Source organism: Jaculus jaculus, chromosome 13 (genome assembly GCF_020740685.1).
Source record: "Jaculus jaculus isolate mJacJac1 chromosome 13, mJacJac1.mat.Y.cur, whole genome shotgun sequence".
NCBI classification, from domain to species: Eukaryota; Metazoa; Chordata; class Mammalia; order Rodentia; family Dipodidae; genus Jaculus; species Jaculus jaculus.
This window is the reverse complement of record NC_059114.1, coordinates 32,800,256-32,944,434: the sequence shown is the minus strand read 5'-3', so window position 1 is coordinate 32,944,434 and position 144,179 is coordinate 32,800,256. Positions and strand designations below refer to the sequence as shown.

Below are 144,179 nucleotides of genomic sequence, written 5' to 3'. Positions count from 1 at the left end.
TCACAGGTTCAATTCTCCAGGTCCCACATAAGCCAGATGCACAAGGTGGACATGCATTTGGAGTTCGTTTGCAGTGGCTAGAGGCCCTGGTATGCCTATTCTCTCTCTCTCTCTCTCTCTCTCTCTCTCTCTCTCTCCTCCCTCTTTCTGTATCTAATAAATAAAAGATTGGGAAGAACTGAGGATGAGTGGGGGCATTTAGGGGTGGACTGTGTGGGCCAGAATTGGTGTGAAGAGTTCTCTTAGACTACTTCCTGCTGGGGGATGTAAGGTTCAGGAGTGACCAAGGACTATGGAGACCACTCTGAGGCAAAGATGGAAGTTTTTATTCTGGGGAGGGGGGCACAAGCTGCCAGGACTGACTCTCAAGAGCAGAGCAGTCAGCTTGGGGTTACATCGTGGGCTTTATAGGCCCACTTCAGTTGGGGGAAGGTGAAGAAGGGAAGGAATTTCTTTGTTGGGCATTAAATCTCTGTTCTTTACATTAGCCATAGGGTGAGACCAGTGAGAGATAAGAGGGCAGTAAATCTAGACCTGGAGCCTTGTTATACAGGGGAGGGATAATGGCTAAACAATTTCTTCAGGAATGTGGATGACTCCTTTGTCACCCTCCTGCTGTAACCCCATTTTGTCCTGACCTAACATTCCAGCCTTTGTTAATAAGAGACAAAGGTTCATGCTGACCATAAGGGCAATGAGTTGTTATGGGACAGGTAGTCCATGTGTCTCTCTTTGGGGCAGGTGATGAGGTGGACATGGTGGCTAGAAGTGGCAGAATGGTGAGATCCACAGTGCCAGTGTAGCATGTTCTTATGAGTTAGTCCTGAGTGAAGCAGAGACTTTTCTCATAATCAGGGCAATCGCTGGCAGTCACCTGTTATAGAGAAGGTGAGGGAGATGGGGTCTGTGCACCCAGTGAGAAGACACAGGGAGAATAAAGGAGCTTGTTGTTCTTGTCAAAATGCCAAAGAATGTAAGAGCCAAAGGAAGGGTTGGACTCCTTACAACGTGCTCCCTCCAGACATAGAATGGCCTCGATATCCATGACCTCATAGTGCCTGACACTACCTACACAAGACCATCATAAGAGGAGGGAAAGATCACAACATCAAAATAAGAGAGAGACTTATTGAGATGGGGAGGAGATGTGATGGAGAGTGGAATTTCAAGGGGTAAGTGGGGGGAGGGGAGGTATTACCATAGGATATTTTTTATAATCATGGAAAATGTTTTTAAAAATTGAGAAGAAATAAAATAAGATTGAAAAAATAATGCCAGGTGTAAAGGGAAGATGAGCGAGTATTCAGAGGGGAAAGACAGAGGGCTTGGGGCAAGAGAGAGATAACAGAGGGGCATTTTAAGATCAGGGAAAGAGTAGGAACATAAGAGAGTTTAAGTTTGAGAGTGTCTGTGGGGTGGCAGTGTACTTATCCCTGGATGAGATAGGGTAAGGGCTCAAGGAAGGAGGACTGATTTTCCTCCAATGTGACTCTCCTGTTGCAGATACATTGACTTGGAATTCATTTCTGGGTTTCTACATCCTCTCTGTTCAAGAAGATACGTAACTTACCGGAGGCTAGAAGTTCAAGTGTCCCATCATCTCCTGTGGACTTTTGACCCGGGAGCAGGAACCAAGATATTGGTTATCCATTAACTCCAATGTTTCCAAATGATTTTGACTTCTACATAAGGTTATTTCTCACTCAGAAAAACTTTACATATCTGATTAGCAAAATGGATTAGTTAAAAAAGTGCAGAGCAGATCTAGTTAAAGAATGATACGATAGTTTAAATAATTCTGATTAATATTTAAGTTTAGTTGTCTGGTGACAGTGTAAGCTATATCTGGGAAATAGAAAGTGTACACATTCTATCTTTTAAGTATTTGTCAGATATAAGTATAGGTAGAACATTTTAGTAGCCCTGAAAACAATATTTTTATCAATAACTTTAAGGCAATTGATTTAATTTAGAAATTGTATGTTAGGAAAAGACAAGGCAGTATAAAAACTTAGCACCAGTGTTTGAAAACAACTTGGTTAGTCTGTATATTAATTCAAGTACCAATTACTCCCCAAACTGGAAGAAGAACAGCAATTTAAAAGATTTTTTTTTTCTGGGCAGGAAACATGTATCAATATCTCTATAAGTAGTGAATTTACGATATCAGAAATGAGACAATTAAATGAAACTTTGAGACAGATTATATAAAGCTCAATGATAAAATAAAACTTGGTCATTGTTGAGTTAAGCTAGCTTGATTCTAACATGCATTAGAGACACAAAGCAATTTCTTAAGTACCTTTTATCATTAAACAATTTTAAGGCTTAATTAAAGAAATATTTATGACTGTTACATGAAGCTTAGAAAAAATATATTAACATTGTTGGTATACAGTAGATTTTGTTACTTTTTTATTTTCAGTTTTCATTAACATTTTCCATAATTAGAAAAAATATCCCATGGTAATACCTGTTCCCCCCCCCCAGGCACTTTCCCCTTTGAAATTCCATTCTCCATCATATTACCTCCCCATCTCAATCATTCTATTTACATATACACAATACCAACCTATTAAGTACCCTCCTCCCTTCCTTTCTCTTCCCTTTATATCTCCTTTTTAACTTACTGGCCTCTGCTACTAAGTATTTTCCTTCTCATGCAGAAGCCCAATCATCTGTAGCTAGGATCCACATATGAGGGAGAACATGTGGCACTTGGCTTTCTGGGCCTGGGTTACCTCACTTACTATAATCCTTTCCAGATCCATCCATTTTTCTGCAAATTTCATGACTTCATTTTTCTTTACCACTGAGTAGAACTCCATTGTATAAATGTGCCACATCTTCATTATCCACTCATCAGTTGAGGGACATCTAGGCTGGTTCCATTTCCCAGCTATTATAAATTGAGCAGCAATAAACATGGTTGGGCACATACTTCTAAGGAAATGAGATGAGTCCTTAGAATATATGCCTAGGAGTGCTATAGCTGGGTCATACGGAAGATCAATCTTTAGCTGTTTTAGGAACCTCCACACTGATTTCCACAATGGCTGGACCAGATTGCATTCCCACCAGCAGTGTAGAAGGGTTCCTTTTTTTCCACATCCCCATCAACATTTATGATCATTTGTTTCCATGATGGTTGCCAATCTGACAGGAGTGAGATGGAATCTCAACGTAGTTTTAATCTGCATTTCCCTGATGAGTAGATGATGTAGAACATCTTTTTAGATGCTTATATGCCATTCGTATTTCTTCCTTTGAGAATGCTTTATTTAGCTGCATAGCCCATTTTTTGATTGGCTTGTTTGATTCCTTATTATTTAACTTTTTGAGTTCTTTGTATATCCTAGATATGAGTCCTCTATCAGATATATAGCTGGTGAAGATTTTTTCCCATTCTGTAGGTTGACTCTTTGCTTTTTTCACTGTGTCCTTTGCAGTACAAAATCTTTGTACTTTCATGAGGTCCCAGAGATTAATCTGTGGTTTTATTGCCTGAGCAATTGGGGTTGTATTCAGAAAGTCTTTGCCAAGACCAATATGTTGAAGGGTTTCCCCTACTTTTTCCTCTAGCAGTTTCAGAATTTCAGGTCTGATGTTAAGGTCTTTAATCCATTTGGAATTAATTCTTGTGCATGGCGAGAGAGAAGAATCTATTTTCATCCTTCTACAGATATATATCCAGTTTTCCCAACACCATTTGCTGAAGAGGCTGTCTTTTCTCCAATGAGTATTTTTGGCACTTTTATCGAATATCAGGTGGCTATAGCTACCTGGACTTACATCTGGGTCCCTTATTCTGTTCCACTGATCTACATGTCTGTTTTTTGTGCCAGTACCATGCTGTTTTTGTTACTATGGCTCTGTAGTACAGGTTAAAATCAGGTATGGTGATACTACCAGCCTTACTTTTGTTGCTCAGTATTATTTTAGATATTCTAGGTTTTTTGTGATTCCAAATGAATTTTTAGATTGTTTTTTCTATTTTCATGAAGAATGCCTTTGGAATTTTGATAGGGATTAGAATAAATGTGTAGATTGTTTTTTGTAAGATTGCCATTTTCACAATATTGATTATTCCAATACAGGAACAAGGGATGTTTCTCCACTTTCTAATGTCTTCTGCAATTTCTCTCTTGAGTGTTTGAAAGTTCTCATTGTAGAGATTCCTTGGTTACTTGGTTACTTCCTTGGCTAGGTTTATTCCAAGGTACTTTTCTTTTTTATGCAATTGTGAATGGGAGTGATTCTCTGATTTCATCCTCTGTGTGTTTACTGTTAGCATATATGAAGGCTACTGATTTCTGTGTATTTATTTATTTTGTATTCTGCTACATGGCTGTAGGTTTTTATCAGCTCTAACAGTTTGCTAGTAGAGTATTTAGGGTACTTTATGTATAGAATCATGTCATCTGCAAATAATGATAACTTGATCTCTTCCTTTCCAATTTGTATCCCTTTCATGTGTGTCTCTTGCCTTATTGCTATGGCTAAGACTTCCAAAACTACATTAAATAAGAGTGGGGACAGTGGACACCCTTGTCTTGTTCCTGATTTTTGTGGAAAAGCTTCCAGTTTTCCCCCATTTGGTAATTTGTTGGCTGTAGGCTTGTCATAAATAGCTTTTATTATATTGAGATATGTTCCTTCTATTCCCAGTCTTTGAAGGACTGTTACCATAAAGGGATGTTGGATTTTGTCAAATGCTTTCTCTGAGTCTAATGAGATGATCATGTGATTTTTGTCTTTCAACCCATTTATATAATGTATTACATTTATAGATTTGTGTATATTGAATCATCCCTGCATCTCTGGGATAAAGCCTACTTGGTCAGGGTGAATGATCTTTTTGATATATTCTTGTATTCTGTTTGCCAATATTTGGTTCAGAATTTTTGCATCTATGTTCATGAAGGAGATTGGTCTGTAATTTTCTTTTTTTGTTTTATCTTTGCCTGGTTTTGGTATCAGTGTGATGCTGGCTTCATAGAAGGAATTTGGTAGGTTCCTTCTTTTTCTATTTCCTGGAAAAGCCTAAGAAACAATGGTGTTAGCTCTTCCTTGAAGGTTTGGTAAAATTCAGCAGTGAATCCATCTGGGCCTGGGCTTTTTTTAGTTGGGTGATTATTCATAACTGTTCGGATGTCAATACTTGTTATAGGTCTATTTAAGTGATTAATCTCATCTTGATTTAATTTAGGTAGGTCATATAAATGGAGGAAATCATCCATTTCTTTCAGATTTTTATCCTTTGTGGAGTGTTTGCTTTTGTAGTAAGTCCGTATGATTTTTTGAATTTCTCTGGAATCTGTTGTGATGTTACCTTTTTCATCTCTGATTTTATGAATTTGTGTCTCTTCTCTCTTTCTTTTGGTCAGATTTGCTAAGGGTTTATCAATCTTATTTATCCTTTCAAAGAACTAACTCTTTGTTTCATTAATTCTTTGGATCATTTTTTTTTTGGTTCTATTTCATTAATTTCTGCCCTAATCTTTATTATTTCTTCCTGTCTACTGATTTTTGGTTTGCCTTGTTCTTCTTTTCCCAAGGCTTTAAGGTGAAGCATTAGGTTGTTTACTTGCGACCTTTCTAGTTTCTTAATATAGGCACTTAAGGCTATAAATTTACCTCTTAGAACTGCCTTCATTGTGTCCCAAAGATTTTGGTATGTTGTGTTCTCATTATCGTTTGACTATAAATTTTTTGTTTTCCTTCTTGATTTCTTCATTGACCCATCCATCATTTACTAGTGTATTGTTTAGTTTCAATGATTTTGTGTATGCTGTATAGACTTTCTTGTTACTGATTTGTAGCTTAATTCCATTGTGGTCAGATAGAATGCAAGGAATTATTTCAATTTTCCTAAATTTGTTAAGATTTGCTTTGTGTTCTAATATATGGTCTATTTTAGAGAATGTTCCATGTGCTGCTGAAAAGAATGTATATTCTGCAGCATTTGGATGAAGTGTTCTGTAGATATATGTTAGGTCCATTCCTTCTATGACATCATTTAGTCCAGATGCTTCTCTGTTCATTTTTTCTCGGGATGACCTGAAATTGATGAGAGTGGGGTGTTAATGTCACCCACCACCACTGTGTTTGGTGTTATCTGTGACCTTAGTTCTAGTAGTGTTTGTTTGATGAATTTGGGAGTCCCCATGTTAGGTGCATATATGTTTAGGATTGTAATGTCATCCTGTTGGAGTGTGTCTTTAATCAATATAAAGTGACCTTCCTTATCTTTCTTGACTAATGTTGGACTGAAGTCTACCTTGTCAGATATTAGGATAGCAACCCCTGCTTGTTTTCTAGGCCCATTTTCTTGAAACACCTTTTTCTAACTTTTCACCCTAAGATAATGTCCATCCTTTGTAGCAAGGTGAGTTTCTTGGAGACAACAAATTGTAGGATCCTGCTTTTTTACCCAGTCTGCAAACCTATGTCTTTTGGTTGGGTCATTGAGTTGATATTAAGAGATATTATTGAAAGGTGTGTATTTATTTTTGTCTTTTTTTTTTTTTTTTTGGTTCCGGTTCTACCTTTGCTCTCTTGTGTTAACTAGTATTTGAGTATTACTTGTTTTTTCCAGGTTCCTTATATGTGTGCTTTCCCTTTTCTTCATCATGGAGGATTCTTTTAAGTATTTTCTGTAGAGCTGGTTTTAATACTCCTTTAACCTGCTTTTGTCATGGAATGTCCTTATTTCTCTGTCTATTTGAATGGATAGCTTTGCAGGATAAAGTAACTTTGATTGACAGTTGTTATCTTTCAGAACTTGGAATACATCACTCCAAGCCCTTCTGGCTTTTAAAGTTTGTGTTGAATAATCTGCTGTAATCCTGATGGCCTTGCCTTTGTAGGTAACTTGATTTTTCTTTCTAACTGTTTTCAATATTTTTCTTTGGTTTGTGTGTTTGGTAGTTTGATTATAATATGGCGAGAAGAGAATCTTTCCAAGTTTTGTCTGGCTGGTGTTCTAAAGGCTTCCTATATCTGCATTGGCACCACTTTCCTAATTTGGGGGAAGTTTTCTTCTATGATTTTGTTGAAGACGCCTACTATGCCTTTGGAGTGAGATTCTTCTCCTTCTACTAGGCTCTGAATTCTTATGTTTGATCTTTTCATAGTGTCCCAAATATCTTGAAATTCCCATTCATTCTTTCTTATTAGTTTGTCTTTCTCTTTGTTGGCCTATATTAGATCTGCCACCTGGTCTTCTAGCTTAGATATTCTGTCCTCTCCTTCATCCATTCTACTGGTGATATTTTCTACAAAGTTTTTTATTTCAGTAACTGTGTTCTTCATTGCTAGCAATTCTAACTGGTTTTTCTTTATTGTTTCTATTTCCTTATTTATGTCTTGTATTGCCTTCTTTATGTCATTAAATTGGTGTCCTGAGTCTTCTTTGATTCCTTTGATTTCCTCTTTGACTCCTTTGATTTGTTCTTGGACTTCTTTGAACATATTTACAATCATTCTTTTGAAATCTTTCTCAGGCATTTTCTCTAACTAGTTCTCACTGGATGTCATTTCTGATGCATTAATTCTTTTAGGTGGATTTATATTGTCTTGCTTTTTAGTGTTTCTTGTGTTATAATGTATATATTTTTGCATCTTGGATTAAGGTAATGCTTGGATTTTCTAGCTAGCTGGGTGTTCTTAGCTGTATCAATTGATCTGATGTTATATATCTTCAGGATAGGAACTTAAGGTATTAGGTGTGGCTCTTAAGACTCTTGGAGTATCTACAAAGGTGTTCCTAGGGGTTGAGTTTCCCTGCTATTGGAGTATTCAAGTAGGCTAAGTGGAATAAAATACAGGTAGATTCTAAAATTTAACTAAACACTGTACACATTCAATTAAAATCAGCACTGAATATTTATGCCAGAGTAGTTATTATAACAACCAGATCCTCTATCAACAAAGAGGTTAAGATTTCTGGTCTGTTGAGGGATCCAAGTCAGCTTGTGACCAAGTGAGACCCTTTCCTGGTGCAATCAATCCCAGTTACCTTTTTGGATGATTTTGGTCTCAGTCAAGTTGTTGGCTGGGTTGTTGGGCTGCTGTCTTGATTTCTGGAGCTGGGCCCTGGCTTTTCCTGTCGGGCAAACTGAGGCTGGCAGCTGTGGCCCTTCAGATCAGCATCCCTGCTGCTGGAACTGCTACTGCTGCTGCTGAAGCTGCCGTTGCTGGATCTGTCACCGCTGCTGCTAAAGCTGCCACTGCTGGGTCTGTTGCCACTGCTGCTGAAGTTGCTGCTGCCGCTGCCGCTGCTGCTGCTGCCACTGCTGCTGCTGTAGCTGCCACTGCTTGTTACACCTCTGCTGCCTCTACAGATGCCACTGCTGGATCTGCTGCTGCTGCCTCTGAAGGTGCCGCTGCTGGATCTGCCACTGCTGCCTCTGAAGCTGCCGCTACTGGAACTGCCACTGCTGCAGCCACTATTGCCAGTGCCGGAGCTGCTGATGTTGCTTCCAGACTCTGCTTCTGCTTGGGTCCTGCTGTCGGCTCATGTTGGCGGCCAGGTCCCGGAACTGCTGCTCTGTTCACTGGAGCTGGGCTCACGCAGTGGGTGAGGAGAGGGAGCCGCAGCTGCTCTAGTTCTTTCGCTGTTCCACGTGTTCTTCTACCTCGTGGTCTGCTCCTCCGTTGTTCACTTCCACTCTCCCTTCATGTTTCTTGAGTTGCGTAGAGCTCTGATGTGAGTAGAAGCTCCCCTCACCTGGCTTTTCCTGCAGCTCGAGCTGAGCCTAGTGGCTTTCTGGTGCACCGCTGCCTCCACAGTTGGCGGACCTGCTGGGGCCGCTTTTGCCAGCCTGTGTGGGCTCTGGATGCTCTGGATCTCTTGTACTTCTCCCCTGCCATTTTAATTTCCTATACATCTAACTTTTTAGTAAAAGTGTATATTTTGCTGAGTTTTTTTTGGTCTTCTTCCCCCTTAGGCTGCTTTGGCGTGGTACCTACACTGCCATCTTAACCAGAAGTCCTACAGTAGATTTTTTTAAGACATGGGGAGCTTTCTCAGCTTTTCTAAGAAGAAAATCACAATAAGTCACTTTTTACAAGACGCAGATTATAACCTCAGTGATAATTATCTGGCAAAACCAGCATGAACAAGACAAAAACCATCTTTAAATTACAGAGTTTTAGTCTGGCATGGTGATGTATGCTTATTGATAGCCAAACACAATGGACTTTGTGTAAATCAAATTACAATATTCTGATATCTGAAAAAGTCTGATACTAACAAAAAGTAGTGTTTACATATTTAAGGCACATGAGGCTATAGAGTAAACTTGAACAAAAAATCTGCTGACAGAATTTAAAATAAACTCCAAATCCATATTATGTAGTAACATTTTTTGGCCTAAATATGAAGACATGAAAAATTTTATGATTTTTAAAGTTCATCAGAGGTGGAATACCTTTACATAATATATATATTTTATGAGGAGATTCAGTACTCTTAAAAGCTAAACAAGATGACTACCCAAAAGAATAAAGGAACTGTATTAAACTGCCATGATCTAATAAGAAAAGAGACAAGTTTCATGAAAAAGAGAGGGAATGAGCATGTCAGGGCCACTTGCCACTGTAAACAATTTTTAAAACAGTTTTCAAATGTATGTTCCACTGTGTATATTTGGCTTCACAAATAAACACTGCTGAGCCAAAATGAAATATTTTTAATCACTTACACAAAATTTTATGACACAATCTTTAACTATTTGTACCTTAACGAACTCTTTAATTCTGCCTGTGATAATTTGGTAAAATTGTTTAGTAATGACATAAGTTAAAATTAAAGTATTAAGACTTATTGTTGGATGAATTGAGGAAATATATCTTAAATCACAACATAAATTTTAGAATTTTTTTTTTTTTTTTTACTGTTTACCATGAGGTAAATAAATAGTTTTCAAGTGTGTGGCAGATAAATTCCGTTTAATGTTTCCAGTGTGGTCTATTCACCTTATAAAATAGGGGAAAAAAGAATAAATAGTTCCTCTGGGAGATTTTTTTTCTTTTGAGGCAGGGTTTCACATATAATAACCTTAGGAAAGAATTAAATGTTAAGTCAATTTTAATCTTAAGATTTAGTTAAAAGGTTGACAAATAGAGGAACGTAGTTAACTTGGTCGGGTGCTCTAAATTCAGTCTTTTGTAATCATTATTATGACCAGGTTAACATTAATAAGTTAAAATTAAGTTTATAATCTGAATCCCATACCTGTTACCAGCAACAGCCATACTTTGTTAGTCTGATGTAAGCCCTAGGCTAAGTCATTTTATATCTCAAGAAATCTGTAATCTGATTAAGTACTTTGCCTTTAACTTGTTTAAGTTTACTCATACCTTCATCTACAGACTTTTACCTTACAATCCATGTAACCACTCTGTAACAATCTTTTTCATCAAACATTTAACATCCAACCTGAAGTTTTCTCTCCAGCTTATCTTTTTCAGTCATGTTCATCTCATAACTATTGACAAAAACTTTTATTGTCCTTACAGTAAGACTTTTTTTTTTTTGTTTTTTTTTTTTGTTTTTCGAGGTAGGGTTTCACTCTAGCACAGGCTGACCTGGAATTCACTATGGAGTCTCAGGGTGACCTCTAATTCATGGCGATCCTCCTACCTCTGTCTCCCGAGTGCTGAGATTAAAGGCGAGAGCCACCATGCCCAGCTGTAAGACTTTCCATTTTTCCCTTTAAAAGGCCTTTTGGAATAACATTTTTAAAAGAAAGAGTAGATCATATTTGACTTATGTTATTTACCCAAAATAAACACATAGAATTTGGAACTTTGTTTCTTATAACTTTCCTGAAACACATTTTTTAAAAAATATGAAAGCAGATTTAAACATGATTAGAAATTTTAGAATTTTTTTTACAAATTTAGTACTGAGCACTTTTAAATTTAAACATAAATCTTGAGGCTGCTGTCTGTTAGTAGTTCCATAGAAGCATAGAAAGATAAAGTAAATGTAAAACAGTTACAAATTTCTTATAAGAAGTCCCCAAAGCGACTTGGCATTCATTCACCATACTGGGGCCAGGATCCTGAGATTCCCTGTGCTTGCAGTTCCCTGTCTCTGCAAGGCAAGGAAGCTAAGAAAGAACCTCCCCCCCCCCCCACACACACCTAAATTCCAGGGAGAGTTTTGATCTTCCCTCAGGGCTATAAGGCTGTTGGAACCTGCCGTTTTACAACTCTTTAGGAGTAGGAGAATCTTGCTTCCCCCCCCCCCCATGATTTTAATCACTTTTAGTGTTCCTTCTGGGAGACACTCAACAGTAAAAATTGGCTAGGATGTCTAGTACAGTGGGCTTGGTGGAAAACATCCCCACAATGAAATGGCACCACTCAGAACAGAAATCATTCTGCAGCTTTGGGCTGTGAGCCACATACATACTCACACACACACATTCATTTTAAGTGCACTTTTCATATAGACTCTAGACAACCATTTCTCTTTCACACATTCATTCATTCATTTATTCAGAAGTCATGCATTCCCATTTTAAATTTCTATTTTTTTTTAACTCCAGAGATTAAAATCAAACCTTATTACCAGGCAGGGTGTTAGGAGAGGCTGAAGGAGCCAGAGGAGCTGGAAGCTGGAGGAGCTGTTGAGGTGAGGTCCTCTATGGCATCAGGGTCAAAAGCAGAGAGTGAGGGCTAGTATGGGGGTGGGGTTGAGGGGTGCATTTCTGAGACCTTGGCTAGCTGATGAGAATGGCAGGTAGAGCAGAGAGAGGGCCTTGCATACAGAGTGAAAAATAGGGCACGTGGATCATTTGCCTGTAGGTTGGCAGAAGTTTGTGAGAATTTGGAAATCAAAAGTGTCATTCTCAGGCCATTTGGACCCATTGTCCAGATTATGGATGTGGCCAGGCAGAGTTGCAGAGAAAGGTAAGATGTTGTAAGGAGACAGGGAAAGAGCAAAACAAGGGTGAGAGAAAAATAAACCAGAGCTCAAGCTGGGTTTACACAGAACACCAATATGAGCCCCTGGCCTATCAGGGTGAAGGGGGCCTGCACCTCCCACGTGGACAGAGGCCGTACAGGTCGCAACTGTTGGCTTTTTAGCCTGTTAGTGGGTGAGGAGGGCGACTGTGCTCCTGATGGCGAAAGCTGCCAGCAGTGGAAGATGAGAGCTCAGGTGGGAGAGGGAGGAAGGTGGTCCCAAGATGGTGCAACTGAACCAATAGGAGCCCCTTAGGGTGCAGTAGATCAGAGAGAGAGAGAGACCTGAGGTGTTCAGAGTGTGTCTTTCTGGAGACCTGGGGTTGTAGCCTGGTGTGCCTGCATGGCTTTCACGAGGAGGGGTGAAACCCGAGACAGACTAACCACAGAGAATGGGACACTTATTGAGAAGGGAGGAGATGGAGAGAAGAACAGTGAAGCAGAATGGGACTTACTGAGGCCAAATGGTGGTGGGTGCAAAAGCCTGTATCAGGCAGAGATTGTCCAAAGCCTTCAGAGGGTTGAATGGCAGCTCAGCCCTCTAGTCAGGGAAAGGTCTGGCCACCCAAGAGGGCAGCCAGAGGCCTTCCTATCTGAGTTAGGCACCAGATGGAAGGTTCAGAAGTGACCAAGGACCATGGAGAGCACTCTGAGGCAAAGATGGAAGTTTTTATTCAGGGGAAAAGCATGAGCTGCCAGGGCTGACTCTCAAGAGCCGAGTCAGCTTGGGGTTACAGGTAGTAGGCTTTATAGGCTCTTCAGTGGGGGAAGGTGAGGAAGGGAAGGAATTTTCTTTGGGCAGTAAATCTCTGTTCTTTACATTAGCCATAGGGTGAGAACAAGAACTGACCCAGTGAGAGTTAGGGAGCAGTGAATCTAGACCTGGAGCTTTGTTATGCAGGGGAGGGATGGCTGGATAATTTCTTGAGGGATGTGGATGACTCCTCTGTCACCCTCCTGCTGTAACTTCATTTTGTCCTGACCTAACAGGGGGGTGGCAGAAGATCTCTTGGGGTGTCCTGCACAGTCCTGTGGAGGTTGGAAGTTCAGTGACCATGAAGAATTCAGTGACTTACTGTGAAGTGAAGGCATTTATCCTGTCTTGGAGGAATTCAGTGAGGCATCTGAGTATTCAAGGACCAAAAGAAAGGGTGAATATTATCATAATCAGGGGAATAAAGTACATGTCAGACACAGGATAGTTTTAGCTTGAAGGTAGTAGAGCTGTGAGTTGTTTTTTTTTTTTTTAACTTAAAACAATAGATGTTCTAGCTGGTCTCAGACAGATGTCAAGTGACATGCAGAGAAATAATATTATTAGCCACTAAAAAGGCTAATACAGCCCAAAATATTATGAGCTCTGGGTTGATACCATTTATTTCTCCACAATTGCTGCAGTCCAACATTGAAGTTCTAGTTACAAGGTGTGGCTTCTGAAAGCCTCAGCTTTTGGATCTCGATTTGATTTTGTACCTTGTGTACATAGCAGGCTTTGGTTCCACATGGCTTTTATAAACAGGCAAGTTGGCAGCTCTTCAGGAGAGTGATAATTATCTGAGCCATTAGGAAAGAAACTCCTAAATCATATTAAATCTATTAGCCATTATGATCTGGTTAATATCTGTGTATGAATTTTCTTGTATGTGGCATGACATTTACAGGTGATATGAATATTATATCTAAGGTTGAAAAATAACATCATTGGTGGTAGGTAAGAAAACAGGGGTCCTGTCTGTAAGAAAGAAGGGATTGTTAACTTGGATGAGGAATCAATTGGAATTTTTGAAAATATAAAGATTTGGCTTAGGTAAGGTAGAAAGTATAAGAAACTAGTATTAAAGCAATATTTGAAACATCCTAAATGATTTTAAATTTAAGAAACTAACTACCTGTGAAGCTTAGTTATCAGACTTAAAGGTTTTTGTAAGTAAGTTCTTAACATAGAAAGCTTATAGTTTTTTTACTTAGTCCAGAAATCAAAAGATCTGACATAGCTTTAAAGGAACTAATGGAGGTATATTAGGCTGAAAAAGTTTAAAGTTTGATTAATTTACAGGCACAATAAATTTTCTATAATTAGGTACAGTATTTTGTGGGGTTTTTTTGGTATGAGTTCATAGCAAACAAATAAAAGGTTTACTTAATACATATAAAAACATATGAGTAGAACACTTAAGAAACCTATTGCTGTAAATAGGTGTTTATACAACAAAACACAGGCTTTATCAGATGCAAAACATAGAAGCTAAGATTTGGATATAACTTAGTTATCATAATCAGAGATACTTTTACAACCCTTTTAATCTATCAGCACATGGTATATATTTTATGTCTTTGTTTAGGATCAGGAGGAATTTTTTTTAATGTTACTAGGGACAAAGGAAATTGGGTCTCTATTCTAATGATCTCCAAATCTAATGTCAGTGGAGAGAGACCCCAAGTTTTTGGAAGATGGATGGCAGGTTCAAATCTAACTTTTTCAAGCGGAAGTGGGATGGTTAAAGAGGGAGTCTCTACTTCTGTTGACTTTTAGGCCTTGGAGAACCATCAAAAGGGGCCTAGATATATTGAGTTAGTCTGCCATAGGGCCCTCTGAGGTGATCTGGTGGAACTGTAAAGGCCCAGAAGTCATTTATATTAATCTTATAAGAACAAACACAAGATGATTTTCAGTACATGTCAGAAGCTGCAAAACAAATTATGCTCTTGAAACAGTACAAAAACTACACTGTCAGTACAAAAGACTATGCAGTATGGAACATTACCAATAAGTCTATTACAATACAGGGCATAACTGAGGGCCAGGGGCTTTTACATTTTCTAACCCCAATTTTTATCTCAACATAATGCATGGCACTATAAATAAATTTACCAACTTACTGCAGAGTTAAGTTTAAATTAGACAAACAATTAAGGTGAGAGAAGTACAGAGAAACAACTTTTTATTTTAACTCATCTTATCTTAACTGAAAATGCTTTAATTCAAGACACACTTTTAGGCATAATTCATTTCAAAGAGAGGGAGAGAGCTTTCACTGAAGCTTTATGTATGAAATTCCTAAAAACTGATTGTGCTGGAGTTTTACACCCTTGACAATCCTCTGTTTTAATTTCCCTGTACATGTAGGGGAAAGAGATTTATGGTCTGTGAGGGTTAAGACATTCCTTTCTGTCAGATAAGACAGGTTGCTGTCTCTTGAGATAAGATAGTCAGTCATATATTGTCTAAAAGGACCTGGCCTGCAGGGATGGGATACCTTCTTGAGTTGTTGGACAGGGAGGTCTCTGTTGCCTCCAAAATACTACAGGCTATTGCCAAGGCCTTGATTTCCCTTAAGAAACAGATGGTAAGACCCTATTACTAAAGACTTCATATGCATGAGCAGTAAAGTTACTGAGAAATCAAGCTGGTTCTGAGCAGAAAACCTTCTCCTTATAGACCAGCCAACTGAAAGCAGAAAAAACTGCACTGTATGCAGCCCTATTGGGAGACAGAAGTGAGCAGTGAAAGTAGTGGACACTGGAAGCCTCAAGTTTAGCCAAACAGGCCAAATAACTGAACGAGTGCAATAGTGGCATGTCAGCTCTGAGGAAACCAACTGTTTTTTAATTGGTCTGAAGACCCACTCTATGGGAGGGAATACATGTCTGGTGCTGAAAACCTAATCAAAAGCCTATGGTGGGCTGGAGAGATGGCTTGGCTGTTAAGCATTTGCCTGTGAAGCCTAAGGACCCCGGTTTGAGGCTCGATTCTCCAGGACCCACGTTAGCCAGATGCACAAGGGGGTGCATACATCTGGAGTTCGTTTTCAGTGGCTGGAGGCCCTGGAACACCCATTCTCTCCCTCCCTCTCTCTCTCTCTCTCTCTCTCACTCTCTGTTGCTCTCAAATAAATAAATAAAAATAAAAATAAATATTAAAAGCCTATGGCAGGGGAGGTCATGAGCCTTAGGGGTATAAAGTCTGCTGTTGTCTGGATAAATGTTTATATTACTCTCACCAAATTTCCCTGAAAGGGCAAACCAAAAATCAGTAAACGGGAAGAAATAATAAAGATTACAGCAGAAATTAATGAAATAAAAACCAAAAATCAAAAAGAGCATCAAAGAAACAAAGAGTTGGTTCTTTGAAAAGATAAACAAGATTGATAATTTCTTAGCCAATCTGACCAAAAGAAAGAGAGAAAAGACACAAATTAATAAAATTAGAGATGAAAAGGGCACCAACACAACAGATACTGGAGAAATTCAAAACATCATAGGGACATACTATAAGAACATATACTCCACTAAGTTTGAAAATCTGAAATAAATGGATGATTTCCTTGATTTATATGGCCTGCCAAACTTAAATCAAGATGAGGCTAACCACTTAAATAGACCTATAACAAGGAGATCCAAGCAATTATTAATAAATCACCCAACTAAAAAAAGTCCAGGCTAAGATGGTGTGATAGTTAAGGTGTTGTCAACTTGATCTGTTTAGTAATCCACAGGCTGCTTCTAGGAAGGATCAACTAAAGGAGGAGGTCTTTCTCCCAGGGTGAGCCCTTCCCCCAGAGTGGGCGGCCCCGCTCAGAGAGGGACTTGATATAAGGAAGCTCTGGGTAGAAGAGTTCCCTTTTTTTCCTTCCTTCCTTCCACTTGGCTGCCAGAGCTGCTCCCTGCCTTCTAGTGTGTATTAAAGACCAGTACGGCCTAAAGACCAACATCAACTGAAGACCAACGTGGATCGAAACCCAGCGGCTCCTCAGGAAGCCTCCAGGCTTTCCGGCACCATCTGCAGTGCCAGGTCGGGACTGCTGAGGCATCTGGCCACGTGGACTGAGCAGCTACCAGGTTCGGTGATTCTCAGGCCTGCAACTGCTATTGGACTACTGTAAGCTAATCCAATAAATTCCCTTTATAAAATAATTCATTCTAGTAATTCTGTTCCTCTAGAGAACCCTGACTAATACAGATGGATTCACTGGTGAATTTTACCAGAACTTCATGGAATAACTAAGACCAATACTTCTCAAACTTTTCCATAAAATAAATAAAGAAGGAATCCTACCAAATTCCTTCTATGAGGCCAGCATCACCCTGATACCAAAACCAGACAAAGATAAAACAAAAAAAGAAAATTACAGACCAATCTCCTCATGAACATAGAGGCAAAAATTCTCAACAAATGTTGGCAAACAGAACACAAGAATATATCAGAAAGATCATTCATCCCACCCATGTGGGGTTTATCCCAGAGATGAAGGGATGGTTTAACATACACAAATTGATAAAGGTAATACATTATATAAATGGTCTGAAGGACAAAAATCACATGATCATCTCATTAGATGCAGAAAACACATTTGAAAAAAATCCAACATCCCTTTATTATAAAAGTCCTACAGAAACTGGGAATAGAAGGAGCATGTCTCAACATAATAAAGACTATTTATGACAAACTTACAGCCAGCATAATACTAAATGGAGAAAACCTTGAAGCTTTTACACAAAAATTAGGAACAAGGGTGTCCACTGTCCCCACTTTTATTTAATATAGTACTAGAAGTCTTAGCCATAACAATAAGGCAAGAGACACACACAAAAGGGATACAAAGGGCTTAGCAGTTAAGTGCTTGCCAGTGAAGCCTAAGGACCCCTGTTCGAGGCTCAATTCCCCAGGACCCACATTAGCCAGATGCACAAGGAGGCGCACGCATCTGGAGTTTGTTTGCAGTGGCTGGAAGCCCTAGCACACCCATTCTCATTCTCTTTCTCTCTCTCTCCCCCTCTTTCTATGTCTGTCACTCTCAAATAAATAAAGAAAAAAAGGGATACAAATTGGAAAGGAAGAGATCAAGTTATCATTATTTGCAGATGACATGATTCTATACATAAAGGACCCTAAAGACTCTACCAGCAAACTGTTAGAGCTGATAGACACCTATAGCTATGTAGCAGGATACAAAATAAACTCACAGAAATCAGTAGCCTCCCTATATGCCAACAACAAATACACAGAGGATGAAATCATAAAATCACTCCCATTCACAATTGCCTCAGCAAAAAAGTACCTTAGAATAAACCTAACCAAGGAAGTGAATGATCTGTGCAATGAAAACTAAAACACTGTGTGAAATTGCAGAAGACACTAGGAAATGGAAAGACATCCCTTCTTCCCTTGTTCTTAGACTGGAATAATCAATATTGTGAAAATTGCAATCTTACCAAAAGCAATCTACACATCTAATGTAATCCCCATCAAAATCCCAATGGCATTCTTCACAGAAATAGAAAAATAATTCAAAAATTCATTTGGAAACACAAAAAAACTCAAATATCTAAAACTATTTTGAGCAGCAAAATAAGGCTGGTGGGCCTGGAGAGATGGGTTAGTGGTTAAGCACTTGCCTATGAAGCCTAAGAACCCTGGTTCGAGGCTCAATTCCCCAGGACCCACATTAGCCAGATGCACAAGGGGGCACATGCATTTACAGTGTTTAAAGGCTCTAGCATGCCCATTCTCTCTCTCTCTGCCTCTTTCTCTCTCTGTCTCTCCCTCTCAAATAAATAAACAAATAAATACAAAAACTAAAATAAAATAAGGTTGGTGGATCACCATACCCAATTTTAACCTATATTACAGAGGTAAAACAAAACCAGCATGGTACTGATACAAAAACAGACATGTAGATCAATGGAACAGAATAGAGGACCCAGATATAAGTCTGGGTAGCTACAGCCACCTAATCTTCAACAAAAATGCCAAAAATACTCATTGGAGAAAAGAAAGCCTCTTCAACAAGTGGTACTGCACAAAAATTAAGTCCAAAGGAAGGGTAGGACTCTTTACACCGTGCTTCTCCAGACACAAAATGCCCTGGTATCCATGACCTCACAGTGCCTGACACTATCTACACAAGACCATCATAATAGGAGGAAAAGAACACGACATCAAAATAAAAGACAGACTGAGAAGGACAGGGGAAAGTGGGGGGAGGGAGGGAATTATCTTGGGATATTCTTTACAATTATGGAAGTTATCAATAAAAATTAATTAACTAATTAATTAATGTTTAAAAACACAGTCAATTGAAAAACTCTGTGAAAAGTCTCACCAGTAGAATGGATGAAGGAAAGAACAGAATATCTAAAGTAGAAAGCCATGTGGCAGACCTAATACAGTCCAACAAAGAGAAAGACAAGCTAATAGGAAGGTATAAATGGGAATTTCAAAATATCCAGGACACTATGGAAAGATCAAACATAATAATTAAGGGTAGAATACAAGAAGTACAATTTCAATCAGGCTTACTAGGTGTTTTCAACTAAATAATAGAAGAAAATTTTCCTCAAATTGGGAAAGAAATGCAAATGCAGAAACAAGAAGCTTTTAGAGCACCAAACAGACAAAACCTGTAAACAACCTCTTCTTGCCATGTTATATTAAACTACTAAACATGCAAACAAAGAAAATATATTGAAAGCAGTTAGAGAGAAAAGGCAAATCACCTACAAAGGCAAGTCCAACAGAATAACTGCAGACTACTCAATACAAACTTCAAAAGCCAGAAGGGCTTGGAAAATGTATTCCAAGTTCTGAAAGTTAACATCTGTCAACCAAGATTACTTTATCCTGCAAAGCTATCTATCCAAATTGATGGAGAAATAAGGACATTCCACAACAAAAACAGGCTAAAGGAATTTATGACAATTAAACCAGCTCTACAGAAATACTTGAAGGAATTCTTCACACTGAAGAGAAAGCAAAGCACACCCAAGAGAAAATAGGAAAAAATAAACCACATTCAAATAACTGTTAAAACAAATGAGTAAAGGGAAAACAGGAAACACTACAAAATAAGAAGAATGGTGAGGATAAATGCATGCCTTTCAATAATAACTCTTAATATCAGTCGCCTCAATGCACCAACCAAAAGACACAGGCTGGTAGACTGGATTAAAAGATAGCATCCTGTTATTTATTGCCTCCAGAAAACTCATCTCTCAATAAAATATAGACACTGTCTTAGGGTGAAAGGATGGAAAATAGTATTTCAAACAAATGGGCCTAGGAAACAAGCAGGTTTTACTTAAATCCCTCCCTAAACTGGTTTAGTGAGGCTCCTATGCTGCCATCTTACCTGGAAGTCTCAAGATATTCTTAATAAGTCATTTGAAAGCCTAAATCTTTGGATAATGGCACATCCAGAAGCAATAGATTGCTACTAGAAAATTTTCAGTGCCAGGGATGAGATACCTTCCAGTGAGTTGTTGGCCATGGGGGTGCCTGTTGTCTCCAAAACATTACAGGCTATTGCCAAGGCCCTTGGTTTCCCACAAGTAACAAATGATAAGACCCTGTTACTGAAGACTTCACATGCATGGGCAGCAAGGTCACTGAAAAATCAAGCTGGTGCTGAGAAGAAAACCTTCTCCCTGTACACAAGTCAACTGAAAGCTGGAAAAAGCTGCACTGCATGCAGCCTAATGGGAGACAGAAATCATCAGTGGTGTAAACAGTGAGCACTGGAAGCCTCAAGCTTGGCTAGACCTGCCAAATGACTGAACAGGTGCAATAGTGGCATAGCTGCTCTGAAGGAAACCACCTGTTTCTAATTGGACTGGAGGTCCAATCTATGGGAGGGAATACATGCCTGTACTGAAAACCTAATCAAATGTCTATGGCAGGGGAAGTCATGAGCCTTAGGGGTATAAAGCCTGCTCTTGTCTGGATAAATGTATATATTACTTTCACCAAACTGCCCTGAAAGCACTATACGTAATGTTCATACTCATATATTAATGCTACTCTCACTTCTGGTTAGAGAAGCTTCTCTTTTCAGATGGCAATGACCACTGGGATGACCCAAAAGTCAAAATAGTGCTGAGAAGAAGTGAAGGAGGAATGTCCAACATTGAAACATCTCTATCACACCCTCCAAGGCTCAAGATCCATTGCAGAATAGGTGGTGGAAAGAGTGTAAAAGCCAAACTAAGGGTACCACTCTAGACAGAAATTGGCCTCAATATCCATTAGTACATAGTGCCTAGCAATACCTTCAAAAGACCCTCAGAATAGAGAAAAAAAATGATGACATAAAAATAAAAGAGACAACTGGGTGAGATGGCACACATTTTTAATCCCAGCCCTTGGGAGGCAGAGGTAAGAGGACCGCTGTGAGTTCAAGGCTACCTTGAGCTATGTAGTAAAGTCAAGGTCAATCTGAGCTAGAATGAGACCCTACCTTGAAAAACCAAAGTAAATAAATAAAATAAAAGAGACAGAGGAGATATGTTGGAGAGAGGAGTTGTGAAAGGGAAAATGGGGGAGGGAATTGAAATATCATGCATGGTTTATTTCTGTAAGTATAGAAGTTGTCAATAAAAAAAAATACTTGAAATGTGCCAGGTGTGGTGGGAAACACCTTTAATCTCAGCACTTGGGAGGCAGAGATAGGAGGATCGTCTGTGACTACATAGTTAATTCCAGGTCAGCCTGGGCTGGAGTGAGACACTACCTAGAAAAATCAAGAAAAAAATCATTAGCATATGTTTGGATGATGGGGTTAAAGGTGACTTCCAGTTCTTTTCTGTTGTTTTCCATACTTCACAAATAGATAATCTCATTATTTATTTAAGAAAAGGTTAAAAATAAATAATTGTATTTGTTGTCTAAAAATTAAATAATAAGAAATCAAACAACCCAATTAATAAATAGGCTGTGGAACAAAATAGAGATTTCTCAAAAGAAGAAATATAGATGGCATATAAGTATCTAAAAAAAAGTATTCTACATCCCTAGCCATCAGGGAAATGCAGATTAATACTATGTTGAGATTCCATCTCACACCTGTCAATTGGCTACCAATCATGAAAACAAATGATCATAAATGCTGGTATGGATGTGGAAAAAGAGGAACCCTTTTACACTGTTGGTGGGAATGCAATCTGGTCCAGCCATTGTGGAAATCAGTGTGGAGGTTCCTGAGATAGCTAAAAATAGATTTATCATATAATCCAGCTATACCTCTCCTAAGCATATATCCTAAGGCCCCATCTGACTACCTTAGAGATACTTGCCCAACTGTGTTTATCGCCACTCTATTCACAATAGCTAGGAAATGGAACCAGCCTAGATGTCCCTCAGCTGATAAGTGGATAATGAAGATGTGGCACATTTACACAATGGAATTCTACTCAGTTAAAAATGAAATTTTCAGAAAAATGGATGGATCTGGAAAGGCTTATACTTAGTGAGGTAACCCAGGCCTAGAAAGCCAAATGTCACATGTTCTCTTTTATATGTGGATCCTAGCTACAAATGATTGGATTCTATGTGAGTAGGAATAAAAACCAGTAACAGAGACCAGTATGCTAGAAAGGGAGGGAGGGAGGACTTAATAGGATGGTATTGTATATATGGAAGTAGAAGAACAGATATATACTCTGGTATCTGTTGTGATGTTGCCTTTTTCATCTCTAATGTTATTAATTTGTGTCTCTTCTCCCTTTCTTTTGGTCAGATTTGCTAAGGGTTTATCACTCTTTCTTATCCTTTCAGAGAACCAACTATTTGTTTCATTGATTCTTTGGATTTTTTTGTTTGTTTGTTTGTTTCTATTTCACTAATTTCTGCCCTAATCTTTGTTATTTCTTCCCATCTACTGATGTTTGGCTTGCCTTATTCTTCTTTCTCCAAGGCCTTAAGGTGAAGCATTAAGTTGTTTACTTGTGACCTTTCTAATTTATTTATTTTTAGTTATTTGAGAGAGAGAGAGAGAGAATGGGCATGCCAGGGCCTTCAGTTACTACAAAGAAACTGCAGGTACGTGTGCCTCTTTGTGCACATGTGTGACATTGCATGATTGCATCACTGTGCATCTGGCTTACATGGGACTTGGAGATTTGAACATGTGGGCTTCACAGGCAAGTGTCTTCATTGCTAATCTGTATCTCCAACCCGCTAATTTCTTAGTATAGGCACTTACTGCTATACATTTTTCACCTTCATTATGTCCCAAAGGTTTTGGTATGTTGTGTTCTCACTATCATTTGATTCTATGAAGTTATTTCCTTCTTGATTTCTTCATTGATCCACTCATCATTTAGTAGTGTACTGTTTAGTTTCCATGATTTTGTGTATGCTCTGCAGCTTTTCTTGCTGTCAATTTGTAGTTTAACCCCATTGTGATCAGATAGAGTGCAAGAAATTATTTCAATTTTCCTGTATTTGTTAATATCTGCTTTGTGTCCTAATACATAGTCTATTTTAGAAAATGTTCCTTGTACTGCTGAAAAGAATATGTATTCTGATAAAGGGACTTCTGGTTAAGATGGTGGCGTAGGTACCATGCCAAAGCAGCCTAAGGAGGGAAAAGACCAAAAATACTCAGCAAAATACACACTTTTACTAAAAAGCAATTTGTATAGGAAATTTAAATGGCAGCGGAGAAGTAGGAGAGATCCAGAGCATCCAGAGCCCACACAGGCCAGCAGAAGCAGCCCTGGCAGCTCCGCCAACCGTGGCGGTGCACCAGAAAGCTGTCAGGCTCGGCTTGAGCCGCAGGAAAAGCCAGGTAGGGGAGCCTCCACTCACACCGGAGCTCTCTCCAAACTCTAGGAATGTGAAGGGAGAGCAGCAGTAAACAATGGAGGAGCAGATCGCAAGGTAGAAGAACACATGAAACAGTGAGAAAACTAGAGCAACATTGGCTCCCTCCCCTCCCCCGCCCCCTGTGCCCAGCTCCAGTGAACAGAGCAGCAGTCCCGAGACTCAAGTTGAGCCGACAGTGGGACCCAAGCAGGAGCAGAGTCCAGCAGCAACATCAGTGGCTCTGGCACTGGCAACAATGGCCCTAGCAGAAGCAGATCCAGCAGCGGCAGCTTCAGCAGCAGCAGCGGAGGTTCCAGCAGTGGCACTTCCAGCAGCGGGGGCAGCAGGGGCAGATCCAGCACAAAAGTAGACATGTAGATCAATGGAACACAATATAGTATCCAGATGTAAATCCAGGTAGCTATAGCCACCTGATATTCGATAAAAATGCCAAAAATACTCATTGGAGAAAAGACAGCCTGTTCAGCAAATGGTGTTGGGAAAACTGGATATATATCTGTAGAAGGATGAAAATAAATTCTTCTCTCTCTCCATGCACAAGAATTAAGTCCAAATGGATTTAAGACCTTAACATCAGACCTGAAACTCTGAAACTGCTAGAGGAAAAAGTAGGGGAAACCCTTCAACATATTGGTCTTGGCAAAGACTTTCTGAATACAACCCCAATTGCTCAGGCAATAAAACCACAGATTAATCACTGGGATCTCATGAAATTACAGATTTTGCACTGCAAAGGACACAATGAAAAAAGCAGAGTCAACTTACAGAATGGGAAAAAAATCTTTGCCAGCTATATATCTGATAGAGGACTCATATCTAGGATATACAAAGAACTCAAAAAGTTAAATAATAAGGAATCAAACAAGCCAATCAAAAAATGGGCTATGGAACTAAATACAGCATTCTCAAAGGAAGAAATACGAATGGTATATGAGCATCTAAAAAATGTCCTATGTCACTAGTCATCAGAGAAATGCAGATTAAAATTACATTGAGATTCCATCTCCTGTCAAATTGGCTACTATCATGAAAACAAATGATCATAAATGCTGGCAGGGATGTGGAAAAAGAGGAACCCTTGTACACTGCTGGTGGGAATGCAATCTGGTCCAGCCATTGTGGAAATCAGTGTGGAGGTTCCTAAAATAGCTAAAGATTGATCTACCATATGACCCAGCTATAGCACTCCTAGGCATATATTCTAAGGACTCATCTCATTTCCTTAGAAGTACATGCTCAACCATGTTTATTGCTGCTCAATTTATAATAGCTGGGAAATGGAACCAGCCTAGATGTCCCCTCAACTGATGAGTGGATAATGAAGATGTGGCACATTTATACAATGGAGTTCAATTCAGCTGTAAAGAAAAATGAAGTTATGAAATTTTCAGAAAAATGGATGGATCTGGAAAGGATTATAGTAAGTGAGGTAACCCAGGCCCAGAAAGCCAAGTGCCACATGTTCTCTCTCATATGTGGATCCTAGCTACAGATGATTGGGCTTCTGCATGAGAAGGAAAATACTTAGTAGCAGAGGCCAGTAAGTTAAAAAGGAGACATAAAGGGAAGAGAAAGGAAGGGGGGAGGGTACTTCATAGGTTGATATTGTATATATGTAAATAGAATGATTGAGATGGGGAGGTAATATGATGGAGAATGGAATTTCAAAGGGGAAAATGTGGGGGGGGTATTATCATGGGATTTTTTTTAATCATGGAAAATGTTAATAAAAATTGTAAAAAGATAAAAAATAAAATAAAAAAGAATATGTATTCTGTGGCATTTGGATGGGATGATTTGTACATATCTGTTAGGTCCATTTGTTGTATGAGCTTATTTAATGCAGATGCTTCTCTGTTTAGATTTTGTTGGGATGACCTGTCAATTATAAGAGTGGGGTATTGAAACCACCCACTTTTTCTGTGAACTTAAGTCTAATAATGTCTGTTTGAAGAAACTGGGAGACCCCATGTTAGGTGCATACATATTTAGAATTGTAATGTCCTCCCATTGTAGTGTTCCTTTAATCAATATAAAGTGACCTTCTTTATCTTTCCTAACCAATGTTGGTTTGAATTCTATCCTGTCAGATATTAGGATAGTAACACCTGCTTGTTTTCTAGGCCCATTTACTTGAAATTCCATTTTCCATCCTTTCATTCCAAGATAGTGTTCATTTTTTTTTATGGAAAGGTAAGTTTCCTGGAGGTAACAAATAGAAAGATCTTGTTTTTTAATCCTGCAAGTCTGCTTCTTTTGGTTGGGGCATTGAGGTCCTTGATATTAAGAGTTATTGAAAGGTGTGCACATATTGTTGCCATTCTTCTTGTTTTGTAGTTATTCCTATTTTTCCTTTACTCTCTTGTATTAACTGCTTTTTGAGTACAGTTTCTTTTTTCCTGTTTCCTTAGGTGTTTCCTTTTCTTCCTCTTCCACATGAAGGATCCCTTCAAGTATTTTCTGTAGAACTGGCTTACTTGTCATATATTCCTTTAGCCTGATTTTGTTGTGGAATGTTCTTATTTCTCCATCAATGTGGATGGATAGTTTTGCTGAATAAAGTAATCTTGGTTGATAGTTGTTAACTTTCAGAACTTGGAATATATCATTCCAAGCTCTTTTTGCTTTTAATGTTTGTGTTGAATAATCTGCTGTTATCTTGATGGGCTTGCCTTTGTATGTGACTTTTCTCCCTCTAACTGATTACTATACATACATACATGTACATATACACACACACACACATACACACACATGCTTTTGTGCTTTGTAATGTAATTATAATGCGGCAGGAAGAGTTTCTTTCCTGATTTGTCTGTTATACATTCTGAAGGCTTCCTGCATCCGTATTGGTGTCACTTTCCCTATTTGGGGGAAATTTTCTTCTATGATCTTGTTGAAAACATCTACTATGCCTTTGGAGTGAAATTCTTCTCCTTCTACCTGAATTCTTTTAAAAAATATTTAAGGAATTTTATTTATTTATGTATTTGAGAGGCAGAGAGAAAGTGAGGCAAATAGAGGAAGAGGGAATGGGTGTACCAGGGCTTTCAGCCACTGCAAATCAACTCCAGACACAGGCACCATCTGTGTATATGGTTTATGTGGGTCCTGGGGAATCGAACCTGGGTCCTTTGGCTTTGCATGCAAGCACCTCATCCACTAAGCCATCTCTCCAGCCTGCCCTCTGAATTCTTGTGTGTGTTTTTTTCATCATGTCCCAGATGTCTTGAAATTTCCATTCATACTGTCTTTCTCTGTGTTGGACTGTATTAGATCTTCTACCTGGTCTTCTAGTTTAGATAGTCTGTTCTCTCCTTGATCAATGGTGTGACTTTCTACAGAATTTTCTATTTGACTTATTCTGTTTTTCATTTCTGGTATTTCTGATTGGCATATTTTTCATTATTTCTAGTTCTGTACTCATGTCTTGTATTGACCTCCTTATTTTGTTAAGTTGGTTTCCTGTGTTCTCTTGGGATGTTTTCAGGAGTTTGTTTTTTATTCTTTGATTCCTTTGAACATAGATATAATCATTTTTTGAGTTCTTTGTCAGGCATTTCATCTAAATCAGTCTCACTGGAGGTCATTTTTGATGCATTTATAATTTTTGGTGGAACTGTCTTGTCTCAATTTTTTTGTGTTTCTTGTATTATACAGTAGAAAATTTTTGCATCTTTGAGTTAATTTGATGCTTGGGTTTTTTAATTATCTGCTGTATTCTTAGACATATAAATACAATTTTATATATCTTCAGGGGAGGTGTTTAAGGTGCCAGGTGTGGCTCTTATATTACTCCCAGAATAACAAAAAATAACAAAAAAGGAACCCTGTGTGTTGAGGTGGCCTGCTCTGCAAGTATTCTAGTAGGCTGAGTGGAGTAGATTACTGGCAAATTCTAAAATTCAACTGAGCAATATACACACTCAATCAAAACCAGTAGAATCTTTATGCAAGAGTGGGGATTAAAACAAACAGATAATTTAATAAAGCCAAAGTCCTTAAGTGTATGTTGCCCCACACCATTACTCCTATCAACTGGGAGGCTGAAATTTCTGGTCTGAAATGGGTTCCAGGTCACCCTGGGTGGAGACCCTGCCCCCAATAATGACAGAAGAAAAAGACAAAGGCACTATAAATCACTAAATTTCAAGGCAATAATAGTCAACACCAAAATACAGGTTATTTGAGAATAGTAAAGCCCACCCAGAATATATCAATCAAATCTAATGCATAACCTGCCCTGACATGAAAGGTGAAATTAGCATTTCCAGTGTAGACCTATGTACCTAGCTTTGTGTAAGTAGGCCCTGTTACCTTTTGGGATGGCTTCTAATCTCAAAATGCTCAGTGCCCAAATCCATCCCTCTCTCTTGCACTGTGGACTTGGTCAGGCTGGGTCACTGGATCTGGTGTTCTGATTGGCTGTGCTGGATGCTGTGTGGCTGGGGGGTGGATGAGTTTTTACTTTTATACTATAACCTTTTTATTTTTAAAACTATACTTGAATGTGGGTGTATTTCTTTAGTTTTTTTTGTTGTTTATTAATTGTTTTTTTTTTTTTTGGTAACAGTCTCACTGTGTAACCCAAATTATCTTCAAACTGAACTCAGATGAACTTTTGATTGTTCTGCCTCCACCACTAGGGTGTTGTGATTATAGGTACAGGTTGTGCTACCAGTCCAAGTCTCAGCTTTCAATGCAGCCCCCTTAGCCTGTTACTTTAGAAATCACTCACAGTAATGCTGTTTATGGCCTACTCTCTTTGTTGAGTTTCTTTATGTGAGTCTTAGGTATCTGAAAAAATAAGTTATAGATGTCATTAATCAGTACAACGTGAGTAGCCTAGTGTTCAGTGTCTGCGCAACTGTGGCCAGGACAAGGAACAGTTTCCCAAGAAATAAGTATCAATAAGTAAAATGCAATTCAGTAAAAATACATTTTTATATTTGATATGGTCTCATGTAGTCCAGGATGGACTACATGAACTAGAATTCACTATATGCCTTAAGAAGATATGATGGCATGAGTCACTATGCTGTGCTAAAACAATTTCAATTTGTAGTGTTTTCTCTCCTTTTCTTTTTTCTTTTCTTTTCTGGGGCAGCCAAAACTAACCTGGAACTCATTCCATAGTTCTAGGCTGACCTCGAATTTACAGTATTCCTCCTACCTCCGCTTCTGGAGTGCTGGGATTAAAGGCATGCACCACTCTGCCCGACCAGGTTTCCAAAGAAACGCTGCTCTTCCAGGTGTGGTAGAGCAATGGTAGAGGTCAGCCTGGACTGAGCCTCCCAGGGTGGACACTGGCTAGAACACTACCTTTACCTCATTCCTTAACAGATTGTTGTCAGCAACTTTTTGCCCGGTAGCAAAGACCTCCCAGTCCAGTTCTATTGATTTCTCTGTTCCCCACCGCTGGTGTGAACCCTACTTTCTTCATCTGCTCTCACTCCCGAGTTTTGGCGTTCTTTTCCAACAAGGATTTTTTTCAGTCAGTGAATGAATAAACTAATGACTGCTCATGCATGATTAATGGATGAAATGAACAGAGTAACTGGGGTCCACTGAGTGATGTGGTTTGGGGAGGTCAAAGTAAGTAAACGTAGCTGTAGCCCTCAGCGAACTAATACAGAGGGAAATCGCTTCAAGGAGTAAATATGAAGGATTAAAAAGATTGTTTTAGGCCGGGCTTGGTGGCACACGCCTTTAATTCCAGCACTGGGAAGGCGGTTTGCCACGAGTTCGAGGCCAACCTGAGACTACACAGTGAATTCCAGGTCAGCTTGAGCTAGAGTGAAACCCTACCTCCAAAAACCAAACAATATTGTTTTAGTACAAAGCTGAGGGCGGGTCACTGTCTGGTCACACCGCCGAGCCAATGTAGGGCTTTTCGGCCTTACAGTCACCGCCTCTCCCGGCCAGGAAGGTCGCTCCAGAGGCAAAACTACACTTCCCAGAGTGCAGCGCGGCCGGGGCGAACTAGGAGCCGGAAGTGCAGCTCGGGAGGTCCAAGGGCGCTAGGGAAGTGGCGGGTGGGCACCGAGGGGGCGTGCACGTGAGAAGGCAGGCCTGGAGTGCGGGCATGGCCGAGGCCAGAAAGCGGCGGGAGCTGCTCCCCTTGATCTACCATCACTTGCTCCAGGCGGGCTACGTTCGCGCGGCGCGGGAAGTGAAGGAGCAGAGCGGCCAGGTAAGCGTTGGAGGGCTGCGTGCGAGATCTGGAGAGCCGTGGCCCGTGTCCCCATCCCCAGGGTCTTGGCGGACGCCGGAGCCGAGCCTATGGTGGTTCGGGACGCGGGCCAGGGTGGAGGAGGGGCAGTAGACTCGGCCTTACCCAGACGATTTCGTCACCCTTCTGGGCCTCAGTTTTCCCGTCAGTGCAGTGGGCAAGCCGTAACCTGTGCTCTGACATGCAAGGCTTTGTAATTCCCGCGCTCCTACCTTCAGCCGCTTCCTGAAAGCGGCATTTTTAAGTTTCCGTCGTCTGTGACCACGTGGCTCGCTGCAGCGCTCCTGGGGCGTCCAATTTGCTGTGGCTTCCAGGGTGGATTTCCACCAGTCCTGTGTGGAACGCTAAGAGGAGGGAACCCTTAGTTGTTGGGCTAGGAACACAGTCCCCTGGCTGTCTTGGTTATGACAGGGCGGATGTAGAACTCGAATTCGTGGGGTAGTCATTTCAAACTGAATTTTAATCTGACCTTCAGGATGTTGGTGGTGGAATTGAGGAGCACCCGTCCTCAGCCTCCCCTTTCAGGTAACAGTCTGGTCGAGGAGAAAAATCAAGAGTCACAAAAGTAACTATACTTTAACATTGTTAAGCAGTAGAGTGAGGCTCAAGATAGTAAAACACCGGTAGCAGAATATTCTTGTCAGGAATATCTGAGTGGGACTGTTACCCTGCAGAAGTGGGAGTTGATTTGAGATCTAAATGGAGATGCAATTCAAGTATAGATGATAATGCCTTAATTCACAGAAACTGCTGTGGCTGAAGTTTTTTTTCTTTTTTGAGGGGAGAGAAACAGTATTTTAGATTTTGAGAAAGCTACCTACCCTGTGAGAGAGCATTTCAAGCCATTGTTGTGGGCTGATGGCCTGACACATTTGAGAACAGGGAGATGGTGACCCTGGGGTAGAGCAGCCCTTTCCATGTTACATTCACTGTGTTGTTAAGGAGGATGCTGAGGTTTGCAGGGTTGAGGAGGAGAATGCAGCCAGCTACCAAGAGCTCTGCCTGGTTCTAGGCCACTCTGCTCAGGTGCCAGGATGCTCTGTTATTGTCACATGGCTCATTTGGATCCACTGGAGGTTAATTGCATCTCTCTTCTTTGCAGAAGAGTTTCCTGACCCAGCCTGTTACCCTTGTGGACATCTATACACACTGGCAACAGTAAGTCTTGTGGGGCAGAAAGAATGGAATGGTGACACCTTAACCAATCAGTTTGGAATACTGGTCTAGCCTAAGATCTGTCCTGGTAGTCTCCTGTTGCTTGCTGCCACACTAGAAACCAGGTCACATCACATGTATTGGGTATATATGTACATGTCTTGTAGTAGGAGATGTCACTAAGAGCTGGGATTTCTTCAGAACAGAAGCTTCTTTTAAAAAAAATATTTATTTACATATGTGTGTATGTGGATGGGTGGGTGCAACAGAGTCTTTTGCCACATTTTTGCATCTGGCTTTTGTGTGAATACTGGGGAATTGAACTTGGGCCTTAGGCTTTGCAAGCAAGCTCCTTTAACCACTGATCTCCCTAGCCCCATCAAAAGCTACTTAACAGTTTGTTATTCACTTGATCAACATCTATTTAGTACCTATGGAATGCCAGGTCCTGTTCTAAGAATGGAAGTAGTGTTAGCAATGAGATAGAGCCAGGTATGGTAGCACATGACTTTAATCCCAGCACTCAGGAGGCTGAGGTAGGAGGGTTGCTGTGAGTTTGAGGCTACCCTGAGACTATATAGTGAATCTCAAGTCAGCCTGGGCTAGAGCAAGACCCTACCTCGAAAAAATACCAAAAAAGAAAAAAAGAAATGAGACAGCTGGTTTCTTCTTTCCTATAGTAAACATTGTAGTCAAAGGATAGCAAAATGCTATTGGAAGTAAAGATTAGGGAAGGCTGGAGCCTAGGACCATGACGCAAAACTGGGCAAGCCTCCTTGAAGTGCTTTGATAAGAGTGAATTAGGCAGGTGGTATAGTGAGTGAAGCAGAATGCTCCTTACTTGGAATTGCTGGTATTGAGACCTTAGACCAAGGAAGAGTATAGGTGAGGCCAGGCAATCTGCAGGTCCCACTCCTGCAGCCTGGCATTCTTGGTGACACATTTACACTAAAGCAGTGTTAGCCAAGGAAGTGAGCTCACTGCATTGGGATGAAGCCCACTGGGCTGTGGATATATGGTCAAGAGCTATTGGGATTTGAGGCAGGGGACAGAGGAGATGGGAAGCAGGTCCCAAAAATGTTAGGGGATGAAGCCAGGATTTGCTGGTGGGTTGGAGAGGAAGAATCTGGCCAGTTCTGGCTTATGCTCCAGGGTGGAAGGCGGGCCTAATGTACAGGACTGGAAAGGTTCTAGGGATGTGTTGAGTGTGGAGTGACTGTGAAATACAAGAAACTTTTCAGAGAGGGAAGAGTAATCCAAGCTCTGTCAATTAGAAGAGCTAAAAGGTGAAGGAGAATTGATTGTGATCTCTCTATATGCCTGACAGTACTTCCTTTCTTAGTAAACCTTGTCAGCAAGCTGCATGGCACACCCTTTCCTGTCACTGGTCCCCTCTGCATTTGAGGGACACAGAGTGGGACAAGGATCTCATACCCGCCAAGTCAGCCTAGCCCTGTAAAATCCAAACCAAGAAACTCCCTGTATGTCCTTGAGCAACTTTCTTGTGTCTTCCTCTACAAAATGGACATAATGTAGTAAATATTGCATTGTGAAGATCAAACACAGTAGGGATTGACTAGGTTCTGAAGCTGGCCATTGGAGCCCCATCCCTTCACTACACCCAGATACTATTCTAGACGCTCTTGAGTAAACAAATTAAGAGAAAATTCTGCTCTTCTGGAACTTACATTCTTTTGGGAAGAGATGAGCAGGGCAAATTGATAATAAAGAAGGCTCAGTCCTTTAATTCCAACACTTGGGAGGCAGAGGTAGGAGAATTGCCTTGAATTCAAGGCCATCTTGAGACTACATAGTGAATTACAGGTCAGCCAGGGCTAGAGTGAGACCCTGCCTCGACCCCCACCACCACCAAAAAAAAAAAAAAAAGACTAGTAATAAACATAATAAATGAAGCTGACTTATAACAGGAACTTCCTGACAGGTGGTTTTTCTTCTGGGGTGGGGGGAGACCTGAGCTGCACATCCCAAACTATGACAGAGCAGTGTCGAACCCAGCTGGAAAACATGAGGCATAGATAATAACTCCCTGCGGATGGGAGGGTGGGATCCAAGGGAATGACTGTTGAAAGTTCAGGGGTCTTTAGCAATCTGGGTGCTTATCCTCCTATCAATTCCCCAAAGTTCCTCCCTGACTCTGGGCAGAGCCTATTGTAGTTCCTTTCTCCTAGTATGCCCTAGGCACTGGGGGATTGTGATAAACTGCTACCCTCTCCTCTCCCCACCCTCCAGGCCTGTCTATGTAGTGAAGGAGATGGTCTGAAAGTCAGTCAAATGACAAGAGATAGAGAAAAGTGCTCAGAAGGAAATAAAACAGGATGCAGGGCAGAGTGCTATGGGGGAGGGGGAGGCAGCTCAGGCACTCTGAGGAGGCTGGCTTAGAGCTTAGCCTGTAGGAAGGAAAGATCAGCATGAAAAGCACAGTTCTGGAGGCAGATGAACCTGGGTGGTTCTGCACAGTACCTCCAAGGGGCTGTGTCTGCATCTGATGGTTGTTAGCTGCTGTTATTCTGTAATGTCATTGGTCACTTGTGGTCATATTCAGCACTAACTGAGAGTTATAAAAGCACTTTATGAAGTGAGTGAAAATGTAGAATACAGAAGTATACCCAACCTGTATTGTCAACATTTAAACTCTTGAGGGCTAGAAGGATGAGGGAGGGCCTATTTCGCAATTGGGATAGCCAGTTTCCTTTGTCCTACAGGACCTCAGAGCTTGGCCAGAAACAGAAGGCAGAAGACGATGCAGCACTGGAAGCCAAGAAGTCCCGAGTGTCAGACCCCATTAGCAGCTCAGAGAGCTCTGAAGAGGAGGAAGAAGCAGAAGGCAGAAGTGCCAAAGCCAGTGAGATCCTGTGTGCTGGGTGCCAAGAAAGGCTGGAGCCTATTCCTTGGGGAACAGCTGTGGGATACTAGCCTACTCTGCAACAGAGGTCTTGTCTAGATTGTTCAGTGCAAGGCCTGTGAAGACAGGACCTTTTTGTAGGGGGAGATTAAGAGTGCCACAGAGCATTTAAGACCTTTCTTTGTGGCAGATATTGTATCCCCATGTGCTGAGGTTCCAAGAGTGAATTGAAAAACCTAGGGGACTGTCAAATACATGCATCTATGAGTTTGAGGCCACACTGAGACTACATAGTGAATTCCAGGTCAGCCTGGGCTGCTAGCGTGAGACCCTACCTTAGGGAAAAAAAAACAATCCAGAAGCTGGTGTGGTAAATCACACCTCTAATCCTAGCACTTAGGAGGCTAAAGTAGGACCAGTGTGAGTCCAAGGTCAATCTGTACAGAGTAAGTTCTAAATTCCAGGTCAGCCTGGGCTAGGGTAAGACCCCATCTAAAAAAAAAAAAAAAAAAAATGCAGAGAAATAAGTTGGAAGTACCTCTGGGCAACATGATAGGATGTAAGGAATTTTCTTCAAAATAAGGCATTATGAACTAGGCGTGGTAGTACATGCCTTTAATCCCAGCCCTGTGAGGCTGGGATAGCAAAATGGCTGTGAATTCATTCAAGGCCAGCCTAGGTTACAGAGTGAGTTCCAGGGCAGCCTGGACTAGAAGGAGACCCTACTTCAGAACAACAAACAAATGACATTCCAAATAATGCATGATGAGAAAGGTGGGAGAAGGTAGATGAAATGAGATTGGCCACAAGTTGATAATGAAACAGGGTGTTTCAGTACACTTCTTCTCTATTTCTGGATGTGTTTAAAACTTTCTGTAAGTACAGAAAGAAGAAGAGAGTTAGGTGCCAGTAAATTCGATCACACCATTTTTTTTTTCTGTAGTGTTCTTTCATAATTCAGAACTCTTTCTCATGTGTCTGATATTTAAAGTGGCTGTACTCTTCAAACACCAAGCGTCAGTAAATCTCAGCATCTAATTGGGCCCAGCCCCTTGGATTAGCTCCATTAGGAAACCACTCGGTTTCCACATAGCTTCCTCTGTGGCCAGGAGCTGTTCACTGCCTCTCTTGCTGAGTGATTGTCAGGGCTGTGGTGTAGCAGCATGTGGAACACACCTGCCAGTTCGGTATGTTCTGTGATAGGTGTTGGGAAGGTGAGCCAGTTTTTCCCCTTGGGATATAGACATAGAGCTTTTAGGTTACTCTGGGTAGATTTGGGGATACAGCACCGAGCTCCTCCCCACCACTGTGGGCTGGACCTCAGGTACTCAGGTGCCAGCACCAAGTGACTAATACCAGTTGGACTATGAGATGAGGTGAAGCCTGTTTATTATTTTTAAGAATTTTTTAAAAGTTTGTATTTATTTGCAAGCAAAGAGAGAAGAGAGAGATAGGATGAGCTAGCCAGGGCCTCCAGCCACTATAAATGAACTCCAGATGCATGTGCCACATTGTGCAACTTGCTTTACATGGGTACTGTGGAATCAAACCAGTCGTTACACTTTGCAGGCAAGCACCTTAGCTGCTAAGGCATCTTTCCAGCCCTGCTTATCATTTCTTTTTAAATTATTTATTTATTTGAGAGAGGGGGGGAATGAGCACTTCAAGGCTTGTAGCCACTAAAAACAAACTCCAAATGTTTGTGTCACTTTGTGCATCTGGCTACTGGGGAATTGAATCTGGGTCCTTTGGCTTTGCAGGCAAACACCTTAATAGCTAAGCCACCTTTCCAACCCGTTTCTCAGTTTTTGATAACAAAATCCTATTTGGCTCACCCGGCAAGTTTTTGTGTCTTACAGCTCCAAGACCAACATCTACTACACCTGTGACTGTGGATTTGCCATCAAGCCAGAAAGAAAAAGCCCTGGTGAGTGGGGCCATTTTCTTAACTATTACCTGTGCGAGTGCCTTGTAGGGGACAGTTCCCTGGGTCATAAGTGCCTGACCTCCATTCATACTTCAGCCTATGTCACCAAGCAGGTCCCTTCATCTCTCTGGGCCTCAGTTTATTTTCTTGTAAAATAGGGGATGCTTACTGCAGTTTTATTCCTCCCTACACTTCCCTGTTTTCTGAGGAGCTCTTCACCTAGTACCTGGTGTGTTCCAGGCACTGTGTGAGGCAGTAAGGTACCATGGTGAATAAGACCCCTGTGCTTCAGGATCTCTAAATCAGAAACTACTCTGAAAGAGTTTCATTTTCCACTAATCCATAAATATTGTTTGTTGTAGTCAACAATATGTTGCAAAGATGAACTTCTAAACTAGATGCACTTTGTAGGAGGAAGGGTTTATTGCAGCTTATAGATCCAAGAGAAGTTCCATGATGGTGAACAAGTGTGGCCCCCTTTAACAGATCCAAGCAGAGAAACACCATCAAACAGCCAGCACTATAAACAAGCACAAACAGGCAGCAAAAACAAAGGATCCAGGGGATGGAGAGATGGCTTAGTGGTTAAGGTACTTGTCTGCAAAGCCAAAGGATCCCGGTTCAACTCTCCAGGACCCACACAAGCCAGATGCACAAGGTGGCGCATGCATCTGGACTTCGTTTGCAGTGGCTGGAGGCCCTGGCGCACCCATTCTCTCTTCCCCCCTCAAATAAATTAATTAATAAAATATATTAAAAATAAAAAACTAGGGACCCAGGCAGAACTCAAACCTCTCTGCATACCTTTAGCCTGGAATTCAAATCCACTCCCAGTAACACCTTAGGGCTAGACCCCAAGATCTGTCCTTCCAGCTAGACAGTTGGAGACAAGCTTTAGTAAAATACCCGAGTCTATGGGGGATAGGGGTATAACACACTGTTAAACACACATAAAGGACTGTATCCTCCAAATTGGAAAATGGCAATAAAGTATAGAAGTAATTATGAAATAATGCTAATTTTCACAACAAACTGCAAACCACTTACCAAATAACTACTATGGCCTGAAAACAGTAATGAGACTCTCTTAGCACCTGTGTGAAAGGCATCTCAGCCCCACTGTGAAGGTGGGGAGACAGATAAACCAATTAACTGTGAAACAAGGTTGAAAACTGTCTGCCCTTCTTAGGCAAGGAAAGGTGGCACCATGCTCACACTTGGCACAGTCTGCATTGGGCCCATGTGTAGAGAACTGTGCTCCTCACATATTCTGCTATGCCAAGTTGTCTCTCTTATTCCTTGTAGGCAAAGGGCAAGAAAACAAGCAAGATCTCAAACTCCATACTGCATCCTGTTGCGGGGAAGGCAGTGGTCCACCTGCTCTCTGGGAAGTCCCCTAAGAAGTCAACAGAACTTGCAGCAGACACTGTTTTGGTCTCAGAAACTGAGGAGGAGGGTAGCATCCAGGCTTGCAGTGCTACTGCCAAACCAGGTGAGAAGCCGCCATCTCAAAGCCAGGCCCCCAGAATCCAGGGTGGGGAAGCAAGCCTAGGCATTGCTATGTTGTGCTCTGAGACAGTTTGGCTGTCAGGTTTCTGCTGCTGACAGTCTCCATGACAACCAGGGTCCTGTACCACAGTCTATTTTCTCCTCCCCTAACCTGGATCTGCCTCTAGAATACCACTAGGCCTTTTTTTTTTTCTGTTTTTTTGAGGTAGGATCTCTCTGTAGCCCAGGCTGACCTGGAATTCACTATGTCGTCTCAGTGTGGCCTCAAACTCATAGTGATTCTCCTACCTCTGCCTCCTGAGTGATGGGATTAAAGGTATGCACCACCATGCCTGGCTCCAGGGCTTTTTAGAGGGAAGCGTAGCAAGCAGCAAGATTCTGAGTAGACCAGGTTAGGTGGAATGATTTTTGGTTCATCTCTGATGGGTTGTAGGGAGCACTGTGGTTGCTTGGACACTAAATGCAAAGGCTCAGGTCTGTCTATTTCTTACATGGCATGGGCATTTGCCCAGCCTATATCTCTGGACATGATGGTGATTAGTGATTTGAGAAACCATCATGTACTGCCCCTTGTTTGTGGAGGCTTAACCTGCCTTTGCCATTGCCTCAGAAAGGGGCAGGAAAATGGACAATGAAAATCCCCACTACAGATGTGGGGCTTCAGGAGATGGAGGATCTGTAGCTCTGTGCATGTGATGAGTGAGTGCTTAGCACCTGAGTTTGACTGGCAGCTGTCATGGGGAAGGCTCTGGGAAGGGCAGATGAGTGTAGAAAGGGTGTTTCTCAGTTTCTTATGTCCACCTTCAGGGATGGTGTCAGCGGGCCAGGCCAGCAGCTCCAGCGAGGACACCTCCAGCTCAAGTGATGAGACAGATGTAGAGGTAATTTCCATCTATCCTCAGGAGTCACCCTCTTCCAGCCTCCGACTCTCTCAGAAGCCTGGCTGTTACTCAGTCCCTGTGGCCCAAATCAACTCAGCAGCTGTCAGGTGCCGGAAAGGTTGAGGCTGCGGCTGGCACTATCTTGGATCAGACTGAATAAGACTGGAGTTGTAGTCTCCCTTGGGCAGGGTGGCATCCATGTTCTTCTGGGCCTGTGTCCCTAGCTGACCACCTACAAAAGAAAGGTACCTTGCTCCTAATCCATTGCATGATGAACGGGTTTGGCAGGAGACATAGTATGTATAGAGATAATTCATACTTTTCTGAAGCATATGGATCTTCAGTTTCTTGAATGAAGGGGGACAGTGATAAAATATAAGGTCACAGATAGCAGGGACCACCATAGATGCTTGGAGTTTATTCTGTGGGCTTGGGAGAGGCCATTGTAGGGTTTCAGGCCCAGAAGTAAGATGATTTGATTTATGTTTCAAAATCAGATTGTGGTTGTGATCTGGATTGGAGAAGGTTATCAAAGCAGTGAGAGCTGGGCGTGGTGGCACACGCCTTTAATCCCAGCACTTGGGAGGCAGAGGTAGGAGGATCGCCTTGAGTTTGAGGCCACCCTGAAACGACATAGTGAATTCCAGGTCAGCCTGGACCAGAGTGAGACCCTACCTCAAAAAACTAAATAACAAAAAAGGATAAAAGCAGTGAGAGCCAGGCTTGGTGGCACACACACACCTTTAGTCCCAACACTTGGGAGGCAGAAGTAAGATCACTGTGAGTTCAAGGCTAGCCTGGAGTTCCAGGTTCCAGGTCAGCCTGGGCTAAAGTGAGACCATGCCTCAAAACACCAAAAAAAAAAAAAAAAGGGCAGTGAGACCCACTAGAGGTGGGGAGGGGTAGCTGATGGAGCAATAGTATCACAAAGTTCCAGTAGCTGGGACCAAGCTATTCACTTAAATGGTATAATATTCTCCAGCTGGATGCTATCTGTGTATGTGATCTGTGCCTTTCTGGAAAGAAGGTATAAAGATAATGTGTGCCTCTGAGTTTGAAAATCAAATGCCATTAGAAGAGGATAAATGAACTAAACCCCTTCCAACACCAAAGAAAAAGAAAATGGTTGCTCATTTCCTGTTTCCATCCCCTGGTCTAGGTCAAAGCCTCACCAGCTCTTACCAAGGAACCTTCATCTAGAAAGACAGCCCCAGGCCCTGGCAAGGTATGGAATGGGACACCCCAGGTCCAAGGAAGCATGTTGACTGCAGCCAGGAGGACCATGGAGCCAGAAGAGTCACCAGAGAGTAGTGAGGAAGACTTTAAAAATGAGGCCAAAACCCCTGCTGGGACATCCAGCCAGGTGAGCCCAGGAGAGGGCTATCTGTCTATCCTGTGACCTCTGGTGCTGGCAGGGTACTCTTGTCAGAGAGGATCCACACTGGAGTGTGTGAAGAGTGAGAGAAGTGGATACGAGTTGAAGAGCAAGGACAGCTGGCCAGTGGGCATTGATGCCTATGGAAATGGCCGTTCTGGGCCACAAAGCATCTTAGAATAGCTGGTTCCCAAGGGTCGGTCCTATACTCACTCTGGTGGTTAAACTATTTAACATAGCTTCTCTGTGTAGAAATGTACTACTGTCCTCCATGCCGCTGGTCCTCCTGGGAAGAAACTTGAGAAGTTTTTTTTGTTTTTGTTTTTTGAGGTAGGGTCTCCCTCAAGTCCATGCTGACTTCACTGTAGTTTCAGGGTGGCCTCGAATTCACAGTGATCCTCCTACCTCTGCCTCCCTAGTGCTGGGATTAAAGGTGTGTGCCGGGCTGGAGAGATGGCTTAGCGGTTAAGCACTTGCCTGTGAAGCCTAAGGACCCCGGTTCAAGGCTTGGTTCCCCAGGTCCCACGTTAGCCAGATGCACAAGGGGGCGCACGTGTCTGGAGTTCGTTTGCAGAGGCTGGAAGCCCTGGCGCGCCCATTCTCTCTCTTTCCCTCTATCTGTCTTTCTCTCTGTCTGTCGCTCTCTAATAAATAAATAAATAAAAATTTAAAAAATAAAATAAAATAAAGGTGTGTGCCACCACACCTGGCTGAGAAGTTTTTGCCATAGTTTTTTTGTTAGTCCCATTGTGTAGCTCAAGCTGGCCTCAAACTCATGGTCCTCCTGCTTCAGCCTCCCAGATGCTGGGCCACAGATGTGTATTCCCATACCTACTGAGACTTGGAGAAATTTTGATTGCCTCACTTCCTCTTTGGCTTCTCGTACCAAACCAGAGTCTGAACAAGCAAGTTCCATGTTAATTAACAATCCATTCTTAGCTGGGCATGGTGGCTCACGCCTTTAATCCCAGCACTCGGGAGGCAAAGGTAGGAGGATTGCCGTGAGTTCGAGGCTACCCTGAGTCTCCATAGTGAATTCTAGGTCAGCCTGGGCTACAGTGAGACCCTACCTCAGAAAACCAAAAAAGAATCCATTCTTTAGACCCTACCTCAAAAAACCAACAACAAAAACAACCAAACAAACAAATCCATTCCCTTCATGTTTCTGTTGGCTTTGCTTCAAGGTCTGTCTCAACCAGCAGTTCCCATGCCCCTGAATATCTCTCAGGGACAAGTGAGGGGGTTAGAAAACTGCTAGAATTAGAGCAGGAAAGAAGAGAAGGGAACATGCAATGGCAGGTGCTAATAATTGTTAAAGATGACATGGGTTGGCAGTATTAAGTGGCCAGGGAAGGCCCCAGAAAACTACAGGCCTGAAGTTGAAGAGCAAGGGGCCATGTAGACATTTTAGGTCATTCCTGGCAGGGCACATGGTAGGTACTGGGGTCCTGAAGTAGGTTACAAGTGCAGATCTCATCTACTAAGGGCTGCAGTGTGAGCTTTTACAGAAAATCAACATCCCCCATGTTGACTGAAACTTGAAAAGACAAGTTGAACAAAGCCTTTACGGACTAACTGGCCCTCCGCATGGATGTTCTTGGAAGATAAGAACCGTATTTTCTAGGAAGATTGGCCTAGGGCCCAGTAGACACATTTTCCCGAGAAGTCAGGACCTGTGGCCACCCTGTCAAAGCCCCAAGGCAATGGTGAGCCCTTAGTGTGGTAGAAAGAATGAATGACAAGGAGCCTAGTTGTTGGACCTTGCCCCAGGAGAGTCAGGACAGGTCTCCTAGGATCATGCTGTTCTCCATGCCAGGGAGCACTCATGCTGTCCTTCCTTGAGATTGCTCCTCACCAGTCTCCTTTGCACACTTCCCCAAAGCACTATTAGCTGTCTCCTGAGCTGGCCAGACCTGTACCTGTGCCTACAGAGTAAACATGAAATGATTTGTGTGGTGGGGCAGCCCAGGATCTGTACACAGCCAGAATGAGAGCCACCACAGGACTTTTGTGTCTGTGTGGGGTCCTGGCTGAGGTGGTAGTAGCCAAGTAAAATTAAACAAAAGCCAAGAAGGTCTCAAGCTGAGGGAGTGTAAAGCTGGTCAGTATCAGGGAACCAGGAGGTTGGGGCACCAGTAAAGTTGTGGGGGAGGGGCTGTCTTGAGAGACTTCAGGCTTTATCCTTAAGACGTTGTCAGAAGCATCAGGAAGGAGGAGAGAGTAAACTGTTCTTTCTCTTCCACTAGGTAAAGACTTCTGAGAAAATACTGCAGGTCAGAGCTGCCTCAGTCTCTGCCAAAGGAACTCCTGGGAAAAGGACCATCCCAGCACCCCTTGGGAAGACAGGGCCCATAGCCACCCAGGGCAAGGCAGAGAGGCCAAAACAGGACATGGAGAGCAGCAGCAGTGAGGAGTCTGACAGCGAGGAGGAGGCGCCAACTGCTGTGTCTGCTCTTCAGGTGAGGCCTGGAGAGGAACTGCCTGCAACCTAGGCCTCTAGATGGCCTCTATGGACCTGTTATCCACTTGGCAGGACCCTAACTCTTTGCCCCTGTCACTGGTAGGACCATCTCTGTAAGCTCTCCCCTCACTGTTTCTCACTCCAGGTGAGGCCCTCGGGGAAGACCCCTCCTGACAGAGTTGTTTCAGCCCCTGGTAAGGAGTCATCAAGGAAAGGGGCTCCTCCAGTGAACCCTAAAAAGGCAGGGACTTCAGCTGCCCAAGCCCAGGCAAGGAAGCAGGAGAACTTGGACAGCAGCAGTAGCAGTGATGAGTTGAATAACAATGATGAGGAGACACCAGCAGCTGTGAACCTAACCATAAGCCCTGCTCCGGTGAGGCTGGGGGACATTGTGCCCTGACCAGAAAGCTCTTGCAGGCTGCATACCCTCTGGGCACCTTTTCCTGATCTCAACTCTATTTCACTTCCAGATGAAACCCTTGGGGCAAAGTCCCCAGGTCAGACCTGTCACCACTGTGGGTGTGGGGCTATCAAGGAAGGCCACTGGCCCAGTCCCTCCCAGGAAGGCAGGGTCAGCAGCTCTAAGTGTCCAGGTGGGGAAGTTGGAAGAGGACTCAGAGAGCAGCAGTGAGGAGTCGGGTGGTGAAGATGCAGTGATAGCAGCCCAGGTGAGCCCCTTCCCACAAGGCTCACTTGATCGCAGCACTAGAACCCACCTGGCTTGCCAGCCAACCATCCCCTGCACCCTAGGAGTTTCCCAGCTGCCTTGGACTTTTGTTACTGCTGCATGCTCTCTTAGGCTCCCTCTTGAATCCCATGTATCTCACTCTAGAGAAAGTCTGCGGGGAAGAGTCTCCCAGTCAGACCTGCCTCAGGTCCTACCAAGGAACCCTTGGGCAAAGTGGCTGTCCCTGCGCCCCCTGAGATGACAGGGTCTGTGGCTACTCAAGTCAGGGCCGAAAGGTCTAAGGAAGACTCAGAGAACAGTGAGGAGTTAAGTGGCAGTGAGGAGGCAGCACCCACAGCCGTGGCTCCAGCTCAGGTAGAGCCCCACCGAGGCAAAGAGGCAGCTACAGTGCAGCACTTCTCACCTGTGACTGGGTTCTGGCTGGTGGGGAAAGCTGACTGGGGGTATACAGCAGAGCAGATGGGGGCTTTGAATCTGGAAACCAACTCCAGCCCCTGTCTGCATTGTTCCCATAGACAAAACCAGCTCTGGAAATAAATACCAACCCCAAGAAAGGCACCCCTACTACCCTCACTTCTGCCAAGGTCATCCCTATGCTAGTGGGTACTCCAGCTCCCTGGAAAGCACGGACCGGGACTTCTCCAGCCAACCTGCCATCCACTGCTCTGGCCAGGGGCACACAGAGGCCAGAGATGAGCTCTTCCAGCAGCGAGGAGTTGGAGGAGAAGGAAACCAAGGCAATAGGGTTACAGGTGAGGCCTAAGTTTGCTTGGAGCTAGCCTCTGTGGGACTTTCTAGGCCTCTGGAGATCCCCACTTCTTGTCATTTCAGAGCAAGTCTGTGGGGAAAGGCCTGGCACCCACTAGGAAGATAGGACCTACAGCTGCTCAGGTCAGAGCTGAGGCTCAGGAGGACTCTGAGAGCAGTGAGGAGGAATCCAGCAGTGAGGAGGCAGCTACCGCCCCAGCACAGGTGAGGCAGGGTGGGCCACCATGGCTAGGACCAAGTCTGGCTCATTTAGAACTGCTCTTACCCCTGGACATAAAGAATACTCAAGAGCAGACTCATCTTGGTCTCATTATCCTCTGTCCCAGAGTCTCCTTTGTGGCCTGTGAGCTCCCTAATATCTCTCTCACACTGCTCATTTTTGTCCTGCTCAGGAAGGTCCCACCTGGACCTGGAGTAGGGTGTGGCTGTGTAAACAGGTTACTCTAGCAGGGTGCAGTAGGGCTCTAGTAGGGGTATATACTGAGAAGACACCTCAGGTTTTCAGGACAGATAGTATCTGAGTGAGTCACCTAGTGAAGAAGAGTGTAGTTTCCTGGGCTAAGGAAAGCAGTCTTGGCTGGCACCACAATCAGTACAAGTGGCAGGGGCCAGGAACCATGCTACCTGGATTTGAGTCCAGCTCCACATCCTGACAGATGATGCAATCCTCAAGGCCTTGGCATCCATCTGATGGATGATGTTCATCAGAAATCACCCCTCACAGTTGTGAGTGATACTGTGGATGGCACCTTACTACTTGTGCATCTGACTTTTACTACGTGGACACTAGGGAATTGACTCCAGTTGCTAGGCTTTACGGGCAGGAATCTTAACTACTAAGCCATCTCTCTAGCCCCCAGTGCTGTAATGGGAAGAAAAATTTCTAAAGGATCTTACTCCAGATATTTCCCCCTTCCTCATTCATGTCCTTGTAGATTGTTTTTGCTAGAAATGTTGATGTGTATTTTGGGAATTCTCTGGAGTGTTTTTCTGTCTTGTTCTGTTGGCCTTTGTGCTTTGCTCCCACCTAATAAACTCGTGCTTGAGCTTCAGCAATTATCTTAGCATTCTAGCTGGCAGGGAGAAGAAAGAGACATGTTGAGTATTTTTTATGATACTTGACTTAAATTCTGTTAAGCAGATTTTAATAACGTCTCCTAGCTGAAAGGGAGCCTAGAATGCATTTTTTGTTCCAGGTAGACGTAGCTAACATTATTACAAGAACGAGCTTAAGTGCTTACTAGGTGACAGGCACTATGTTAAACACAAAATCTCCTTACAGTGGCCCAGTAGAAGCACCTTGTTATTGTCCTCAGGAGGAAACAGGCCCAATCAGATGGAATCATTCAAGTTCACACAGCTGTTAGATGAACGAGCCACATAAATTCAGAATCTGATTGCAGTACCAGTGTTTCTGGTGCATCAGTTTGTTGCAGATCACTTTGTTCCTGACAAATTCCCTTCCCTCCTTCCAGGCCAAGCCCCTGGGGAAAACCCCTCAGACCAAAGCCAACCCATCTCCCACAAAAGCATCTTTGGCCAAAGGGGCAGCATTGACACCTGGAAAAACAGCCACAGCCGTTGCTCTGACCAAGGTAAGTGGACCAGAAGCCACACATTGACTCTGTGGAGTGGAGAAGAGGGCCCAGCAGTGATCTAGCCTGAACTAAGCCCTGTACAGGTGGGATAGCCCCATTGCTACACCTCAGTGGGAGCTTAATCCACAATGGTTCATCCTGTCTCTTCTCCAATGCCATTGTTTCCTTCCAATTCAGAGTAAGACACCTGTGAGGGCTCCCCAGAACAGTGCTGTAATTTCTGCAAGGGGCCAGTTGTCTATGCCAGCCATGGGGAAGATGGGAACAGCCCAGGCACAGAAGAGGGCCCCAGCAGATGCAGAAAAGGACTCTGAGAGTAGCAGTGAGGAGTCTGACAGTGAAGAAGAGATGTCACCTCAGGTACCTGGGTTCGGGCTGGGGAGAGCCACAGTATGCTTTGGCGTGATCGTGTAGGGCACAGCACTATATACCCACAATTACCTCAACTCCTGCCTCCTTTCTAGCTCTGCAGCTATTCCCTCACTGTTTCTCCTTCCAGATGAGGCCCTTGGGGAAGACTCCTCAGGTCATAGCTGTCTCAGCACCTGCTGAGTCGCCTAGGAAAAGGGCCCCTCCAGCGAACCCTAAAAAGGCAGGGCCTACATCTGCCCAAGCCAAGGCCAAGGCCCACGTGGGGAAGCAAGAGGACTTGGACAGCAGCAGCAGCAGCAGCAGTTGTAGCAGCAGTGATGAATCAGATAGCAGTGAAGAGGAGACACCAGTAGCTGTGACCCTAACCACAAGTCCTGTTCCGGTGAGGCTGGGGGACATTGTGCTCTGTCCAGAAAGCTCTTGCAGGCTGTGTATTCCTCTGGGCACCTTTCCCTTGATGTCAACTCTCTTTCATTTCCAGGTGAAGCCCTTGGGGCAAAGTCCCCAGGTCAGACCTGTCTCTGCTGTGGGTGTGGGGCCATCAAGGAAGGCCACTGGCCCAGTTCCTCCCAGGAAGGCAGGGTCAGCAGCTCCTGTTGCCCAGGTGGGGAAGTTGGAAGAGGACTCAGAGAGCAGCAGTGAGAAGGAGTTAGACGGTGAGGATGTGCTGACACCAGCCCAGGTGAGGCATGCTAGGTCTGCAAACCCTTGTCATGTGCTCTTAGTTGAAACCTGATCTGAGGCTGGTTGGGCAGGAAGAGTGAGTGAAGGCTCTGACTCCAGGATCCCTTGCCCCTCTGCTGCCTTCTGTTCCTCTTGAGTGAAACCTGCTGCAAGCCGCAAGTCAAAGCCTCTGCAGTTCAAGGTGGCCTGTACTTCTGTAACTAGTAGAGCCTCAAAGTAGCCCCATACTCTTGGCCAGCATGCAGTGATGTTCTAGTCAAAAAACCTTGGGAGGCTTGAACTGTAGCTAAGGGTACAATCTTTGCCATGGGGTGGAAGAGAAAGAGAAGCTATCTCTTTTCCAAAGGGGTTTTTTCTCCCTGGTTGCAGAGGGCTGTGGGGCTCTGTTCAGGAAACACTCTAGTTTGGGCTCAGACGTTCATGGAAATGTTGACCTGGACTGGTGGAAGTGGCCAGTAGTGGCAACTGACATTGTTGACTTTAGGAAAGTGGCAGCTATGACAGTTAAGAGAGAGAGTCCCTATCTGTTTCTGCAAACCACACACAGTCTTGTAAAAATGTACCCTCCTGACAGCTACATCTTTGTTTTTCTTTTTCTTCTTCTATTTTTTGTTTTGAACATATGTGGTATACAAGTGTGTTAGTGAGTGCACATGTACAGAAGTTGATGTCAGGTGTGTTTTTGTGGGGTGCATGTGCACTTTCATGTGCTGTTTGGTGTACCCACATGTGTTAGCAGAGGGGAACATCAGGTGTCCTCTCTTGCTTTACTTCCCATTACTGTTCTTATTTGAGTTGGAGTCTCTTACTCATTCTGGAGCTTGTTGCTTCCCCTCTTCCCCCACAGCCCATGAGCTACAGTCTGCTCCCCACAGAGATGGGGTTACAGACATGCATCACCATGCCCAGCTATTTATGTTTGCCCTCATGCTTGTATAGGAAGTACTCTTAACCACTGAGCCATGTCTCTGGCCCTTCACGTTCCCCTGTTCAGACAGAATCTGTCACAGAACCCAGAGCATACTGGTTGGGCTAGATAGGCTAGCCAGCTTGCCCTAGGGATCCACCTGTCTCTGCTTCCCCACTTCTGGGATTATGGGTTCACAACACCATGCCCAGAATTTTACATGGGTGATGAGGCTCTGAACTTAGGTCCTCATGCTTGCATTGCAGGCCCTTTATCGATTGAGACATCCTTAGATTTTCCATTTCTTTTTAAAAAAAAACGAAACAAAACTTTTTAAAAAAATTTATTTATTTGAGAGCTACAGACACAGAGAGAAAGACAGATAGAGGGAGAGAGAATGAGCGCGCCAGGGCTTCCAGCCTCTGCAAATGAACTCCAGACACGTGCGCCCCCTTGTGCATCTGGCTAATGTGGGACCTGGGGAACCGAGCCTCGAACCAGGGTCCTTAGGCTTCACAGGCAAGCGCTTAACCACTAAGCCATCTCTCCAGCCCAGATTTTCCATTTCTTAAGCCAGAGACCCTATCCCAGGCTGACCTCCATCCCTTTTAGATTTCATTCTCCTATAGATAAGCACCAGGAACTGAGTTGGATGGGGATATATATATGGCTCAGTGGTAAAGTATGTGCCTTAGCATATTCTACACAAACAACAGCAGCGTTAAGACCTCTTTGCTCAGTTCTGTCTTTGGTACACAAACCAAAAGACTTTGAGGATGGAAAAGACTGGTCCTGCCCTCCCAAGAACCTCCAGGCTAGGGTGAGACAGGACTGGATCATCCTAGAACAATTGGGTAGCGCTCTATCAGAGAGTTTGGAGAGCAGGTCTGTAAGTCAGAAGAGGGATGATTGAGCTGAGGCTGAAGGAAGACCAGCCCATTATCAAGCACAGAGGCACACCTAGGAGCGGCATGAAGGTGCAGGCTGCGTGCTACTGGGTGGTTCTTACTGGCAGTACTCAGAGGCCCAACTCCTGGCTAAGCCATAGGCCATATCCTATCCTAAGCGGTTTGCTTCTCAAGGTTTTAGTGAGGCACTATAGTCAAGACATTCCCAGCAGCAGAAGAAGCCCAAATTCCAAAGGGCTGACACACCCAGGGGTCTGATTGTCTGGAAGAGCATAACCCAAGATTAGGTTGCTGTAAAGGTGGTCCCTTCCACTGATAACCTGGATTTCCATCTCTTGGCCCTAGCAGCTTCATGATCAGAGCAGGGCTACAGGGTCTCTATAAAGAATTTCACCAGCTGAATTCTCTCATTTTCTCATCCAGGTGGGGGCTTCTACGACTCCCTAGCCACTGATGAGCCTATGGCATCCATGACCTGAGGATGCAGTAGGTGCCACCAGAACAGAATCAGGGTTCTGTGAGCAAATCAGATGTGAGGGTGGTGCTGTTGTGGATGTAGCCAACAGGATTCATTGTAGTTGCTTGGTTTTTTGTTTGTTTGTTTGTTTGTTTGTTTTAAAGGGAAAATGCCACATATAGGACAGGAATCTTCCAGTTTCTTTTGAAAAACTAGCAGCCTGTTTGCTGTGTGATCAAAGTTGTGGGAGTTGAAGAGCTAGTTTCTGCCCTTCCTGTGCCTCTCCTGGGTTGGCATTGTTACCAGCTTCTCCTCATTGCTTTCCAAGTCTTCCTCTGGCCATGGATTACTGGACCATTGAACCAGTATTTGCAGTGCACATGCAGAAAGGCCATACCATACACCCTAGAGAGCCAGAGTGCAAGGGTTACTGCTCATAGCTATGTTTTCTCCTCCAAAGGATGGCACCCTCCAAACATCCAGAAGCAAGGCACTGGCTCCAGCTTCCCCAGAAAAGAATGCACAAGGATCCTCAGAGAACAGCGATGATGAGCTGCCATCCTGCCAGGTAGGCCATACCTCTGAAGGCTCTGCTAGTTGGGCCTGGCCTGTGGTTCTCCAGGGAGAGGGCAGGTCTTCCCATGGGAACATTCACCATACACAAACAACTCTTTAGTCTCAAAGCTCTTTCCACTTTTCTGACACATTGTTGTCTGCATGTGAACAGACCATACAGCATTATGAGACACTTAGGCTTCAGAACCAGCCATTTCATGTCCTAGTCTGGTTCCATACCTCCAGCTCCCCAAAAGAGCCCTGAAGGAAGATAACTCCCACTTGAAGGAGAGGAACAGAACTGAGAGACCTTCCTCAGTGGCCTTTAGAGGTGTTAGACCCCTGCCTGGCCATCTCCCTAGCCCCCTCTGGGCATTTGCCTTCAGCTCTGTGCAACCTTTCTGAGAAACCTCCCTTGTTCCAGGAGGACGCTGCACAGTTAGAAAGGAGGGGCTGCCTTGCCTTTCTTTTGGGGGTAGGTAAGATAATTAAAATGAACATGTCAGAACTGAACCAACCATTAAATCAGTACATTCGTCCTAAAGATTCTGGAGTCCCTATTTACTTGCTTATTTAAGAGCAATAGACAGAAAGAGGGAGAGGGAGAGGGAGAGAGAGAGAGAATGGGTGTGCCAGGGCCTCCAGCTACTGCAAACAAACTCCAGATGCATGCACCCCTTGTGCATCTGGCAAACGTGGGTCCTGAGGAATTGAGCCTCAAACTGGGGTCCTTAGGCTTCACAGGCAAGTGTTTAACTGCTAAGCCATCTCTCTAGCCTGTTATGTTTTTTTAAGCCAGCAGTTTTTAATTTCCTAGGAGGATTCAGGAAAGGGGCCACAGCCTGGCAAGCTGTAGCTTTGCCTCATTGTAGGACATTTAGCTCCTTGGTCCCTGTTGCAGTCAGGTTCGCATTGCTGGTAGAAATCACCCAACCAAGAGCACCTTGTGGGAGACAAGAGGGTTTATTTTGGCTTATAGTCTCGAGGGAGAAGCTCCATGATGACAGGGAAAAGGATGGCATGAGCAGAGGGTAGACAAATAGCAACAGGAGAATGTGCCAAACACTGCCATGGGGAAGCTGGCTATAACACTCATAAGACCGTCCCAACTAATACAGTGTGTCCAGGAAGCGTTAATTCCCAAATCTCCATCAGCTGGGAGCCTAGCATTCAGAACACCTAAGTTTATGGGAGACACCTGAATCAAACCACCACACTCCCCTACTCCTTGTAGTTACTGTCACTACACATTTATGGATTATCTTGCTATTGACAAGTTTTGCTGTTTTTCTTTTTTCAGACAGGGTCTTGCTATGCAGTCCAGACTGTTTTCAAACTTGATCCTCTTGCCTCAGCCTCCCAATTTGTTTTCCTTACTAGCTCGTCAATGGAGTAAAGGGATGAGTGCCAGTATAGTGAGCCCCAGTGTGAGAAGGCAGGGGTGGGGACTGACTCTGATCTCAGGCCATGCTCTGTGACTCAGCATACATGTTGGTTGTAGTCTACTGGGGTCTAGGGTAGATATCAAATTAGGAAGGAAATGAGTGCATGAGGTAGTACAGGCATTAAGTAGTATGGCTGATTATTCCATGGTATAGACATGCATCATAACCTATCATACATCATAGGCATTTTTTACCTACCACTTAAATTGTTTCAAAAGTTCCTTCATCTGTCACTTTGCCAAAACAGAGAGTTAGGTCCTGCCCTCACAGTTTCAGATTGAATCAGACAGTGCAGGCAGATAGTGAAAATCTAAATGGGTGGGACTAGAAGGCTGTCCAGCCCAGTCCCTAGACAACTAACTTCTGATCTTGGATCTGGAACCACTTTGCTCATCTCCCTGGGTTAGGTTGCTTGCCCTCTTAGCCTTAGTCTTCCAAATCTCAAGACTCCCTGTCACATATCCCCAAAGAGGAGATGTTCTGAGTCCCCCAGATCCCCTTAGGTGGGACTGGCCCAGGACCTGTTAACTAGTTCACAGGTAAATTTTGTTCTGTTTTTATGGTACTGGGGATGGAGCCCAGTACCTCACAAATGCTGGGGATATGCCCTACCTCTGAGCTCTCTAAAGCAATTTGGAGAGAGGTTCTTGGTGATTGCCTCCTGCTGGGGTCAGCAGCCTGGGCTTCAACCTAAAGTACTCTGCCCAAGACTTGTTATAATAAGCCTGGTTGAGTCAGGAGGCAGTGAGTACTGCCCACTTGTTTGGTTCTTAGACATGAAGCTTATAGGTGGAAAGGGTGTCAACATACCTCCTCTGGTTCCTTAGTGCTTTGCAGGATGCCACAGTAAGCTATGGGGGTGGAGATGCTTGCCTGCTCCTACTGCTGAGTTCCTGGTGCCCTGTAAGTGTTCAGATTTGCCATTTCCTGGTGTTGAGCACACCCAGACAGAAATTATTGATAGCCCTTTTAACAGATGGGAAATAGGCTCAAGAAGTTCAGGAAGTTGACCTTATAGGTCATGGCAAGGGTGGGTAGAAGCAGGCCTTTCCCACATTCTGAGACTGCCTTTGTAAGGATAGATCTACTCACTGTCCCATAGCCAGACTGCCCTCCCCATCCAGGCTCGGTACCACCTCTTTTACCACCCTGCAGCCAGGATGGGGTGGTGTGGGCATGTGGAACTGGAGGAGGTTGTGCTGCTGGACTGCTTTTAACATCCTGAGATGCTATTGTTTGCTGCAGTGGGTTTTCTGCTTCTCTTGGTCTCCGACAATCTGTTCCTCTGTCTTTTCACATATATATAGATTCCCCTTCCTCCACCACAAGACTTCTCCCACTTTCCAGCTTTCTCCTTTTCATCATGTGGGAAGGAAGGCTTTGGAAGTAGCAGATCAGAGAAACTGCAGGGGAGGCTGTTTGGCAGGGGAAGAAAGGGCTTGAGCCCAGCAGAGCTTTTACTCTCAGTGGACACTGTTCTGCTATGCTTCTGACATTACTTCTCTTAGGCAGCAGGAAGGAGGTGGTGGACAGAGACCTAGACTGCCCCTCCCTGGGCCTCAGGTACCCTCCTCTACCTGAATCTCATTGCTGGCTAGAGCACAAATAGCCCTCAAAGCAGTTCTTATATTTGGAGACTAGAAAGTAGTCTTCAGCTCCCTGGCCTCTGGTTACATGCCCTCATCAGCTAGGGTCTTTGGAAGGAAATAGACCTCGAACTCCCTGGTTACAGTAGCACATTCAGGGAGATGTGGTTTACTGCAAGACTGGCCTGCCCAACGCTGTGGCCTGCTGCCTACTTACTATCTTAGTGGGAAGTGCAAAGCAGGCCCAAGGTGAAATAATGAAGGTAGGCATGGTGGTATATGTCTGCAATCTCAGTACTTAGGAGTCTGAAGAATGTGAGTTTAAGAGTTTAAGGCCAGCGGGGGCTATACAATGAGATCCTGTCTCAAAATTAAAAAAATAAATAAATAAATAAATAAAAATAAGAATAAACACCCCAAACTCCATCCCCAGTGTTGGCAGTCATTTTCCAGAGTAGGCTCTCTTCATTCACACTTTCACTTGTGTCCCAGTACACCTTGTTGACTTTGAAGCTGGTCTCAGGCCTGTCTTCTCATCCTTTTTTTTTAAGTGTTTTTTTTTTTTTTTAATTGAAACCTAACAAATTGTCTAGTTACATTTCCCCACAAAGTCACAGACTGAGTAATAACTAAGTCTCTAGGCAACATATTCAAAGCTGTGATTAAAAATTTAAAAAAAATCCACCCCCCAAAAAATAAGGAAAGAAAAACCAAACCCCAGTCCTCAGGTTCAATGAAGAGAACCCAGCTACACATGAGCTAATCAAGAGCAGTGTTCTGCTTGGCTCAGGAGGCTGGAGACATCCTAACAACTCCAGTCAGTATTAACTTCAAGTTGCTTGCTTCCAGTTTCCAACTCTTGAATAAAGATCCTAGGTTTTCTATTATAAAACCCCTTTCATAAGTTGTTTTATTTACAATGGCAACTCTGAAAAGTTCACTGAAATTAACTGGACAATAAACTAGGCAGAATTCGCTTTATGGAAGACAGAAAAAGCCCAAGATGCCACTCTTCAGAAAACCTATAGCTCAGTTTTATTGAGAGTAAAGAAGGACAACTTTCGCTCACACTTAAAGAACTTTGCCTTTAACTTGGAATCTTTACTCAGACTACACATGCAAGGAGGACACTATTATGCTAATACAATTGATTTGCTGCTGCATTTCCCTGATGTTTGTCTAATATTAACATTATAAACAGGGCAGTGTATTTGAAACAATCCTTATAGTGTTAACAGTGTCAGGCACAAACTTTTATTTCTCTTCACACCACTGGTTCTCTTTGTGCACCTGGGCCTCTTACTCTTCCGTAAAGTTATTTTTGATATTGAAGGTTTTGTGGATCTCCTCAGGAGTCTTCCCCTTAATCATATTGGCAACAGTCTTGCATGTAACATCCAGCAAACCTTTGATGTCTAAGTAGTTTGCAGCCAGAATAAGTTCAAAAAGTGTTCCTTGGTCAACTTTCAGGAATTCTTGGTCCCACACAGGGATATCATCTGTCCACCTCTCTTTGTTCTTGTCATCATCAGGAGGAGGAGGGTCGTCCTTATGGTGGGTGCACCACTGAATGACCTTTTTTAGTATTGCTGCATTAACATTAGGTAGGGGAACTGGGTCATCATCTCCTTCATCATCCATTCCCAAATCTTCCAACATGGTTTTGATGGTCACAGACTGCTTGGCAATTTCTACATCAGCTTCAAATATCTCTTCATCAGAACTTTGCAACTTAATTGAAGGCATGGTGTTGGGGGTCAGCACTGCGGGCCGGAGGCCGATGGGAACAGTGAGGCATCTGCACGTGGGAGAAAAAGACAGAAGACAAGGCCCCTGTCTTCTTGTCTTTCAGGATTTTAGTGGGCATTGCAGAATAAGAATCGTTCTTTTTCCTTTCTCTTTCTCCATTATTTATTTATTTGAGTGGGGTGGGGGCACAGATAAGAGACAGGTAGAAATACAATGGGCATACCAGGGCCTCTAGCCACTGCAAACAAACTTCAGACACATGTGCCACCTTCTGCATCTGGCTGTGTATGGGTACTGGGGAATCAAATCTGGGTCCTTTAGCTTTGAAGCAGGCACCTTAATCACTGAGCAAACTCTCCAGCCTCTTTTTTTGGAAATTAGCCAGCTAGCCAGTTGTGGGAAATGCTTTCTTTGATTGTTTTATTCAAAGTAGGGATTCACTTTAGCCCAGGCTGACCTGGAACTCACTCTGTTTTTCTAGGCTGGCCTTGAACTCACTTATCTCTGTCTCCTAAGTGTTGTGATTAAAGGCATGTGGTACCATACCTGGCCTGGGAAATACTTCTTAGAGCCCCCCACCCACCCACTCAGCAGGAGCCATCTCTGAAGTCACTAGAAGAAAGACCAATTAGACATTCTGGCCCTTGCCTGGCTTTCTTGCAGGTTGTGTAGCCTGGGCCCCTCTCATTTTGTCTCTGGACTGGGTTACCATGAGCTGTGAAGTGATGTTCTGGATGTTGGCAGGTGTCCAGGGTGGGAGTGGATTCAGAGAACCTACAGCACTCAGAATGACCCCTGACTAGCTGTCTCTACACACTTGCAACCTCTTGCTTTGCAAAGCCCTCCCCTAACCATCTTCCCTTTCTCTTGGCTGTACCTTTAATCACTTGAGGACTGTTTTATTTTTTTCAAGGTGATCAAGTTCCCCTCTGATTTTTTTTTTTTCACAAATGCACTTTTATTTATTAACTTTTCTTAAATCCTTGAAGGGTACAGCATCACACGTATTCTATGTCCAATGGCCTTGGCAGGAAGGTTGCTTCGGAATTTGGCTCGTACCATGCCACTGTTTCCATGGGCTCAAGTTACCTTTCCCCAGATGACTCTTGTTTTATTAGGTTTGCCACCAGGAGTCACTGTATTGTTTTTTGCTTTGTACACATAAGCACATCTCTTGCCCAGGTAGAGTTCAGTTTCATGTCGGGCATAAACACCTTCAATTTTAAGAAGCGCCGTGTGCTCTCTTTGGTTCCGGAGACCACGCTTATAGCCAGCAAAAATGGCCTTGCACCAGAGCCTCCCAGACATATTTATGCCTTTTAGAAGTCCTGTTCCCAGCAGGCTTGCACAGGGGCCAACATGGCAGAAAAGAGCTCCCCTCTGATTTTTTTTTTAAATTTTTTGTTTATTTTTATTTATTTGATAGTGACAGAGAGAGAAAGAGGCAGATAGGGAGAGAAGAGAGAGAGAATGGGCGTACCAGGGCCTCCAGCCACTGCAAACGAACTCCAGACGCTTGCGCCCTCATGTGCATCTGGCTAACGTGGGACCTGGGGAATCGAGCCTCAAACCGGATCCTTAGGCTTCACAGGCAAGCGCTTAACCGCTAAGCCATCTCTTCAGCCCTCCCCTCTGATTTTTATCAACCGTAATTGTTGTCCATTTGGCCCAGCTACTACTCTCACACAGGTCCAGGCCCAGGCTTCAGACAACACTGCCCAAAGCTCCTCCTCCGAGAGCGAGGATGAGGATGTGATTCCTGCCATGCAGTCCTCCACTTTTGGTGAGCATAGCCCCATGTTCAGTGTTGACAGTTCTGCTGAGCCTGCAAGGCTTGGCTGGAGGAGGCTATTGCCATATCTCTCTCCCCATTGAGGCTAGAAGGGAACAGGCACTGCCCAAGTGCCTTAGCAAGTCTTGAGCTCTGCATTGTTATGTTGATGAGGGCTGGCTCTGACTACTACTCCTGAAAGAATCAAGTCCAAGGCTTCTGTGTACCCGCTACAATCTTGGAGCAGGCAGTGGCTGGAAGCTGGCAGCACGAGGATCCTGTCTAATCTAAGGAAGAGCTCTGTAACATCTGACAGGCTGTGGAGCAGATTCTCAGGGTAGTAATGAGAATCCTGTTCCCAATGGCATATGAAAGTGGAATAAGTCACATTTTATACTTACTATCTTCCCCAATTACCTGTGTTTATACAGCAAAGCCCTCTACATGTGAAATTCAGTTATCTTCAGTGGTGTATTAGGGCATTGTGACATTTCTGTCATTAAGTATGACAAAATGGATGTGATGGAATATGTCTGTAATCCCAACACCCTGAAGATGGAGACAGGAGGATTAGATATTCAGGGTCATCCTCAAATGTATAACCAGTTTGAGGGCACTCTGTAATACATGAGACTGTCTCAAGAAAAATCATATATATATATTTGTGTGTATGTATGTATGTATGTATAAAATGAATCACAAACCACATGGCTTGCAACATGGTGCTGCGTTTCTTTAGGCAGTGCATAATGAGGATATGCAGGAGTCTCGTTGGGCTGTGATAAGTAGCTTTTCCCCATAACCTGCAGGACTAAGCCCAGGCAGTTCTTGCTGATTCTAATTGCAAAGTGTCTCTGGCACCAGTGTCCAGCATGTTGCTTATATAAGGAAAGTGTAAGAGGAAAGCAAAAAGAACACCGGACTTGATCTCTACAGACTATTTATTGACAGCAGCCTTCCCGTGGGATGAAGGCTGAAGCATTGAGCCAGGTTGGGGTTTAGACTTAGAAGGAGGATCCTAAAAAACAGACTGTACAGGTGCAGTAGATAAGGAACTTGTAGTTATTTGTGTCCTTGTTCAGAATAGGCTTTTTCAGCCAGGATTGTTTAAGGGAGGATAGATGTAGGCTAAGGGGGGACTACATCAATCAAGGAAGGTGTCAGACTTAATGAGGCCGAATACTTCCTGTTGTTTCTTTATTGTCTGTTCAAGCCTTAGGGATTGTTATTAACTGTTTAGTTTTCAGGGAAGGCTATTAAGCCTTCATCTATACTCTGGAAGGGTAAAAGAAACTGGGAGGAACTGGGGGTGAGTGGGACATTTTTGGGAGGATTTCATGGGCTGGAAAAGGGGTGGTAAACTCTTATACTGTTTCCTGTTGGGGGGATAGTAGGTCTCCTGGGGTATCCCATGCAGTCCTGTGGCAGTTGGATGTTCAGGGGCTGATAATTCAGTGGCCATGAGGGATTCAGTGACTGGCTATGAAGTGAAGGCATGTATATTGTCCAGGAGGAATTTAACGAGGCATCTCAGTGTGCAAGGAGCCAAAGAGGGTGAACATTGTCATAATCAGAGGAATAAAGTACATGTCAGAGACAGGATAGGTTTAACTTGAAGGGAGTAAAGATGTAAGATTTCTTAACTTACAGCAATAGATATCTTAGTTGGTCACAGAGAGAAGTCAGGTCTCATGTAGAAAAATAATATTATTGGCCATTAAAAAGTCTTAGTCACACAGGTGGTGGCTTTTGGGATTTTCAGCTTTTAGTTTTCCATTTGCCAAACTTCATTTTGCAGTCTGTGTACATAGTAGGCTATTATCCCACGTCAATCTTATGAACAGGCAAGGAAGCAGCTCTTCAGGAGAATGATAGTTATCAGAGCCATTAGGAAAGAAATGCCTAGATCATGTCAAATCTGTTAGCCAGTATAATCTGGTTATTATCCATGTATGAGTTTTTTGCATGTGACCTGACATTTACAGGTGACATGAACATAATATTTAAGGTAGAAAAATAATATAGGACATGGGTAAGGAAGGAGTTGTTAACTTGCATGGTAGGTTAGTTGGAATTATAGTGGAAATATAAAGATTTGGTTTAGGTAATGTAGGAAGTATAAGAGATTAGTATTGAAGCAATATTTGAAATATTTAAATTTAAATGTGCTAGAGATTAAGAAGTTAACTAATTTTGAAATTTAGGTTTGTAGGGTTTTTTGTGTGTAAGTCTTTAATATAGAAGGTTTAAGGTGTTTATTTGGTCAAAAAATCAGAGACTTATCTTTAGGAGAACTAATGAAAGCATGTTAGGCTGAATAGCTAGAACTTTTTTTTGGGGGGGGGGTTTCAAGGCAGGGTCTCAATCTAGCCCAAGCTGACCTGGAATTCACTATGGAGTCTAAGGGTGGCCTCGTACTCATAGCAATCCTCCCTCCTACCTCTGCCTCCCAAGTGCTGGGATTAAAGGCTTGCGTCACCATGCCCAGCTGAAAAGCTAAAACTTTGATTACTCTTGATAATTTGTTATTTATTTTATAAACATAATGAAATTTTTGAATAAAAACCATATATTTTTGTTGTTAAGTCATAAAGAGGTATCAAAACAAAAATTACAGGGTAAGACTTAAAAGAACTACTTCGGAGCAACAAAGAAAGTGAAAATGGAACTTGGCATTGGGCAGTATAGTATGAATTAATGAATGTGGTTAGGACAAGGAAAGAGAGAACAGTGAAAATGTACTGAATATTCTAGGGGAGTGAATCTGGTGTAATTTTGATTTTGGACAATGCCTAGGTAAAGAAACAATCGGTAAGATTTCTAAAGCCTGCTAGGTGCTTAAGAGTCATGCTCGCCATTGACGCTATCTCTGTCATCCTCTCCTTCTTCAGCTTCTTTTTCATCATCTTTGATCAATTCTAGCTGCTCTTCCCCGATCTTCATTATCATCATCATCCAGCAGATCTCCCTCCTCAGCAGAGTCGTCTGCACCTGCCTCAGACTCCATCTTCACGTTAGTCTCCTCTTTCTTCACAGAGGGGCTAGTCTGCTCCTCTTGAGACTTTTCATTCTTTACCTCTACTGGGGTTGATAAGGACAAGTCTGCTTGTTTGCTCTGTTCCTTTTCTATTTTTAACAAGCTTTCTAGTAGAGAATCCATTTTTTGCTTTTTTGGGGTAAATTCCTTTAATATCTTGAAAGTCATCTCCTTTTAACTTTCCAGACTTAGAAGAAGATCCCCGCTGTCCACTTTTAGAATTAAGGCCCCTTTTTCGGCTTCATGAGATGTTTCTGGATACATGTTAGCATTTAGAGGGTGCCACAGCACGAGCAATAGGAGGAGGAAGAACACGTGCTGGGTAACTGTACATCCTGTCATCATAATCACGTGGAAAGTCATAGTCCAAGACAAAGGAGGAGCTGAGGAGAGGGGACAGAGAAGGGCATTCTGGTGCTGACATCACCGCACATCTGTGCTGCAGATCATTTCCCAGCAGTCATCCTCCCATCCTCTCCTGCTATAGCAGCTCGGGCATTTCTCTCATTAACATACTGGACAAAGGCAAAGCCCTTATGAACAGAGCAGATGACGATTTTGACATACTTCCAGAAGATTGCCTTCACATCAGACTTCTTGACCACAAGAGTGTTGAAATTCCCAGTGACTACATGGGAATTCACAGAGCGAGGATCTGTCTTGTTGGTATTATTGCTAGCCATTTTCTTTGAAGATAAGGTTCTTCACAAAGCTGAAAAATGTAGCTGAAGATCAAAAAAAAAATCTCACTCAGCCGTGTGTGGTGTCACAGGCCTTTAATCCCAGCACTTGTGAGGCAGAGGTAGGAGGATCACCATGAGTTTGAGGCCAGCCTGAGACTACATAGTGAATTCCAGGTCAGCCTGGGTAGAGTGACACCCTACCTTGAAAAACCAGAAAAAAGAATTCTCACTCAAGCAAAGTTGACTAACAAATATTTCAGGTGATTTTTAACCTGAGTGCAGGAGACGAGATTCAACCCTGAATCTCCCACTTGGGGCTCCTACATGAAGCAGATTGGGCAGGCCAGAGATACACCTGAAATTATGTTTTATATAATTATATTGATTGTGTAATACAATGAAATAGATCATATATAATTAGGCTGAGTTTTATTTATTAGAATACATTTATAGTAAATAAATAAAAGTCTTACCCAATAGAAAGACATGTAAGAGTAGAACACTTAAACCTGCTGTTGTAAAATGGGTGAACTATGAAACAAAGTAAAGGCTTAGTTTTGATGTTTACATTACATTTAGATAGGGTTTAAGTAAATAAACAAAACTAGTTAAAATGTCTTGATCTTGTTAAGCTTGATATTGATGTATGAGAAGCTAAGGCTTACAGAACCGGCACCAGAGACAGAGTGGAGAATTCATTTATTTTACATCAGCGTGAGTTTAGGGGAATCTCTTCTAGAGCCTGAAAAAATGGTTAATTAGTAGAGAGATGTCTGTGACTGTGTTATGGAATTAAGAAGAAACACCAGATAATTTTAGTACTGCCCAGAAGCTGTAATACAAACTATGGCCTTGAAAAGTATAAAAACTACAATGTCAGTACAAAAGACTGTAGTATGGGGCATAATTAGCATGAAAGTTTATTACAGTTTTAAGACATAACTTTGGGCCACAGGCCTTTAACTTTTTTATCTTAATATGAGGTTTTATAAATAAATTTATCACCTTATTATAGAGAATTGTTTGAGCTATGTAAACAAGGCAAGAGAAATACAGGGAAACAGTTTTGTAGAAGGTAGGCGCATAATATCTAATAGCTATAAATACAGGAAAAACATGTCAAGTAAGACAGCATGAAGTTTTGGCATTTGTATATGGTAACATCTTTAATTAGTTTAGATGCCTGTGTGGGTATCAATTACCCCTCAAGCTGGAAGCAGAACAGCAGCATTTAAGATAATTTTTCTAGAGCAGGGAACATGTCAACATACCAGTATGCCTGTAAGCAATGAATTTAATGATACAAGGAATGAGATAATTAAGTAAAACCTTGACTGAGACTGATTATATAGTTTAAAAATTTAACATACATTAGAGACATTATGATAGACATAAAGTGATTTCTTCAACTACCTTTAGTCATTGAACCATTTTGGGCCATCCCAGTAGTCACCACCATCTGAAAAGAAAAGCTTCTCTAACCAAAAGTGAGAGTAGCATTAATAATATGAATGTGAATATTAAGTGTGGTGCTTTCAGGACACTTTGGTGAGAATAATCTATGCATTTATCCAGATAAGCGCAGGCCTTTTACCCCTAAGGTTCATGATATATATTTTTTTTTTTTTTTGGTTTTTCGAGGTAGGGTCTCACTCTGGTCCAGGCTGACCTGGAATTCACTCTGTCATCTCAGGGTGGCCTTGAACTCACGGTGATCCTCCTACCTCTGCCTCCCGAGTGCTGGGATTAAAGGCGTGTGCCACCACGCCCGGCAGGTTCATGATATTTTGATTAGGGTTTCAGAACTAGGCATGTATTCCCTCCCATCGAGCGGGCCTCCAGTCCAATTAGACAGCTGTTGGTTTACCCCAGAGGAGACATGTCACTATTGCACCTATTTGGTCATTTGGTCTGTCTGGCCAAATTTGAGGCTTCCAGTGTTCACTGTTTTCACAGATGATGACTTCTGTCTCCCATAGGGCTGCATGCTGTGCAGCTTTTCCCAGTTTTCAGTTGTCTGGTCTACAGGGAGGTTTTCAGGTTAGCACCAGCTTGATTTCTCAGTGACCTTGCTGCCCAGGCATGTGAAGTCTTCAGCAATAGGGTCTTACCATCTGTTACTCATGGTAAACCAAGGGACTTGACAGTAGCCTATAATGTTTTAGAGGCAACAGGGACCTCCTTGGCCAACAACTCACTGGAAGGTATCCCATCCCTGGCACTTAAAACTTTCTAGTAGCAATCAGTGGCTTCTGGATATGCCATTATCCAAAGAAGTAGGCTTTCATATGTTTTATTCAGAATATCTTGAATTTTTATTGACCCTCCCCCACCCTTCTCTTAATCTTTTCCTCTGGCCTCACTTATGCCATTCCATTACCTGTACTCTGTTCTTCTACTTACATATATACAATATCCCCTAAAGTCCTTTCCTCCCTCTCTTATAGCCTTTTTCTAGCTTACTGGCCTCTGTTACTGATTTTTGTTTCTAATTCACACACAAGTCTAAACATTTGTAGCTAGTATCTGATTTAGAGAGAACATGCAATGTTTGGTTCTCTTGTCCTGGGTTACCTCACTTAGCATAATCCTTTTCAGATCCATCCATTTCCCTACAAATATCATAATTTCATTTTCTTTACTGCTGAATAGAATTTCATTGTGTAAATGTTCCACATCCTTATTATCCATTCACCTGTGGAGGGACATCTAGGCTGGTTCCATTTTCTAGCTATTCTGAATAGAGCAGCAATAAACATGGTTGTGTATCTCTTAGGAAATAAGAAGAGTCATTAGGATATATGCCTAGGAGTGCTATAGCTGGTTCATATGGTAAATCTATTTTTAGTTGTCTCAAGAACCTCCTCACTGATTTCCACAATGGCTGTACCAGATTACATTCCCACCAACAGTGTAGAAGGGTTCCCCTTTTTCCGCCCCCTTGCCAACATTTGTTTTCTTGATGGTAGCTATTCTGAAGGAGTGAAATGGAATCTCAAAGTAGTTTTAATTTGCATTTCCTTGATGGCTAAGGATGTAGAACACTTTTTGGAAGTTTATATGCTGTCTGTATTTCTTCTTTTGAGAAGTCTCTATTTAGTTCCATAGCCTATTTTATAATTGGGTTGTTTAATTTCTTATTGTTCTGTTTTTTCAGGTTCTTTGTATATTCTGGATATTAATCCTGTGATAGATGTGTAGCTGGCAAAGACTTCTCCCTATCTGTATGTTTTCTCTTTGTTTATGTTTATGTTATGTTTATGTTTTGCTTGTGCAAAAGCTTTGTAATTGCATGATATCCCAGTGGTTTATTAGTGGTTTTGCTTCCTGAGCAATTGGGTTATATTCAGAAAGTCTTCACTTATGCCAATATGTTGAAGGGTTTCCTCTACCTTTTCCTGTAGCAGTTTCAGAGTTTCAGGTCTGATATTAAGGTCTGTGGTCCATTTGGACTTGGTTCTTGTGCGTAGAGAAAGACAAGGATCTATTTTCATCCTCCTACATATAGATATCCAGTTTTCCCAGCACCACTTGTTGAAGAGGCTGTCTTTTCTCTAGTAAGTATTATTGGCATTTTTGTCAAAAATCAGGTGGCTATAGCTGCTTAGATTAATGTCTGGATCCTCTGTTCTATTCCATTGTTCTGTGTCAGTCTTTGTGCCAGTACCATGCTGTTTTTGTTATTATGCCTTTGTAATAGTAGCCTAAAATTGTGTTAGGTTAATACTACCAGCCTTATTTTTATTGCTTAAAATTGTTCTAGCTATTCAGGTGTTTTGTGCTTCCAAATGAATTTTAGGATATTTTTTCTATTTCTATGAAGAATGCTATTGGAATTATAATGAGGATTGCATTAAATGTGTAGATTGCTTTTGGTAAGATTGACATTTTCACAATACTGATTCTTCCAATCCAAGAACATAGGGGATGTCTTTCCATTTCCTAGTGTCTTCTGCAATTTCTTGCTTGAGTGTTGTAAAATTCTCATTGTAGCACTCATTCACTTTCTTAGGTTTATTTCAAGGTACTTAATTTTTTTTGAGGCAGTGGTGAATGGGAGAGATTCCCTGATTTCATCCTCTGAATGTTTGTTGTTTAGTATATAGGGAAGCTACTCAATTTTCTGTGTTTATTTTGTATCCTGCTACATGGATATAAGTGTTTATCAGCTCTTAACAGTTTCCTGGTAGAGTCTTTAGGGTCATTTATGTATAGAGTCATATTATCTGCAAATAGTGATAATTTGATTTCTCTTCCTTTTCAATTTGTATCCCTTTTATGAGTGTCTCTTGCCTTATTGCTATAGCTAGGACTTCCAGTATGATATTAAATAATAGTGGGGACAGTGGACACCCTTGTTTGTTGCTGAATTTAGTGGGAAAACTTCAAGTTTTCCCCCATTTAGTATTATGTTGGCTGTAGATTTGTCATAAACAGCTTTTATTATGTTGAGATATATTCCTTCTACTCTCAGTTTCTGTAATACTTTTGCCATGAAGGATGTTGGATTTTGTTGAATGCCTTTTCTGCATCCATTTAGATCATCATGTGATTTTTGTCCTCCAGTTCATTTACATTATAGTATATTACATTTATTGATTTGTGTAGGTTGAACCATCCCTATGTCTCTGGGATAAAGCCCACTTGGTTGGGTGAATCTCATCTTTCTGATATGTTCTTATATTCTCTTTTGGAAAATCCCCTTGTTTGGTCTCTGCTTCTGCAGCTGGGTGCCTTGAGGGTGCACAGATCTGTGCAGATTGTGCCCGGGTCTGAAAGCGCTTTCGTGAGATTCTGGCCGGTTTCCTCCTTTCTGACAGACTTAGTCTCTCCTGCTTCTCTGCTGTGGCCAATAAAAACCTATACACTTTTGCTTTTTGGATGAAGAGTATTTTGCTGCAGTTTTGCTTAAATTCCTCCCTAGGCTGGATTGGTGTGACTCCTATGCAGCCATCTTACCTGGAAGCATGTTACACATTTGAAAGTCACTCTCTTCACAGAAAACATTTCCAGATATCATACATATACAAATGTGTCCTTTTCTCACATATACTCACACATATACTGACATATACTGACATCATACACATGCAAATGTGTATACAAAACAGACACCATACATATTCAAAAGCCTTTCTCTGCACATACATACACACAACACATAAACAGTGATCATGCACATTCAAATCTCTCCATACAGACACACATGTATACTGACATACATTTTCTTTTCAGTAGTCAGAATTTAACAGTAGGGAATATAGGTATAGCACAATTTAACTTTGAATCGAGACATGATTATATAAATAAATTTATCCACTTATTACAAAGCCTGAACAATTAAGGTGAGAAAAAATATGAAAAATGAAAACTTTTAAGGTCACCCATTTTATCACAGGCAACCCAAACCTTTTTCAGTTTAAGTCTTACAACCTTTTCATACCATTTTTATATCTTTTAAAATCTTACAACAGTCTTTTACTTTATAATGTCTTTTCTGATCAAAAGTACATCTCTTTTTGTGGAAGCAGGATTAAAATTTGGTATACAACTATGTCTATTGTTGTAAGCATGAACAAGCATGTTATCAAAACCACAGAGATTAATTATTTTAAATATATTGTATACCTGGTTTTATTAATGTAATATCATCTTAAAATATATGAGCATCATCCGGGCGTGGTGGCATGCACCTTTAATCCCAGCACTCGCGAGGCAGAGGTAGGAGGATTGCCATGAGTTCAAGGCCACCCTGAGATGACAGAGTTAATTCCAGGTCAGCCTGGACCAGAGTGAGACCCTACCTCGAAAAACCAAAAAAAAAAAAAAAAAATATATATATATATATATATATATATATATATATATATATATATACACACATATATATATACATACATACATATACACACACACACATATATACATATATATATATATACATACACACATACATATACATATACACACACACCAGAGCCAGGTGTGGTGGCACATGTCTTTAATCCTAGCACTCAGGAAGCAGAGATAGGAGGATCGCCATGAGTTTGAGGTCACCCTGAGACTGTACAGTGAATTCCAGGCCAGCCTGAACTAGAGTGAGACCCTACCTCGAAAAAACAAACAAAAAAATATATATATGAGCATCAGTACATTTAATGACCATAATTGGAACAATTGCTAACCATAAATTATAGTCATACATAAGGACAGACTATATGAAACATAGAACATATGACATGACTGGTTGGCCAACATATTAAACATGACAACATGAAACGTGGAGAGACGTCCTTTTAAGGTTTTAGTTACATTTTAAATAGGTGAGGAGTTAAATTTTTAAAAAATATTTTATTTATTTATTTGAGAGTGAGACAAGCAGATATATAGAGAGAATGGGCATGTCAGCACCTGTAGCCACTGTAAATGAACTCCAGATACATGTGCCCCCTTGTGCATCTGGCTTACACGGGTCCTGGGGGATCAAACTGGGGTTTTTAGGCTGTGCAGGCAAATGCCTTAATTGTTAAGCCATCTCTCCAGCTGTTCATTTTTATTTATTTATCTGAGAGTGACAGAGAGAGAGAGAGAGAGACAGAGAGAAAGAAGCAGAAAGAATGGGCGTGCCAGGGCTTCCCCCGCCACTGCAAACGAACTCCAGACGCATGCGCCCTCTTGTGCATCTGGCTAATGTGGGTCCTGGGGAATGGAGCCTTGAACCGGGGTCCTTAGGCTTGACGGGCAAGCATTTAACTGCTAAGCCATCTCTACAGCCCTCTCCAGCCTTTTTTCATGTTTATTTTTATTTTATTTATGTGAGGCCTTAATGTTAACAGGGCAACAGCCAGTGGTTTGAATTTTAAATTGACTTTTTTTTTTTTTTATTTTTTGGTGGCTTGTGGTGAAAAGAAGGGGGAAAGAGACAAGAAAGAAAGGACAATTCCTAGAAGCTGATTAGTGATTTTAACTTTTAGCAAGGAGAGAAAAATGAGATATCCATATGTAAAAGAAGTTGAAGAGACCCAGTAAAAACAGGAGTTTCTTTAAGAGGGCAGAGTTTGTATTTGATGTAGTGAGATGGCTTGAATTAGGAGTGAGAGGGAGAGGCCCTGGCAAGTCATAACCAGATGGCAGAACTGTGTGTGAGAGAGAGGTAGAGTTTTAGAAGGGGCGGGATTTTAGAGGGGTTTTGGTGACAGGAGAATTTGGTAGGTAGAACAAGAAGTACAAAGTGAAGGGCTGGAACAGAGGTCAAAGAAGCCCTGAAGGTAAGGAACCTCGGACCACTTGACATGTTTTCTGATGAAGATATCAGGAGCAATAAGAATATTCAAATCAAAAGTACCAAATTCAGACTAGCAGTGGCCATTATCTAAGGAATACTGTGGCCAAATTTGCATAGATAGGTAATTTGGCAGGCAGGAGCTCATGAAGTTTCAGCTCCTTTAAATTAGCTTTGAGACATGCCAATGGAGTGTGTTTTAGAACAGATAATTTAGAGCCCAACTTGGAGGACCAGGACTAGAGTGGCCAGTCCCACCACCAGGGACATTTCTCAGGCTTAGGGAGGGTGAATGAAACCCAAGGATTAGGAGGGAGCATCCCACACTCAAAATGTTTGGGGTGTGGAACGACATGTGGGAGGCTCCCAGAGTCTCCAGTCATCCATGGACTAAAAAGTGAGAAACTCCCAGAGATATTTAAGGTCTGGGGTGGAGCACCTCCACCACAGACTGAGAAAGAATACCTTGTCTTGAAGTTGTAATTTGATGAGGATGTGGATACAGTGGATCACATGGTGAGAGGCATCTAGTCTGGAGTTCAGATGTCCAGTGGGAGAGGGTAGAAAGAAGAAAAAGAAGCCCCCAGTATTAAGCTGAAAAGATTGGAGGCTTCAGGTCACAGGTGGCTGTGTAGTTCAGAGTAGTGAGCACAATGAGTTTTTGTGCCCTTGAGTGAGGTAGAGAGGAGAGAGAAAGAGAAAGGGAGGGCAGTGCCCAAAAGCCCCAGAGGGCTACAATCTGAATCATGGCACCAAAATGTAAGAAAGTATAAGAGAAAAGCAAAAAAGAACACCATACCTGATCTCTACAGACGGACTGTTTATTGAGAGAAACAGCAAGGGGCAGCAGCCTTCTTGCGGGTTGAAGGCTAAAGCACTGTGCCAGGCTGGGGTTCAAACTTATAAGGAGGATCCTAAGAAACTGACTGTACCAGGTACAGATAAGGTTTGGAGGCTGTTTGTGTCCTTGTTCAGAATAGGCTTCTTCAGCCAGGAATGTCTAAGGGAGGATATTTAAATGGTCCCTGGTCCTTTAAGGGCATCTAGGCTAAGAGGAGTACATTAATCAGGGAAGGTGTCAAACTTAATGGGGCCAAATGTCTCTGTGCCTTCTTTTTTGGCTATGAACTTTAGGGATAGTTATTCACCTCTTTAATTCCCTTTGGTTTTCAGGGAAGGTTATTAACTTTTCAGCTTATTAGGAGTCTGGGGTGAGGAGATGCCTTGTGTCACCGCCGTTTGATGTCCCTGAGCTATGTCAAATGACATGGTGACAGCTCCTGCTTGGGAGGCTTAGAGGAGTAAGCCAGCATTATCTGTGTGATTTTACAGCCCAGCCTCAGGTCCCTGGGAAGGGCTGGTAATCCAGTAATGCCATGCTGAGGAGGTATTGGGCTGATGTGCCCCCTCTCCTCTCTTTCAGCCATTAGAAGCAATGTGGTACCTTTGTGTACTGCTCCCTCAAAGGCAACCCCCTAAGCCAGAAGGATTGAGCAGTCTAGTCAGATACTAAAAAGCAAGAAATGGAAAGCACCAGGCATGGTGGCATACACCTTTAATCCCAGCACTTGGGAAGCAGAGATAGGAGGATTGCTGTGAGTTTGAGATCACCCTGAGACTACATAGTGAATTCCAGGTCAGCCTGGGCTAGTGAGACTTACCTCAAAAAACAACAACAAAAAAAGAAACAAACAGAAAGTGACAGCCATGAAGGTACTGATGGTTAAGGGTGGGCTGCTTAACCCGTGGACCACAGTGCTGGAGCCAGGCCCCCAGGTCATCTTGGCATTGTCAGGAAGAGCAGTCAGGGAAGCCACATCCAAATCAAGTCCCTCATTAGTTTTTCCAACATGGTGGTCTTTGGATTTTGTTCTCTTCCTCCTGGTTTTGATTTGACATGATTCTGAGTTGCCCTCTTTAATGTTCAGGATAGTTGTGATCTTCCTAGCTGTCATCATTTTCAGAGCAATGTAGTTTTAGCAGGGTGATGTTAGTGATCCTTCGATCAGGTGAAAAAATTAACCATGCATCCCACCAAGATTGAACCAGACCTAAACCCACATCTTCCAACTCCCAGTCCGTTATTCTTTAATAAATCTAATGAGTTTATTTCCCATCTCCCAGAAAGGGTAAAGTTTACCTGTTGCTGGCCGAAATCACCTGACCAAGAGCAGTTTTTGGGAAAAAAAGGGTTTTATTTTGGCTTACAGGCTTGAGAGGGAAGCTCCATGATGGCAAGGAAAACGATGGCATGAGCAGAGGGTGAACAATAGCAACAAGAGAGTGTGCCAAACACTGGCATGGGAAAACTGGCTATAACACACATAAGCCCACCCCCAACAATATACTGCCTCCAGGAGGTGTTAATTCCCAAATCTCCATCAGCTGGAAACCTATCATTCAGAACACCTAAGTTTATGGGGGACACCTGAATCAAATCACCACACCACTGCATACCCACCTCTTGTAAAAGGGCAGGGGAGAGCCCATAGTGCTGGGGCATTGGCCATTCTCAGCTTGGAGGGTCTGCCATGCCACTCAGTGGCTGAGTGTACCACAAGCTATAACCCAAGAAAACCTTCTAAGAGTATGAGGTTGGGTGGGCTGATGGGGAGTGATCATTGCACACACATCTGTACCCATCCGGCTGCTCAGCTAACAGATGGTGCTGAGCATCTGCTGTACCAGGCACTGGGGCTACCAGCAAGATTGAGTGGGTCTGCCTTTATGCAGCCCCCATGCTAGCAGGAAGATAGCCATTACGCAGGGAAACAACTGCCAGGTGCTGGGAAGGGAACAGAACAGAATATTGACTGACTTGCTTTAGAAGCATTGGGTTGAGAAGGCTTTCCCTGAGAAGTTGAACAGGGACTACCCTTCAGGAAGGGAGGTCATGGGTCCAGAACCCTAGGGGTCAGTGAGATGAAATAGCAAGGGGTAGAGGTCAGGCCATGGTAAAGCCACATGTCTGTGGGCCATGGAAGGCTCTCGACCCATGCTCATCCACTGTCTGTGAGCTGTCCCTGACTGCTAGGAGTATGAAATGTAGGAATGAACAAGGAGGCCACCAGGCCAGAGATAATGTCCCAGCAAAGGCATAGACTGAGGGGTTGTAGACAGGAGAGCTTCATTGCCATCCAAGCTGCTTTGCGTCCCTCCCTGTGGCCAGGAGTTGTCTCTGCCTTAGAAAACAAAGAGATGGTTCATCACCCAGAACCTGGCATTGATCTTTTCACTCAGGGCACTCCAGCTTTAGGTCTCTTCTTACCTGAGTTCCTCTTACTCCAGCCAGACAGGATTTGGCCAAGCAAAGTATAGATGGCATGCTGAAAGCTCAGGGCTGTCTCTTACTGTCTGCAAGCAACAAAGAGGGACCCTGAATCTCTCTCACTAATCCTAAAGACTCTTCACTTAAAAAGCCAGTGAGGCTCATCCTACTTCCAGGACTCAAGTGCTATGAGCTAGGGGAGCTAGGGAGACCAGATATGCCACCCTGTTCCCATACATGTGGTTTTCACCTTCCATTCCTCCTCTAGGGCCCAACATGGCCTTGTGTCCCATCTAGCTCTTAACATTTGATGTGTAAAGAGACCTGCATGATGCATCAGAGTGCTGTAGGAAAGATCAAGTGAAGCCATGTGTGCTGCTCCTCAAACAGGGCCTGGCCCTTTTGTAATGCTCAGCCAGCACAGCTCCCTTATCCTAACGCCCTTCTACTCTTTGACCAAACTAGGGTGGCAGTGCTGTGGGAACACACCCTGTGACCGATCATCCCACTGGCACCCCTATCCAGGTCCAGGCCAGAGCAAACAACAAGCTCAGAAAATCTAAGATTCCTCTAGAGCTGCTGCCTCATTCAGGCCATCCAAAAGCCACTGGGAGCTCAGATGACACTGAGGACAGCAATGACACCTCTTCAGGAAGTGAAGAAGATGCCAAGGGGCCCCAGACTGCTACGTCAGCTGCTAGGCTGGGTGAGGATACCAGGAGGGAGGGCAGGGATGAGGCATGGCACTGGCCTTGTCATTTCACAATGTGCCTATTTACCCACAAGTATAACCCCATGACAAGTCTCCATATGATTTCAGAGACTTGATTGCTGTTTAACTGCTGGCAGATTTTGGTATCAGGCTCCCTTTAAATGCCCCAAGTCCCAGGACTGTGCTTTCCCCATAGGGAAAAGTAGGAAAAGAATCCATGGGAACCTCAAGAACTGGAAAGGAAAGCTATGACATTCAAATGTGTCATGTGGAATGTTATTGATGGGGAGCAATAGGAGGACAAGGAACATAGGGGGCCAGGGCTTTGTAGCCCTGCTGAGGGACTCTTTACTTCTATAGGAGGTCCAGCCCCTTCCCAGAGGGACACTGTGGTGGAGGAAACCCCAGCAGAGTCCAGCGAGGATGAAGTGGTGGCCCCCTCACAGGTAACTGCCAGAGTAGTTATGAAGCCAATAGCCTCATAGACCTTGGAGTTCACATCCTTAGGCCTCAGCTACCCCTCAGGTCAGGTCTAGACACTCTTTTCCTAGGGCCCTGGGAAGGTCCTACCTGTGAAGCAGCACATGTGTTCAGTCAACAGAACAGAGCCTCGCCTCCTGCAGGTCATGGGAAACTCTCAGCAAAGGCTCCTCGTTTGTCTGAGCTCTCCCTGGCTGCTGAGGTGTAGGATGTAATAGGGAAGTGGGGGGAGGGAGAAGCAAGGGTCACCTGGCTAAAGATATGTTCCAGTGAAGGCACATACTGAGGAGCCTGGACTGTCACCCCTCTTCCTGTTCAGCCAGGGGCTGCCTCTGCACCTTAGGAAACAAGGCAGTACACCATCATTCAGTGCCATCTTTCTACCCAAATATAGCCTTAGGCCTCAGCGATCCTTCAGGTCACCATTCAGCTTCATCCACCCATGATTGGCCTGTTCAAGGTTCTGGAGTCTGGATGATGCCCAGACAGAAACACAACTTAGCACATCTTTCTTAAAGCGTTTCTGTATTACTTACCTACTTACTTTATTTATTTGCAAGCAGAGAGGGAAAGTATATGAATGGGCACACCAGGGCCTACTGCTACTGCAAACAAACTTGAGATGTATGCACCACTTTGTGCCTCTGGCTTTACATGGATACTAGGGAACTGAACCCAGGTTGTCAGGCTTTACAAGCAAGTACTTTTAACTGCTGAGCCATCTTTCTAGCCCTGTAGTAGTAATTTTGCATTAGCAATAAATTCCCTTTTTAAACGTGTCTTATGAGCTGGAGAGGCGGGTCAGCAATTGGTTGCTTGCTTGCAAAAGTCTCCTGACCTGGGTTCAGTTCCCCAGTACTCACATAAAGCCAGATTCTCAAAGTGGCCCATGCGTCTGGAGCCTGCTTGCAGGGGCAAGAGGCCCTCACTCACTCACTTTCTCCTCTGTCCCTCTCATAAAAAATACATGTCTTAAGTATTCATTAACATAGTTTAGAAGGCACACACCAGGGGCTGATATCTCCTGTGGGCTAGTGTTGCCCATTCTACCTGACAGGGTTGACATGTCTTAGGTCCCCAGGCTAGTTTCCTCATAGCAGGACTTGCCTCTGAGGATGGGGGGTGGGGTTCACAGCCTCTTTCACATTGGGCTTCTTCAGTCTCTCCTCTCAGGTTATGTGACCCCTGGGTTGACCTTGGCAAATTCTGAAGCATCAAAAGGAATTCCCAAGCCAAACTCCAACCTCTTGGTTTCCTGTGCTCCAGTCACCAAAGATGACCCAGATAACAAGCAGGAAGTAAAGTCACAGCACACAACAGGCCCCATGTTCCTTAAAACTGGTAAGTTGAAGAGCACCAGGACATGTAAGGATAAGGTAATGAGTCCCTTGTCCCCTGGCAGCAACAATGCCACAATTGGTCCTATGTGCTGCTGGGTTCTCCCAAGTGGATCCTATGGAAGCTGGAGGTGCTTCTCACAATTCAGCTGGGGCCCAGGCTGAATGTCCAGCCCTGCAGAGCAGGTAAGGACAATGCATAGACAAAATGGCTTCTTGGGCATAGCTCTCTCTCCTGCTGACTTATTTCTAAAAACTGGGCCAAGTTATTGGGTGTAAGGGACTCAGAGAATCATTCAGACAACCTCATCTGGAGGGAACCCCATTTGGAGAATTTGGCACATAGAGAAGATCCCAGGTAATGGACTGGTCCCAGGGTTGTTCTGATTTACTTTGCAGCTTTGACAAGCCCCTGGCTCCCATGTCTTAGCTATGAAAGCAAAGCAGGGGTGATGATTCCAGACAATGTCAAGATGTAGCAGTAGCACAGAGAAAATAGTCATGTGACATTTGAAGGGCTGGGGGTTGGGGAGTGTAGGGAGCAGCCTTAGGTAGAATGGAGTCCCCTGGGCATTTTATCAAAATGAATACTGTCAGGGATCAACCCCTGAGCGCATCATACTAGAAATTGTGTAACATGAAAAATGGGACAAAGACCTGCCCAGGTCACTTGGGCAGTGAAAGGTTACAGTGATGGCACCCAGGTTTCAAGCTGAAACTTCCCTGCACTGGATCAGAGGCTGAGTCGCCACTCACTTTTCCCCATGTTCTTGTCTATGTGAGTGTGTGACAGAAGACATTTTAGGGGGCCTGTGGAAGGTTTTGTTTTTTGGGTTTTTGTTTGTTTGTTTGTTTTTGTTTTGTACACTTGTAGTTAGTACATAGGTAAGCAGAGGCATGGAAAATTGTAAACCAAGTCTGTATCAAAAATCATTCTGGGGCTGGAGAGATGGCTTAGCGGTTAAGCGCTTGCCTGTGAAGCCTAAGGACCCCGGTTCGAGGCTCGGTTCCCCAGGTCCCACGTTAGCCAGATGTACAAGGGGGCGCACGCGTCTGGAGTTCGTTTGCAGAGGCTGGAAGCCCTGGCGCGCCCATTCTCTCTCTCCCCCTCTACCTGTCTTTCTCTCTGTGTCTGTCGCTCTCAAATAAATAAATAAAAACAAAAAAAAAAAAAAAATCATTCTGGCAGCCAACCTGCTGACTAGCTGCTGTGTGCATATATGACATACCCAGAGCTCCCCAAAGCTGCCTTGATGGACTACAGGTCTGCTCTCTGTCCATGGATGTGAGCTGAGCACCTGTAAGGCCTTCTCATATAAATCTATAATTCATAATAGGAAAGACATTACTCATCCAACTTTTCATTTTACAAAAGGAAACAGTCTCGAAGAGGAGCCAAGACATAGCCAAAGTCCCACAGTAAGTTGGTAAAGACAGTTCTAAAACCCAAGTTGCCTGTCTCCCAGCTCTGCACTGCTGACTACATAATACCATCTCCCAGTATCTTACTAAAAGGTTTTAGACCCTCTGATTAACATTCTGAAATCCTTGTTCACCTCAAACCATAACCTGAGTAGAATTTTTGGTATGAGGACATAAAACAGAACTTAGGTGTTAAATGTACAATCCAGGTATGAGGAAGGCATGGGCTTAGGAGACTGGATGGGACAGCATGACCACTAGGCCTCTGAGTCCTCCTATCTGTATAGTTGTGAGAGGAGGTGTGTATTTTCTTACACTCCTTCAGCTTAACACACTGTACAAAATATGTATGCTAACTGTCCCAGATCCATGACCCCAAGTGTTTCCACAGGAAGAAAAAAGGCTGCCTCAGGCCAGACACCTCAGAAGCCCAAGAGGGGGGCCACAAGCTCAACGGTGTCAACACAGGCACTGCAGAACAGCATCGCCCAGCACCTGCTAGGGCAGCCCTGGAGTGAGCAAATGCAAGCCTCAGTGGTGAAGGTCCTGACGGAGCTACTGGAGCAGGAGAGGAAGAAAGCCACAAATACTGTCAAAGATAGTAGCAAGAAGGACCAGGCCAGTCGGAAACGAAAGCTATTAGAGGACTATTCAGCAGCTGGGTCCCCCAAGAGCAAGAAAAAGAAGCACCTGGTAGCTGGGGAAGGCAGGGAGTGTGGTGCTTCCTCAGAAAAGGCCTCTAGAACTTCCAAGGGGAAATCAAAGAGAGAGAAAGCCAGTGGTGATGTCAAAGAGAAGAAGGGTAAAGTGTCTACGAGCCCCCAGAGGGCCAAAGACAAATCTGAAGGGGAGCTGGGCATGGTGAAGGTTGAGGGTAGAGATCAGAGTGACCCAAAGAACAAGAAAGAGAAGAAGAAATCCAGTAAGAGTAAGTAACTTCACATCCCTGGGCAAACACTTAAGGGTGTGGGGACCTGGGTGGCAGGCCTGGCCAGCTCCTTGTCCCATTCTTTGTGTAAAATGAGACTTTGGGAAGTACGTTTCCAGCAGTAAGAGGAGGCCTCTATTGAGGTGTATGCTAGAGTCTACATGCAGCCAGACTTGCTTATGCTGGCCTGGACTAGAGGGAGTTCTAGTTAATTCATTTTGAGAATATGTGTGTATGGAATTGTCTGCTCTTCTTCTACCCTCTTTGAGATAGGGTCTCTTACTGCTGCAAATGCCAGAGTAACTGTAGCTGGTCTGTGAGCTTTGGATTCTCCTGGGATCACAGGTGCATGTAGCAGTTTGTATCCTGTGGGTGTTAGGCAGTTTTGAACCTGGATTAGTAGGCACTGCAAGCAAATACTTTTAACCACAGCCATCACCCCAGCTCCTGTGTAGTTTTTGAGACAAAATTACTTAGCCTAGGCTACCTTCAAGCTCACTGTGTAGGAGGCTAACCTTGAACTCCTGATCCTCCTGCCTCTACCTCCCCTACCTCCACCTGGAATAGACATGTGCCACCAAGTCCAGTTTTTGCAGTGCTGGAAATCAAATCCAAGGCCTTATGCATGCTAGGTAAACACTGTACCACTGTGGGCAGTCCTCTTGAGAGTTGCTCCTCTGTGGAGGATCCTATAGGTGCCTGGCCACCTGACTGCAGAAGAGAGTTAGGTCTTGGTACTTAGAACTCTATGGGCTGTCTCTTTTCTTTTCTTTTTTTTTTCAAGGTAGGGTCTCGCTCTAGCTCAGGCCAACCTGGAATTCACTCTGTAGTCTCAGGGTGGCCTCAAACTCACAGCAATCCTCCTACCTCTGCCTCCTGAGTGCTGGGATTAAAGGTGTGTGCCACCATGCCCGGCCACTTTTCTGTTTTTGTTTTTGTTTTTCCAAGGTAGGGTCTCCCTCTAGCCCAGGCTAGCCTAGAACTCAGTGGTCCTCCTATCTCTGCCTCCCAAGTAGTGGGATTATATGCATGTGCCACCATGCCTGGCTTTACTTTTCCTTTTTTAAATACAACGTGGGAGTTGAAAGGTGAGTTCATTCAGGGCTGGGAGTATAGCTCAGTGGTAGATAACTTGCCTATCATTGAGGCTTTATATGGTGAAATCACAAGGCTGGCCCTTTAAAGGGCAGGCCTTGCTGTGGTGTGTTTTTTTGGGGGGGGGGGGCAGGGGAAGCCAACATCTGAAGGAATGAGTCCTTAGAACCCTGGAGCTTTACCCTGTGGGCTCCTCAACACTGCTGTTGATCAGAAAGCTCACTTTCTTCCTTCAGAAAAAAAAGACAAGGAAAAGAAGAAAGGAAAAAAGACCTCAGCCAAAGACCCTGACTCACCATTCCAGAAGAAAAAGAAGAAAAAGGTAGCAGGAAATCCTGAGGGGTCTCAAACCAGGAAAGGGACCCAAGTCTTTCCTCTTCCCTAAACTTTCCATTCTTGAGCTCCAAAAGAGGGCCTTGTGAGGAAGAACTGCCCCATCTTGTCTGCTGGGTGGAGGAAGTGGGAGCAGTGGGACAAGAGACTGACCGTGCAGTTAGTACCTGGCTCCCAGATAAGAGGAAGGGGTAGAGGAAATTAAGCACCTGGTAACCTGGCCACTCCAGAGCAATGGAGTGCCTGGCCTGAGTGTCCCCACTAAAGAAACGACGTCTACCTTATGGATGCCAAAGTCTAGTCCCCTGAACAGGAGCTGTCCTTGGCCCAGGGTCTGGTGGCCTAGGAATGCCTAGCACCTGGTGCTACAGAAGCCTGGCTCACCGGAGGTACCAGCTCTGCTCCCAGGGAGACCTGGAGACCTGGCCTTTTTTTTTTGGGGGGGGGGGCAGCAGTAGTAGGGAGAATCCATAGGGTTGAGAACTTGTTACACTTCTCTCCTCACAGAAGAAGATGGTGGAGCCGACTGAGTGAGAGCCAGGGACACAGCACAGGTACCCCACTGTTCATAACCTTTTTGGGTGGCTAAGTAGGCCTTAAGGAAGAAGTGCTTGAGAAAGAAATGCCCTTCCTCAGGCCCAGCAGGGTTGGAGGTGGAGCCAGCATCTGCAGCCTGCAATGGATTGGCCACTGGGCAGGTCAGATGACCAGCTGACACCCTCCCCTGGCTGAAGAGACCAAGCTCTGTTCTTAGAGAAAAAGAAAAGAAAATCTGATGAAAGTCTGGTATGTTTTCTTCCTCTAGAGACTTCTTATCAGAGTGGTGACCATCCCCAAGCCTTAGGCCTCTGACCTCTACTCAACATGGGTTGGAACTGGACTTTTAATCTTCCCTCTCTACAGAAGATGGCCAGCCCCAGGGGCTGCAACTGGCAAGACAGTGAACCAAAAGGAAGGCCAGTCCAAGGAGGAAGTAGCTCCACTCCTGAAGCCCTTCTCTCCCCCTGGGATACTTCTAGAGATGTGTACAGTGTATATATATATTTTTAAGTGACCTGCCTCTCCTCCTCCAAATCCAACATGCCCATAGTCCTCAGGACCTCTTGCTACGTTGCTGTACAGATGCAACAAGTCATGACTCACTTTGCCTCATCAGGTCTCTGATCACCCCTGAGGCTTTGTCCTCTCTCTCTCTACCATGTTTTCTTCAGCTATGGTTTTACGTTTTTTTGTTTTTGTTTTTGTTTTTTGGAACGCAAAATAAAAGACAAAGAAAGTATGAGTTGCCAGCACTTGTGGGACAGATACTGTTACTGACAACTTAAAAAGGACTATACCCTAGAGGTCATCAGGCCGGCATGCAGGGTTCCGTTTCAACCTCATATCAAAAACCCCAGGAGAGTATCAGTAGGACAGTTTGTTAGCCTCAGTAAAGTACCCTGGCACTGAACTGGTATGAAGTGCTTCCTGGAGGAGGTGACCTCTAAGCTTGAAAGGAAGATAAGCCAAATATCAAGAGTAGATGGCATATGTGCCCAGGAGACCTTTTGGAGTTAGACTGGCATTGAGAAGGCTGTTTCATTAGGAAACAGATTTGGGCGACATGAGAGGAGCAGGAAAACTCGTGAGTTAGGTTGGAGTTGTCATCACATTCAGGTAATGGTGGTTCTATGCTGGCTGAAGGCAAGAAGGAGTAAAGTATGTGTCTGCAGGTGTGGACTGAGGGAGGGTGGCCAATAAAAAGGCCCAGAGCCCTGTGGAGCACCACAGGTCTGGAGATCTTGCTTCAAGGCCTAGTCTCCTGCATGCAACAGTACAGAAAAAGAATGGGCGAGATGTGTTGGGGACTCAGGCTGGCACCCAGCTTTTCTTAGAGCCTAGGGGCATACAAACACTACAGCCTATCTCTTTCCTGTAAGTGTGGCAAACTAGATCAGACTGTATCCAAGTAAGTGTTCTCACTGAGCTGTGCTAACCCAGTGGTCTTTAAAACTGGAGTGATGTCACTAACATCACTTCCTCCTGGTGACAACTGGCTGGAGCTGAGTAACTATCAGCTTGTGGGTCTACATGAATACTCAGCAGGCAGCAGCCCCCACTTCCTGTCCATTTCTGATACCAAGGCCATTGCCATCTGTCATCGCACTCATGCTGTTCTTAATACAGAAATGGAATTGGGGGCATGGGAAAATAAAAGCAGGAACATGAGGAGCTATGCTTTAAAAGCTAGGCAAGAGCCTATTTCTTGAAAGAAGAGTTTTTGCGTGTTTGGGCTGGGTTGATGGCTAAGTCGTTAAAGGCACATACTTGCAAAATCTGCTAGGCCAGGTTTGATTCCCTAGTACCCATGTAAAGCAAGATACACAAAGTGGCATGTGTATTTGGAGTTTGTTTGCAGCATCGAGAGGCTCTGGTGTGCCCCATTCTCTCATATTCTCAGTCTCTTGTAAATAAGTTTTTGTTTTTTTGTTTTTCAAGGTATGTTCTCACTGTAGCCCATGATGACCTGGAATTTACCATGTGGTCACAGGATGGTCTCAAATTCACAGCGATCCTCCAAACTCTGCCTCTGAGGTGCTGGGATGAAAAACGTGTGCCACTATGCCTGGCTTTAATTTTTTTCTTAAAAAATATTTGCATGTTGAACATGACCAGTGTGTATGTAGCCACAGCCTCCTGTCCCTGGCCCTACAGGCCACTGTGATTTTGGCTCCTTGGACTCTGTTCTCACACTTGCTCACTGCATTTAGAGTCTTCGTTGACCTCGTAAGGGTGAATGAACTGGGTCCCAATAGAAGAGCCAGAGCAGGAATGGTCTGCTTACTACCTTTTATTCTCATATGAGCCATGGCCTGAGGGCTAATGGCAAGCTTGGCTAAGCAGTCTGGGGGTGGCAGGAGGTTAGGATGGGTTGTTGGGGAGAGGGGTGTGCCAGGATTCCTCCTTGTAAAGAGGATAATTGTTTCTAGTCTGGGTTTGGGAGTGGGTAGTCCCTTTTCCCTGATCATGAACCTAGATCTGAGAGCCCCATTCATGTTAGAAACTGCTATGATGTAAATAATGGGGTCCACCTAGTTTTAGCCCATCCGGGGCCATCCATTAGGAACACACAGCGGTGCTTCAAGTGTCCTAAGAGGTACTGTTGTGGTTTGATAACAAAGAAGCAGGGGCCAGCCTTTTAAGATGCAGGGATGGAGGGAAGTGGTGGGACAGGGTGGGAGACCAGGGAAGGGAAAGACGGCTAGGGCACGATGGAGCAGGAAAGCCGTGGCTGTGCAGAGCTGGCTGAGTGGGGAGATGGCTCCTGCAGTCTTCACATGGGAACTAGAAAGAGAAATAGATGGTTGAGGTTAAGATCACTTGTTGGTTTGCTCTGCCTCTTCCAGCATCATAAGAACCCAGAGCAGTCAAGAGCCCTTCACTGCCACCTGCTGGGCTCAAGGGGATTGGCCCCATTTGGGATTCATGAAATGGCCACCCGAGGAATAAAGGAGAATGGCCCAGAGTTAGGCTGTGCCACTGGCTATCTTGCGCCATGTAGCCCTTACCTTGGCCCAGATCAGCCTTGTTTGCACCCAGCCCAGAAGACAGGTCCTCCATTTCCAGTGACTCTGCAAAGGAAGCAGCAGACCTAGCTGTCACTCACAGTCTCACCAACCCCTTCACTGCCAGTGTCCAAGGGCATTCTTCCCAACCAGGCAGTGTATTACATTGAGCCTGGTAAAGCAGGCTTTGCAGTGTGAAAGTGAGGAAGAGATGGGGGTGGGGGCGTTGGGATTCCTGGTGCGGGAGAATAGTGCATGGAGAATGGGTATGAGAGGAGGTAAGGGGGAAGAGCAACAGACAGGAATGCTCAGATGCATGGGGGACAAAGGACCAAGGATAAAAGGCAGGTTCTGCCTGGGGAGTAGCAAGCCCTAGCATGTGGCCGCATGTGCGCTGGAAGGGTCTCTGCCTCTGCCTTCCTAGTCTTGTTCTTTGGACTGTTGACATGGTAACCCCTGCTTACCACTGCAGTTATGGTGCCCGCGGCTCCTGGTGTGGGGGACCTCTGTGCCATTGGGGAACACACACCAGCAGTAGCCGATGCTCCCGTGGCACTGGAGTGGCATATAATTACCATTCTCGTCGCATTTGGGACGGAACATGCCCGGGTGGACGACGGGGATGTGGCTGACCTCTTCCTGGCACTTGGTTAGTACTGAAGCGACAGGCATGATGAAGACAGTGAGTGAGTGGGTGGGCTCTGCCAGAGTGTAAGCAGAGCCACTGCCATTGGAGTTTTCCTTATTCTACCCATGGCACAGACGGGAAACGCCGAGACCAACCAGCAAGGTCCAATGCAAAGAGGAGTAGGCAGTTGTGTGACTTGTTCCCCCCAGAACTCGGCAGTTCCTTCTAGTACTCAGAGCCTAGGACTATTTGCAATTCTATCTGTGAATCTGATTTCTGGACAGCAATGTGGATGCCTTGTGAAGTCTGAGCTTCTGATACTGGAAGGACCCAAATAGAAATGGGGATTACCATTTGTTGGGGATACTGGAAAGGAGGTTCAAAATCAAAACAACTGTGAATTGGGAGACTAGAGAGACAGTTTAGGAGTTAAAGGCACTTGCTTGCAATATGTGCTCTGGGGTTCAATTTTCCAGCACCCACATAAAATGCTGGCTCAAAGTGGCACCTGTGTCTTGTGTTGGTTTGTGGTGCAAATAAATAAAATTAACAACAAAAAAGAAAAACCCTAGGGGTTGGTGGAGAGAGCATGTAAAGTCTCTATTAGAGAAACTGAGGCTCATGACAAAGTCAGCCTTTGGCCTTCCCCTTCAGGACACTGAAGTCTACAGGGATAAGACTTGCTCAGAACTGCACAGGAAGTTAGAGACAACACCATGGTGAAAACATTTTATTCTGAGAAAGGCTTTAGAGCTCAAACCAAGACTGGTCTAGCACTCCCTGGCTATAGGCCCTTGATCCTCTCATCCATGATGAGGGCAATGGTGGGAAGTACTCCTGCCTGGTTATGTTTCAGGTTGGTTTTTCTTTACACCTCTGTACTCCATGTACACTTATAAGAACAGATCTATAGACAGGATGCCAGGGTTTCCAAGCCCAGAAGGAACAAGCAAGAGAAACAGTGAACCAAGAGGATGAGATGCTGCCACAGGCATCCTTTAAGAGTGCTGGAGGCCCTAGCACCCTAAAACTACCCCAGTACCTTTGGGTGGTGCCTCAGTGGGTGTCTCCGGGGAATTCTTGCTCATTTCAAACAGGAGCCACTGGTGCATCCAGTTCTCAAAGACCTAATGGGAAGAGAGGCAGGTGCTTAGGCTTGGCAGCCATCCCCAAACCTTACCCTGTCAGGCTTTGCCTCTGGGGACAAACTTGAAGGGCAGAGGGATCCATTAACCTGGAGTCCAGCATAAGAGACCACAGAATTTTATCCAGGTAGTTCTTCAACCAAGGGCTTTGTGTGAGCTAATAGTCTCCCTATGGCTTCCTGAGAATGACTGTCAGCCCATCTCTCGCCTCTTTGCAGTGCTCAGGCCATACTGGGGAAGGGGTTCCAGCAGGGAAGTCTGCTTACCTTCCAGTCCAGGCCACCCATGGTGTTTTTAAGGTGCTTCAGATTCTCTGGGAAGCTTCCCTTCAGCTGTGGGTACACCTTCAGGGGGTCAGACTTCTGTAGTGGTAGGGCAGGAAGAAGGTTATGAAGACCTCTGACAAGCAGTGGTATATGTGCAGCTCATGTTCCTGGGTCTTCCGTTTTGAGGACTGGATGTGAACTGCTCCAAACCTGTTCTCTGGCCTTAGCATGCTGGGAGGGCAGGAGTGAGGACCATCCAATTGTGCTCCTACCTCTTTGGACTTAAGATCCAGACCAGCTTTACCAGCACTCCCAGTCCTCCCTGCACATCTTCCCATTTTGAAGGTCTCACCTCCAAGAAGACTTTCTGGCCATCCCTAGCTATGTGATCCTATGCCTTTCCTCACAAGTGCCTTGTCACTTGTCTGTCTCCCACACTAGCCTAGAGCCCTCCCAGCTTCAGGGGATGGGCCAAGATCCTGTTACGTGCAATACAAATTTGGGGAAGAGAAAAGGAGTGTCGTGGAAGACAAGTCACTTCTAAGGTGTTGGACTCACTTTATCTCAGCAGGGGGAGGCAGATCTATATTTGACATTCAAAGGCCACCTTGTTTTTCTTGGGGTGAGCATGTGTTGACTTAGTGTTTGTGAGGGTTGGGGTCCTGCCCACTGGTTCCAATACTCACCAGAAGCAGATGCATCACATGATCCTGGGTCATGTTGCCATATTTGGTGGCATTCTGCATGGGCTATAGAAAGGGGAATAATGGTTACCAGCACTGGTGGGAAGAAGGGGCCTAAAGTAAAAGCTAGCAACTAGGGTCCGTGCACTCAACAGCTCATCTGTGCTGCCTTCAATCATGACAGCCTGAGCAAATAACTCCTCAGCATTTTCAGTGGTCAAGCTGGTATAAAGTCTGCCCAGAACTTTGCCAATAAGTTTTCTGTATAGGAACATTATTGCTACCAGAAAGGAGAGGAAGGGGGGACTGGGGAATGCTTTGGAGAATAAGAACTTTGCAAACTGTATGGACCTTGGTTCTGCCAGGGTAGCCCTAAAGCTCTAGTCCTGCCACTCTGGTCAGCCTCTTCCTGAGGTGGGGCTTGCCCCTCCCCAGCAGTCAGGACCTCATCTGGTCAGCTGGCCTCCCCTCCTGCCATCATGGGGCTGTTCTTACCCCCTGGAGCATGCTTTCCATTGGAAGTGCCTGCATCAGCAGTGGAGTAGCCATCCGCATCTGGCTCATAGGCTTGGCAGCTGTGAGAGAGTACAGCATGAACATGGTCTAAGTCCCATGGAGGAGAGCACCCAGGGGCTGAGATAGGAGACCCAGAGGGAGAGGTTGGAGTCCCATGAATGCAAGAGTGGGTCTGAGATGAGTGACAGTGGAGAGAGTTTAGGACAGAGGTGGAATACGCACACTTTGGAAGCTTCATGCGCAGATTCTCCAGCTGCAGGTTCTGGGAGGTGACTGTCAGCTTGTTCAGCTGACCCTGCTGCTGGTACAGGAAGTAGGCGGAGGTTGCCTGGCCAGCCAAAAGCAGACCTACTAGAATGGAAAAGCCTGTGTACAGGGCTCCACGGCTGCACCTGGGGTAAGGAGGGGGTAGGTGAGAAGTTGGGATTGGAGACCTACTGCCCACACAACACCACTCACAATGGGCTGGCTATAGAGGTCTACAGGAAGACATCTACAGCCTCTTCTAGCTGGTCACTAATGTCCCTGAAGTCCTCACAAGTGAGCCATTCCCAAGGTCTAGAGGTTTAATGGGAAGAGTTAGACAAATTCTGGGCTTTGGTGTGCCATCTGAAGAGTGACTGGGCAAGGTGGAGAGTTCTAGGTTCTCTCTGCCCTGGGATTTCCTGAGGAACAGGGCTGCCCTCAAGGGGACTTAATTTTTTTTTTTTTAAGGTAGGGTCTCATTCTAGCCCAGGCTGACCTGGTTAGTTATTTAAAAATAAAATATTTATTTAGTTGAGAGGGAGGAAGAGGTAGATAGAATGGGCACACCAGGGCATGTAGCCATTGCAAATGAACTCTAGACACGTGCCACACTGTGCATCTGGCTTTAATGGGTACCTGGATCCTTAGGCTTTGCAGGCAAGTGCCTTAATTGCTGAGCCATCTATCCAGCCCTGTTGTTTTTAAATTAATTTTAATTTTTTCAAGGCAGGGTATCACTCAAGCCTGGAAATTACTCTAGTTCCAGGCTGGCCTCAAAGTCACAGTGATCCTCCTATGTCTGTCTCCCAAGGGTGAGTGTTGGGATTAAAGGCAATGCACAGCTGACTATTTTGTTTTGGTTGACACCAAAAGATAGATGCATTTGCTGGGTGTTGGGGGTGGATAGATTGGATTTCATCCCTTATGCCATCTCCCCACCTCCACAGTTAAATCAGATTTTTAAAAGAATGGGGAAGGAAATAAGACAGGGACAGAAGAAGGTGGCCCACCTGAAAAGGAGAAATGAAACCTTGATGTTTTAGAATGGAGTGGGGAGCATTGAATATTTGCAGACTAGAGCAGGGCCAGGTACCATCCCTCTAAGGAAATCTGTGTCCCGGATACTGTGAATGTCTTTGAGTAAGTCCTTTCTAATGTAAATCTCTGTCAATGTCACACAGATACTTCTTGCCTCAGAATTCTAGAACCTGATTTTCTTCCCTCTCCCTCTCTCTCTCTCTCCCTCCCTCCCTCCCTCCCTCCCTCCCCCCTCTCTCTCTCTCTCTCTCGTGTATGTGTGTGTGTGCGTGTATTTCCATGTGCATACATGCATATGCGTGCACTAGAGTATGCGTGCAAATGAGTGACAGAGATGCACCATTTTTGCATCTGGCTTTATGTGGGTACTAGGATACTAGACCCAGGCTTTTCAAGCAAGTGCCTTTAGTGTTGAGCCATATCCCCAGGCCAGTTTTTCTTTACAATATCTGACTGTGGCCATAGAAGTATCTTACGGTGGGGCTGGAGAGATAGCTTAGCAGTTAAGGCGCTTTCCTGCAAAGCTGAATGACCTGGGTTTGATTCCCCAGTACCCACATAAAACCAAATGCGGTAGTGCATGCATTGGAGTCCATTTGCAGGGACTGAAGAAGGCCCTGGCACCCATTTTTTCCCTGTCTTCTTGAAAATTAATAAAAATATTTTAAAAAGAAGTATCATAGTGTGATATCCAACTTGAGGTGGGGGACAATTCAACCACGTAGGTACCTAAGTCCTAGGTGAATTTCTCATGTCCAGGTGGTAAACCCTCAGACTTCAGGGATCTCTTGCAACTGTGGGCCTTGGATAAGGTGTTAGAGTACACATATGTTATAGTATGGGGCATATAAGGATGAGAGCTCCTGACTATGCTCCGCCTACTTGCCCCCAGGATGGCAAAACCTACTAGGACCATGCTGTGATTTGAATATTACCCCTCCAAAATTCTGATGTCAGTATGAATGGGATAGGCACCCTGTAAGAAGGACTTGTCATCTTCCCCTTCTGCCTCTGCCATGTGAAAACAAGAGAAAGCTGTCGTCAGGTAGCAGCACCTTGATCTTTATCTTTCTGGCCTCTAAGACTGTGGGGAATAAATCCCTACTCTTTATACTTACGTAGTCTGTGTGTTCTATTATAGCAGTACAAAAAGACTAAAACACTATATTAGAAATTGTCAGGATAAAGTTGGGAAAATTGCTCAGTGGTTATTGGCACTTGCTTGTAAAGCCTGCCAGCCCAGGTTCAATTACCAGATATCCCTTTAAAGCCAGATGCACAGAGTGCATGCATCTGGAGTTGCTGCAGGAGACCTCTGGTGTGCTCATTCCCCACTCTTCTATCTCAATTAAATAAATAATTTTTAAAATAAGATGAAGAGTGACTGAAAAAGACAACTGACATCGACCTTGATGTGCCCACATATATACAAACACATGCACTGAAAATTCCACATACATACAAACACACAAAGTACACACATACAATAAAGCAAAAATCTACCAGGCATGGTGGCACACACCTTTAATCCCAGCACTTGAGAGGTAGAGGAAGGAGGATCTCTGTGAATTTGATGCCAGCCTGAGACTATATAGTGAATTCCAGGTCAGTCTGGGTTACAGTGAGACTCTACCTCAAAAAAAAGAAAAGAAAAAAAAAATCTGGGTATTGTGGCATGTACCTGTAATCCCAGGCAGAAGCAGAGACAGAACCCTTGGGGCTTGCTGGCTAGACTAGCCTAACCACTGAGCTCCAGGTTCAGCGAAAGACCCTGTCTCCAAAGATAAGGTGTAGTGCTCGATTCAGCAGCACATATACTAAAATTGGAATGCTACAGAGAAGATTAGCATGGCTCTTGAGCAAGGATGACAAATTTATAAAGTGTCACATATTTTAAAAAAATTGGACTGGACATGGTGGCACATGCCTTTAATCCCAACACTTGGGAGGCCAAAGTAAGAGGGTCAATATGAATTTGAAGTCAGCCTGAGACTACATAGGTCAGCTTGAGCTAGAGCTTAAAACATCACACACACAAAGAAAGGAAGGAAGGAATGGAGGGGAAAGAAGAAAGAAGACAGAAATTGTCAGGATGACAGCTCTGCTTACTACAGCAACCAAAGAGGATAGTTTAGGAGATCCTTCTGCCTAGTAACTTGTGATGTCACAGACACTGCTCATTCTCACTGGTGCTTTTCAGACCAAGGTTTAGCTCAAGGGAGTTATTCTGGAAGGAAAAGGCAAAAAGCTTTTGTTGGGGGAGGGGGAGAACAGGCATGAGTTGAAAATAAATTCCCCTTTTTGGCTTTCCCAAGGAAGGGGGAGAGCCTAGGTTCAAGATGGTGAAAATTTCACCAGCTCCACTCTTGCCTAAGTTCAAAGTCTCCAAAACCTACCTGAATGACCCACGACACTCCCGGAGCCCCTTCTACCAGCCCAGCCATGTCTACTTCCACCTCTACCTCCTACCATGTGAGCTTGGGGGCGCCCCAAACCTTAATTTCTCAGAACCAAAGAACTGAGTTTCATATTAAAGATGAGATCATGTAAGCAGGACTGGAATCTGGGCCTGCCATTTGTCTAGCTCTGAGACCATGGGCAGGTCATCCCCTCTGTATGAGCAAAATTAGGTAAAAGCTTTAACTCGGGTTAGAAAAGGCAATGACAGGCACCTGGTTCCACACATAGCACTCTTCTCAGGGGTGATAGTAGTCAAGTTTACCATCTTCCTTCCTTCCTCTTTTATTAATTGGGGGTTATTGAGGGAGAGAATATAGAAAAAACTGGCCTTAAATTCCTGATCCTCCTGCCTCCACCTCCAAAATGCAAGGTTAAAGGTGTGTGCACCACCATGCCCAGACATCCTTCCTTATTATGCCTTGTCCATGGTTCTGTCCCCTGCTTGTCACCATCTCTTTTTACTTCCTCCTTTGAACTGCCTCCTTGTGCAATTAGAAAAAAAAAAAAAAAAAAAGCAACTGGCCAAAGTCAGGAGCCAATCAGAACTAGTAGGAATCATGATGCAAATGATGCCAGGTAGAAGTGTTCACAAACGGTCTTAAATCAAGACCAGTGTGGAATGGCATGAGCACATAAAACCTGGCCAGCTTGAGAAGCAGTAATAACTAAAAAGGTAAAAACCAGACACAGATTTGACAAGGGGCACCTTCTCTGAACACTGAGCCCTCACTGGATGACCTAAGGTTAAAAGGGTCTCATCTCTCCCTCCCCTCCCAAATCATACCTCTAAAGGGGGGCAGACAGAAGAATGAACTCAAACTGAGATGAGACTAGTCCTGGCTCAAATGCTGTGTCCTACACTGACCAGCAGGGATAACTTGGGCAAATGACTTATCAAATGATCTTCAGTTTTCTTTTGTGTGAGAAAATAGTGATAATGCCCAGCTTTTGGCTAGGATAACTGAGAATTAAGATTGAGTTTATTTTTTGGTTATGTGTTTGGCAAATAAGTGCTGTAACACTAACAATGTCTTGAGACTGGTGACACAGTAAGGAATTTATCAGAGCTATTGTTGCTGCTGTTGTCATGAGAGATAGTACCCATGACAGTAGCAATACCTAAACCTTGCCGTGGAATTTCCGGGGTTTTTACAGGTCTTTAGTATTCTGTACCCTGCTACCCTGTTCTCTACAGCACGACTCCTGTGACATCTCTCAGTATCTCTCCCATGACAACAACTGATGTCATACCTGGTGGCTTCAAGTACTCATAGGCAGCAAGTAATATTTTTAAGTTCAGGGGAGCAGGGCAAGAGGGCAAGTAAATTCTAGCTCTGCTTGAGCTTTTTTGAGGGGAGCACTACTGAAGCCATTTGGGAGCTGGCAGAGGGGCCCAGGGCTGTCTGAGTGGCGGTGGCAGCCTTATCTTTGAGCGGCTGCTGGAATGACACTGGAAGACTAATCCTGTGATGTGGGCTTGTCTGTGCTCTGCTAGTTATGAAGAGACTCCACTGTGAGCTGCTGCTTCCACCATGCTCAGAGCCTTTTCAAAATCTGGTCCAGGGGCTGGAGAAATGGCTTAGCAGTTAAGGCACTTACCTGCAAAGCCTAAGGACCCAGGATCAATTCCTTAGAAACCAGGTAAGCCAGATGCACATGGTGGTGCATGCATCTGGAGTTTGATTGCAGTGGCTAGAGACCCGTCGTATGCCCATTCTCTCTCTCTCTCTGTCACTCTCTGTGTGTGTCTCTCTCTCTCCTCTCTCAAATAAATAAATATAAATAAAATCTGGTCCAACCTAGAGAGTTCATGACACAGTTTTGGTAGTGGTGGAGGGGAAGTCCCTAATTTTGGGAAACTCCAGGGAGTGAATCTAGGGCTCTATTCTGATGTTCAAAAAAGTTACAAGTCCCTGCTCTAAAGGAATCTCTCATTTTATAGAGTGGAATTCGAAACCCACAGCTGACCAAAGACTTATTCAAGATTCCCCAGAAAGTCTGTGTTCCAATCGCAGAAGGCAGGCAGCCTTCTTGCAGCTCAGAGTCCTATTTCTCCTAGAACCTGCATTCTGTAACCTCCAGGATTTCGGTGCCCATATTCATACATACCTTTCCTGGGCTGCAGGGCGTTGGCCCAGTATGGGCAGCTGCTCATGGTTGGAGATGAGGTCGCGCTGGTCTTCCATGGCTCTGGCTTCTGGCCTCTGGTCGTTCTCTGCTACTGCTTGCTGCTGCTACTGCTACTGTTCACTACCTGGATCTGAGCCCCTGGTTCCCTTCTTGAAGCTGTTGCTAGAAGGAATCTGATTCGTCCACAGAAGATCGCTCCACCTACTAGTAGATGTGGAAGTGAAAGCCACAAAGCTGGAAATACCCCACACAGGCCAAGCTGGCTCCCTGGGGCAGGATGAGTGGGGAGCTCCCCAGGCAGGCAGAAAGGCTCTTTTGATCCCATTGGCTAACCAAGGCCCTCATCACTTGTTTCTAGGCAGACCTTTGAATTCATAAGGCTCTTTAGATGTTTCCAGAAACTGGCAAACAGTCACACCCAAGACAGGAACACTTTGAAACAGAAAGTAATTCTGTGTACCCTTCTCATTGATAGATGAATAGGGAGAACAAGGGGCTGTGAACCCAATATGAGCTTTGCTAAGTCCTTACAAAACATGCCTTCTGCACTCTTTATAACAAACTTGAAGGGGTATTCTTTCACTTCTCTTTCATGGCTGAGCCTGAGGCTTGGAAAAGCTGTCTGACAAGGCTGATATGCAGGAAAGGATGTAGCTTTTTTTTTTTTTTTTTGTTGTTGTTGTTTTGTTTTGTTTTTTTCAGTGTGTGTGTGTGTGTGTGTGTGTGTGTGTGTGTGTGGAGTTCTGGGAAGGATTAGACTATGTTCATAAAAATGCAGGAGACCCCAGGAGAGTAAACCTCAGCTTTGGGTCTCTGTCTAGGTTATCAGAGTATTAAAAACATAAACTCTGGGCGGATGTGGTGGTGCAGAGGTAGGAGGATCACCGTGAATTCCATGCTACCCTGAGACTACATAGTGAATTCCAGGTCAGCCTGGGCTAGTGTGACTCTACCTTGCAAAAAAAAAAAAAAAAACTTTACCTGGATAAATGGTTTAGTGGTTAAGACTCTTGCCCCAAAGCCAATGGACCCAGCACCCACATAAAGCCAGATGTACAAAGTGGCTCATGTGTCTGGAGTTCATTTGTAGTGGCTCAAGGCTCTGGTGCACCCAATTCTCTCTCTCCCTTTTTCTCTCTCTCAAATAAAGAAAGAAACTATTGAAAGAAAAAAACCCATGGACTCAAGTAGGGCATGGTGGTGCATGCCTTTAATCCCAACACACAGGAGGCAGAGGTTGGAGGATCACTGTGAGTTTGAGGCCAACCTGAGAGTAATTCCAGGCCAGCCTGGGCTAGAGTGAGACCCTGCCTCAAAAAAACAAAGCAAGCAAGCAAACAAACAAAATAAAAACAGGTCTTCGATTGGACTGGCTGATCAGTGAGGCCCCAGTGATCTTCCTGTCTCTGCCTCCTTCAGTGCTAGAGTTACAATCATGCTGTGTGTTGTTTTGTTGTTGTTGTGTGTTTGCTTGCTTGTTTTTAACATGCATATTGGGGATAGAATTCAGGTCCTTCAAAAATGAACACAACATGGCTCAGGGAAACTTTGCAGAAGAGGGGCAGAAAGAATGTCAGAGCCACATGTTGGGTCATGATATGCAGAGACACTTATCCTACCCATAACTGTGGGCTAACTCCACATGCATGACCCATATACCTCAATAAGGAGGGGCCAAGGGGAGGGGTTAGGTCACAGATGAGCCTAATCATGGTACCAAACTGACTGTATTTACTGAATACAAAACTATTTAATTAAATAAAAAATTAAAAAAAAGAATTCAGGTTCTTATGCTTAGGTAGTAAGCACTATTACCCACTCTGAGTTGTTTCCTTAACCCTAAGCCCAGGTAGCCACTCTCCTCTCCTGCCTCCTAATATGTTGTTCAGATGTTAACAGGTAGAGGCCTCTGCAGGACGTGAAGAAGGAGCCTGGAAGATTTAAATGTGCTGTCAAGAATTTCTTACCTTGCATCTGTGCTTGTACATTGCAGCATAATATTAACTCTCTTGCCTCATTATACCAACGCACTTTTGGGTCCCTGCCACACCTGATAAACCCACGTAGCTTGAAGAAGCAAGATGAGTTGACATACCAATTTCTTAATGGAAATTAGTTATTTCATCAAAGAGGAAATGAGGCAGTTTAGGGGTGACAGGACTCTGAGAGTAAAAGTGAGGAATATTCTTTATAGATAGATAGATAGTACTTTTATTTACAGACAAAAAGCCATGGTATTTCCCTCCCATTCCCTCCCATCCTCCACTTTCTCCTTCATAAGTATGCTCTCTGTCATATCCCCTCCCTCACCCCATTAGGTTATCTTTTAATTTGATGTCATCACAATTTTTTCCTATTATGAGGGCCTTGTGTGGGTATTTCTAGGCACTGTGAGGTCTTGGATATCAAGGCCAAATTATGTCTGGACAGTTGTATGTGAGGAGTGGTACCCTTCCTCTGGCTCTTACATTCTTTCCATCACCTCTTCCACAATGGACCCTGAGCCTTGGGGGCGTGTGAGGTGTTTCAGTGCTGGACACTCCTCTGTCCATTCTTCTCAGCCCTATGTTACCTTTTGGGTCATCCCAGTGGTCATTGCCATCTTAAAAGAGAAGCTGCTCTAACCAGAATTGAGAGGAGCATTATATATATATGAGTATGAAACATTAAGTGTAGTGCTTTCAGGGCAATTTGATGAGAGTAATATATACATTTATCCAGACAAGAGCTGGCTTTATATCCCTGAGGCTCATGACCTCCCCTGCCATAGGCTTTTGATTAGGTTTTCAGTACCAGGCATTTATTCCTCCCACATAGCAGGCCTTCAGTCCAATTAGAGAGCAGTTGCTTTCCCCCAGAACAGACATGCCACTATTGCACTCGTTCAGTCACTTGGCCTATTTGGCCAAACTTAAGGCTTCCAGTGCCCACTGTACTCACTGCTGATGACTTCTGTCTCCCATAAGGCTGCATCCAGGGCAGCTTTTTCCAGCTTTCAGTTGTCGGGGCTACATGGAAAAGGCTTGCTGCTCAGCACCAGCTTGATTTCTCAGTGACTTTGCCACTCAGGCATGGAAAGTCTTCAGCAATAGGGTCTTACTATCTCTTTCTCATGGGAAACCAAGTGCTTTGGCAACAGCTTATAATGTTTTGGAGGCAAAAAAGACTTCCCTGGCCAATAACTCACTGGAAGGTATCCCATCCCTGGCCCTGAAAATTTTCTAGTAACAATTTATGGCTTCTGGATGTGCCATTATTAAAGAAAGTAGATTTTCATGTGCCTTATTGAGAATATCTTGAATTTTGATTGACCCTCCCCATTACCCTTCTTTTATACATTCTCTTCCCCTAACCTAGCTTAGGCCTTTTTCCCTCCCTGTAATCTGTTCTTCTACTTAGATATATACAATGCCATCCCCTAAAGTCCTTTCCTCTCCTCCCTCTCTTATAGCCTTTTTCTAGCTTATGGGCCTCTGCTACTGATTTTTGGTTCCAGCTCACACTAAAGCTAGGATCCACATATGAGAGAAAACATGTGACATTTAGCTTTCTGGGCCTGGGTTACCTCACTTAGTATAATCCTTTCCAGATCCACCCATTCCCCTGCAATTCATTGTGAGGCAACATTAACTGGGATGTTACTAATACCACTGTGATGCAATGCACTGTGAGGAGACAGTGCTGAGTCTGTCACTAGAACCACGGTGATGCTATTCACTGTGAGGAGATATCACCTGGGCTCTCACTAGAACCAGTGTGATGCCATGAAATGTAAGTAGACACAGACTGGGTCCTCACTAAACCACTATGAAACTATCGACTGTGAGGAGACACAGCCTGGGTCCTCTTTAGTACCTCTGTGATACCATCCACTGTGAGGAGGCACATCTTGAGCTCACACTAGAACTACTGTAATGCCATCCACTGTGAGGAGACACAGCCTGGGTCCTCTTTAGTACCTCTGTGATACCATCCACTGTGAGGAGGCACATCTTGAGCTCACACTAGAACTACTGTAATGCCATCCACTGTGAGGAGACATGGCCTGGGTCCTCCCTGGAACCACTGTGAAACTATCCACTGTGAGGAGACACTGCCCAGGTCCTCACTAGTACCACTGTGATGACATTCCCTATAAAGAGACACAACTTGGGCTCTCACTAGAAGCACTGTGATGCCATCTATTGTGAGGAGATATGGTTGGGGATTCACTTAGAGACACTGTCATGCTTTGCACTCTGAGGAGACAGGGCTGGGCCTCTCACTGTCACAAATGTGATAGCATCACATGAAGAGCCATGGCCTAGGCTACAAGTAGAACCTTTGTGATGCCATCCATTGTGAGGAGACATGGCCTGAGCTCTCAAAAGAACCACTGTGATGCCATGTCATTGGAAACACTATGAGGCAATGCACACTTAGGAGACAGGACCTGGGCTCTCACTAGAAGCACTGTAATGCCAAACACTGTGAGGAGACAGAGCCAGGTCTGTCACTAGAACCACTGTGATGTCATTCACTGTGAGGTGACACTGACTGGGCCCTCACTAATACCACTGTGATGCAACGCACTTTGAGGAGACAGAACCAGACCTGTTATTAGAACCACTGTGATGCCATCCCTTGTGAGGAGACATGGTCTAGTCTTCCACAAGAACCACTGTAATGTCATGCACTGTGAGGAGATTCAGTCTGGGCTCTCACTAGAAATACTGAAATGCCATACACTATGAGGAGACAGGGCCGAGCCTTTCACTAATCCATTGTGATGCCATCTACTGTGAGGAGACATGGCCTGGGTCCTCACTAGATCCACTGTCATGCCATTCACTGTTAGGAGGCATGGACTGGGCTCTCACTAGAACCACAGTGATGTTATGCTCTGTGAGTAGACAGGGCCAGGCCTCTCACTATAACCAATGTATCTACTGTGAGGAGACACAGCCTAGTCTCTCACAAAAACAACTGTAATGCTGTTTGTTGTGAGGAGACAGGGCCTGGGCTCTCACTAGAATCAGTGTGATGCCATCCACTTTGAGGAGATATAGTTTGGGCACCCAAGGCAACCACTGTTTTGTGCCCATTTTGATGAGACATGGCCTGGGCTCTCTAAAGAAACACTGTCATGCCATGTCAGTAGAAGCACTATGAGGCTATCCACTCTTAGGAGACATGACCTGGGCTCTCACTAGAACCACTGTGATGCCAAGCACTGTAAGGAGACAGGGCCAGGTCTTTCACTAGAACCACTGTGATGCCATTCACTGTGAGGAGACATCACCTGGGCTCTCACTAGAACCACTGTGATGTCATGCAATGTGAGTAGACACAGCCTGGGTCCATCCTATAACCACTGTGAAACTATCCACTGTGAGGAGACACACCTTGGGCTCTTGCTAGAACCACTTTGATGCCATTGATTGTGAGGAGACATGGCCTGGCATTCACAAGATCCATTGTGATGCCATGATGCCATAAGGAGACAGGGCCAGGCCTCTCACTATAACCAATGTGATAGCAACTTCTATGAGGAGACAGGGCCTGGGTTCCAGCTAGAACCACTGTAATGCCATCCACTGTGAGGAGATATGGCCTGGGCTCTCACTAGAACCACAGTGATACCATCAACTTTGAGGAGATACAACCCAGGCTCCTACTGCAACACACTGTGTTGTCATCCACTGTGAGGAGAATTGGCCTGGGATCTCACTTGAATCACAGTATTGCCATTCAAAGTGATGAGACACTGCCTGGGTTCTCACTAGTACTCTGGTGATGCAATCCACTTTGAGGAGATACAGCCCGGGAAACCAAGGCAACCATTGTGATGTCATCCACTGTAAGAAGTAAAGGCCTAGGTTCTCAATAGAACCAGTGTGATGCTCTCCACTGTGAGGATACACAGCCTGGGTTCTCACTAGAACCAATCTGATGCCATCCAGTGTGAGAAGACACATCCTGTGTATAGAACCACTCTTATGCCATCCACTGTTAGGAGACACAGCCTGGGTCTCCCTAGTCCCACTGTGGATCTATCTGCTGTGAGGAGACACAACCTGAGTCCTCATTAGTACCACTTTTATGCCATCCATTGTGAAGAAGCACATCTCGGGCTCTCGCTAGAACCAATGTGATGCCACACAATGTGAGGATACAGGGCCTGGCCTGTCACTAGTACCACTGTAATGCCATCCACTGTGAGGAGATACAGTCTGGGTCCTCATTAGTACCATTGTGATGCCATCTAGTGAGAGGAGACACATCTTGGGCTCTCACTAGAACCACTGTGATGCCTACAATTGTGAGGATACAAGGCCTGGGCATTCACTAGAGCCTCTGTGATGCCATGCACTCTGAGGAGACAGGGTCAGACCTCTCACTATACCCAATGTGATAGCAACTGCTATGGGGAGTCTGGGCCTCAGCTCCAACTAGAACCACTGTGATGATATACCCTGTGAGGAGACATGGCCTGAGCTCACATTAGAGTGACTGTGATACCATCCACTGTGAGGAGACATGGCTTGGGCTCTCACTGAAACCACTATGATGCCATACACTGTGAGGAGTCAAGGACGGACCTATTACTGAAACCACTGTGATGCCATTCTCTGTGAGGAGGCCCAGCCTGGGCTCTCACTAGAACCACTGTAATGTCATGCAGTGTGAGGAGACAAGGCCGAGCCCAGCACTAAATACATTGCGATGCCATCCACTATGAGGAGACATGTTCTGGGCTGTCAATAGCACCATTTTGATGCCATGCACAGTGAGGAGACATGGCCTGGGTCCTCAATAGGTTCACTGTTATGCCATTCAATGTGCAGAAGCAGGCCTGGATAGCATCCACTGTCAGGAGACACAGCAAAGTCTCTCACTAAAACTACTGTGATGCCATTCATTTTGAGGATCCATGGCCTGGGTTCTCACTAGAATTGCTGTGATGCCATCCACTAACAAGACATATAGCCCAGGCACCCAAAACAACCCCTGTGATGTCATTCACTGTTCATAGACATGGTCTAGTCTCTCTCTAGAACCACTGTGATGCCATCCCATCCACAGTGAGGAGACATGGCCTGCTCTCTCACTAGAAACACTATGATGCAATTCACTGTGAGGAAACATGGCCCGGGCTCTCACTAAATCCAGTGTGATGTGATGCACTATGAGACATTGGCTCTCATTAGAAACACAGTGATGCCATCCACTGTGAGGAGACACATCCTGGGCTCTCACAAGAACCACTCTGATGCCATCCACTGTGAGGAGATACAGCCAGGGCAACCAAGGCAACCACTGTGATATCATTCACTGTGTGGAGACAAGGCCTAGGTTCTCAGTAGAACCACTGTGAGGAAATCCAGCCTGGGTCCTCATTAGTACCACTTTGATGCCATCTATTGTGAGGAAACATGGCCATGATATTCACTATACACTCAGTCATGCCATGCACTGTGAGGAGACAGGATCTAGCCTGGCACTATAACCAAAGTGATAGTATCTACTGTGAGGAGACACAGCCTAGTCTTTCACTAAAACAATTTTAATGCCATTTGTTGTGAGGAGACGTGGCCTGGGTTCTCACTAGAATCACTGTGATGCCATCCACCTTGAGGAGTACATCCAGGGCCCCTAAGGCATTCACCGTGATGTCAACCACTGTTAGAGACATGGCCTAGGCTCTCAGAAGAACCACTGTGATGCCACTTACTGTGAGGAGACATGGTCTGGGCTCTCACAAGAACCACAGTGATACCATTGTGAGGAGACATGGACTGGGGTCTCACAACAACCACTCTAATGATATATACTGTGAGGGGACACAGCCTGGGTCCTCCCTAGAACAACTGTGAAAATATCCACTGTAAGGAGCCACAGCCTTGGTCCTCACTAGTATGACTTTGATGCCATCAGTTGTGAGGAGGCACATCTTGGGCTCTCACTAGATCGACTGTGATCCCATGCGCTGTAAGGAGGCACAGCCTGGGATCTCTCTAGAACCACAGTGATGCCATCCACTGTGAGGAGACAAGTCCTGGACTCTCACAAGAACCACAGTGCCATTCACTATGAGGAGACAGGGATAGGGGTCTCACTACAACCACTCTGATGCCATCCACTGTGAGGAGACACAGCCTGGGTCCTCCCCAGAACCACTATGAACTATCCACTTTAAGGAAACACAGCATGGGTCCTCACTAGAACCACTGTAATGACATGCACTGTGAGGAGAAAGGGCTGGGACTGTTATTAAATCCACTGTGATGCCATCCACTGTGAGGAAACACAGCCTGGGTTCTCAATAGAGCCATTGTGTTGGCATGTACTGTGAGGAGACATGGCCTGATTCCACAATAGATCCACTGTCATGCCATTCACTATGTGGAGGCATGGACTGGACTCTCACCAGAACCACTGTGATGCCATGCACTATGAGGAGACAGGGCCCTGCCTCTCATTATAACCAATGTGATAGCATCCACTGTGAGGAGACATGGTATAGTCTCTCACTCAAACAACTATGATGCCATTCACTGTGAGGAGACATGGCCTGGGTTCTCACTAGAATCACTTTAATCCATCCACTTTGAGGAGATACAGCCCAGGCAACCAAGGCACCCACTGTGATATCATCCACTGTGAAGAGACACAGCATAGGCTCTCAGTAGAACCACTGTGATGCTATCCACTATTAGGCTACTTGGCCTGCCATCTCACTACAACCACAGGGATGCCATGTGCTGTGAGGAGATACAACCTGGGCTCTCATTGGAACCACAGTGTTCTCATTCACTGAGAGGAGACAAGGTCTGAGCTCTCACTTGAATCACAGTGATTCCATTCATTGTGAGGAGACATGGCCTGTGTTCTCACTAGTACCACTGTTATTCCATCACTTTGAGGAGATACAGATCAGACAATCAAGGCAATCACGAAGATGTCATCCACTGTGAGGAGACACATCCTGGGATCTCACTGAAATGATTATGATGCCATCCACTTTGAGGAGACACAGCCTGGTACATTATTAGTACCACTGTTATGCCATTCATTGTGAGGAGGCACATCTTGAGCTCTCACTAGAACCACTGTGATGCCATGCACTGTGAGGAGAAAGAGCCGGGCCTGTTACTAGAACCAATGTGATGCCATCCCCTGTGAGGAGTTATGGCCTGCTCTCTCACTAGAACACTGTGATGCCATTCACTTTGAGGAGACATGGGCTGGGCTTTCACTAGAACCAGTGTGATGCAATGCACTGTTAGGAGACACAGCCTGGGTCCTCCCTAGAACCACTGTGAAACTATCCACTGTGAGGAGACACACCCTGCATCCTCACTAGTACCACTATGATGCTATCTAGTGTGAGGAGACACATCTTGGGCTCTCACTAGAGCCACTGTGATGCCATCTAATGTGAAAAGACATGACCTGAGGCTCACACTAGAGCCACTGTGATGCCATCCACTTTGAGAAGACAGAGCCAGGCCGGTCACTACAACCACAGTGATGCCAATCACTGTGAGAAGGCCACTTCTGGGTTCTCCCTAGAACCACTGTAATAACTTGCACTGTGAGGAGACAGGGCTGGGGCTTTCACTAAATCCATTTTGCTGCCATCCACTATGAGGAGACATGACTGGAGCTCTCAGTAGAACCATTGTGATGCCATGCACTGAGAGGAGATATGGCCTGGGTCCTCACTAGATCCACTCTCATGCTATTCACTGTGCACAGTCATGAACTGGGCTCTCACTAGAACCACTGTGATGCCATCCACTGTGAGGAGACACAGCCTGGGACCTCACTAGTACCACTGTGATGTGATCTAGTGTGAGGAGACACATCTTGGGCTCTCACTAGAGCCACTCTGATGCCATCTATTATGAGTATACATGGCCTGGGCATTCACTAGAGCCTCTGTGATGCCATGCAGTCAGAGGAGACAGGGCCAGGCCTCTCACTATAGCCAATGTGTTACCATATGCTATGAGGAGACAGGGCCTGGGCTCCAACTAGAACCACTGTGATGCCATCCACTGTGAGGAGACATGGCATGGGCTCTCACTAGTACCACCGTGATGCCATGCACTGTGAGGAGACAGGGGCAACCTATCACTAGACCCACGGTGATGCAATTCACTGTGAGGAGGCCCAGCTGGCCTTTTACTAGAACCACTGTAATGCTGTGCACTGTGAAGAGACAGCTGAGCCTTTCACTAGAGCCACTGTGATGCCATTCATTGTGAGGAAACATGGCCTGGGTTCTCAATAGAACCACTGTGATACCAAACACTGTGAGGAGACTGGGCCGGGTCTGTCACTAGAACCACTGTGATGCCATCACTATGAGGATATACAGTCCAGGAAACCAAGGCAAAAACTGTGATGTCATCCACTGTGAGGAGACAAGGCCTAAGCTCTCAGCAGAACCACTGTGATGCTACCCCCTGTGTGGAGACACGTCCTGGGCTCTTACTAGAACCACTCTAATGTTATCCAATGTTAGGATACACAGCCTGGGTCGTCATTAGTATGACTGTGATGCCATCCATTGTGAGAAGGCACATCTTGGGCTCTCAATAGGACCACTGTGATGCCACACACTGTGAGGAGATATGGCCTGGCCTGTCACTAGGTCCACTGTGATGCCATCCACTGTGAGGAAACACAGCCTGGGTCTTCACTAGTACCACTGTAATGGTATCCATTGTGAGTAGGCACATCTTGAGCTCTCACTAGAACCACTGTGATGCCACGTACAGTGAGGAAACAGGGCGGGCCTGTCTCTAGGTCCACTGTGATGCCATTCGCTGTGAGGGTAGATGGCCTGTTCTCTCAGTAGAAAAACTGTGATGCCATGCATGCACTGTGAGGAGACATGGCCTGTGCTCTCACTAGAACCAGTTAGATGTCATGTACTATGACAAGACACAGACTGGGTCCTCCCTGAAACCACTGTGAAACTGTCCAGTGTGAGGAGACACAGCCTGGGTCATCATTAGTACCACTGTGATGTGATCTAGTGTGAGAAGAAACATCTTGAACTCTCACTAGAACCACTGTGTGAGGAGACAAGGCCTGAGCATTCACCAGAACCTCTGTGATGCCATGCATTCTGAGGAGACAGGGCCTGGGCTCTCATTAGAACCACTGCGATGCCATGCACTGTGAAAAGACAGGGTCGGACCTGTAACTGGAACCATTCTGATGCTATCAACTGTGAGGAAACATGGCCTGGGTCCTCACTAGATCCACTGTCATACCATTCACTGTGAAGTGGCATGGACTGGGCTCTTACTAGAACCACTGTGATGCCATTCACTGTGAGGATACATGGACTAGGTTGTCACTAGAATCACTGTGATGCCTTCCACTTTGAGGAGATACAGCTTGGGCATCCAAGGCAACAACGGTGATGTCATCAACTTTGAGGAGACACATCCAGGGCTCTCCCAAAATCCACAGTAATACCATTCAATGTGAGGAGACACAGCCTAGGGTCTCACAGTAACCCCAGTAATGTCACTCACTGTGAGGAGACATGGCCTTGGCTCTCAATAGAGCCAATATGATGCCATGCACTGTGAGGACTGGGCTCTCACTAGAACCAGTGTGATGTCATGCACTGTAAATAGACACAGCCTCTTTCCTCCCTAGAACCACTGTGAAATTCTTCACTTTGAGGAGAAACAGCCTGTGTCCTCACTAGTGCCACTGTGATCTAGTGAGAGGAGACACATGCTGGGCTCTCACTAGAGCAACTGTGATACCAAGCACTGTGATGAGATAGGGCCTGCTCTCTCACTAGAAACATTGTGATGCCATTCAGTGTGAGGAGACATGGCCTGGACACACTTGAACCAGTGTGATGCAAGCACTGTGAGGAGACACAGCCTGGGTACTCCCTAGAAACAGTGAAACTATTGACTGTGAGGAGTCAAAGGCTGGGTCCTCACTATACCACTGTGAGGCAATATAGTGTGAGGAGACATGGCCTGGGCATCCACTAGACACTCTGTGATGCCATGCACTTTGAGGAGACAGGGCATGGGTCCAAACTAGATCCACTGTCATGCCATTCACTGTGTAGAGGGATGGACTGGGCTCTCACCAGAACTACTGTGATGCCATGCACTATGAGGAGACAGGGCCCATCCTCTCACTATAACCAATGTGATAGAATCCACTGTGAAGAGTCATGGTATAGTCTCTAAAACAACTGTGATGTCATTCACTGTGAGGAGACATTGCATGCATTCTCACTAGAATCACTGTAATGCCATCCACTTTGAGGAGACAGAGCTCAGGCACCCAAGGCAACCCCTATGATGTCATGCACTGTGAAGAGACATGGCCTAGGCTCTCAGTAGAAACCGCTGACATGCTATCCACTGTTAGGTTACACAGTCTAGGCTCTCGATAGAACCACAGTGATGCATTCACTTTGAGGAGACTCAGCTTGGGCTCTCAATAGAGACACTGTGATGCCATGCACTGTGAGGAGATCACAGCCTGGGTCCTCCCCAGAACAACTGTGAAACTATCCAATGTGAGGGGACACAGCCTGGGTCCTCACTAGTGTCACTGTGATGTGATCTAGTGTGAGGAGACACTTCTTGGGCTCTCACTAGAACCACTGTGATACCATCTATTGTGAGGAGACTTGGCCTGGGTATTCACTAGAGCCTCGGTGATGCCATGCAATCTGAGGAGACAGGGTGGGACCTCTCACTATAATCAATGTGATACCAACCTCTATGAGGAGTTTGAGCCTGGGCTCAAACTATAGCCACTGTGATGACATCCACTGTGAGGAGACATGGCCTGGGATCTCATTAAAACCACTGCTATGCTATATCCTGTGAGGAGTCTAGGCCTGGGCTCTCACTAGAACCACTGTCATGACATGCAGTGAGGAGACAAGGCTGAGCCAGTCACTAAATCCATTGTGATGCCATCCACTGTGAGGAGACATGACCTGGACTCTCAATAGAGTCATTGTGATGCCATGCACTGTAAGAAGACATGGTCTATGTCCTCACTAGATCCACTGTCATGCCATTCACTGTGCGGAGGCAAGGACTGGGATCTCACTAGAACCACTGTGATGCCATGCACTATGAGGAGACTGGGCCTGACCTCTCACTATAAACAATTTGATAGCATCCACTGTCAGGAGACACAGCCTTGTCTCTCACTGAAACAACTGTGATGCCAGTCACTGTGAGGAGCCATGGCCTGAGTTCTCACTAGAATCACTGTGATGCCATACATTTTGAGGAGATACAGCCCAGGCACCCAAAGCAAACACTGTGATGTCATCCACTATGAGGAGACAGGGCCTAGGCTCTCAGAAGAACCACAGTGATTTTATCCACTGTTAGGAGACAAGGCCTAGGCTCTCACTAAAACCACTGTGATGCCATCCTTTGTGAGGAGACACAGACTGGGCTATTACTACAACCACAATGATGCCATCCACTGTGAGTAGACACAGCCTTGGTCCTCAATAGTACCACTGTGTTGTAATATAGTGTGAGGAAACACATCTTGAGCTCTCACTAGAACTACTGTTTGCCATCTATTGTGAGGAGACATGCCTTGGCATTCACTAGAGCCTCTGTGATGCCATGTACTCTGAGGAGAAAGGGCCGGGCATCTCACTGTAACCAATGTGTTACCAAACACAATCAGGAGACAAGGCCTGGGCTCTCACTAGAACCACTGTAATGCCATGCACTGTGAGGAGACAGAGCAAAGCCTGTCACTAGAAACAATGTGATGCCTTTCACTGTGAAGAGAAATGGCCTAGGCTCTCAATAGAACCAGTGGGATGCCACCCACCATGAGGAGAAAGTGTTGGGCCTGTCATTAGAACCATTGTCATGCCATTCACTGTGAGGATACATGGCCTGGGCTCTCACTTGAATCACAGTGATACCATTTACTGTGAGGAGACATGGACTGAGTTTTCACTAGTACCACTGTGATGCCATCCACTTTGAAAAGATTCAGCCCGGGCACCCAAGGCAACCACTATGATGTCATCCACTGTGGGAAGACAAGGCCTAGGCTCTCAGCACAACCACTGTGATGATATCCACTGTGTGGAGACATGGCCTGGGCTCTCTAACTAGAACCACTCTGATGCCATTCACTGTGAGGAGACACAGCCTGGGTCCTCATGAGAACCACTGTGAAATTATCCACTGTGAAGAAACAACCTGAGTCCTCACTAGTACCACTTTTTTGCCATCCATTGTGAAGAGGCACATCTTGGCTTTTACTAGAACCACTATGTTGCCATGCATTGTGTAGAGAAAGGGTCAGGCCTGTCACTAGAACCACTGTGATGCCATCCACTGGGACATGGCCTGCTTTCTCAACTAGAAAACTTTGATGCCATTCACTGTGAGGAGACATGGCCTGGGTATAACTATAACCACTGTGATGCCATGCACTGTGAAGAGACACAGCCTGGGTCCTCCCTAGAAGCACTATGAAACTATTCACTGTGAGAAGACACAGCCTGAGTCTTCACTAGTACCACTATGATGCGATCTAGTGTGAGGAGACACATCTTGAGCTCTCACTGGAACCACTGTGATGCCATCTATTGTGAGGAGACATGGCCTAGGCATTCACTAGAGCCTAGGTGTGGCATGCACTATAAGGGACAGTGCCAGGCTTCTCACTATAACCAACATGATAGCAATGGCTATGAGGAGACAGGGCCTGGGCTCCAACTAGAAACACTGTGATGATATCTACAGGGAGGAGACATGACCTGGGCTCGCACTGGTGCCACGGTGATGCCATACATTGTGAGGAGCCAAGGCCAGCCTGTCACTAAACCACTGTGATGTCATTCATTGTGAGGAGGCCTGGCCTGGATTCTCACTAGAACTCATGTAATGGCACTGTAAGGAGACATGGCCTGAGTCCTCACTAGATCCACGGTTCTGCCATTCACTGTGTGGAGGCATGGGCTATTCTTTCACTAGAACCACTGTGATGCCATGCACTGAGTAGACAGGGCCCGACCTCTTACTATAACCAATGTGATAGCATCCACTGTGAGGAGACACGGTCGAACCTCTCACTCAAACAACTGTGATGCCATTCACTGTGAGGAGACAGGGCCTGGGTTCTCAGTGGAATCACTGTGATGCCACTCACTTTGAGGAGATACAACCCAGGCACCCAACGCAACTTCTGTGATGTTATCCACTCTGAGGAGACACAGCCTAAGCTCTCAGTAGAACCACTGTAATGCTATCCACTGTTAGGAGACATGGCCTGGGCTCTCACTAGAAATACTGTGATGCCATCCACTGTGAGGAGAGACATCCTGGGCTCTCACAAGAACCACTGTGATGCCATTCACTCTGAGGAGACATGCTTGGCCTCTCACTACAACCACTCAGATGCCATTCACTGTGAGGAGACATTGCCTGGGTCCTCACTAGTACCACTGTGCTACCATCGATTGTGAGGAGACATGGCTTGGGCATTTACTCGAGCCTCTGGGATGCCATGCACTCTGAGGAGATTGGGCCAGGCCTCTCAGTATAACCAATGTGTTATCAAACACTATGAGGAGACAGGGCCTGGGCTCCAGCTAGAATCACTGTGATGCCACACACTGTGTGGAGACAGGGCTGGGCCTGTCACTAGATCTACTGAGATGCCATCCACTGTGAGGAAACATGACCTGCTCTCTAAGTAGAACACTGTGATACTTTTCACTGATAGTATACATGGCCTGGGTTCTCACTAGAACCATTGTGATGCAAAAAACTGAGAGGAGACACAGCCTGGATCCTCCCTGGAACCACTGTGAAACTATCCACTGTGAGGACACATAGGCTATGTCCTCATTAGTACCACTGTGATGTATTCTCGGGTGAGGAGACACATCTTGCGCTCTCACTAGAACCACTTTGATGTGATCTATTGTGAGGAGACATGACCTGGGCATTCACTAGATCCTCTGTGATGCCATGCACTCTGAGGAGACAGGGCCAGGCTTCTCACTGTAACCAATGTGAAAGCAACTGCCTATAACCAGGCCTGGGCTCCAACTAGAACCACTGTGATGACATACACTGTGAGGAGACATGGCCTGGGCTCACACTAGGGCCATTGTGATGCCATCAACTGTGAGAAGACACAGCCTGGGCTCTCACTAGAACCACTGTGATGCAGCACACTGAGGAGACAGGGCCTGGTTGTCACTAGAACTACTTTAATGACATGCACTGTAAGAAGACTGGTCTGAGCCTATCACTAGAACTACTGTGATACCGTTCACTGTGAGGAGACACAGCCTGGGCTCACACTAGAACCACTGTGATGCCATCCACTCTGAGGAGACATAGCCTGGGTCCTCACTAGTACGACTGTGATGCCATCCATTGTGATGAGGAACATCTTGTGCTCTGATTAAAACCACTGTGATGCAACGCACTGTGAGGAGACAGGGCCTGGTTGTCACTAGAACCACTGTGATGCCATCCACTGTGAGCAGACACAGCATGGGTCCTCACTAGGACCACTTTGATACCATCTGTGATGCCATCCACTGTGAGGATACATGGCCTGTTCTCTAGCTAGAAACACTGTGATGCCGTTCACGGTGCTCTGACTAGAAACAGTGTGATGCCATGTACTGTGAGGAGACAGTGCTGGTCCTGTCACTCAAACCACTTTGATGCCATTCACTGTGAGGAAGTCAGGCCAAGGATCTCACTAGAACCCCTGTAATGACATGCCCTGTGAGGAGACAGGGCTGGGCCTGTTACTAAAGCCATATTGATGCCATTCACTGCGAGGAGACATGGCCTGGGCTCTCTATAGAGCCATGATGATGCCATGCACTGTGAGGAGACATGGTCTGGGCCCTCACTAGATCCACTGTCATGTCATTCACGGTGCGGAGGTATGAGTTGGGCTCTCACTATTACCACTGTGATGCCATGCACTGTGAGGAGAGAGGGCCAGGCCTCTCACTGTAACCAATGTGATAGCATCCACTATGAGGACACATGGACTAGTCTCTCACTAAAACAACTGTGATGCCATTATACTGTGAGAAGTCCTGGCCTGGGCTCTCACTAGAATCCCTGTAATGACATGTACTGTGAGGAGACATGGCTGGGCCTGTCACTATTGTGATACAGTGAAGCTATGCACTGTGAGGAGACACAGCCTGGGCTCTCAATAGAGCCATTGTGATTCCATGCACTGTGAGGAGACATGACCTGGATCCTCACTGGACCCACTGTCATGCCATTCACTGTGTGAAGGCACAGGCTTGGCTCTCCTACAACCACTCTGATGCCGTCCACTGTAAGGAGACACAGCCTGGTTCTCCCTAGAACCAGTGTGAAACTGAACTGTGAGAAGACACAGACTAGTCCCCACTATTACTACAAAGCTGCCAACCATTATGAGGAGGCACATCTTGGACACTCACTAGAAGCACTGTGATCCCATGCACTGTGAGGAGGCACATCTTGGGCTCTCACTAGAACCACTCCGAGGCCATCCACTGTGAGGAGACACAGCCTGGGTCTAGAACCACTAGAACCACTGTGATGTGATCTACTGTGAGGAGACACATCTTGGACTCTCACTACAAACACTATGATGCCATCCATTGTGAGTAGACATGGCCTGGGCATTCAGTAGAGCTTCTGTGATGCCATGCACTTTGAAGAGACAGGGCCGGGCCTCTCAACATAAACAATATGATAGCAACCTCTATGAGGAGATAGGCCTGGGCTCCAACTAGAACCACTGTGATGCCATGTGATGAGAAGACAGGGTCTGGACTCTCACTACAACCACTGAGATGCCATCCACTGGGACTAGTCAGGTCCGGGCCTGTCACTAGAACCACTGTGATGCCATTCACTGTGAGAAGACAGGGCGAGGCCTGTCATTCAAACCAGTGTGACGCTATTCACTGTGAGGAGACAGGGCCAGCCATGTCACTCAAACCACTTTGATGCCATTCACTGTGAGGAGGCCTGCCTGGGCTCTCACTAGAGCCACTGTAATGGCATGCACTGTGAGGAGACATTGCTGGGCCTGTCACTAAAACCATTGTAATGTCATCCACTGATAGGAGAAATGGCCTGGGCACTCAATAGAGCCATTGTTTTGCCGTGCACTGTGAGGAAAAATGGTTTGGGTCCTCACTAGATCCACTGGCATGCCATTCACTGTGGGGAGGAGGCATGCAGTGGGCTTTCACCAGAACTACTGTGATGCCATGCACTGTGAGGAGACAGGGACTGGTCTCTCACAATACTCAACATGATCCCATTCACTTTGTGAAGATACCACCTGGGCTCTCAATAGAACCACTGTGAGGAGACAGGGCCGAGCCTGTCATTAGAACCATTGTGATGCCATCCACTGTGAGGAGACATGGCCTGAGCTTTCAATAAAGCCATTGGGATGTACTGCAGTCTGAGTAGACATCACCTGGGACCTCACTGGATCCATTGCCATGTCATCACTGTGAGGAGACACTAACAGGACTTACACGAATACTGCTGTGAAGCAATCCACTGTCAGGAGACAGGGCCTGTCCTCTCAATAGAAACACTGTGGTGTCATCCACTATTAGGAGACACGGCTTGGCCTTTCACTAGAATCACAGTGAAGCCATTCACTATGAAGAGACATGGCCTTGGTTCTCACTAGTACCACTGTGATAACATCCACTTTGAGGAGATACAGCCTGGGCACCCAAGGCAACCACTGTTATGTCATCCACTGTGAAGAGACAAGGCCTAGGTTCTTATAGAGCCACTGTGATGCTAACCACTGTGTGAAGACATGGTCTAGGCTCTCATTAGAACGAGTGTGATGCCATCCACTGTGAGGAGTCACAGCCTGGGTCCTCCCTAGTACCACTGTGATGCCATCCATTGTGAGGAGAACCAATGTGTTGCCATCTATTCTGAGGAGACATGGTCTGAGCATTCACTAGAGCCCCTGTAATGACATACACTTTGAGGAGACATGGACTGGGCTCTCACTAGAACCAGTGTAATTCCATGTAAGGAAACAGGGACAGGCCTGTCACTAGAACTATTGAGATGCCATCCACTATGAGGAGACATGGCCTGAGCTCTCAATAGAGCCATTGTGATGTATGCACTCTGAGGAGACATCACCTCTGTCCTCACTAGATCCATTGTCATGCCATCAATATGAGGAGGCACTGACTGGGCCTGTCACCATAACCACTCTGATGCCATTCACTGTGAGGAGACATAGCCTGGGCTCTCACTAGAATCACTGTGATGCCATGCACTCTGAGGAGACAGGGCCGGGCCTGTCACTAGAACCACTGTGAGGCCATTCACTGTGAAGAGACATGGCCTGAGATCTCACTAGAGCCACTATGATGCCATGCACTGTGAGGGAGCCACTGCCTCAGCTTTCATAAGAAATACCATGATACATGAACTGTGAAGAGAGGGCTGGGCTTGTCACTAGAACCACTGTGGTGCCATCCACTGTGAGGAGAAATGGCCTGGGCTCCCACTAGAAATACTGTGATCCCATGCACTGTGAGGAGACACAGCCTGGGTCCTCCCTAGAACCACTGTGAAACTATCCACTGTGAGGAGACACAGCCTGCATCCTCACTAGTACCACTGTGATGAAATCCAGTGTGAGTAGTCACATCATTGACTTTCACTAGAACCACTGACCACTGTGATTCCATCTATTGTGAGGAAACATGGCCTGGGCATTCAGGAGAGACACTGTGATGCTATATACTATATATATAACCAGTGTGACAGCCAGTGCTATAAGGAGACAGGGCTGGTGCTCCAACTAGAACCACTGTGATGCCATCCACTGTCAGGAGACATGGCCTAGGCTCTCACTAAAACTACTGTGATCCCATGCACTGTGAGTAGAAAGAAACAGGCCTGAATCTACAACCATTGTGATGCCATTCAGTGTGATAAGACAGGCTCTGGGCACTCACCAGAACCACTGTGATGCCATTCACTGTGAGCAGACATGGCCTGGCCTGTCACTAAAACCACTGTGATGCCATGTACTATGTAGAGTCACGGCCTGATCCCTCACTAGAAACACTGTTATGCCATTCACTATCTGGGCTCTCAAAAGAACCCCTGTGCTGCCATGCACTGTGAGGTGACAGGGCTCAGCCTGCTAGTATAAACCACTGTGATGCCATTCACTGTGAGGAGAAACAGCCTGAGCACTCACTAGAACCATTGTGATGCCATGTACTGTGAGGAGACAGGGCCAGCCCTGTCATGAGAACTGCTGTGATTCCATGCACTGTGAGGAGACATGGCCTGGGCTCTCACTAGAAACACTGTGATGTCATGCACTGTGAGGAGTCAGGGCCGGGCCTGTCACTAGAACCACTGGGATGCCATCCCCTGTGAGGAGACATGGCCTGGGCTCTCAGTATTGCCATTGTGATGTCATGAACTCTGAGGAGACATAGACTGGGTCCTCACTAGATCCACTGTCATGCCATCACTGTGAGAAGACCCTGACTAGGCTCTCACTAATACAACTGTGAAGCAATACACTGTAAGGAGACAGGGTGCAGCCTCTCACTAGACCTACTGTGATGTCATCCACTCTGAGGAGACATGGTCTGGGCTCTCAAAAGAACCACTGTGATGCCAAGCACTGTGAGGAGACAGGGCCAGGGCTATCACTATAACTGTGATATCATCCACTTTGAGGAAATACAGCCTAGGCTTGCACAGGAACCACTGTGATGTCATCCACTGTGAGAAGACATGACCTCAGTCATCACTAGATCCAATGTCATGCCATCACTGTGGGGAGACACTGACTAGGACCTCACAAATACCACTGTGAAACAATGCACTGTGAGGAGACTGGGCAGTCTCACTAGCATTGCAGTGATGTCATCCACTGTGAGGACACACAGCCTAGTCTCTCACTAGAACTGCTGTTATGCCATTTACTGTGAGGAGATATGGCCGGGTTCTCACTAGAACCAGTGTGATGTGTTCCACTTTGAGGAGACACAGCATGGGCTCTGTGGTGGTTTGAATAGATGGCCCCCAATATATTCAGTTTTTTATTTGTTTGTAGCTTGCATCTGCAGCCACCTGGCTGGAGGCAGTATCACTGGATAGATCTTAAGGTGTGGTGGTGGGTTTCAGATTTCAATCTAAAGATATGCAAAGTTTGCCTAGCTGGAGTTCCTAAAGTGTGTTGTGGCTTTTGGCTTTTAGGCTTGTGCTTCTTTCTCTCTCTGCTTGGTCCTGTGAAAGAAGGCCAGCTTCTTCTGCCATTTATGGATCTTCCCCTGGATCTGTAGGCTTCAATAAATATCCCTTCCTCCATAACTGTACCTGGTCTGGAAGTTCATCTCAGTGAACCTGAAGCTGTCTGCTGCAACCACTGTGATGTCATCCACTCTGAGGAGCTATGAACTGGGTTATCTGTAGTACCACTCTGATGCAATGCACTGTGAGGAGACAGAACCAGTCCTGTCAGTAGAATCACTGTGATACCATCAACTGTGAGGAGACATGGCCTGAGGTCTCAGTAGAACCACTGTGATGACATGCTCTGTGAGAAGACACAGGTTAGCCCTTCCCTAGACCCACTGTGAAACTATCCACTATGAGGACACATAGAATGGGTCCTCACTAGTATCACTGGGATGACATCAACTGTGAGGAGACACATCTTGGACTTTCACTAGAACCACTCTGATTCCACCTGTTGTGAAGAGATAGAGCCTGGGTCCTCCCTGGAACCACTGTTATGACACGCATTGTGAGGAGACATGACCACAGTCTTCACTAGATCCACTTCCATGCCATCACTGTGAGGAGACACTAACTAGGCCCTCACTAATACCACTGTGAAACAATACACTGTGATAAGACCTGGGTATTCACCAGAACCAGTGTGATGCCATGCACTGTGAGGAGACAGGGCTTGGTCTGTCACTACAACCACTGTGATGCCATGTAATTTGTGGAGACATGGCCTGGTCCATCACTAGAAACACTGTTATTTCATTCACTATGAGGAGACTTGGCCTGCAGTCTCAGGAGTACCAGTGTGATGCCATTGACTGTGAGGAGACACAGCCTTGGTCTGCCCTAGAACCACTGTGAAACTATCCACCGAGAAGAGACACAGACTGGGTCCACAGTAGTACCACTGTGATGAGATCTAGTTGTTATGCCCAGTTCTCAGCACCCCCAGTGACCACCAAGGAGAACCAAACACGTATGCAAGGGCAAGGAGCTTTATTTCGGGCTTAAGCTCGGTCTCTTGACTTCACCAATGCAGTGGATCGGTACAAGAGCCTCGAGCAGCAGGGGGGCAGGGTTTTTTTTTCTTTTTCAAATTTTTATTAACAACTTCCATGATTATAAACAATATCCCATGGTAATGCCCTCCCTCCTCCCACTTTCCCCTTTGAAACTCCATTCTCCATCATATCTCCTCCCCCTCTCAATCAGTCTCTCTTTTATTTTGATGCCATCATCTTTTCCTCCTACAGTCTTGTGTAGGTAGTGTCATATGCTGTGAGGTCATGGATATCCAGGCCATTTTGTGTCTGGGGGAGCAAGTTGTAAAGAGTCTGATGCTTCCTTTGGCTCTTACATTCTTTCTGCCACCTCTTCCACAGTAGTCCCTTCATTTTTCAAAGAAGTGGCAAGGAAGAGCTTGGTGGCTCAGTTGGAAAGGCTCTCCAAGAAGGCAGGCTTGGACTTCTGCAGGTGCTCCAGGTGGCTCAGGATGAAGTGGCTGGTGTTGAGGAAGCACCCCACGCAGTTCATGAGGCAGGCCTTGGCCCTGCCCTCCAGCCTGGGCCCCAGCTTGTCCACGCACTTGTCACAGCACAGCTTGGTCATCTGGTGGATGAGCCGCTGAGCGCGCTGCTTCTGCGTCTCTGCCGGGGCAGGTTTTTTATAGGGATTTGAACAAAGAAGTAGGGAATGGGTACATGATTGGTTGATTTCTTAGGACATTGGCCGCAAGGTTGGCTGAGGGAGCTAGGTAACTAAGCAACCTCTGTTGCGATTGGCTAAACAAGCAGCAATAATGTTTGTATGTATTTCGATAGACTGAGACAGGGAGGTAGGAGGGATAAATCTCTTAATTGTCTGGGGCAGGGAGGTAGGAGGGACAAGTCTTTGGCAAGTCTCAGGTGTCCTGGGCAGGGGGTGGGCAACTGCCCCTTTGTTCCTTTGTTTAAGCTGAAACTTGTAACTTAGGCCTACTGAGGACTCTGAAGACTGTCTTGGTATCCATCTGGTTCCTGAGTCTTTCATTCCCCCCTCTCTTTGTACCATGAGGAGCCAATCTTGGATCTCAATTGAGTTAGTGAGTGGAGTCTAATGGTATATACTGTGATCTTAAAACCATAAACTGTACTGTATTAATGTGTTCTCTAACAAAAGCAACTAATCTATTAATAATGCAAGGTCCTATTGTGATTAGCAACAAAAATAAAAATAATGGCCCTGTTAAAGCAGACAGCAGAGTTGTTAACCATGGGGAATGACTGAACCATGACTCAAACCATCCTCTGTCAGCTTTTTTTTTTTCAAATTCTCTCGTACCTTTACCATTGAGTCTCTAATTATACCTGAAGGGTTGATATAAAAACATTTTTCCCTTAAGGCCACACATATTCCCCCTTGCTGGAGGAATAATAAGCCCAATCCCTGCCTATTCCATAATACAACCTCAGCTAAGGCATCTATATTTTTCTCTAAGTGAGTAATGGACATTTTTAGCCTCTGAATGTCTAAGTTTATACTTGATATTTTCCTTGAAGGGTGAGTGCAGTAATGCCTGTTCTTGCCCCTTCCAGGCCTGCATTAGGAAATGTCACCACCCAGACAGTAAATAAGGCACCTGGATCATACCCAGTAACATATAGTCTTATTCCCCAGATCTTTTCATTATCCCAGGACACCTGTCTCCCTTTTTCTGTAAACTGAGAGAAATGAAATTACAGGTCTTATTTCCTTTTAAGGGAGGGAGGTAACATGGTCCATTTTGGTCCCTGGTCTGGTTCGGTGTCATGGTGACAAGGTCCCCCTTAGTAGGTGGGTTTCAATGTACCCTTCCGGTAGACACACATTGCCAGCCAGCACAGTAGAATGCTTTAGGTCTCCCACAGCCCCCTTTTGATTCTTGCTTTCCCTAAGTGCCCAGCATACATAGAAATAAGAAATTTCCTGATTCACCACAGAGTTCCATGAGTCACCTACGAATTGATGGGGGTCGAAGATCAAATCAGGAAACCAGGTTCCCCGTGGGGCAAGATGTGATTTGGAGTAAGCAATTTCCCCCGTGGCAGTGTTGGTTATGTCAGATTATAAACTTAGTGGGGAGTAGCTGCCACAATACATACAGTTAGGAGCACAGTCAGGATCAGGAGTTAAAGCTTGAGTGGGGTGCTGCGTTTTCATTGTGGCAGATAGTCCTCAGGTTCAGCCAGTGGATCTGCCAGTCAGATGTGGGTGGGTGTGATGAATCCAAGTGGCAATTCTGTCCATTTTCACAGCAGTAGGTGTGGTCAGGATGAAGACATAGGGCCCCTTCCAGTGGGGTTCCAGTGTCTTGTGGTACCCAGTCTCCCAGATTATTTATATATTTTAAATATTTACATATTTTAGATTTGAAAATAACCCTTTGAACATCTCTATTTGTTTGGTTTTTTTTTTTTGTATTATAAAATTAAAACTATGGAAAGATGTCTTAATGTTTGTTTCCCCTCTTGGAAAGCTCTTGTGTTACTTACTAGGTCATTCATATATGTAAGGTATTTTTTATTTTTGGTTATACATTTCTCTCTGAGTTTAAGACCATGCAGATAGCCACATTTAATTAAGGATTAGTTTTGGAGGTCACTAATGGCTCTTCAAAGAGACTTTAGGGACACAGGAGTATCCCCATAGCTTACCCTTAGGATGAGTCAGGGCCATCCTGGCCAAGTAGTTTTCCCTTCTTTGGGAATTCAGAAGGACTGATTGCTCCTCAATTGTGACTCTCCTGTTTTAGACTACACACCAATTTTGCTTGGGTCTCCATATCCTCCCTGCTCAGAAAGACAGGTGACTTACCAGGGGGCCAGTGTAGAAGTGTCCTATCATCTCCAGTGGCCTCATGACTTGGGAGCACAGGCCAAAATATTGGCACCTCTTGCTCTGATGATTCCAATTGGCTTCGGCTTCTATGTAGGTAATTAACACACTTAGAAAGGAATTACACCAGCCTGGATGTATGTACATATAGAGCACATTTGATTACTGAAACAGACTTAAAGAATGGCACAAGAGCTTCTAAAATCATTTTGTCCTATCTTTAAAATTTTAGTTGTACTATGGCAGCATAAACCTTATATATGAGGTATAGAAAGTAGGCATATCTAACATTTATAAATATAAGCAGAACCTACTACCAGTCTTGAAACCAGTCCTAACTCATTTAATCTAGAAATTGTCAGAAAGGGACAAGTAAGACAGTATAAAGTCTTAGTACCTGTGTTTGAAAACATCTTTGATTAGTTCAGATACCTGTGTTGGTACAAATTTCCCAGAGAACATTGGAAACAGACCCACAGAGCTTAATTTTTTTAAACCAAAACAGCTAGCTAAATTTTAATATAACCCTTGATAAATCTTTTTGAAAGAAAAAAAAAAGCATTGTTTGGCAACCAATGATTTTGGCTTAAACATGATAGCTATTGATTTTATGTACCACAGAAATTTTTATTAACATAAAACAATTTTATATTTTACCCATGACTTAAATTTGATAGAGTGTAAGCAAGCTATCCCAACAAATTCCAGGAAGATGAAAGTTATTGTTACTGAAATTAAATCACTTTTAAACCTAAGTGATTAAACCTAGTTATGACCATTCAATAGAATTAGTATAAATAAGACAGGTGCTATCTGTAAAGTCACAATGTCTTTAGGTATGAATACTTCGCCTTTGGAAATTAACCATTTCTATGTGAGCCTTTATCTTAAGAATAGTTACAACCTTGATGAAAAGAGGAACCTAGTTTACTTTACTGAGAGAGTCTTAAAGCCAGTTTTATAACCCTTAAATCATAACAAGTTAGCATCAGTGACCTGTTAATGAGTGAGGCCTTATCATAAGACTCAGTTTCTCCACTGATTAAAACATTAGATTTAATCCAATTAAATGTTTCAATGAAGGGGCCCTTCCCCTGATATACACATTAGGTAAGTTTGATGCTTGTCTTATGTAAGGAGTTTGTAACCTGATCAAATACCTTGACTCAGTTTACCTATTTAACATTTTGTCTAGTGAGAAATTTTATCCAACAGATGTGACTTTAGGTGTTCAAAAGAGAAGAACTAAAGAGAACCACAGTTATATGCTGTACTCCTTTTTCCTTGTCAGAGACAATTGCCCATTTTGTCTCAGTCAGAGTCTGGGGGACATATGGCTTAAACTTGCAGGGGGTCTGAGATAAAGGGGGTTCCATCCATTTTTTCCGAGTCCAGCTTTCCATGAATTTAAGTAGCATATATTGGAAAACAAAAGCAAAATGAAATTACAGAGCAGAGAGATAAGCATCCTGACATTCCTTATTCTATTTTGAAGTTGTTTGTTCTTACATAGCAAATTTACCCATTTGCAAAACACAAGGTGATAGACTCTTGTCTATGTTTAACCTGGATAAACCTCCAATTGCATCTGTACTTATGACTTTGTGACCCACCTAGCATAGGCATCACCTGTGTCTAATATAAGATGAATTTAGATTAAGACTGTGTCCCTATATCAAACTTTTAGACTATCCTTAAGAGTCTGTAAACAGTTGAAAAATCTCTAACTTTAGGCATGGCATTTAGGTTTAGCCTGAAAATTCTTTCCTATATACGCATATCTTTATCCACATACTTTAACATTCACATCTAAGTACCACTCAAGAAGCATTTTTAATGAGCATTCTATGTCCCAACATTGAAAAATTCCTTCCCAGCTCCTTTAATCAATTTATTTATTTCCATTATTAACCACCTTTCTTACAAGGCTATTATGAAAAACTACACCAAATTAATTAATCTTATTACTCACTAACAAGTGAGTAGTCTAAAGACAATTTATGTCATTAATACCAATAAGACATTAAACTAAGGCAAATATTTTTGTTATCTTGAGGCAGGCTGGCCTAGAAGTCAGGTCAGTTGCCTCCTCCTTTTACGTACATTACAATTTTTTTTTAATACCTGACAAATTATAAATTACCATTTTAAGGAGAATTCTGTTGTTTTTACTAATCCTCTATGAAAGTTGAAGTTGACCTAGAACAAAATTTAGTAATTATATTTATGATAACAAAAGTAATAAAGTTGACACTTTTTTCTTTTGTCACTTTTTGGTGCACTGTCACGGCTGGGTGGAGCTTGTATACACCTTAGATCAGCCTTCCCCTACTTCCAGCACTTTCCAGGGGCCCATCTAGTACACCTGGCCAAGACGACTGCTGGGGGGCCAAGGATTCTGACTACCTGAAGGGGAAAAGAGGGGCCTCCAGGACTGCCAGAAGGCCACTGAAGAAGGAGTGGGCCTGCTCGGGGGCCACTGGGAGAGGAGGCGGGTTTTTAGGTTGAGGAGGGTAAGGAGGAGGAAAGATTAACTCTTCCTCCTGGGAATTTGGAAGCACAGGATATGAGGGAGTAAAGGGAGGAGAGGAAGGGGAGTCATTTGATATATTTTTCTTTACCATCAGAACAGTAGTGGTCTCCTGTGGAGGGGGAAGAAAAGGTTTAACCCAAAGGGGGTTGTCTTCCACCAGAGCCTGCCAAACCAGGATATAAGGGATATGGTCTGGATGGCCATGAGGTTCTCAGATGTTTTCCTGGACTTGCTCTATGATCGGTAGGTAGAAGGTACCCTCTAGTGGCCAACCCATGTTAAAGGTGGGCCATTCGTTCTTGCAGAGAACAATGAGTTTATTTTTCTTTATCTTTATGGTAAGGCTACGAGCTGTAAATTTAAAGTCCTGAAAATGGTCCGTCACTAAAGAAAGCGGGGTAGTCTGCATCTGTCCCATCAGTCCAATCACACAAACAGTAATTCCAACAAAGAACAGAACAAAGAGACAGCAAAAGAGTTCATCTGGGCAGCGACTACAATACTGAAATTGAGACAATGGGCTCTTGCTGTTCCATAGTAGCAATCTGCATTGGCTCTGCAAATCTACCAAAGGGATGGAATCCCCTTCTGGCAAGCCTGGGGCACCCAGGACTTGCCATGCAAACTAAGTGGCCTCTAGGGGCGCGTCCACCCCAACCATAATTTTCTAATGAAAGGAAGAACGAAGGACAAATTTTCAGGAAAGACAAAACACAGAAGCACAAGACAGAAGCACACTTACCAGCCGGCGACCTGAGCTCCACGTGTTGGTGGTACTCAGCAGGCTCTGAGGAGATCCGAGATGAGCCCCCAAATGTTATGCCTAGTTCTCGGCACCCCCAATGACCACCAAGGAGAACCAAACATGTATGCAAGGGCAAGGAGCTTTATTTCGGGCTTAAGCTCGGTCTCTTGACTTCACCAATGCAGTGGATCGGTACAAGAGCCCCGAGCAACAGGGGGGCAGGGTTTTTTTTATAGGGATTTGAACAAAGAAATAGGGAATGGGTACATGATTGGTTGATTTCTTAGGACATTGGCGGCAAGGTTGGCGGGCAGGAGCTAGGTAACTAAGCAACCTCTGTTGCGATTGGCTAAACAAGCAGCAATAACATTTGTATGTATTTTGATAGACTGAGACAGGGAGGTAGGAGGGATAAATCTCTTAATTGGCTGGGGCAGGGAGATAGGAGGGACAAGTCTTTGGCAAGTCTCAGGTGTCCTGGGCAGGAGTCAGGGCAGCTTCCCCTTTGTTCCTGTGTTTAAGCTGAAACTTGTAACTTAGGCCTAGTAAGGATTCTGAAGCCTGTTATGGCATCCATCTAGTTCCTGAGTCTTTCATAGTGTGAGTAGACACACCTTGGGCTTTCAATAGAACCACTGTGATGCCATCTATTGTGAGGAGATATGGCCTGGGCATTCATGAGAGCAACTGTGATACCATGTACTCTGAGAAGACAGGGCCAGGCCTTGCACTATAACCAATGTGACAGCAACTTTGATAAGGAGGGAGGGCCTGGGCTCCAACAAGAACCATTCTGATGCAATCCATTGTGAGGAGACATGGGCTGAGCTCCCACTCGATCCACTGTGATGCCAACCACTGTGAGAAGACAGAGCCGGGATTGTCACTAGAACCACTGTGATGTCATCCACTGTGAGCAGACATGGACTGGGTTATCATTAGTACTATGATGCAATGCACTGTGTGGTAGTTTGAATAGATGGCCCCCAATATATTCAGTTTTTTCTTGTTTGTAGTTTGCATCTGCAGCCACCTGGCTGGAGGCAGTGTCACTGGGTAGATCTTAAGGTGTGGTGGTGGGTTTCAGATTTCAATCTAAAAAGATACAAAGTGTGCCTAGCTGGAGTTCCTGTTGTGGCTTTGGCTTTTAGGTTTGTCCTTCTCTCTCTCTGCTTGGTCCTGTGAAGGCAGGCCAGCTTCTTCTGTCATTTATGGATCTTCCCCTGGATCTGTAGGCTTCAATAAATATCCCTTCCTCCATAACTGTACCTGATCTGGAAGTTCATCTCAGTGAACCTGAAGCTGTCTACTACAAAACTTGGTACCAAGGAGTGGGCTGAAATGAACCTGACCATGTGGATGTTGATCTTTTGTAACTTTTGTTTTGGAGGAATAGGCATGTGTTTGGTGCTTGCAACTGAAGATGCCTTCTGGAGTGGTGAGTCAAGTTTTATGGCCTATTCTGATGAGAGTTTGAGAATGCTAAGTGCAGACAGTATTGAACTTCAAGGATTAGAGGACTTTGTTGAAACTAGGCTACTGGCATAAGGGCTGGCTCCCTTCTGCTGCTGAGGCCCAGAGAGTTTGATCAATGTTACATTTGTTATGGACTGATGTGCTTGGCTAGAGATATTGGACTGAGAGATTTAAGATTTTTAAGCTGGAAAACTTTAAGCAAGTTAAAATTTACTGGCACAGAGACTGGTTTTAGGTTACTAAAGCTGCTGTTGTCAAGATATTAGCAATCTTAAGGAAGATGATCCAATTACTTTACATTAAAACAATGAAAGCTATGCTTGATGAAAGACTATCATAGAAATCCAAACTCTTTTGGAAATAGTTGACTGGAGAAGGAACTTGCTTTTCAAGGTTAGGATTTATTTTGTTCTGGAATTAAGAATATGGCTGTGTTCTGTACACCTGTTATTGGATTCAGAAGCATGGAACATGTGAGGAGTGGTCATGAATTGCACACAGCTCCAGGAGCTGCTGCTGAGAAGTGGCATGAGGCAGAACACAATGACCTGATAGGCTGAAAGAGCCTTTGGAAGATGGACCGTGGTTTGCATGAAGACCTCAAGATGTTTTGGATATACCAGGACTATGCAAGTGCTACCAAAGAGCACACTGTTGGCCTGAGATGGAAGTGTTCCCTGGCTACTCTGCTCAGCTTGAGGGGTGGAACTGGAAAATCTGGAGACTGTCAGTCTTTGGTTGTATTGGACTTGAATTGCAGAAGTTTGATGTTTGTTTGATGGTGGTTGAGTTTGCATTGTTTTAGTTTCTCCTTGCTATGCATTATCCCAGTTGAAAATGTTTACTCTGTACCTTTATAGGTTGGAAGTATTTAACTTGTTTGATTTTACAGGACTTACTATCTTAAATGGGTCAAGACTGTGAAATTTTGAAATTGAACTGAGTACAATTTAAAATGTCTGATGGTAATAAATGTAAAGAGGGCTAGGAGCTGAATGTGGTAGTTTGAATAGATGGCCCCAATATATTCAATATTTTATTGTTTGTAGTTTGCATCTGCAGCCACCTGGCTGGAGGCAGTGTCACAGGGTGGATCTTAAGGTGTGGTGGTGGGTTTCAGATTTCAATCTAAAGATATGCAAAGTTTGCCTAGCTGGAGTTTCTAAAGTGTGTTGTGGCTTTTGGCTTTTAGGCTTGTGCTTCTCCTGTCTCTCTGCTTGGTCCTCTAAAAGCAGGCCAGCTTCTTCTGCCATTTATGGATCTTCCCTTGGATTTGTAGGCTTCAATAAATATCCCTTCCTCCATTACTGTACCTGGTCTGGAAGTTCATCTCAGTGAACCTGAAGCTGTCTGCTACACACTGTGAGGAGACAGTGCCGGGCCTGTCAATAGAATCACTGTGATGCTATCCACTGCTTCAAGACACAGCCTTGGCTCACACTCTAACCTCTGTGATCCCATCCACTGTGAGGAGACACAGCCTGGTCTCTCAAAAGAACCACTATGCTCCCATGCACTGTGAGGAGAGAAGGCTGGGTATGTCAATAGAACCACTGTGATGCCATTTACTGTGAGGAGACACAGCATGGGCTCTCACTAGAAACACTGTGATGCCATGCACTGTGAGGAGACAGGGATGAGCCTGTGAATAGAACCACTGTGATGCCATGCCGTGTGAGGAGACAGGGCGGTGCCTGTCACTAGAACTATTGTGATGCCATTCAGTGTGTGAACACATGGCCTGGCCTCTCACTAGAACCACTGTAATGCCATGCACTATGAAGAGTCAGATTTGGGCCTGTCATTTGAACCACTGTGATGCTATGCACTATGAGGAGATAGGGCAGGGGCTGTCACTAGAACCACTGGGATGCAAGTTAGTGTGAGGAGACACACCCTGGGCTCTCACTAGAAACACTGTGATGCCATGCACTGTGAGGACACAGAGCTGGGACTCCCATTAAAACCAATGTGATGTCATCCACTGTGTGGAGACATGGTCTGTGCTCTCAATAGAGACATTATGGTGTCTTGCACTCTGAGGAGACATCACCTGGGTCCTCACTAGATCCACTATCTTGCCATTACTGTGAGGAGACACTTACTGGGCTCTCACAAATATCCCTGTTAAGCAAAGAACTGTGAGGTGACAGGGCCCAGCCTCTTACTAGGACTACTGTGATGTCATCCACTGTTAGGATACACAGCCTGGGCTCTCACTAGAGCCACTGTGATGTCATCCACTGTGAGAAGACACAGCCTGGGTTCTCAGTAGAACCACTGTGATGACATGCACTGTGAGGATTCATGGCCTGTGTTCTCACTAGAACCACTGTGATGCTTTCCACTTTGAGGAGATGTATCTCACTGCAACCACTGTGATGTCATCCACTATGAGGAGACATGGCCTCGGTCATCACCAGGTCCACTGTCATGCCATCACTGTGAGGAGACAATGACTAGGCCCTCACTAATACCACTGCAAAACAATGCACAGTCAGGATACAGGGCCCAACCTCAAACTAGGACTACTGTGATGTGATCCACTGTGAGGACACATGGCCTAGTCTCTCACTAGAACTACTGTTATGCCTTTCACTATGAGGAGACGTGGCTTGGGTTCTCACTAGAGCTACTTTGATGCATTTCACTTTGAGAAGATACAGCATGGGCTCTCACTACAACCACTGTGATGTTATCCACTGTGAGGAGACAGGGCCTCAGTCTTTGCACGAACCACTGTCTTGCCATTCACTGTGAGGAGACAAGGACTGGGTTATCTGTAGTACCACTTTGATGCAATGCACTGAGAGGAGACACAGCCTGGGGTCTCAGTAGAACCACTGTGATGACATGCACTGTGAGGAGGCCCAGGCTGGACCTTTCCTAGACCCATTGTAAAACTATCCACTATGAGGAGACACAGACTGGGTCCTCACTAAGATCACTGTGATACCATCAACTGTGAGGAGACACATCTTGGACTTTCACTAGAACAACTCTGATTACACCTGTTGTAAGGAAACAGAGCCTGGGTCCTCCCTAGAACCACTGTTATGACATGCACTGTGAGGAGACATGGCCACGGTCTTCATTAGATCCACTGTCATGCCATCACTGTGAGGAAACACTGACTAGGTCCTCACTAATATGACTGTGAAAAAATACACTGTGAGGAGACAAGACCTGGGATCTCATGACAACCACTGTGATGCCATCCACTGTGAGGACACACAGCCTGGGGTGTCAGTAGAACCCCTATGATGACATGCACTGTGAGGGCCTTCCCTAGACCCATTGTGAAACTATCAACTATGAGGAGACACTGACTGGGTCCTCTCTAGTAGCACTGTGATGCCACCTGTTGTGAGGAGACTTAGCCGGGTACTCACTAGAACCACTGTTATGATATCCACTGTGAGGAGACATGGCTTGGGCATTCACTAGGGACACTGTGATGCCATGCACTGTAAGGAAACATGACCTGGGTTCTCACTAGAACCACTATGATGCAATGAGTGAATAGAGTGAATAGAACCACTGTGATGCCATGCAGTGTGAGGAGACATGGTCTGTGTTATCACTTGAACCACTGTGATGTGTTCCACTTTGAGAAGATACAGCCTGGGCTCTCACTGCAACCACTGTAATGTCATCCACTGTGAAGAGACATGGCCTTGGTCTTCACCAGCTCCACTGCCATGCCATCACTGTGAGGAAACATTGACTAGGCCCTCACTAATACCACTGTGAAACATTGTACTGTGAGGAGACAGGGCCCAGCCTCTTACTAGAACTATTGTAATGACATCAACTGTGAGGAGGAATGGTGTATTCTCTCACTAGAACAACTATGATGCCATTAACTGTGAGGAGACAGGGCCAGGCCTCTCACTAGAACCACAGTGAAGCTTGCACTGTGAGGAGACATGGCCTGGTCTCTAAGTAGAAACACTGTGATGCCATTCACTATGAGGAGACATGGCCTGGACTCTCAGTAGAATCAGTGTGATGATATGCACTGTGAGGAGACACAGCCTGGGTCCTCCCTAGAAGCACTGTGATGTGATCTAGTGTGAGGAGATACATCTTGGGCTTTTACTAGAACAATTGTGATGCCATCTATTGTGAGGAGACATGGCCTAGGCATTCATGATAGACACTATGATACCATTAACTGTGAGGAAACACAGCTTGGGCTCTCACTAGAAACACTGTGATACCATGAGTTATGAAGAGACAGTGCCAGGCCTGTCAATAGAACCACTGTGATGCCATCCACTATGAGGACACATAACATGGACTCTGAATAGAACCACTGTGATGTCATGCACTCAGAGGAGACATCGATTGGGTTCTCAATATCCACTGTCATGCCATCACTGTGAGGAGACACTGACTGGGATATCACTAACATTACTGTAAAGAAGATCCCTTTGAGGAGTCAGAGCCTACTTTTATGTCATCCTCTGTGAGGAGACACGGCCTGGACTCTCATCTGAGCCACTCTGATGCTATCCAATGTGAGGAGACATGGCCTGGGCTCTTACTAGAACCACTGTGATGCCATGCACTGTGAGGAAACATTGGGTTATTAATAGACCCACTATAATGTGTTCCACTTTGAGTAGATACAGCCTGAACTTACTGCAACCACTGTGATATCATCCACTCTGAGGTGATATGGCCTCGGTTTTCACTATAACCACTGACATGCCATTCTCTGCAAGGAGAAATGTACTGGGTTATCTCTAGTACCACTGTGATACAATGTACTGTGAGGAGACACGGCCTGGGCTCTCACTGGAACCACTGTGATGCTATCCACTGTGAGTAGACTGGGCCGGGACTGTCACTAGAAGAATTGTGATGCAATTCACTGTGAGGAGACAATCTGGACTCTCACAAAAACCATGGTGATGCCATGCACATGGAGGGGACAGTGCCTACCCTGTCACTAGATCCACTGTGATGGCATTCTCTGTAAGGAGACGTGGACTGGGCTCTCAACACAGCCACTATGATTCCATCCACTGTGAGGAGACAAGACCTGTGCTCTCAAAAGAACCACAGTGATGCCATGCATGGTGAAGAAACAGGGGCGAGTCTGTCACTAGAACCACTGTGATGCCATTCACTGTGAGGAGTCAGGGCAGGGTCTGTCACTAGAACCACTGTGATGCCATTCACTGTGAGGAGTCAGGGCAGGGTCTGTCACTAGAACCACTGTGATGCCATTCACTGTGAGGAGTCAGGGCAGGGTCTGTCACTAGAACCACTGTGATGCCATGCACTGTGTGGAGACAGGGACAGGGCTATCAACTAGAACCACTGTGATGCCATTCACTGTGAGGAGACACGTCCTGGTATCCCAGTAGAAACACTGTGTTACCAAGAATTGTGAGGAGACAGGGCCAGGGGAGACACTAGAACCATTGTGATACCATCCATTGTGAGGACACATGGTCAGGGCTCTCTATGTAAACACTGTGATATCATGCACTCTGAGGAGACATCACCTGGGTTCTGATGAGATCCACTGTCATGCCATCACTGTGAGGAAATACAGACTGAACTCTCACTAACACTACTTTAAAGCAGTTGCCTGTGAGGAGACAGGACCTGGCCACTTACTAGACCTACTTTGATGTCATCCACTGTGAGGAGATACTGCCTGGGCTCTCACTAGAACCACTGTGATGCCATGCACTGTGTGAAGACATGGTCTGGGTTATCACTAGAACCACTCTGATGTGTCCCTCTTTGAGGAGATACAGGCCGGGCTCTCAGAGCAACCACTGTGATGTCATCCACTGTGAGGAGACATGGACTGGGTTATCTCTAGTACCACTGTGATGCAAAATACTGTGAGGAGACAAGGCCTAGACTCACAATAGAATCACTGTGATGCTATCCACCATTACAAGACACGACCTGGGCTCTCACAATAACCACTTTGATGCCATTCACTGTGAAGAGACACAGCATGGGCTCTAACTAGAACCACTGTGATGTAATCGAATGTGAAGAGATAGGGCCAGGACTGTCATGAGAACCACTGTGATGCCATTCACTGTGAGGAGACATGGCATCGGCTTTCACTAGAGCAACTGTGTTCCCATCCACTATGGGTAGACATGGCCTGGGCACTGAAAAGAACCACTGTGATGCCATGCAATTGAGGTGTCAGGGCCGGGCTGAAACTAGAACCACTGTGATGCCATTTTATGTGAGGAGGCAGAGCCAGGGCACTCACTAGAAACACTGTGATGCCATGCACTGTGAGGAGTCAGAGCCGGGCCTGTCCTTGGAAACATGGTGATGCCATTAACTGTAAGGAGATATGGCCTGGGCTCTCACTGGAAACAGTGAGATGCCATGCACTATGAGGAGACAGGGCCAGGCCTGTCAATAGAACCACTGTGATGCCATGCACTGTGAAGAGACAGGGCTGGGACTGTCACTAGAACCATTGTTATGCCATCCACTGTGAGGGCACATGGCCTGGGCTCTCAATAGAACAACTTTGATAAAATGCACTCTGAGGAGACATGGCCTGGGTTCTCATGAGATCTACTGACATGCCATCCCTGTGAGGAGACACTGACTGGGCTTTCACTACCACTACAGTAAAGCAGTTCCCTGTGAGGAGAGAGGGCCCAGCATATCCCTAGATTTACTTTGATGTCATTCACTATGAAGAAACTCTGCCTGGGCTCTCACTAGAGCCACTATGATGCTATCCATTGTGAGGAGACATGGCCTGGGCTCTTACTAGAACCACGTTGAGGAGATAAGGCTGGGCCTGTCAATAGAACCAATGTGATGCAATCCACTGTGTGGAGACAAGGACTAGACTCACAGTAGAACCGCTCTAATGCTATCCACTGTGAGGATACATGGCCTGGGCTCTCACAGGAAGTACTGTGATTCCATCCACTGTGAGAAGACAGGGCCAGAGCTGTCACTAGAAGCAAAGTGATGCCATTCACTGTGAGGAGACATGGCCTTGGCTCTCCTTACATCCACTGTGTTGCCATCCACTGTGAGGAGAAATGGCCTGGGCACTCAAAAGAACCCATGTGATGCCATGCACTGTGAGGAGAAAAGGCAAAGTTTGTCACTAGAACCACTGTGATTCCATTTTATGTGAGGTGACACCGCCTGGGATCTCACTAGAAACACTGTGATGTCATGCACTGTGAGGTGAAAAGGCAGAGTCTGTCACTAGAACCATTGTGATTCCATTTTATATGAGGTGACACAGCCTTGGATCTCACTAGAAACACTGTAATGTCATGCACTGTGAGGAGACAGGGATAGGCCTATGAATAGAACCACTGTGATGTCATACACTGTGAGGAGACAGGGCTGGGCTTGTCAATAGAACCATTGTGATGCCATTCAGTGTGAGGACACATGGTCTGGGCTCTCACAAAAACCACCGTGATTTCATGCACTGTGAGGAGACAGGGCTGGGCCTGTTACTAGAACCATTGTGATGCCATTCGCTGTGAGGAGACACTGTCTGACCTCTCAATAGAGCCACTGTGAGGCCATCCACTCAGAGGAGACAAGGCCTAGGCTCTCAAAAGAACCACGGTGATGCTATGCACTGTGAAGAGACAGAACCAGGCCTGTCACTAGAAACACTGTGATGCAATGAACTGTGAGGAGATAGTGCCAGGCCTGTCACTAGAACCACTGTGATGCCATGTACTGAGAGGAGCCATGGCCAGGCCTGTCACTAAAAACACTGCGATGCCACACACTGTGAGGAGAAATGGTCTGGGTTATCACTAGAAACACTCTGATGCATTCCACTTTAAGTAGATACATCCCGGGCTCTCACTGCAGCCACTGCAATGTCATCCACTGTGAAGAGACATGGCCTCAGTTCTCACTAGAACCCCTGTCATGCCATTCACTGTGGAAGACATTGGGTTATCTCTAGTACCACTGTGATACAAAGTACTGTGAGGAGACAGTGCCTCGGCTTTCACTAGAGCCACTGTGTTCTGATCCACTGTAAGGAGATATGGCCTGGGCACTCAAAAGAACCACTGTGATACCATACACTGTGAGGGGAGACTCGGCCAGGCCTGTCACTAGAACCATTTTGATGCCATTCACTGTGAGGAGACAAGGCCTGGGCTCTCAGGAGAATCACTGTGGTGCCATGCACTGTGAAGAGACAGAGCCAGGCCAGACACTAGACCAACTGTGATGCCATTCACTGTGTGGAGACACAGCCTGGTCTCACTAGAGGCACTGTGATGCCAATCACTTTGAGGGGAAGTCACAGGCATGTGAATAGAACCACAGTAATGTCATGCACAGAGAGGAGACAGGGCTGAGCCAGTCACTAGAACCACTGTAATGCCATTTAATGTGAGGAGACACAGCCTGTGATCTCACTAGAAACACTCTGATAAAATGCACTGTGATAAAACAAGAAAGGGTCTGTGAATAGAACCACTGTGATGCTATGCACTGGGAGGAAAATGGGCCAGGCCTGTCACTAGATCCACTGTGATGCCATTCACTGGTAGGAGAAATGGCCTGGGCTCTCACTAGAGGCACTGTGGTATTAGCCACTTTGAGGGGACAGTGACAGACCTGTGAATAGTACCACTATGATGCCTTTGTGTCCTAATATATGGTCTATTTTAGAGAATGCTCCATGTGCTGCTGAAAAGAATGTATATTCTGCAGCATTTGGATGAAATGTCTTGTATATATCTGTTAGGTCCATTCCTTCTATGACCTCATTTAGTCCAGTTGCCTCTCTGTTTATTTTTTCTCGAGATGACATGAAATTGATGAGAGTGGGGTATTAAAGTCACCCAATATGACTGTGTTTGGTGTTATCTGTGACCTTAGTTCTAATAGTGTTTGTTTGATGAATTTGGGAGCCCCCATGTTAGGTGCATATATGTTTAGGATTGTAATGTCCTCCTGTTGAAGTGTGCCCTTAATCAATATAAAGTGACCTTCCTTGTCTTTTTTGACTAACGTTGGACTGATGTCTACCTTGTCAGATATTAGGATAGCAACCCCTGCTTGTTTTCTAGGCCCATTTGCTTGAAACACCTTTTTCCAACCTTTCACCCTAAGATAATGTCTATCCTTTGTAGAAAGGTGAGTTTCTTGGAGACAACGAATTGTAGGATCCTGCTTTTTTACCCAGTCTGCAAACCTATGTCTTTTCGTTGGGGCATTGAGGACATTGATATTAAGAGATATTATTGAAAGGTGTGTATTTATGTTTGCCTTTTTTTTTCATTTATTTATATTTTTTTGTGGTTCCAGTTCTACCTTTGTTCTCTTGTGTTAACTAGTATTTGAGTATTGATTGTTTTTTTCCAGGTTCCTTATATGTGTGCTTTCCTTTTTCTTCAGCATGGAGGATTCTATCAGATATTTTCTGTAGAGCTGGTTTTGTAATAAAATACTCCTTTAACCTGTTTTTGTCATGGAATGTCCTTATTTCTCTGTCTATTTGAATGGATAGCTTTGCAGGATAAAGTAGCCTTGGTTGACAGTTGTTATCTTTCAGAACTTGGAATACATCACTCCAAGCCCTTCTGGCTTTTAAAGTTTGTGTTGAATAATCTGCTGTAATCCTGAAAGCCTTGCCTTTGTATGTAACTTGATTTTTCTCTCTAACTGCTTTCAATTTGTGTGTGTGTGTGTGTGTGTGTGTGTGTGTGTGTGTGTGTGTGTGTGTGTTTGGTAGTTTGATTATAATATTGTGAGGAGAGGATCTTTCCAGGTTTTGTCTGGCTGGTGTTCTAAAGGATTCCTGTATCTGCATTGGCACCTCTTTCCCAATTTGGGGGAAGTTTTCTTCTATGATTTTGTTGAAGAAGCCTACTCTGCCTTTGGAGTGGAATTCTTCTCCTTCTACTATGCTCTGAATTCTTATATTTGGTCTTTTCATAGTGTCCCAAATATCTTGAAATTCCCACTCATTCTTTTCTATAAGTTTGTCTTTCTCTTTGTTGGCCTGTATTAGATCTGCCACCTGTTCTTCTAGCTTAGATGTTCTGTCCTCTCCTTCATCCATTCTACTGGTGAGAGTTTCTACAGTGTTTTTTATTTCATTAACTGTGTGCTTAATTGCTAGTAATTCTGACTAGTTTTTCTTTATTGTTTCTATTTCCTTATTTATGTCTTGTATTGCCTTCTTTATTTCATGAAATTGGTGTCCTGCATCTTCTTTGATTCCTTTGATTTCCTCTTTAAGTTCCTCTTTGACTCCTTTGATTTGTTCTCTGACTTCTTTGAACATATTTACAATCATTCTTTTGAACTCTTTCTCAGGCATTTCCTCTAACTCTTTCTCACTGGAGGACATTTCTGATGCATTAATACTTTTAGGTGGATTTATATCGTCTTGCTTTTTAGTGTTTCTTGTGTTATAATGTACATATTTTTGCATCTTGGATTAAGTTAATGCTTGGATTTTCTGGATAGCTGTGTATTCTTAGCTGTATCAATTGATTTGATGTAATATATTTTCAGGGTAGGACCTTAAGGTGTTAGGTGTGGCTCTTAAAACTCTCAGAGTATCTACAAAGATGTTCTTAGGGGTTGAGTTTCCCTGCTATAGGAGTATTCAAGCAGGCTGAGTGGAATAAAATACAGGTAGATTCTAAAATTTAACTAAACACTGTACACATTCAATCAAAATCAACACCAAATATTTATGCAAGAGTAGTTATTATAACAACCAGATCCTCTGTCAACAGAGAGGTTTAGATTTCTGGTCTGTTGAGGGATCCAAGTCAGCTTGTGACCAAGTGAGACCCTTCCCTGGTGCAATCAATCCCAGTTACCTTTTTGGATGATTTTGGTCTCAGTCAAGTTGTTGGCTGGGTTGTTGGGCTGCTGTCTTGATTTCTGGAGCTGGGCCCTGGCTTTTCCTGTCGGGCAAACTGAGGCTGGCAACTGTGGGCCTGCAGATTGGCACCCCCACTGCTGGAACCGCTACTGCTGCTGCTGAAGCTGCCATTGCTGGATCTGTCACCGCTGCTGCTAAAGCTGCCACTGCTGGTTCCAGCACTGCTGCCTCTGAAGCTGCTGCTACTGGATCCACCACTGCTGGGGCCGCTATTGCCAGTGGCGGAGCCGCTGATGTTGTTGCCGGACCCTGCTCCTGTTTGTGTCCTGCTGTCAGCTCAAATTGGCGTCAGCGGGTCCCGGGGCCACTGCTCTGTTAGCTGGAGCTGGGGTCCGGCGGTGGTGGGGGCGGGGGAGCCACAGCTGCTCTAGTTCTCTCACTGTTCCACGTGTTCTTCTACCTTGTGATATGCTCCTCCATTGTTCACTGCCGCTCTCTCTTCACGTTTCTTGAGTTGCAGAGAGCGCTGGTGTGAGTGGAAGCACCCCTCATCTGGCTTTTCCTGCAGCTTGAATTGAGCCTGGTGGCTTTATGCTGCACTGCCACCTCCGCAGTTGGCTGACCTGCTGGGGCTGCTTTTGCTGGCCTGTGTGGGCTCTGGACGCTCTGGATCTCTTCTACTTCTCCCCTGCCATTTCAATTTTCTATACACCTCACTTTTTAGTAAAAGTGTGTACTTTGCTGAGTTTTTTTGGCTTTTTCCCCCCCTAGGCTGCTTTGGCATGGTAACTACGCCACCATCTTAACAGGAAGAGTTGTGATGTTGTATCTTGTCAAAGGCCTTTTCTCCATCTATTGAAATGATCATGTGGTTTTTATGTTTAACCTTATTTATGTGGTGCATTACATTGGAAGATTTCTGTATGTTCAACCACCCTTGTGTTCCTGGGATGAATCCCACTTGGTCAAGTTGGATGATGCTTTTGATGTGTTGTTGGATTCAGTTTGCGAGGATTTTGTTCAAGATCTTTGCACCTTAGTTCATTAGGGAAATAGGCTGGTAGTTTTCTTTTCTTGTGGCATCTTTGCCGGTTTTTGAAATTAGGGTTAAACTAGCTTCATAAAAGGAATTGGGTAGTTTTCCCTGTTCTTTAATTGTGTGGCACAGTTTAAGGAAGATTGGTTTGAGTTCTTCCATGAAGGTTTGATAAAATTCAGCTGAGAAGACATCTGGTCCTGGACTATTCTTTTTGGGGAGGTTTTTTTAAATTACTTTTTCAATCTCCATGAGTGTGATGGGTTCATTGAGGTGATTAATCTGTTCTGAGTTTAGCTTTGATAGATGGTATGCGTCCAGGAATTTATCCATCTCCTCCACATTATCCAGTTTTGTGGAGTGGAGGTTTTTGAAATAAGTCCTGATGATTCTCCCAATTTCACTTATGTCTGTTGTGATCTCTCCTTTTTCATTTTGAATTTTGTTAATTTGAAGCCTCTCCTTTTTTTTTGCTTGATCAAATTGGCCAGGGGTTTTTTCTTGTTTATTTTTTCAAAGAACCAGCTCTTTGTTTTGTCAATTGTCTTAATTGTTTCCTTGGTTTCCAATTCATTAATTTCTGCTCTGATTTTAATTTTTTCCTTCCTCTGGAGCTCTTTGGGTTGGAGTTTTCTTGTTTTTCCAGTGCATTTAGGTGGATGGTTAGGTTACTGATTTGGGATCTTTCTGTCTTTTTTTATGAAGGCATTGAGTGCTATGAATTTTCCCATGAGGGCTGCCTTCATTATGTCCCATAAGTTTTGGTATGATGTGTTCTCATTGTCATTCAATTCCAGGAATTTTGCAATTTCCTTTTTTCTTTCATCCACTATCCATTTATTGTGTCGGAGTGTGCTGTTCAGTTTCCTGGTGCCATTGGAACTTTTGGTGGGTCTTTTGTTGTTGATTTCTAGCAATATAGCATTGTGATCTGAAATCATGCAGGGAATTATGTCAATTTTCCTGTATATGTGGAGGCAGTCTTTGTGACCCAGTATATGGTCTATTTTAGAGAATGTTCCATGGGCTGCTGAGAAGAATGTGTAGTCTGTGGATTTGGGGTGGAAGGTTCTGTAGAGGTCTGTTAGGTCTAAGTGATCTATGGTTTTGTTGAGCTCTCTTACTTCCCTGTTGAGTTTCTGTTTGGATGATCTGTCTATTACTATTAATGGTGTATTGAAGTCCCCAGCTATGATGGTGTTGGTGGTTATTTCTGTTTTATTGTCAAGTAGGTTTTGTTTTATGAACCTTGGTGTCCCTGTGTTTGGTGCATACAGATTTATGATTGTAATATCCTCTTGATGGATTGTTCCCTTGATAAGTAGGAAGTGACCTTCTTTGCCTTTTTTGAATTTTTGGTTTGAAGTCTATTTTATCTGATATTAATATAGCTACACCTGCTTGTTTCTTATTCCCTTTTGCTTAGAATATTGTTTTCCACCCTTTCACCCTGAGGTCTGTCTTTAGTGGTGAGGTAGGTTTCTTTAAGGCAACAGATTGAGGGGTCTAATTTTTTTATCCATCCTGTTAACTTGTGTCTTTTGATGGGTGAATTAAGGCCATTAATATTTAGGGTAATGACTGTGATATTTGATTTGATCCCTGCCATATTGTGATGGTAGATGTGTGTTGGTGTTTTCATGGGCTTTGAAGTTTTTTGTGCTTACTCTGAGTTTGGTTATTGTGATCTGCTTCTTGTAGGCATTTGAGTTTGGTTATTTGTTTCTTCTGTGTGGAGAATTTCCTGACATACTCTCTGTAGGTTTGGTTTAGTGTTCATATAATTGTAAAGCTGAGTTTTGTCATTATTATGAGGGATACTTTTGCTGGGTAGAGTAGTTTGGGTTGGAAGCCATAGGTTATTAGACTTTGGAGTGTTTCATTCCAGGCCTTTCTAGATTTAAGGGTTTCCATTGAGAAGTCTGAAGTAATTCTGATGCAGTTACCTTTGAAAGTGGTGTGCTGTTTTTCCCTAGCTGCTTTTAGGATTCTCTCTTTGGTGTCAATGTTTGGAGTCTAAATGATAATATGTCTTGGGGAGTTTCTCCTTTGGTCCAGTCTGTTTGGAGTTCTGTTGGCTTCTTGTATCTTGATGGGCCTTTCTTTTAAGAGGCTCTGTCAATCTCCCTTTTCACATCATTTTCTGATTTTCTTGATGATTCTTGGAATTCATCCTTGCATTTCTTTACATCTTCATTTAGAATGGCCAGCTGATTTTTAAGGTCCTCTTTTTTTTTTTCACTCTCCCTCAAATATCTTAAGTCTCTTTGAATTCCTTCCAATATCTTATCAATTTGTTCTAGCTTAGTAATGGTAGCATCCACATGATTATCGGTCCTTTGTTGCTTTCCTGCACGTTCTACCAGTAGGTTGGTCAGGGTTGCATTGTTCATAGGTTCAATTTGATGTTCTGATCCTAATGTCTCTTCTATGTTTTGGTTAGATGTATTTTTCCTTGTAGGACTGGGTGATCTAACTGGATTTTCTTGCATTTGATTTTTCATGTTATTTCTTTTGCGCTGTGGTCTGCCCATGACAGTGTATGGGCATGTAGGTGGGTGGATCAGCCTGGGCTCAAGGGCAATGGGAATCTGAGGCAGCCTGGGGCTGTTGCCAAGCAGCCTGGGCTTTGGCTCCCACTTGCCAAAGCTGCCTATCTACTGCCTGACAGGGATGCCAAAGTTGCCTGAATTCTTAAGTGGTAATGCAGCAAAGCTGCCTGCCTTTGAGCTTGGAGGGAGACTGAGGCGCCAAGCCCTGAAGCAGCCCAAACTCTGGCTGGGAACACTGGAACCCAGAAACAGTCTGCACTCCCCTGCCACAGGATAATGGGGGATGGCTGGGGATGGCACCATAATGGGGTGCGGGATGGTGTACAGGACAGGGCACCCTAATGGGGCACTGAACAGGCATGGGACAGGGTGCCGCAATGGGGCACGGGACAGGTCACGGTGGCGGGTCACCCAGCTCTTTGGTGGAATGGGTGTTCTACCCACCCGCTGGGAATCTGTGATTCCCTATCTCCCCCCCTCTGAGCCCTCCCACTGACAAGAAGAGCCAGAAAAACATTAATGTCATACCTATCTTTCCCCAGGATTTGCAGCACAGCTAGGCAGTTGACATCTTGGCAAGAAGTCCACTGTGATGTCATTTAATGTGAGGAAACACAGCCTGAGGTCTCAGTAGAAACATTCTGATTTCATGCCCTGTGAGGAAAAAAGGATGGGTCTCAGAGTAGACCACTGTGATACTATGAACTGTGAGGAGACTGGGCTGGGCCTGTCACTAGATCCACTGTGATGCCATTTAATTTCAGAAGACACAGCCTGGTCTCTCACTAGAACACTGTGATGTGAACCACTTTGAGGGGACAGTGACAAACATGTGAATGGAACCATGGTGATGTCATGCATGGTGAGGAGACAGGGCTGAGACAGTCACTAGAACCACTGTGATGCCATTTAATGTGAGGAGACACAGCCTGGGTTCTCACTGGAAAAACTGTGATGCCATGCACTGTGAGTATACAAGGATGTTTCTGTTAATAGAACCACTGTGATGTAATGCAGTGAGAGGAGACAGTGCTGAGCCTGTCACTTGATCCACTTTGATGCCATTCACTCTGAGGAGAAAGGGCCAGGCCTGACACTAGAACCACTATGATGTCAGCCACTGTGAGGAGACTGTGACTGACATATAAAAAGAACCACTGTGATGCCATGCACTGTGAGGACACAGGGCCAGGCCTGACACTAGAGCCAATGTGATGACATTCACTGTGAGGAGACATGGCCTGGGCTCTCACAAGAATCACTGTGATGCCATGCACTGTGAGGAGACAGGGTCGGGTCTGTCACTAGAAACACAGTGATGCCATTCACTGTGAGGAGACATGACCTGGGCTCTCAATAGAGCCACTGAGATACTATGCACTGTGAAGAGACAGGGCCAGGCCTGTCATGAGAACCACTGTGTTGCAAACCACTGTGTGGAGACAGTGACAGACCTGTGAAAAGATCCAAAGTGATGCCATGCACTGTGAGGACACAGGGCTGGGGCTGTCACTAGAACCACTGTGATGACATTCACAGGGAAGAGATATGGCCTGGGCTTTCACTAGAAACACTGTGATTCCATGCATTGTGAAGGACAGGGCCAGGCCTTTCAGAAAATCCACTGTGATGTCATGCATTGTGAGGAGAAAAGGCTGGGCCTATCACTAGAACCACTGTGATGGCATTCACTGTGAGGAGATATGGCCTGAGCTTTCACTAGAAATACTGTTATAACTTGAACTGTGAGTAGACATGGCCAGGCCTGTTACTAGAACCACTGTGATGTCAATTAAAATGAGGAGACACAGTTTAGACTGTCACTAGAACCACTATGATCCCATGCATGGTGAGGAGACAGGACTAGGCCTGTCACTAGAAACACTGTGATGCCATTTAATGTGAGAAGACACAATCTGGTCTCTCACTAGAAACACTGTGATGCAATGCACTGTGAGGTCACAGGGCCAGCACTGTGACTACAACCGTTGTGATTACGTTGTGAGTAAACATTGCCTAGACTCTCATGAGAACCACTGTGATGAAAAGCGTTGTGAGGAGACAGGTATAGGCCTGTGACTAGAACCACAGTGATGCCATTCCCTGTGAGAAGACACAACCTGGTCTCTCCATAGAGCCACTGTGATGAGAGAGTGCTGGGTCTGTTAGTAGAGCCACTGTGATGCCATACACTGGGAGGAGACAAGGACAGTTCTGTGAATAGAACCACTGTGATGCAATGCAGTGTGAGGAGACAGACCTGGGCCTGTCACTAGATCCTGTGTGATGCCATTCACTGTGAGGAGAAAGTGCCAGGTCTGTTATTAGAACCACTGTTATGCCAACCACTCTGAGAAGACAGTGATAGACCTGTGAAAAGAACCATGCACTGTGAAGACACAGGGCAAGGGCTGTCCCTAGAACCATTGTGAACATTCACTGTGAGGAGACACTGCTTTGTGCTCTCAGGAAAACCACTGTGATTCCATGCACTGTGAGGAGACAGGGTCTGGCCTGTTACTAGAACCACAGTGATGCCATTCACTGTGAGAAGACATGGCCTGGCCTCTCACTAGAGCCACTGTGATGACAGTCAATGTGAGGAGACAGTGACAGGCCTGAGAATAGAACGACTGTGGTGCCATGCACTGTGTGGCCACAGGCCCAGGGCTGTCACTAAAACCATTCTGATGACATTCACTGTGTGCAGACATGGCCTGGGCTCTCACAAGAACCACTGCGATACCATACATGAAGGGGAGAGGGCCAGGCATGTCACTAGAAGCACTGTGATGCCATTTAATGTGAGGCGACATAACCTGTGCTCTCACTAGAAACACTGTAAGCCATGCACTGGGAGAAGACAAGGTCAGGTCTGTGAATATACCAGTATAATTCCATACACTTAAGGTGACAAGGCCTAGCCTGCCAATAGGTCCACTGTGCCACAGTGATGTCAGCCACTGTGAGGAGACAGTGACAGGCCTGTGAATAGAACCACTGTGATGCCATGCACTGTGGAGACACATATCCATGGCTGTCACTAGAATCACTGTGATGATATTCATTGTGAGGAGACATGGCCTGGGCTCTAACTAGAGTTACTTTGATGCCAACCACTGTGAGGAGACAATGACAGGCCTGTGAAGAGAACCACTGTGATGCCATGCAGTGTGAGGAGACAGGGCAAGGCCAGTCTCTAGAACCACCCTGATGCCATTTAATGTGAGGGGACACAGCCTGGGCTCGCACTATATACACTGTGCTGCCATGTTCTGTGAGGAGACAAGGATTGGTCTGTGAATATAACCACTGTGATGCAATGCACTGTGAGGAGACATGGACGGGCCTCTCAGTAGAACCACTGTGATGCCAACCAATGTGAGGAAACAGTGACAGGCCTGTGAAAAGAACCACAGTGATGCCATGCACTGTGAGGGCATAGGGGCAGGGTTGTCAGTAGAACCATTGTGATGACATTCACTGTGAGGACATACAGCCTGGGCTCTCATGGGAACCACTGTGATGCCATGCTCTGTGAGGAGACAGGGCTGGGCCTGTCACCAGAACCATATTGATGCCATTCACTGTGAGGAAACATGACCTGGGGCCTGAATAGAGCCACTGTGATGCCATGCACTGTGAAGAGACAGGCCTGGGCCTGTCACTATATTCACTGCGATGCCATTCACCGTGAGGAGACATGGCCTGGACTCTCAGTAGAGCCTCTGTGATGCCAACCGATATGAGGGACAATGACAGGCCTGAGAATAGAACCATTGTGATGCCATGCACCATGAATACACAGGCTGGAGCTGTCAGTAGAACCATTGTGATGACATTCACAGAGAAGAGACATGCCCTGGGTTCTCACTAGAAACACTGTGATGCCATGAATGGAGAATAGACAGGGCTGGGCCTGTCACTGGAACCACTGTGATGCCATTTACTATGAAGAGACAGGGACAGTCCTGTCTCTAGAAACACTGTGATGGCATTCACTGTGAGGAGATATGGCCTGGGCTTTCACAAGATACACTGTTATACGTTGAACTGCGAGGAGACATGGCCATGCCAGTTACTAGAATCACTGTGATGTCATTTAATATGAGGAGACACAGCTTGGGCTCCCATTAGAACCACTGTGATCCCATGCACGGTGAGGAGACAGGGCCGGGCCTGTTACTAGAACCACTGTGATGCCATTTAATGTGAGGAGTCATAGGCTGGGCCCTCAGTAGAAACACTGTGATGCCATGCACTGTGAAGAGACATGACCAGGGCTCTCAATAGTGCCACTGTGATGCCATGCACTGTGAAAAGAAAGGGCCAGGCCTGTCACTGGAACCACAGTGAGGCCCTTCACTGTGAGGAGACATGACCAGGGCTCTCAATAGAGCCACTGTGATGCGATGCACTGTGAAAAGACAGGGCCAGGCCTGTCACTGGAACCACTATGATGCCATGTACTGTGAGGAGACATGACCAGGGCTCTCAATAGAGCCACTGAGATGCCATGCACTGTGAAAAGACAGGGCCAGGCCTGTCACTGGAACCACTATGATGCCATGTACTGTGAGGAGACATGGCTTGGACTCTCACTAGAGCTACTGTGATGCCATCCAATGTGAGGAGACAGTAACAGGTCTGTGAATAGAACCACTGTAATACCATGTACCGTGAGTACACAGGGTCAGAGCTGTCACTAGAACTATTGTGGTGACATTAACATTGATGAGACAAGGCCTGGGCTCTCACTAGAAACACTGTGATGCCATGCATTGTGAGGAGACAGGACTGGGCCTATCAATAGAACTACAGTGATGGCATTGTCTGTGAAGAGACATGGCCTGGACTTTCACTAGAAACACTGTTATATCTTGAACTGTGAGGAGGCATGGCTATGCCTCTTACTAGAACCATTGTGATGTCACTTACTATGAGGAGACACAGCTTAGGCTCTCACTAGAACCACTGTAATCCCATGCATGGTGATGAGAAAGGGCTGGGCCTATCTCTAGAACCACTGTGATGCCATTTAATGTGAGGAGACATAGCTTCGGCTCTCACTAGAAACACTGTGATGACATGCACTGTGAGGAGAAAAGGATGGGACTATGAATAACACAACTGTCATGCCATGAACTGTGAGGGACAGGGATGAGCTGTCCACTAGATCCACTACAATGCCATTCTCTGTGTGGAGTCACAGCCTGGGCTCTCACTAGAGCCACTGTGATGCCAACCACTGTGAGGAGATAGTGAGGTCTGTGAATAGATCCACTGTGATGCCATGCACTGTGGCAACACATGGCCGGGCTATCTTTCGAAACACTGTGATGTCATTCATTGTGTGAGGACCTGGACAGGCCTGTCACAGGATCCACTGCGATGCCATTCACTGGGAGGAGACATGGCCTGTGCTCTCAATAGAGCCACTGTAATGCCATGTGCTGTGAAGAGACAGTGCCGTGCCTCTTAGTAGGACCACTGTGATGCAATGCAGTGTGAGGAGACAGGGCCGGACCTGTCACAAGATCCACTATGAAGGTATTCTCTGTGAGGAGAGAGGGCCAAGCCTGTCACTAGAATCACTGTGATGCCCACCACTGTGAGGAGACCACGACAGACCAATGAAGAGACACAGCTTGGGCTCTCACTAGAAACAGTGTGATAACATTCACTGTGAGGAGATACTATCTGGGCTCTCATGAGAACCACTGTGATACCATGCACCTTGAGGAGACAGGGCAGGGCCTTTCACTAGAACCACATTGATGCCATTCACTGTGAGGAGACATGACTTGAGCTCTCAATAGAGCCACTGTGATGCCATGCACTGTGAAGAGACAGGGCCGGGCCTGTCACTAGAACCACTGTGATGAGACATGGCCTGGAATCTCACTAGATCCACTGTGACGCCAATCACTGTGAGGAGACAGTGACAGGCCTGTGAATAGAACCACTGTTTTGCCATGTACTGTAACGAGAGTGGGCCAAGCCTGTCAGTGTAACCACTGTGTTGCTATGCACTGTGAGGAGTCAGTGCCAGGCCTGTCACTAGAACCACTGTGATGCCATCTAATGTGTGGAGACACAGCCTGTGAACTCACTAGAAACACTGTTATGCCATGCACTGTAAGGAGACAGGGCCAGGCCTGTCACTAGAACCACTGATGAAACTCACTGTAGGAGACATGGCCTGTGCTCTCACTAGAACCACTGTGATTCCATTCACTGTGAGGAGACACTGCCTCAGGTCTCACTAAAGCCACTGCGTTCCCATCCACTGTGAGGATACATGGCCTGGGCACTCAAAGGAACTACTGTGATGCCATGCACTGTGAGGAGACAGTGCCAGGCTAGTCCCTGATCCAGTATGGTGCCATTTAATGTGTGGAGACACAGCCTGGGCTCTCACTAGAAACACTGTGATGCTATGCACTATGAGGGGATAGAGCCAGGCCGGTCTCTATAGCCACTGTTATGCCATTCATTGTGAGGAGAAAGGGCCAGGCCTGTCACTAGAACCACTATGATGACATTCACTGTGAGGAGACATGGCCTGTGTTCTCACTAGAAGCACTGTGATACCATGAACTGTGAGGAGACACCACCATGCCTGGTACTAGAACCACTGGGATGCCATTTAATGTGAGGAGACACAACCTGGGCTCTCACTAGAACCACTTTTATGCCATGCACAGAGAGGAGACAGGGCCTGTCCTGTCCCTAGAACCACTGAGATACCATTTAATGTGAGCGGACTTAGCCTGAACTCTCATTAGAAACACTGTGATGCCTTGAACTGTGAGGAGACAAGGACGAGTTTGTGAATATAACCACTGTGATGCCATGCACTATGAGGAGACATGGCCTGGCCTCTCACTAAGGCCACTTGAATCTATCCATTGTGAGGAGACAGGCCCCATACTCTTACTAGATCCACTGTCATGCCATGTACTGTGCAGAGACATGGTCTGAGTTATTGCTAGAACCACTCTGATGCCATGCACAGGGAGGAGACAGGGCCTGTCCTGTCCCTAGAACCACTGTGATGCCATTTAATGTGAGAGGACCCAGCCTGCACTCGCATTATTAACACTGTGATGCCTTGCACTGTGAGGAGACAAGGATGGGTGTGTGAATAGAACCACTGTGATGCTATGCACTGTGCAGAGACATGGTCTCAGTTATCACTAGAACCACTCTGATGCATTCCACTTTGAGGAGATACAGCAAGGGCTCACACTGCATTGACTGTGATGAGACATGGTCTTGATCCTCACTAGAACCACTGTCATGCCATTCCCTCTGAGGAGACATGGACTGGGTTATCTCTAATACCTTATGATGCAATGCACTGTGAGGAGACAGGGCCAGGCCTGTTAATAGGACCAGAGTGATGCTATCCACTGGTTCAAGACATGGCCTGGACTCTCACTCTAACCACTGTGATGCCATCCACTGTTAGTGACACGGCCTGGGCTCTCTCTAAAACCAATGTGATGCCATCCAGTGTGAGCAGACAGGGCCAGGCATGTCCCTAGAACCACTGTGATACCATGCACTATGAGGAGATACAGCTTGGGCTTTCACTAGAAACACTGTGGTGCCATGCACTGTGAGGAGACAGGGCCAGGCCTATTGCTAGATGTCCTGTGATGTCATTCACTGTGAGGAAACATGACCTCGGCACTCACTAGAAACACTATGATACTATGAACTGTGAGGGACAGGGCCATGCCTGTTACTAGAACCATTGTGATGCCATCCATTGTGAGGACACATGGCCTGGGCTCTCAATAGAACCACTGTGATATCATGCACTCTGAGGAGACATTACCTGGGTTCTCTTGAGATCCACTATCATGCCATCCACTGTGAGGAGACACTGACTAGATTTCACTAACACTGCTGTTAAGCAATTCCCTGTGAGGAGACAGGCTTGGACTCTCACTAGACCTACTTTGATGTCATTCACTGTGAGGAGCATGGCCTGGGCTCTCACTAGAGTCACTGTGATGCTATGCATTGTGAGGAGACACGGCCTGGGCTCTTACTGGAACCACTGTTATGCCATGCGCTGTGAGGACACAGGGCCAGGCCTCTCACTGTATCCAATGCGACAGCATCCACTGTGAGGAGACATGGCCTAGTCTCTTATTAAAAGAAATGTGATGCCATTCATTATAAGGAGCCATGGCCTGCGTTCTCAGCAGAATCACTGTGATGCCTTCCACTTTGTGGAGATTAATTTTGGGCACCCAAAGCAACCACTGTGATGTTATCCACTGTGAGGTGACACAGACTAGGCTCTCAGTGGAACCACTGTGAGGCTATCTACTGTTAGGAGACATGACCTGGGCTTTCACTAGAACCGCTGTGATGGCAAGCCCTATAAGTAGACACAGCCTGGGTTCTCAGTAGTACCACTTTGGTGTGATCTCGTGTGAGGAGACACACCTTGGGCTCTCACTAGAACCACTGTGATGCCATCAGTTGTGAGGAGACATGGCCTGCACATTCACAAGAGCCACTGTGAAGTCATGTACTCTGAGGAGACAGGGCCAGTCCTCTCACTATAACCAATGTGATACCAACTGCTATGAGGAAACAGGGCCTGGCTCCAACTAGAACAACTGGGATTCCATCCATGGTGAGGAGACCCGGCCTGGGCTCCCACTAGGGCCACTGGGTGCCATCCACTGTGAGGAGACATGACATGGGCTCTCACTAGAACAACTGTGAGAACACAGGGGCAGCCCTGTCACTCCAACCACTGTGATTCCATTTACTATGAGGAGACAGGGCCTGGGCCCTCACTAGAGCCACTGTGATGCCATCCACTGTGAGGAGGCATGGCCTGGGTTCCCACTAGAACCACTGTAATGCCATGCACTGTGAGGAGACAGGGCCCAGCCTGTCACTAGAACCATTGTGATGCCATCCACTGTGAGGACACATGGCCTGGGATCTCAGTAGAACCATTGCGATGTCATGCACTCTGAGGAGACATAGCCTGTGTTCTCACTAGATCCACTTCCATGCTCTCACTGTGAGGAGACACTGACTGGGCTCTCACTCGTACCACTGTGAAGCAATGCACTATAAGGAGATAGGGCCAGGCCTCTCACTAGAACTACTGTGATGTCATCCACGGTGAGGAGACCAAGCCTAGTCTCTCACTACAAATACTGTGATGCCATTCACTGTGAGGAAACATGGCCTGTGTTCTCACTAGAACATCTTTAATGTGATACACTTTGAGGCGATACAGCCCAGGCTCTCACTGCAACCATTGTGATATCATGCACTATGAGGAAAGTTGGCCTCAGTCCTCACTAGAACTACTGTCATTCCATTCACTGGGAGAGACATGGACTAGGTTATCACTAGTACGACTGTGATACAATGCACTGTGAGGAGACAGGGCCGAGCCTGTCAATAGAACCACTATGATCCACTGAGAGGAGACATGGCCTATGCTCACAGTAGAGCCACTGTGATGCTATCCACTCTTAGGAGACATGGCCTGGGCTCTCACTGTTACCAGTGGGAAGCCATCCACTCTCTATAATAGCTTGTCCTTGTGGATTGTAAGGGATACCTGTAGTATGTTTAATGGAAAACTGCAGGCAAAAAGTTTTTAAAGCTCTACTAGTATAAGCAAGAGAATTATCTGTTTTTAAGTGTTGAGGCATCCCAGCAATAGAAAAACAGTGGAAAAGGTGCTGAACTGCATCTTTATATGCTTCACCAGTCTGAGCTGTTGCCATTACAAGATGGGAAAAGGGGAAAAGGTATCTACAGTAACATGAAAAAAAAAAAAAAGCTAATTTTCCAAAAGGAGCATAGTGAGTAACATCCATCTGCCATAAGTTTCCAGCTTTGTGTCCTGTAGGATTAACTCCCATTGGAAGGGAAGGAAATGACTGAGGACAGATTTTGTAATTTTTAATAATCTATCTGGCAGTTTCTCTAGAAATTCCAAATTGCAAACATAGTGCTTGTGAGTTTTGATGGTGGAGGGCATGGGATTGAGTAGCCTCAGCAACAGGATCTAATAATGTCATAACTCTCATCAGAGAGTCAGCATATGCATTTCCCTCACTGAGAGGACCTGGAAGGACAGTATGGGCTCTAATATGGCACACATAGTAAGGCTGAGTCCTGATTTGCACCAAATTCTGTAGCTGGGTGAACAAATTATTAATTTGAATACTATCATCATTTATCACTGAAGTTTCAATAACAGGAAATAGTCTTGACACAAAGAGAGAATCAGTGTAAAGGTTAAAAGAAACATTTATAATAACTTTAAAAGCCATAATAACTGTATAAATTTTAGTTTTTTGTGCGGAAGAAAAGGAAGTCTGTTCCACTTTTATTTCTGTGGGAGTCACGAGTGCAGCCTTCCAATTAGAGGAACCATCAGTAAAAATTACAATAGTCCCTTCTATAGGGTATGGAGAATAATTTGAGAGAAAAATAATTTTTTGGCATGACAAGAACTGCAAAAGTGGGTGCTGGGGTAAATGGAAAAGGATTTGGCCTGTGTAAGCAATTAATGCAATCTGCCATTGCTCAGAAAAGTTAAGCAGCCAATTGAATTGTTCATTATTATAAGGTATAATAATTTTCTTAAAATCTACCCAATATTTCTTTTAACCTTTTTATTGTCTTTATTATAATCTGAATAATTAACAAAGAGTAATGAGATAGGATCTTCTTGGGGCTTGAGGGTAAATGCACCCATTCTAGAGGCCCCTCCTGCCAAATCACCCCAGTAGACATATGTTTAGTGGCTAAAACGATCAATTGATATTTAGAATTTCTAATATATTGTCTTAACAGCTGCTGATTTAGAGCATTCTGAACCAAACTTAAAGCTTTGTTAGCTTCAGGAATTAATTCTCTGGGAGATCTGGGGTTACTGTCTTTAAATCAGCTTTAAATCAGCTGTGGTTAGTCTCAAAAAGGTACACAGTCAATTTATTTCTCCTAGAATTTTTTGAAAATCATTTAAAGTATGTAAGTGTGACAGATCTAATTTAGGGGTTGATGGGCTACAGCATCACTTTTTATAATTCTCCCTAAATAATTA

At 44.8% G+C, this 144,179-nt stretch overlaps 3 protein-coding genes, 1 non-coding gene and 2 pseudogenes across 13 annotated transcripts; 2 read left to right on the top strand and 4 right to left on the bottom strand.

The window, feature by feature from the left end:
• Positions 1–29,613: 29,613 nt before the first annotated feature.
• Tcof1 (treacle ribosome biogenesis factor 1) lies at positions 29,614–77,499 on the top strand. Of its 9 annotated transcripts, none has more exons than XM_045132173.1 (24): positions 29,615–29,774; positions 30,916–30,971; positions 33,692–33,831; positions 35,691–35,758; positions 37,064–37,250; positions 38,075–38,148; positions 39,308–39,511; positions 41,770–41,982; positions 42,130–42,357; positions 42,455–42,652; positions 43,188–43,424; positions 43,504–43,644; positions 44,916–45,035; positions 45,216–45,398; positions 45,538–45,792; positions 45,892–46,092; positions 48,827–48,934; positions 70,208–70,448; positions 70,815–70,900; positions 72,095–72,275; positions 74,085–74,621; positions 75,953–76,038; positions 76,557–76,603; positions 76,855–77,499. In XM_045132173.1, the coding sequence occupies exons 1-23, from the start codon at positions 29,667–29,669 to the stop codon at positions 76,581–76,583; spliced, it is 3,879 nt and encodes a 1,292-aa protein (XP_044988108.1). In that variant the 5' UTR covers positions 29,615–29,666; the 3' UTR covers positions 76,584–76,603; positions 76,855–77,499. The 9 variants fall into 9 exon arrangements, 8 of the variants coding, with proteins under 8 accessions (XP_044988113.1, XP_044988108.1, XP_044988109.1 ...); XR_006633159.1 differs by having other exon boundaries at positions 75,953–76,438; XM_045132174.1 differs by lacking the exons at positions 76,557–76,603; positions 76,855–77,499 and having other exon boundaries at positions 70,268–70,448; positions 75,953–76,537.
• On the bottom strand, positions 53,252–53,698 carry LOC101594118 (S-phase kinase-associated protein 1-like). The gene has a single exon (XM_045132180.1). It carries the CDS (start codon positions 53,696–53,698, stop codon positions 53,252–53,254), a length of 447 nt encoding a protein of 148 aa, XP_044988115.1.
• LOC123454080 lies at positions 54,660–55,052 on the bottom strand (annotated as a pseudogene).
• On the bottom strand, positions 58,248–59,192 carry LOC101593828 (annotated as a pseudogene).
• Positions 77,500–78,861: 1,362 nt separating the features above from the next.
• Cd74 (CD74 molecule) lies at positions 78,862–88,930 on the bottom strand. 2 transcript variants are annotated; one of them, XM_045132942.1, is made up of 9 exons: positions 88,686–88,930; positions 83,055–83,224; positions 82,812–82,891; positions 82,320–82,382; positions 81,634–81,729; positions 81,265–81,349; positions 80,059–80,250; positions 79,598–79,660; positions 78,862–79,373 (listed from the first exon to the last, which is right to left on the bottom strand). In XM_045132942.1, the coding sequence occupies exons 1-9, from the start codon at positions 88,760–88,762 to the stop codon at positions 79,363–79,365; spliced, it is 837 nt and encodes a 278-aa protein (XP_044988877.1). In that variant the 5' UTR covers positions 88,763–88,930; the 3' UTR covers positions 78,862–79,362. The 2 variants fall into 2 exon arrangements, with proteins under 2 accessions (XP_044988877.1, XP_044988879.1); XM_045132944.1 differs by lacking the exon at positions 80,059–80,250 and having other exon boundaries at positions 88,686–88,918.
• LOC123454302 lies at positions 85,910–86,012 on the top strand. The gene has a single exon (XR_006633287.1). It is a non-coding gene; the product is annotated as a U6 spliceosomal RNA (small nuclear RNA).
• Positions 88,931–144,179: the final 55,249 nt, after the last annotated feature.

Coding starts and splice junctions, on each gene's coding strand:
- Tcof1 (XM_045132171.1), top strand. CDS start 29,667: ATGGCCGAGGCCAGAAAGCGGCGGGAGCTGCTCCCCTTGATCTACCAT. Junction 37,251..38,074: donor CAGTGCTACTGCCAAACCAG/GTGAGAAGCCGC, acceptor GTCCACCTTCAG/GGATGGTGTCAGCGGGCCAG. Junction 48,935..70,207: donor ATGAGCTGCCATCCTGCCAG/GTAGGCCATACC, acceptor TGACCAAACTAG/GGTGGCAGTGCTGTGGGAAC.
- LOC101594118 (XM_045132180.1), bottom strand. CDS start 53,698: ATGCCTTCAATTAAGTTGCAAAGTTCTGATGAAGAGATATTTGAAGCT.
- Cd74 (XM_045132942.1), bottom strand. CDS start 88,762: ATGGAAGACCAGCGCGACCTCATCTCCAACCATGAGCAGCTGCCCATA. Junction 82,892..83,054: donor GCGCATGAAGCTTCCAAAGT/GTGCGTATTCCA, acceptor ACTCTCTCACAG/CTGCCAAGCCTATGAGCCAG. Junction 79,661..80,058: donor CGGGCACCATAACTGCAGTG/GTAAGCAGGGGT, acceptor CTTCCTTTGCAG/AGTCACTGGAAATGGAGGAC.